We start from the raw sequence: 140067 nt of genomic DNA, 5'->3' as shown, positions 1-140067 counted from the left end.
TAGTCATACTCAACATTGCTCTCATCAGCACTTCTTCTGCACGTTCTTTCATCAGGATGGCCAATCACGGACAGTTCGTCAGTTCCAGTTCACCGATTGGCCAGAGCAGGGAGTTCCTAAATCTGGAGAGGGCTTCATCGACTTCATTGGCCAGGTGCACAAAACCAAGGAGCAGTTTGGACAGGACGGCCCAATCAGTGTCCACTGCAGGTAAGAGTCATTGCCATAGCTGAAGGTTTGACTAACAATGCTTTCCCCTGATATACTTCACACACCTCATTCTGATTACTGATGTACATTAGTCTAGCCGCTATATGTGTGTGTGTGTGTGTGTGTGTGTGCAGTGCGGGTGTGGGGCGGACCGGAGTCTTCATCACTCTGAGTATCGTTCTGGAGAGGATGCGTTATGAAGGAGCTGTGGACATCTTCCAGACTGTCAAGATGCTGAGGACACAACGCCCTGCCATGGTACAGACGGAGGTAGGCTTCACAGTCTCACTGTTGAAAACCATGGATATCAGACAAGTACATGTGATTTCTCTGTGTCTGGAAGCCACGGTAATGGTAGGCTGTTGCTCTGTTCTGTCTATTTCCCTGGTTCAGGATGAGTACCAGTTCTCCTACCAGGCTGCCTTGGAGTACCTGGGGAGTTTTGACCACTATGCAACCTAAGAGAGGAGAGGAACTGTCATCCCTCCATCCTTTTGTTCAGATAGAGGTCCACACAGAGACGAGGAACAACGAAAGAGAGGCGCAGACTGGAAAACGACAAAACAATGAACCTTATATCCCACTGGAGGGGCGACGCTACTAACAAGGAGTAATTATACAAGAACAACAACAGCAACATACAAAAGAACAACAACATACAAAACAACAACAACAACATACAAAATAACAACAACATACAAAATAACAACAACAAACAAAACAACAATAAAATACAGAATAACAACAACAACAACATACAAAACAACAATAACATACAAAACAACAACAACAACTAGAAAACGTCAAATAAAACCTGTACTCTCAGGAAAGACCTGCAAAGGGTGTGTTGGGAGTCAGAGACAGACTATTACATGTGTAATCCTGCATATTCTTCTTACCTCAGTGTTCAAAATGTGGAGGACTTATAAAACCTGTGTGTTGTGGTCAGCTATTTCAAAAACGAAACCAGTGATGTATAAAAGGACAACAAAAAGCCTGGATATCTGCTGCACCTTAAATGGGTTTTCTATCTTATCTTTCTATCTGTGGGTTTAGTGTACGAGGGGTGAACACTTCCACGTGTCTGTGGGTTTAGTGTACGAGGGGTGAACATTTCCACATGTCTGTCGCTCTGCATTCGTGGTGTCTGTTGCTGCCACAGCTAGTCCTGGTCCACAGCACGGTTTTAGATCTATAGAACTAGAAGGACGGTTTGAGCTGCATGTCTGTGATTGGACACCAGACTCTCCTACCCACAGTGCCAAGAGAAACCACGCTGTTCCGGGGCAGATGGGAAATTAACTTTGACCTCTAATGAGAAGGAGGAATGGTACCCGTCTACATCCACCATACATGATGATCCATGAGCTCCAGGTTGAGGTTGCCTGTAGGCACAGATCTAGGATCAGTTTACCATCCTGAAATCGTAATCTAAACCATATGGGTGGAAAAACAAAAGTGACCTAAGATCATTGTCTGGGGGCAACTTCACCCTACTCCAAGCGTGGATCAATATTATTACCAGTCAATGTTCAGTCATCCATGCTTTGCTTGTTATGTGCTGACATCTTACTATATAGAGTAATGACATTAAAGGTTAAACACAGTTTAGGCAATTCCATTTCTATCCCAGCCTTTCTATCCCAGCCAGTCATTTCGGGAGATGCACTGAAATTACGTGTATGAATTGAAAATTGGCTATATTTTTCTTGGAGGACCATTTCAATGAATGAACAGAATTTGAGTTAATTTCCTTAATTGACTGGAGTGTTTTTTGGGGGGAACATTTTCCACATTCTGCAGAACATTTTGTAATGATCCTATTCATTGTGGTTCAGTGTCTTTGCCTTATGTTTCACCATGTTCGTTTTCAGATGCTTACGTTACATCCAATGTATCTGAGCTAAGCAGTGAGCGTCATAATGTAGCTTACACCTACTTGAATTCTGCCACTCTGCATTGGAATGGTCCTGATGGCTCAGTGTGTTGGAGTATGGTTCTGACAACACAAAGAGCGTGGGGTCAAATCCTGCTTGGGCTACATACACAGTAATGAGTATGTGTGTTAACGTTGAGTTGGATGAACTTTGTTTGCTTGATAAACCCAAGTCCTCATGGGTTGAGAGTAGAACTATTCTCTTGTCCACAGTAAGACAGGACTCTTCACATCTTCTCTCCGCTCTGTCTCTGCTTGTAGTTCTACTGTACAGAAAAACTAAAGGACACAACCTTTAGTCCAGCATCCCCCACAATCCCTTTAGATATCATCCTCTCCTCTTATTGATTTGACATTCTATAATCTGCTGCCCCAGATACGTTGTGATTGAACAACACAGTATGAACTTAGACTGTATATACTGTGTAACGTATAGAGAGTTCTTTATAATGCAGTACATACAGTAGGCCTAACTGACGTAGAGTTAAGCAATAAGGCCCGAGGGGTTGTGGTATATGGCCAATATACCATAGCTAAGGGCTGTTCTTAGGCAAGACGCAATGTGGAGTGCCTGGATACAACCCATAGCTGTGGTATATTGACCATGTACCACAAACCCCTGAGGTGCCTTATTGCTATTATAAACTGGTTACCAACTTAATTAGAGCAGTAAAAATACATGTTTTGTCATACCCGTGGTATACGGTCTGATATACCACGGCTGTCAACCAATCAGCATTCAGGGCTCGAACTAACCAGTTTATAAAAGTTCTTCATAACACAGTATATAGGCCTGACTGACGTATAGAGTTGAAACAAGTGGGGCATAATTATTATCATCAAAAAAGAGCCTTATTGTTGACTTTTTGATATGATTTTTGAAATATGTGTCGTTCTATTTTGTTACTGTTATGGCTCTTTGTTTTTACTAATTTTTGATTTGTTTAATTGCTGTTTATTTGGGGAAAATAACTCAATATAACCAATGAGATGTTGTTTACTTGGCAAGCAAATTTTTCTGTATGATATCGTCATAGTTTTTTAATGGTCATTTTTAAGTGCTTTCTTATTTGCTTTAGTATATCGTATACAGAACCTGCGTAGAATGCTATTTGATACTGCTGTCCTCATAGACAGATACTTAGACTCAGACCTAGTTTCAGTTTACAGCCCCTATCATAGCACCAGTGGTACGATCCAATTGCCAATAGGGGTTTAGGGTGTCAGGGCATAGAGAGTTTAAATGTCGAGCAAAGTACAGTAGTCGGTGAAAGTCTATGTTGCACTGTATTCAGTGAACCGTGGCGTTTCAGTTCGCTACTACAGATAGATGGAGAGTATAATGGCATTTTGACACAAAGGGAAAGGCCACACAAAAAGACTGACGGACAGACCCTCATTACTTTAATTAACAGAGAAATTATCTTGATATGAAAATCTGGTGTGACTTAAAATGAACCTTAAAACGATGACTACATAATATATACACTGAACAAAAATATAAACGCAACTTATAAAGTGTTGGTCCCATGTTTCATGAGCTGAAAAAAAAAGATACCAGAAATGTTCCATACTCAAAAAAAACTTTCTCTAAAATGTGTTTACATCCCTGTTAGTGAGCATTTCTCCTTTGTCTAGATAATCCATCCACCTGACAGGTGTGGCATATCAAGAAGCTGATTAAACAGCATGATCATTACACAGGTGCACCTTGTGCTGGAGAGAATAAAAAGCCACTCTTAAGTGTGGAGTTTTGCCACACAACACAATGCCACAGATGTCTCAAGTTTTGAGGGTGCGTGCAATTGGCATGTGACTGCAGGAATGTCCACCAGAGCTGTTGCCAGAGAATTGAATGTTAATTTATCTCCCATAAGCTGCCTCCAATGTTGTTTTAGAGAATTTGGCAGTACATCCAACCGGCATCACCACCGCAGACCATGTGTATGGCGTTGTGTGGGCGAGCGGTTTGTTGTGAACAGAGTGCCCCATGGTGGCCGTGGAGTTATTGTATGGGCAGGCAGTAAAATGTTGCATTATTTTTGTTCAGTATAAATATACCTGACATAAAAGACGCACAGAGTAAACATGTGTCATCATCACGTCATCACCTTTAACCTGGTACCTGTTATTTCCTTTAATCCCTGGATGTAGATAATATTGAATGTTGACTTTGTATTAAAAGCAGGATGATTGAATATACCACATAATGAGTCATTTAGTTCCTCTGTCCTTGTATGTGAGTGTCTGACAGCTGGCTGAGAATCATGCACTGTAAAACAATAGGACTGAAAACAAGGGAGAGACGAGCAAGGAGAAAGCCTTCATCATGAGATTCATCTCAAGGAGTTGGAAGGTGTGAAGTGTATGCTTCATATTTTTCCACTAGATGGAGTCCGAACTACCTTTCTTGCTGGAACATAGCTCCTTACTCCATCCATAAATGCATTCACAGTCACACAGATGCTATACTGACACATTCTGGTTGTATGAGGACAGCCCAAATGGTTTCTTTGAATCAAATACCATTTTATTGGTCGCATACACATATTTAGAGTGCATAAATGCAGGTGTAGGGAAATGCTTGTGTTCCTAGCTCCAACAGTGCAGTAATATCTAAAAAATAAACAACAAGACACACATCTAAAAAGTAAAAGAATGAAATAAAGAAATATAGAATATTAGTAGGAGCAATGTCGGAGTCTAGGATATGTGTATATATATACAGTACCAGTCAAAAGTTTGTACACACCTACTCATTCAAGGGTTTTTCTTTATTTTTACTATTTTCTACACTGTAGAATAATAGTGAAGACATCACAACTATGAAATAACATATATGGAATTTTGTAGTAAGCAAAAAAGTGTTAAACAAATCAAAACAGCCACCCTTTGCCTTAATAACAGCTTTGCACACTCTTGGCATTCTCTCAACCAGCTTCAAATGGAATGCTTTTCCAACAGTCTTGAAGGAGTTCCCACATATGTTGAGCACTTGTTGGCTGCTTTTCCTTCACTCTGCGGTCCAACTCATCCCAAACCATCTCAATTGGGTTAAGGTCGGGTGATTGTGGAGGCCAGGTCATCTGATGCAGCACTCCATCACTCTCCTTGGTCAAATAGCCCTTACAAAGACTGGAGGTGTGTTGGGTCATTGTCCTGTTGAAAAACAAATGATAGTCCCACTAAGCTCAAACCAGATGGGATGGAGTATCGCTGCAGAATGCTGTGGTAGCCATGCTGGTTAAGTGTGCCTTGAATTCTAATTAAATCACTGACAGTGTCACCAGCAAAGCACCCCTACACCATCACACCTCCTACTCCTCCTCCTCCTCCAGGGAACCACACATGCAGAGATCTTCCGTTCACCTACTCTGCATTTCACAAAGACACGGAGGTTGGAACCAAAAATCTCAAATTTATACTCATCAGACCAAAGGACAGATTTCCACCAGTCTAATTTCCATTGCTCGTGTTTCTTGGCCCAAACAAGTCTCTTCTTATTATTGGTGTCCTTTAGTAGTGGTTTCTTCGCAGCAATTCGACCATGGCCTGATTCACGCAGTCTCCTCTGAACAGTTGATGTTGAAATGTGTCTGTTACTTGAACTCTGTGAAGCATTTATTTGGGCTGCAATTTCTGAGACTGGTAACTCTATTGAACTTATCCTCTGCAGCAGAGGTAACTCTGGGTCTTCCTTTCCTGTGGCGGTCCTCATGAGAGACAGTTTCATCATAGTGCTTGATGGTTTTTGCAACTGCACTTGAAGAAACTTCAAAAGTTCTAGAATTTTCCGGATTGACTGACCTTCATGTCTTATAGTAATGATGGACTGTCGTTTCTCTTTGCTTATTGGAGTTATTCTTGCCATAATATGGACTTGGTCTTTTACCAAATAGGGCTATCTTCTGTATACCACACCTACATTGTCTTGTTACAACAACTGATTGGCACAAATGCATTTAAGAAGGAAAGAAATTCCACAAATTAACTTTTAACAAGGCACACCTGTTAATTTAAATGCATTCCAGGTGACTACCTCATGAAGCTGGTTGAGAGAATGCTAAGAGTGTGCAAAGCTATCAAGGCAAAGGGTGGCTACTTTGAAGAACCTGAAATATAAAATATCTTTTGATTTGTTTAACACTTCTTTGGTTCCTACCTAATACCATATATGTGTCATTTCATAGTTTTGATGTCTTCACTATTATTCTACAATGTAGAAAATTGTAAAAATAAAGAAAAACAATGGAATGACTTGTTCCACGTTTTGATACAGTGCAACCTTATTCCATTTTTTTTAAATCCTGGCAAGGGGGGGTCAATGTAAATAGTCCGTGTGGCCATTGGATTAATTGTTTTATAACATAGGGGTAGAAGCTGTTAAGGAGCCTTTTGGACCTAGACTTGGCACTCCGGTACCTCTTGCCGAGCGGTAGCAGAGAGAACAGTCTATGGCTTGGGTAACTGGAGTCTTTGACAATTAAAAACAAACTATAGTTTTGGCAAGTCGGTTAGGACATCTACTTTGTGCATGACAGTAATTTTTCCAACAATTGTTTACAGACAGATTATTTCACTTATAATTCACTGTATAACAATTCCAATGGGTCAGAAGTTTACATAAACTAAGTTGACTGTGCCTTTAAACAGCTTGGAAAATTCCAGAAGATGATGTCATGGCTTTAAAATCTTCTGATAGGCTAATTGACATCATTTGAGTTAATTGGAGGTGTACCTGTAGATGTATTTCAAGGCCTACCTTCAAACTCAGTGCCTCTTTGCTTGACATCATGGGAAAATCAAAAGAAATCAGCCAAAAGTCTGGTTCATCCTTGGGAGCAATTTCCAAACGCCTGAAGGTACCACGTTCATCTGTACAAACAATAGTACGCAAGTATAAACACCATGGGACCACGTAGCCATCTTACCGCTCAGGAAGGAGACGCGTTCTGTCTCCTAGAGATGAACGTACTTTGGTGCGAAAAGTGCAAATCAATCCCAGAACAACAGCAAAGGACGTTGTGAAGATGCTGGAGGAAACCGGTGCAAAAGTATCTATATCCACAGTAAAACGAGTCCTATATCGACATAACCTGAAAGGCCGCTCAGCAAGGAAGAAGCCACTGCTCCAAACCCGCCATAAAAAAGCCAGACTACGGTTTGCAACTGCACATGGGGACAAAGATTGTACCTTTTGGAGAAATGTCCTCTGGTCTGATGAAACACAAATAGAACTGTTTGACCATAATGACCATTGTTATGTTTGGAGGAAAAAGGGGGAGGCTTGCAAGCCAAAGAACACCATCCCAACCGTGAAGCACGGGGGTGGCAGCATCATGTTGTGGGGGTGCTTTGCTGCAGGAGGGACTGGTGCACTTCACAAAATAGATGGCATCATGAGGCAGGACAAGTATGTGGATATATTGAAGCAACATCATAAGACATCAGTCAGGAAGTTAAAGGTTGGTCACAAATGGGTCTTCCAAATGGACAATGACCCCAAGCATCTTTCCAAAGTTGTGGCAAAATGGCTTAAGGACAACAAAGTCAAGGTATTGGAGTGGCCATCACAAAGCCCTGACCTCAATCCCATAGAAAATTTGTGGGCAGAACTGAAAAAGTGTGTGCGAGCAACGAGGCCTACAAACCTGACTCAGTTACACCAGCTCTGTCAGGAGGAATGGGCCAAAATTCACCCAACCTATTGTGGGAAGCTTGTGCAAGGCTACCCGAAACGTTTGACCCAAGTTAAACAATTTAAAGGCAATGCTACCAAAAACTAATTGAGTGTATGTAAACTTCTGACCCACTGGGAATGTGATGAAGGAAATAAAAGCTGAAATAAATAATTCTCTCTACTATTATTCTGACATTTCACGTTCTTAAAATAAAGCGGTGATCCTAACTGACCTAAGACAGGGAATTTATACTAGGATTAATGTCAGGAATTGTGAAAAGCTGAGTTTAAATGTATTTGGCTAAGGTGTATGTAAACTTCCGACTTCAACTGTAAAAGCTGGAAGTGGTCGCTTAAATATTGTTGTCCATTAGTTTACTCCAATTAGGGGAAGGGTGGTAGGGTTAGGGGAAAATAATGTATGTAAGCTTCCGACTTCAACTGTAGGTCCCGGATGGCAGGAAGCTTGGTTCCAGTGAAGAAATGGGCAATACACACTACCCTCTGTAGCACCTTACGGTCGAATTCCGAGCAGTTGCCATACCAAGCTGTGATGCAACTGGTCAGGATGCTCTCTGTAGAACTTTTTGAGGATCTGGGGCCCCATGCCAAATCTTTTCAGTCTCCTGAGGGGGAAAATGTGTTGTCGTGCCCTCTTCACGACTCTCTTGGTTTGATGTGGACACCAAGGAACTTGAAACTCTCGACCCGCTCCACTGCAGCCCAGTCAATGTTTATGGGGCCTGTTCAGCCCTCCTTTCCTGTAATCCACAATCAGCTCCTTTGTCTTGCTCATATTCAGGGAGAGGTTGTTGTCCTGGCACCACACTGCCAGGTCTCTGACCTCCTCCCTATAGGCTTTCTCATCGTTGTCGGTAATCAGGCCTACCACTGTTGTGTCGTCAGCTAACTTAATGGTGTTGTTGGAGTCGTACTTGGCCACACAGTCGTGTGTGAACAGGGAGCACAGGTGTGGACTAAGCACGCACCCCTGAGGGGCCCGGTGTTGACGATCAGCGTGGCAAATGTGTTGTTGCCTAACCTTAACACCTGGGGGCGAGCCATCAGGTAGTCCAGGATCCAATTGCATAGGAAGGTGTTTCGTCCCAGGGTCCTTATCTTAGTGATAAGCTTTGTGGGCACTATGGCATTGAATGCTGAGCTGTAGTCAATGAACAGCATTCTCACATAGATGTTCCTTTTGTACAGGTGGGCAAGGACTTTCATCAAATTATGATATTTTCACATCAGACTATTCTCTATTTAATCTTGTCTTTACTAATATGGAAAAGTAGTTTCGATATAGAATGGCCCATTATCAAATGGGAAGGAACAGGGGCAGGAGAATAAAAATGGCATCCATATGCACTAGGAGGCAGCTTTCCCATTGGTTCGTTTTTCAGGCTCCTCCGGTTATTTCACTCCACACATCAACTACTGTTTGAGGAGCATGCAGCCTCTAGCTGCGCAACATGTGATATTCCACCCAAACTCTGTATGCCATGGGCTCTCCAACCCTGTTCCTACATTTACCAAGTGCTTCATTTGGGAAGCCAAGTGAAATCTGTTCATCGATAGTAACATGTTTTCACAACGACAGCCCCTCTCTCTGCCTGCTGGAGAAAGGAATGAAGGACAGAGAGGAGGAGATGAAAACGCACGGTGGTGAAATTTTCTGTATCTAAAGGTAATGTGACAGCCTATTAATTATGAAAATATAAATATATATTACTAGGCTATTCAAAATCAAATTCAAATTCACTGTATTTGTAGGCTTAGCCACCATGCACAATCAATGAGCCAACAGCATCGCCTAGGCCTATACGTTCTCTTCCAGACTCATTAATAGAATGTTTGGAGAGTAGCATAAGGTAACCAGTCCATCCAGTATGCATAATAAAACAGCCCACACTCAAAGGCCATTACTAGAATGTGTTTAATTTCGGAGTATAGGCTACACCAGTGGTTCCCAAACGTTTTATAGTCCCGTACCCCTTCAAACATTCAACCTCCAGCTACGTACCCCTTCAAACGTTCAACCTCCAGCTACGTACCCCTTCAGACATTCAACCTCCAGCTGCATACCCCTTCAAACATTCAACCTCCAGCTATGTACCCCTTCAAACATTCAACCTCCAGCTGCGTACCCCTTCAGACATTCAACCTCCAGCTGTACCCCTTCAAACATTCAACCTCCAGCTACGTACCCCTTCAAACATTCAACCTCCAGCTACGTACCCCTTCAGACATTCAACCTCCAGCTACGTACCCCTTCAGACATTCAACCTCCAGCTACGTACCTCTTCAGACATTCAACCTCCAGCTACGTACCCCTTCAGACATTCAACCTCCAGCTACGTACCCCTTCAGACATTCAACCTCCAGCTACGTACCCCTTCAGACATTCAACCTCCAGCTGCGTACCCCTTCAAACATTCAACCTCCAGCTGCGTACCCCTTCAGACATTCAACCTCCAGCTACGTACACCTTCAGACATTCAACCTCCAGCTACGTACCCCTTCAGACATTCAACCTCCAGCTACGTACCCCTTCAAACATTCAACCTCCAGCTACGTACCCCTTCAAACATTCAACCTCCAGCTGCATACCCCTTCAAACATTCAACCTCCAGCTGCGTACCCCTTCAGACATTCAACCTCCAGCTGTACCCCTTCAAACATTCAACCTCCAGCTACGTACCCCTTCAAACATTCAACCTCCAGCTACGTACCCCTTCAGACATTCAACCTCCAGCTACGTACCCCTTCAAACATTCAACCTCCAGCTACGTACCCCTTCAAACATTCAACCTCCAGCTACGTACCCCTTCAAACATTCAACCTCCAGCTGCGTACCCCTTCAGACATTCAACCTCCAGCTGTACCCTTTCAAACATTCAACCTCCAGCTACGTACCCCTTCAGACATTCAACCTCCAGCTACGTACCCCTTCAAACATTCAACCTCCAGCTGCGTACCCCTTCAAACATTCAACCTCCAGCTGTACCCCTTCAAACATTCAACCTCCAGCTGCGTAACCCTTCAAACATTCAACCTCCAGCTGTACCCCTTCAAACATTCAACCTCCAGCTGTACCCCTTCAAACATTCAACCCCCAGCTATACCCCCTCTAGCACCAGGATCAGCTCACTCTCAAACATTGTTTTTTGCTATCATTGTTAAGTCTGCCACACACATACGATACATTTATTAAACATAAGAATGAGTGTGAGTTTTTGTCACAACCCGGCTCATGGGAAGTGACAAAGAGCTCTTATAGGACCAGAGCACAAATAATAATCTAATAATAATCAATAATTTTGCTCTTTATTTAGCCATCTTACATATAAAACCTTATTTGTTCATCAAAAATTGTGAATAACTCACCACAGGTTAATGAGAACGGTGTTCTTGAAAGGATGCACATAACTCTGCAATGTTGGGTTGTATTGGAGAGAGTCTCACTCTTAAATAATTGTCCACACACAGTCTGTGCCTGTATTTAGTTGTCATGCTAGTGAGGGCCGAGAATCCACTCTCACATACGTACGTTGTTGCAAAGGGCATCAGTGTATTAACCCCACGATTTGCCAAGACAGGATACTCTGAGCGCAGCCAAATCCAGAAATCTGGCAGCGGCTTCTGATTAAATTCAATTTTCACAGAACAGCTTGTTGTAATTTTGATGAGGCTCTCTTGTTCAGATATCGGTAAGTGGACTGGAGGCAGGGCCTGAAAGGGATAACGAATCCAGTTGTTTGTGTCGTCCATTTCGGGGAAGTACCTGCGTAATTGCGCACCCAGCTCACTCAGGTGCTTCGCTGTATCACATTTGACATGTCTGTAAGCTTGAGTTCATTTGCACACAAAAAATCCTACAATGATGGAAAGACCTGTGTATTGTCCTTGTTAATGCAGACAGAGAAGAGCTCCAACTTCTTAATCCCAGCCTTAACTTCTCTAGGGTATGTGGGACGGTAGTGTCCCCCCTCGTCAACAGCCAGTGAAACTGCAGGGCGCCAAATTAAAAACAACAGAAATCCCATAATTTAAATTCCTCAAACATACACGTATTTTACACCATTTTAAAGATACAGTTGTAAATCCAAAAAGGTTTTACGACGAAAGCACACCAAACGATTATGTTAGGTATGAGCCAAGTCACAGAAAAAAGACAGCCATTTTTCCAGCCAAAGAGAGCAGTAACAAAAAGCAGAAATAGAGATAAAATGAATCACTAACCTTTGATGATCTTCATCAGATGACACTCATAGGACTTCATGTTACACAATACATGTATGTTTTGTTCGGTAAAGTTCATATTTATATAAAACAATCTGAGTTTAGACGGGACGCTACTGTCTCACTTGGCAAAAAGCCTGAGAAAATGCAGAGCGCCAAATTAAAATTAATTACTATGAAAATTACTATAAAATCAAACTTTCATTAAATCACACATGAAAGATACCAAATTAAAGCTACACTGGTTGTGAATCCAGCCAACATGTCAGAATTCAAATAGGCTTTTCGGCGAAAGCATACGATGCTATTATCTGAGGATAGCACCATTGTAAACAAAGAGAGATACGCATATTTCAAACCTGCAGGCACGACACAAAACGCACAAATAAAAATATAATTCATGCCTTACCTTTGACGAGCTTCTGTTGTTGGCACTCCAATATGTCCCATAAACATCACAAATGGTCCTTTTGTTCGATTAATGCTCGCCTCCCTACCACTGAGGAAGTACAGTTCCCGCTCAGCCCAGTCAAAACTGTTCGCTGCTCTGGCCCCCCAATGGTGGAACAAACTCCCTCACGACGCCAGGACAGCGGAGTCAATCACCACCTTCCGGAGACACCTGAAACCCCACCTCTTTAAGGAATACCTAGGATAGGATAAAGTAATCCTTCTGACCCCCCCCCCCCCCCCCTTAAAAGATTTAGATGCACTGTTGTAAAGTGGCTGTTCCACTGGATGTCATAAGGTGAATGCACCAATTTGTAAGTCGCTCTGGATAAGAGCGTCTGCTAAATGACTTAAATGTAAATGTAATGTAAATGTCGATATATATCCAAAATGTCCATTTATTTGGCGCCCGTTTTATCCAGAAAAACACAGGTTCCAACTTGCTCAAACGTGACGACAAAATATCTCAAAGGTTACCTGTAAACTTTGCCAAAAAATTTCAAACTACTTTTGTAATACAACTTTAGGTATTTTTTAACGTTAGTAATCGATAAAATTGAAGACGGGATGATCTGTGTTCAATACAGGATTAAAACCAACTGTAGCATCCTTTCTGGTCTCGCGCCTCTAACAAACAGGACACGTCGAGTGACTCGTACTTCTTCATTACACAAAGGAATAACCTCAACCAATTTCTCAGGACTGTTGACATCCAGTGGAAGCCGTAGGAACTGCAAGCAGGTCGCTTAGAAATCTGGTTTCCCAATGAAAACCCATTGAAAAGAGAGTGGCCTCAAAAAAAAAAAAAATCTGAATAGTTTGTCCTCGGGCTTTCGCCTGCTAAATAAGTTCTGTTATACTCACAGACATGATTCAAACAGTTTTAGAAACTTCAGAGTGTTTTCTATCCAAATCTACTAACAATATGCATATCTTATCCTCTGGGGATGAGTAGCTGGCAGTTGAATTTGGGTATGCTTTTCATCCAAACGTGAAAATGCTGCCCCCTACCCTAGAGAAGTTAATGTTGTCCTGCACATTGGATATAGTTGTGGAGAGTCCCTGTAATCCTAGATTCAGATCATTCAGGCGGAAAAAAAACATCACCCAGATAGGCCAGTCGTTTGAGAAACTCATCATCAAGCAAGCGGTTAGACAAGTGAAAATTATGGTCAGTAAAGGAAACTTTAAGCTCATCTCTCAATTTTAAAAAAACATGTCAAATACTTTGCACCTCTGTATGTTGTAAAAACGTTACATTGTCGCCGCCCATATCATTGCATAATGCAGAAAATACACAAAAGTTCAGGGGCCTTGCTTTAACAAAGTTAACCAAAACGTCTTTCAAGCTGTCAGGCATTCCCTTGGCAGCAAGAGCCTCTCGGTGGATGCAGCAGGGTACCCAAGTGGCTTCAGGAGCAACTGCTTGCACGCATGTTACCACTCCACCATGTCTCCCTGTCATGGCTTTTGAGTCATCAGTTCAAATACTAACACATCTTGACCACCAACGTCCATTTGATGTCACAAAGCAGTCCAGTACTTTAAAAATATCCTCTCGTGTTGTCCTTTTTCCAGTGGTTTGCAGAAGAGGATGTCCTTCTTAATTGACCACCTATAAACGTAACGGACATATACCAGGAGCTGTGCCAGGCCCGCTACGTCTGTTGACTCATCCAGCTGTAACGCATATAATTCACTGGCTTGTATGCGAAGCAGTAATTGTTTCAAAACATCTCCTGCCATGTCACTGATGCGTCGTGAAACAGTGTTGTTTGATGAAGGCATTGTCTGTATAGTTTTTGGGGCCTTTTCCCCCAACATTGTCCCAGCCATATCCGTGGCAGCAGGAAAAATTAAGTTCTCCACAATAGTATGGGGCTTGCCAGTCCTAGCCACTCGGTAACTCACCATATAAGACGCTTCTAGCTCCTTCTTATTAATGGTATCTGTTGCTTTTATACTTGTTTTACTACTCGAAAGTCATCTTAATTCTCACTCAAAAAACTCCTGTGGGTTATTTTTCAAATTGGCATGTTTTGTTTCTAAATGTCTGCGCAAGAGTGAAGGTTTCATCCACGAGAGAGTAACGGTTAATGTGATTGGATGTTCATTATTTGACTAGGTTACCTGTATTTGACATTGTGTTTTTATTTCGCTGAACACTAGATGGTTTAATTTTATTTTTGGCAGTGAAACGAGGCTACTCAGGTGAGAAAAAAACCTCACCCAAATGTATAGCCCCGTTGGAAAATATAAATGGACTGTTTGAAAATGTGAAGAATTATTTTAATTTAAAAAAATATATATATAAGATTTTTATTTGGCGCAACCCCGGCGGCATTGTGTGTACCTCAGTTTGGGAATACCTGGGCAAGACCAATTATGTACCAAGACATCTTAAATCTGTTATTTTTATGTTTTTCTGCCATGCATATATATGCAGTAGGCTATGTATTGTATAAGGGCAAAATCATTATTTTAATTCAGGTTTTTTTCGGGGTTTGGGCTCATAGGCCTATGCATATGCATCAACTCTAATATGCATATGGATGTTTGTTTCGAATGAATCATTAACTTAGAAAGCGCTGTCCATTTCGTTGTGTTGGGCTTTGAAACAGCAGCCACAACGATCATGTTTTACACTCAGTTTCAACCTGTTGTTGAACTTCTTTCTTCACATTGATCAATCACAGTGAGGTGCGTTTTAAAAACACATACTGTTTTGATGATAAGTGTTTGATGTGATTTGTCAGAGTAGTACAGGGACAATAGAGCCCTGAGTACCAGGCCTTTAGCGACCTGAAGGTCTTTAGCAAGTTGGGTACTACCAACGCATGTACAGATATATGGATATGAGGAGATTACCATGACTCAACGGTCAATTGGAATTTTACTGCAGTCATGACTCATGGATGTAATATTTTCCATGTGGATCTATATTAAAGGGGACTTATAACAGGCTTTTGAAATGCATTATTGGTGCACATTTTCTGTCAACTTATCAAAGGGATGCAAAAGGCACTCATTCAGCGGAATGACCCAGAAGCCTTGTGTAGATTTGTGAGAGGGCGGTAGTGAATGCTTTGTTTATACAGTATGGGGAGGAATTGCCTATATGCGAATTGCTAATATATATATATATACTGTATATACAGTTGAAGTCGGAAGTGTACATACACCTTAGCCAAATACATTTAAACTCAGTTTTTCACAATTCCTGACATTTAATCCAAGTAAAAATTCCCTGTTTTAGGTCAGATTAGGATCACCACTTTATTTTAAGAATGTGAAATGTCAGAATAATAGTAGAGATAATGATTTATTTCAGCTTTTATTTCTTTCATCACATTCCCAGTGGGTCAGAAGTTAACATACACTCAATTAGTATTTGGTAGCATTGCCTTTAAATTGTTTAACTTGGGTCAAACATTTTGGGTAGCCTTCCACAAGCTTCCCACAATAAATTGGGTGAATTTTGGCCCATTCCGCCTGACAGAGCTGGTGTAACTGAGTCAGGTTTGTAGGGCTCCTTGCTCGCCAACGATTACATATATATATATATATATATATATATATATATATAAATGGACTGTATGAAATGCATTAACTGTCCCTTTACCTTCAAGGTACCTAGGATTTTGTCCTGTGTCAGTCTATATTAGCGGAACATAAATGTCCTGTAAAGGAATTAGTGTACACACACTCTCACACGTGAATTGTGGAGGAAGACACTAGTTAGGAGAACACTGTGTGATTCTCACGGTGTCTGTCCCAGGTTTGCCCTGCTCTGCTGGGAGGAAGAGTTCACCATGTACAGGGTAACCCACACTGGAGCTCCAACAGAGGAGGAAGAGTTCACCATGTACAGGGTAACCCACACTGGAGCTCCAACAGAGGAGGAAGAGTTCACCATGTACAGGGTAACCCACACTGGAGCTCCAACAGAGGAGGAAGAGTTCACCATGTACAGGGTAACCCACACTGGAGCTCCAACAGAGGAGGAAGAGTTCACCATGTACAGGGTAACCCACACTGGAGCTCCAACAGAGGAGGATGAGTTCACCATGTACAGGGTAACCCACACTGGAGCTCCAACAGAGGAGGATGAGTTCACCATGTACAGGGTAACCCACACTGGAGCTCCAACAGAGGAGGATGAGTTCACCATGTACAGGGTAACCCACACTGGAGCTCCAACAGAGGAGGAAGAGTTCACCATGTACAGGGTAACCCACACTGGAGCTCCAACAGAGGAGGATGAGTTCACCATGTACAGGGTAACCCACACTGGAGCTCCAACAGAGGAGGAAGAGTTCACCATGTACAGGGTAACCCACACTGGAGCTCCAACAGAGGAGGAAGAGTTCACCATGTACAGGGTAACCCACACTGGAGCTCCAACAGAGGAGGAAGAGTTCACCATGTACAGGGTAACCCACACTGGAGCTCCAACAGAGGAGGATGAGTTCACCATGTACAGGGTAACCCACACTGGAGCTCCAACAGAGGAGGATGAGTTCACCATGTACAGGGTAACCCACACTGGAGCTCCAACAGAGGAGGAAGAGTTCACCATGTACAGGGTAACCCACACTGGAGCTCCAACAGAGGAGGAAGAGTTCACCATGTACAGGGTAACCCACACTGGAGCTCCAACAGAGGAGGAAGAGTTCACCATGTACAGGGTAACCCACACTGGAGCTCCAACAGAGGAGGAAGAGTTCACCATGTACAGGGTAACCCACACTGGAGCTCCAACAGAGGAGGAAGAGTTCACCATGTACAGGGTAACCCACACTGGAGCTCCAACAGAGGAGGAAGAGTTCACCATGTACAGGGTAACCCACACTGGAGCTCCAACAGAGGAGGAAGAGTTCACCATGTACAGGGTAACCCACACTGGAGCTCCAACAGAGGAGGAAGAGTTCACCATGTACAGGGTAACCCACACTGGAGCTCCAACAGAGGAGGAAGAGTTCACCATGTACAGGGTAACCCACACTGGAGCTCCAACAGAGGAGGAAGAGTTCACCATGTACAGGGTAACCCACACTGGAGCTCCAACAGAGGAGGAAGAGTTCACCATGTACAGGGTAACCCACACTGGAGCTCCAACAGAGGAGGAAGAGTTCACCATGTACAGGGTAACCCACACTGGAGCTCCAACAGAGGAGGAAGAGTTCACCATGTACAGGGTAACCCACACTGGAGCTCCAACAGAGGAGGAAGAGTTCACCATGTACAGGGTAACCCACACTGGAGCTCCAACAGAGGAGGAAGAGTTCACCATGTACAGGGTAACCCACACTGGAGCTCCAACAGAGGAGGAAGAGTTCACCATGTACAGGGTAACCCACACTGGAGCTCCAACAGAGGAGGAAGAGTTCACCATGTACAGGGTAACCCACACTGGAGCTCCAACAGAGGAGGAAGAGTTCACCATGTACAGGGTAACCCACACTGGAGCTCCAACAGAGGAGGATCAGTCATTGTCATGGCCAGACAGATACAGTTTGGACTGAATTTCCTCAAAGTCAATCATGCCATGATGATAAAGGTTTTTTAGGAACAACTTTTTTACACATATTTCAAACATCAAACAATAATGCTGTACTACACCCACCATATCTCAGAATCTGCGTGGTCATTTAGCTGTACTGGTCAGGCTGAGACAATGTTATCGTTGACAGTGCTGCGATGCGTATCTTCTGCAGGAAGCTTTTGCGAACAGGTCTGAACAGGTCTGAGAGAACCAGACTGTGACTGTCACCTGAGCATTCGTGATCATGATACAGCAAAAACAAGCCGGGTGAACTCTGTCGACACTTTCAGAGTGTGTGCGTGCGTAGGTGCGTGACGTGTGTATGCGTGTGTACAGTACATGTGTGAAGTGTGTTTGCAAATGTGTTTTGATTCATGCATTACATGTGCGCTAATTTGTGGATGGGAGTAGGATTGCACACAACACCTGCAGTAACAGTTACCATGAGCAGTAGAGGTGTGTGACAGGTGGCACCGACAGGAGGCTCCGGAGTCCGAAGCTGATTGGGTAAAATGAAATGGTATTCCCGCCCCCCAGAAGATGATAGGTGAAACCAGCAATACGCTTGAAGAGAATAGGCTGGCTGGTAACAGGAGAAAGCTGTCTCTCCCTCTAGCTATCTATCAGCTGCCTCTCTGTGGGCTAAAGCCAGGTAGGAGAGTAGAAAGACAGGCTGGGTGTATACTGCAGCACAGTGGAGCACAGAGTTCCTACGTGTGAGAGTCGATTTACATAGTCAGTGCAAATACAGTGTGGAGTAGAGAGGAGCTCAGTGGGAGTGGGAGAGACGTTTAACCACTCCAGACCATGAACATGGAGCGCCGGAGGTTCTCCCTCGACAGCTCAGTGTGAGTATCAACCAATCAAACTTTTTAAAATAAGTATTTTATTATTATGCATTGCTATACATATGGTGTTTCTGTACAGTTCTAGACAGGTTCAGTTAAACTCCAGCTGTAGAGACCATCACTGTTGTTTCTGTTTAGGAAGTCTGAATGTCCCTTAACCGAATCTTGGATTTTCTATTGAGAATTGTACATTCCTCAAACTTACAGTAGTGCATACCACCTAGATGACAACACACACACAGGCCATTCCAGCTGTATTTATTGCCATTTCACTAATGGTTTAGTCTGAACGGAGGACTCACCAGAGTTGAGGAAGAGAAGGAAGGAAGGGAACTTGTTTGTTTTCATTCCCCAAAATGCATTGCAGCCATAGCCCTCAGGACCCTCGTCCAGCCCCAGAAGTAACAGGTTAGTCTAATCGGGAGCAGGTGAATCTGCTTTCTTTAGCAGATATCTAGATACTCAAAGCTTTGGTGCATAAAGATTGATTTGACGACTTTTCAATTATGTGATGTTTCTGTGCATTTTATTTGGGTTTTCACATTAAAGTTAGACTTTTTGAACTGTAAATGTAACAGCTTTCGTTACAGTTAGGCCTACATTGTCCGTAAGGAGAGGAACAATAATGAAAATGTTATCCTGGAATAGAATAAACAAAGATATATATGTTGCACAGGAGGCTGGAACAGACTTCACGGAATGGCATCAAATATCTGGAAACCATGTGTTTGATGTATTTGTTACCATTCCACCGATTCCGCTCCGGTCATAAGAATGGTCCCGTGTGGCTCAGTTGGTAGAGCATGGCGCTTGCAACGCCAGGGTTGTGGGTTCATTCCCCACGGGGGGACCAGGATGAATATGTATGAACTTTCCAATTTGTAAGTCGCTCTGGATAAGAGCGTCTGCTAAATGACTTAAATGTAAATGTAATGAGCCAGTTCTCCCCAATTAAGGTGCCACAACTTCCTGTGATATGTAGGATCTTAATTTGAGCACCCTGTTGCATGAGAACTTTCCTGAAAAGGATTAAATGTAAAACTTGTAGTGTATTTGAGGTTTAAAAAGGCTTCTAAAGTCTTTAATCTAAACTTTGAAATGTCCTACTTGATTTTCCCTTACGAAAAATGTATCAACCGCTACAAAAATGTCCATTGTCCACATAATAATTCACTTTTCCTGTTGCTACAGGATTATTTTCCTGATGTAGGAAACTGGCTCAAATTAAGATCCTACATCTGGACATGCATATTTAATGTCCATGGTTTGCTTTCTTCCATCCTCAGGCGCTTAAACATAATGCACACAGTGTACAAAACTCTGCTCTTCCCATGACATAGACTGACCACCTATGATCCCTTATTTATTTTATTGTATTTTTATTTAACCTTTATTTAACTAGGCAGGTCAGTTTATTTACAATGACGGCCTACCCCGGCCAAACCCGGACAATGCTGGGCCAGTTGTGTGCCGCCCTATGGGACTCCCAATTACAGCCGGATGTGATGCAGCCTTATTGATGTCACTTGTTAAATCCAACTCAATATTAGGAAGGTGTTCTTAATGTTTTGTACACTCAGTCTATGACACCTACTTTGCATGTGAAATGTTCTGATCATTTGAATTACAAATGATAGCAAATCTTCCTTTGACCTGGATGCCACTTCTTTTTAACGCTTAAAGACATCCTCAAGCGATTTTTTTTTACTTTTCCAGTTAAAAAGTGATATCCCAAGTATAAATACAGTAAAAATACAGTAAGGTACACACACTATAGGGTATAAAAACAACATGTTTTGAACAAAATAGTGTTTTTTACACACAACTGCAAACTGCAAGGAGAAGGGCATTCAAGGAGTTGGTCTGATGGAAAGTTGTGACGTCATCAGCCTCCCCCTTGCCTGAGGAACTATAGAGAACAAAAGAGGAAAGGCCCACCCCCCACTTTGCCATGTCATGACTGACCTGGACCACATATTGAGATGTTCTTTTTGTTAAATAATTGAGGTGTTAAATGAGGTGAAAAAGATATTTGAGTGCCACTAAGGTGTAGTTGACTATCATAATGAGTACTAGCTAGAACTGCTCTGGCAACCATTCTTCCTTATGGTTGTCTGATGGTATCAAGTTAGCCGGAGAATGTAAATAACAAGATATCTCACATCTCTAATAACTTATATAACATGGTTGTGTAGGTTGCTTCCTGGAAAGTCAGAATTGACTTGAAATGATTAGAATCAAAATGATAACAATCAGGTGCATAGCTATGGGTATAGTTTGGATTCTTGGTGCACATTTTTTTAATGTTTTCATTAATGTAACAGCAGTTTTCACCAGCAGACAAAAAAAACTATGCCCATGGGTAGGTGAATCAGTTGAGTTTGAATCCACAAATTCAACCCACAACTTTATTGTCCCACTATGGGAAATTCTGCAAACTACAATAAGGTTTATTACAAAATAAATATGACATATAGGTAAATATGTAAATATGACCTCTAAACAGAGTGTGTTTACAGACACGGGGCAACACCGTGACGGTTTAGTGCCCTGTTCCTCCAGGTCCCTGGAGAATGGTGGCGGAGGAGGTAGTCTGGGCCTTAGGAGAGGCAGCCGCAGTAAGAAGAGCAAAGAGAAGTGGAAGAGTCTAGAGGAGGCCCAGCTGGAGATCCAGGAGCTGGGACACAGCCTGAACAGGAGCAACTCTCTCAGGTCAAAGATTACTTCTGAAAACAAGTTTAATGACTAGAATAGGCCACGGACTGGGGGAAAGTACCAAAGCCTATGTAAGTCCATTGATCCGATCTCAATCACTCCCTATCCATAGGTCAGAGACCATAGAGGAGGAGAGCTTCCACCGGCCTGATGGCGCCGTTGCCAAAAATGTAAGCCCACCTGAAATATACAGGACAAGGACCTGAAGGAGGGCTTCAGACAAGATGGTGCTGACAGACACAGTTGCCCTGTTTCTAGCTCCTAGCCAACAACAAGCATTTCGCTGCACCTGCGATAACATCTGCAAATCTCGATACGCGACCAATAAACTTTTATTTGATTTGAGGTCCTAGCACTCTTTCTCCACTATGTGTTTGGGGTTTGGTTCTGGCTTGGAAATGTCTCCTGATTGAATGCTTGATTGATTAATGAATTGGTTGATTGATTCATGAATTGGTTGATTGATTCATGAATTGGTTGATTGATTCATGAATTGGTTGATTGATTCATGAATTGGTTGATTGATTCATGAATTGATTGATTCATGAATTGGTTGATTGATTCATGAATTAGTTGATTGATTCATTAATTGGTTGATTGATTAACAGAGAGTTAGATCCTTTTCTCTCTCTCTTGTAGAGTTTTGTGAAATACAACAAAACCTTCCACAAACTATTCCGAGACATTCCTACAGAGGAGAAACTAACTCATGGTGAGTAGATCTCAGTACATGGTGAGTCTGGAACTTATTTATGGATTCATCATCATCGTGGTCCTGAAACTGTCTGGGCTGCATGTGGATTTATGTCTCGATTACAGAGCTATGATGGAGTCATCAAAATCATTACTTAATGCATTGGGACATTCATAATATTTCATTCCACATTATGTGCTTTGTGCTGCTTGATAACAACTAAACTTAAGCACTCACTCTGCACAATATTTAAATGTGCCCTCAGCTGAATATATCACAGTGTATTCTGGGGATAAAGGGAAGTGTCAAGGAGAAACTCACGTGTCTCTCATTTGACTGTGTCCTCTGTCCTGGTTGTGTGTTTCAGTGTTCACCTGTGCCCTGCAGAAGGAGGTGTTGTATCATGGGAAGCTATTTGTGTCTGTCAACTACGTATGTTTTTACTCCTCCGTACTCCTCAAGGACACCAAGGTAAGAGATTCATATGTAGTAGTGTAGAGTATAATAGAGCAGAGTAGAGAAAGCCAGAGTAGAGTAGAGTAGAGCAGAGTAGAGTAGAGAAGAATAAAGAAGAGTAGAGTAGTCAGAGTAGAGTAGAGCTGAGCAGATTAGAATAGAGAAGAGCAGAGTAGAGAAGAGCAGAGTAGAGTAGAGTAGAGTAGAGAAGAGCAGAGCATAGCAGAGAAGAGTAAAGTAGAGTAGAGTAAAGAAGGGTAGAGTAGAGTAGTCAGAGTAGAGCAGAGTAGAGCAGAGTAGAGTAGAGCAGAGCAGAATAGATTAGAGAAGAGCAGAGTAGAGTAGAGAAGAGCAGATTAGAGAAGAGCAGAGAAGAGTAAAGTAGAGTAGAGCAGATTAGAGAAGAGCAGATTAGAGAAGAGTAGAGTAGTCAGAGTAGAGCTGAGCAGATTAGAGAAGAGCAGAGCAGAATAGATTAGAGCCGAGTAGAGAAGAGCAGAGTAGTAGAGAAGGGCATATTAGAGAAGGGCATATTAGAGAAGAGCAGAGCATAGCAGAGTAGAGTAGAGAAGGGTAGAGTAAAGAAGGGTAGAGTAAAGAAGGGTAGAGTAAAGAAGGGTAGAGTAAAGAAGGGTAGAGTAAAGAAGGGTAGAGTAAAGAAGGGTAGAGTAGAGCAGATTAGAGAAGAGTAGAGAAGAGCAGAGCAGAGTAGAGAAGGGCATAGTAGAGAAGGGCATAGTAGAGTAAAGAAGGGTAGAGTAAAGAAGGGTAGAGTAAAGAAGGGTAGAGTAAAGAAGGGTAGAGTAAAGAAGGGTAGAGTAAAGAAGGGTAGAGTAAAGAAGGGTAGAGTAAAGAAGGGTAGAGTAGAGCAGATTAGAGAAGAGTAGAGAAGAGCAGAGTAGAGAAGGGCATAGTAGAGAAGGGCATAGTAGAGTAAAGAAGAGTAGAGTAAAGAAGGGTAGAGTAAAGAAGGGTAGAGTAAAGAAGGGTAGAGTAAAGAAGGGTAGAGTAAAGAAGGGTAGAGTAAAGAAGGGTAGAGTAGAGCAGATTAGAGAAGAGTAGAGAAGAGCAGAGCAGAGTAGAGAAGGGCATAGTAGAGAAGGGCATAGTAGAGTAAAGAAGAGTAGAGTAAAGAAGAGTAGAGTAAAGAAGAGTAGAGTAGAGTAGAGTAGGGCATATTAGAGAAGAGCAGAGTAGAGTAAAGAAGAGTAGAGTAAAGAAGAGTAGAGTAAAGAAGAGTAGAGTAAAGAAGAGTAGAGTAAAGAAGAGTAGAGTAAAGAAGAGTAGAGTAAAGAAGAGTAGAGTAAAGAAGAGTAGAGTAGAGTAGAGTAGATTAGAGAAGAGCAGAGTAGATTAGAGAAGAGCAGAGTAGATTAGAGAAGAGCAGAGTAGATAAAAGTAAAGAGAAGAGTAGAGTAGATTAGAGAAGAGCAGAGTAGATAAAAGTAAAGAGAAGAGTAGAGTAGAGAGGAGCAGAGCAGCGTAGAGAAGGGCAGAGCATAGTAGAGCAGAGTAGAACAGAGTAGAGTAGAGTAGAGTAGAGTAGAGTAGAGTAGAGTAGAGTAGAGTAGAGTAGAGTAGAGTAGAGTAGAGTAGAGTAGAGTAGAGTAGAGCAGAATAGAGTAGAGAAGAACACAGTAGAGCAGATTAGAGCAGAGCAGAGCAGAGTAGAGTAGAGTAGAGTAGAGTAGAGTAGAATAGGGACCCTATTCAATCCGTATCACAGAAGCTCAGCTTTACAGTGTGATGTAAATTTAAAGGCAACGTTCCCACGTTAGCGCAGGCTGCATTCACAGTAAACGCTGCATATGTCGGCTCTATCGGAAATGACTTTATATTTCTATCGGGGAATCTGTGGTGTGTGTGTTCAGCCATCCAGACTGAATAGAGCCGTAGAGTAGACAACGCCAAGTTGGCCAACAAACAGTAGGTAGAAGTAAATGGTCTGTTGTGGTCTGTACCATGTGTTGTTGATGTAGTATCTGTGTCTTGTTGTAGGTTGAGGTCCATGTGTCCAGCGTAAAGGAAGTGAAGAAGCAGAACTCAGCCCTGTCTATGCTCTCCATCCGTACTACTGATGGAAACAAGGTCAGAAACAAACCCACAACGGCCCTGTTGGTCTTGTTTGAGTGAATGTGTCTGTGGCTGTGTCTGCCTCTGTGTCTGCAGCTATGGGTGTGTCAGTGGTTGTGGTTGGGTCTGTGGCTGTGGTTGTGGGTGTGTTTGTGGTTGTGTCTGTGTGGTGGTGTGTCTGTACCTGTGTGGTAGTATATTGTGTTTGTGTGGTGGTGTGTCTGTGTGGTGGTGTGTTGTGTTGTGTTTGTGTGGTGGTGTGTTGTGTTTGTGAGGTGGTGTGTCTGTGTGGTGGTGTGATGTGTTGTGTTGGTGTGTCTGTGATTGTGTGGTGGTGTGTTGTGTTGGTGTGTTGTGTTGGTGTGTCTGTGTCTGTGTGGTGGTGTGTCTATGTCTGTGTGGTGGTGTGTTGTGTCTGTGTGGTGGTGTGTTGTGTCTGTGTGGTGGTGTGTTGTGTCTGTGTGGCGGTGTGTCTGTGTGGTGGCGTGTTGTGTCTGTGTGGTGGCGTGTTGTGTCTGTGTGGTGGTGTGTTGTGTCTGTGTGGTGGTGTGGTGTGTCTGTGTGGTGGTGTGTTGTGTCTGTGTTGTGCCTGTGTGGTGGTGTGTTGTGTCTGTGTGGTGGTGTGTCTGTGCCTGTGTGGTGGTGTGTTGTGCCTGTGTGGTGGAGTGTTGTGTCTGTGTGGTGGTGTGTTGTGCCTGTGTGGTGGAGTGTTGTGTCTGTGTGGTGGTGTGTCTGTGTTGTGTCTGTGTGGTGGTGTGTTGTGTCTGTGTGGTGGAGTGTCTGTGTGGTGGTGTGTTTGTGTGGTGGTGTGTTGTGTCTGTGTGGTGGTGTGTTGTGTCTGTGTGGTGGAGTGTTGTGTCTGTGTGGTGGTGTGTCTGTGTTGTGTCTGTGTGGTGGTGTGTTGTGTCTGTGTGGTGGAGTGTCTGTGTGGTGGTGTGTTTGTGTGGTGGTGTGTTGTGTCTGTGTGGTGGTGTGTTGTGTCTGTGTGGTGGAGTGTTGTGTCTGTGTGGTGGTGTGTTGTGTCTGTGTGGTGGTGGTGTGTCTGTGTGATGGTGTGTTGTGTCTGTGTGGTGGAGTGTTGTGTCTGTGTGGTGGTGTGTTGTGTCTGTGTGGTGTCTGTGTGGTGTTGTGGTGTGTCTGTGTGATGGTGTGTTGTGTCTGTGTGGTGTCTGTGTGGTGTTGTGGTGTGTCTGTGTGATGGTGTGTTGTGTCTGTGTGGTGGTGTGTTGTGTCTGTGTCGTGGCGTGTTGTGTCTGTATGGTGGTGTGTTGTGTCTGTGTGGTGGTGTGTTGTGTCTGTGTGATGGTGTGTTGTGTCTGTGTGGTGTTGTGTTGTGTGGTGGTGTGTTGTGTGGTGGTGTGTTGTGTCTGTGTGGTGGTGTGTTGTGTCTGTGTGGTGGTGTGTTGTGTCTGTGTGGTGGCGTGGTGTGTCTGTGTGGTGGCGTGTTGTGTCTGTGTGGTGGCGTGTTGTGTCTGTGTGGTGGTGTGTTGTGTCTGTGTGATGTTGTGTTGTGTGGTGTGTCTGTGTGATGGTGTGTTGTGTCTGTGTGATGGTGTGTTGTGTCTGTGTGGTGATGTGTATGTGTGGTGGTGTTTTGTGTATGTGTGGTGGTGTGTTGTGTCTGTGTGGTGGTGTGTTGTGTCTGTGTGATGGTGTGTTGTGTTGTGTGGTGTGTCTGTGTGATGGTGTGTTGTGTCTGTGTGATGGTGTGTTGTGTCTGTGTGGTGATGTGTATGTGTGGTGGTGTGTTGTGTCTGTGTGGTGGTGTGTTGTGTCTGTGTGGTGATGTGTATGTGTGGTGGTGTGTTGTGTCTGTGTGGTGGTGTGTTGTGTCTGTGTGGTGGTGTGTTGTGTCTGTGTGGTGGTGTGTCTGTGTGGTGGTTTGTCTATCTGGTAGTGTGTTTGTGTGGTGGTTTGTCTATGTGGTGGTGTGTTGTGTAGTCCCTCATTCTGTTTTGCCTCTGTTTCAGTATTCGTTTGTGTCTTTGCGGAACCGGAGAGTGTGTTACGAAATCCTGCAGTTTGTGTGTTCACAAGCACAGGTATACCCAAATGATCTCTGATCTCTCTCTCTGTCTCCCTTTCTCTCTTAAAAAGACCATGCTATTGTTTGAGGAGAGTGCACAAAAAAAAAAACTTTAGTCACTGCAACTGGTTTGATACATTCACCTCTGAAGGTAAATAATGTACTTACATTCAGTATTCTTGCTCTGATTTGTCATCCTGAGGGTCCCAGAGATAAAATGTAGCACAGTTTTGTTTGATAAAATCAAATGTATTCAAATGTAGGAACTGGGTTCTATAGTTTGAACCTCGGATGTGTCTTGTTTTGTTCCATTATCTATACAATAGGCTATCATTGATTTTGGCCCAATATTCCTGACATATTACCTCTTTCAAGGAGCTTTCTGTTTTGATAGGATTATTTTTGCCTGAAAACCTGTAGGCCTTCCTATAAAAAAACAACTCTGCATCCCTGCCCAACCTGGCAAGAGTGGCCGAAGGGTGTTGAGCATCCCCATCCACTGTTGGCCTGCTCTCCAAGCACCATCGCATGAGCCTGAAACCACACTCTGGCCAAACTCGTGTTTCTAAAAGTGGATTCAAATGCCTAGTAAGGCATTTTAGTTTCACTTTTATTTAATTGTAATTCTTTCCTATATGCGCAATTTATAGACTATAATAATTTAATAAACAAATTGTTGTTTAAATGCTAAGCGCTTAATGTTCATGTCGCAATCGCAAATGCTTCACAATGTATTTCTTTGTAGGCTATAGCCTTGAAATCATTGAAATAATAGGCTAATAACAATAATATATCCTCAACAATTCATTTTCGTTCCTTAGGCTACATGTCTGGATTCTGACCTAATTAGGGTGTTTCTGTGCTGTTTAATACTACATATAGCCTATTTTTAATTATGAGCGCTTCTTACATTCCCCTTTTCATGTTTATTCAAATACTTTATATTCGAATCATATGTTTTAGTTTCAATACTTCAAAACCAAGTGTTAGGTTCAGTTAGTCACAAAAAGAGATGGGTGTTAGTTAAATTGTGATTTTAATGAATAGAGCGAATATCGAGGAGGCAGTTTTTTTCCTGTGAGCGAGGAGCATTTTTTAGCGGAGGGGATGGAAATTACGTGGGTGCGCCATGAGCGGGATTTCCGACCGCTCAACTGCGTTTACAGACTCTGGTTTCCACAACAGCTGGGGGAGCAGGTGGAGAGTGGCAACAGAAGTCCCCACTTCTCAGGAGAGAACAGCGTTGATGGCGTGGATCGGGACATAGACACAGTAAGAATTTCACTGATGGCCTCGATGTCATCCTATCCTTTTCCTCCCACCATGTAGCTTCCTGTACTGCCCTGTTTTCTCCAATCAGTGCCATCAAAGAAAGTGCACTTTGTAATTCTTCATAACTCACTGTGAAAATTCCAGAGTACACATTCACTTTTTTTGTGTTATTAATCAAGACACCATTTATTCTGACCAGGAGATTTTTGTTTTAGGACATGTTTTAACCCTTCCCTGCCGACAGATCTCCAGCAATTCCAGCCGGGAGGACAGTGTGGAGCGGAGCCTTCCTATAGAGGCCGTCTACTCTGACCTGCCCAGCAGCGGTAAGAGAGAACATCTTAAAAAGACTGTTAAGACAGACGAGAAAAATAAATGAGGGGTGAGAGGCATAACAGACGACATACAACAGATATGAATATGATGTAATATTAATCATAACGAAAACTGGGAAGGACAGCACCACTCCTAGAAGCAGCATCAGCAAACCTCAGGATAATCAGTTCACATTCACAGAGGAAGACTCACGTAGTTAAACACACACTGAAGCAGACAGATACAGACACGCACACACACACTCATTCACAAGCACATGCACATATACTCAGACATACCACACATTTAAATATTGTTTGAATGGCCTGTTGTCTTCTTTTCCTCTTTAACAGCTGACTCGTGGGTTTGGATCGTCACTGAAAGGGTTAAAACCCTCCTCATCAGAGATATGCGCAACCTCAATGTCCTCCTATCCATCTGTCTGTTTCTGTGAGTACTCCTCTCCTCTCCATCTATCTGTTCCTGATCTCCATCTCTCTCTCCTCTCCCCTCCCCATCGCCTGTAACTAGATCTATAGGTGCTGAAGCCCTTGCATCACCTTTCATATTTTCTCACAAACATACTGCCACATGTGGGGTGTGTTAATCTGGGGTGTGTTAATCTTCAAACATACTGCCATGTGTGAGAATGGGGTGTGTTAATCTTCAAACATACTGCCACATGTGAGAATGGGGTGTGTTAATCTTCAAACATACTGCCACGTGTGAGAATGGGGTGTGTTAATCTTCAAACATACTTCCACGTGTGAGAATGGGGTGTGTTAATCTTCAAACATACTGCCACGTGTGAGAATGGGGTGTGTTAATCTTCAAACATACTGCCACATGTGAGAATGGGGTGTGTTAATCTTCAAACATACTGCCACGTGTGAGAATGGGGTGTGTTAATCTTCAAACATACTGCCACGTGTGAGAATGGGTGTGTTAATCTACAAACATCTTAAGTCTATTGTCAGCTTCTAAAATCTTACACAAGTTTTCGTCTTGAATCTAAAACGGCAGGAAGAGTCACATATCATATTCTATGAAAATATATACTAATCTATCGCGCTCACAATCAACAAATGACTATTATTATGGTGGGAGATTATAATACCGTTTTAAGTACCCCTATAGAGCCTTAAAAATCCAGACCTAGTGAGATATACATGGAAGTGGCTTAATCAAGCTAGTCGTCTTGATTATTTTCTTGCTTCCTTCACTCTGGTAGGGGGAAGAATGTGATGGGGGCAGAATGTGGTCAGATCATCAAATAATTGGCATCCACATTCCGATTACAGAATTTCCACGTGGGCGAGGATTTTATAAAAAAATTTTTTTATTTATTTAACTAGGCAAGTCAGTTAAGAACAAATTCTTATTTACAATGACGGCCTACACCGGCCAAACCCGGACGACGCTGGGCCAATTGTGCGCCACCCTATGGGACTCCCAATCACGGCCGGTTGTATGTCGACTTCACCATCAGATCATTTTATTGGTAAACTACAGGGTAATGTAAAAGTAGTTTTTTTTTGCAATCCAATATGTAATATGGTACACTGATTTGGGTTGTAATCCAGGGAAGTTAGAAAGAGATGCAGTGCCTTAGACAGCTGTGCCACTCGGGAGAATCAAATATTGGAATGTTATCAAAGCCTACTGAATTACAAGCTGTTTTTAACCAAAACAAAGGATTTTATAACTGACTTTTTCCTGCGTAACATAGTTACAGCGGATCCCCTTATTCTATGGGACCCTTTTAAATGTGCCTTCAGAGGTCATGCAATTCAATATTCATCCTTAAAACGAAAGCAATTTCAGTCAAAAGAGTTCATATTAACAAAGGAAATATCGGAAATAACAGTACAGATAGATAGCAATAAAAAAGTACCATATACAATAGCTACAGAATATGTTAGAGGAAAAACAAAAAGAAATGGAGGAACTTATCGGGAACATTCAAAAATAAAGCAAATTGGATGGAAATGGTGAAAAATGCACCAAATTATTTTTTTATCTTCAACATAGAAATGCTAACAAAAATAATTTACAGAAACTTGTTAAAAATTATGAAGTCATCCATGATTCACCAAAAGAATGAATCCATGATTCCCTCATTTCCACTCTGAAGTTAACTGTAAGGAATATTTAGTGTAAAATGAACAGCTGTACAGAAAGACTTGGCAATTAAAGCCATTCGGCCAGGGAAAACTCCAGGGCTGGATGGCATAACAGTTTAGGTATATTAAACCTTTTATAATCCTCTCAAAGATCCATTATTTGCATATTGTAACCAGTCCTATAAAAATGGTCAACTATCAGGTACTCAGCAAGAAGGTCTGATTTCACTATCACTGAAACAGGAACCTGGTGGTAAGTATAAAGATCAAATCAACTTAAAAAACTGTAGGCCCCTTACATGTCAGTGCTGTGATGCAAAAATCCAAGCAAAATGCATAGAGCATAGAATTAAAAAGCTGTAGTCGGATATTATTCGTCCTGATCAGACAGAGTTTTTACATGGACGATACATTGGAGATAATAAAAGGACATGTACTTGAAACAATAGAACATTATGAAAAATCTAGGAAACCAGGTCTGGTATTCATAGCAGATTTTGAAAAGGCTTTTGATAAAGTACAACTACAATTTATATATAAATGCCTGGATTATTTTAATTCTTATGCAATGGGTTAAAGTTATGTATAGTAACCCTAGGTGTAAAATAGTAAATAATGGCTACGTCTCAGAAAGTATTAAACTGTCAAGAGGAGTAAAACAAGGTTGTCCACTGTCTGCACATCTATTTATTATGGCCATGGAAATTAAAATCAGATCCAACAATAATATAGAGGGGCTAGAAATCCAAGGTGTCATTCTACGCCTCTTAAATCCGCAATGTGGATCCCTGCACAGCCTCATAGAAGATCTATATAGTTTTTCTAACCTCCCTGGATTACAACCCAAATCAGTGTACCATATTACATATTGGATTGCAAAAAAAAAAAAAACTTTTACATTACCCTGTAGTTTACCAATAAAATGATCTGATGGTGAAGTGGACATATTCATATCCCTAAGGAAATAAAGGAACTTACTACAACACATTTTAATAGGAAGTTATCAAAAATAGATAAGATCTTGCCTACATGGAAAGGTAAATACTTGTCTATTTTTTTTTTAAATCACCCTGATTAATTCTTTAGTTGTATCCCAGTTTACCTATTTACGTATGGCCCTGCCTATGCCGAACAATTTATTTTTTAAATGATTTGAGCAAAAAATCTTTCACTTTATCTGGAACGGCAAACAAGACAAAATTAAACATGCTTATTTAGTTCCAACCATGCTTAACAGTTCCAACCTAGACAGATATGTAAGTGTTTTTAATGGGAAAAAAGAAACATGCTATTTATATTATTATATTTCATTTCATTACCCATATTTACATATAGTCACATGTTTTCACAAGCTTGGGCACCAGGCTGAAAACGTTTAAGAACCCCTGTTCTAGTGGAAAGCCTTCCCAGAAGAGTGGAGGCTGTTATAGCAGCAAAGGGGGGACCAACTCCAAGTTAATGTCCATGATCTTGGAATGAAATGTTCGATGACCAGGTGTCCACATACTTTTGGTCATGCAGTGTATTTTAAGTTCAGGAATGGCTGAAAAATCACAACATTTATCCAAAAAGTAACCCTACAAATAGCACTGCGATTTGGAAAGCCATAGTCAATCAATCAACAATATAATACTTTTAGTAAAAATATTTATCTTTAACTTACAATCTGTAGATACTCTGCAATTATACAGGTTCAAAATCTCAGCACAGTTAAAAAATATATGGCACATGGTCATCATAAGAGGGAAGTTTACAGAGATAGGTGGGATGGACAGAAAGTAGCTGAGGGGTGGGGTTAGGGAGATAGGTGGGATGGACTGAGCGTAGCTGGGGGGTGGAGTTAGAGAGATAGGTGGGATGGACTGAGCGTAGCTGAGGGGTGGGGTTAGAGAGATAGGTGGGATGGATTGAGAGTAGCTGAGAGGTGGGGTTAGGGAGATAGGTTTGATGGACTGAGCGTAGCTGAGGGGTGGGGTTAGAGAGATAGGTGGGATGGACTGAGAGTAGCTGAGGGGTGGGGTTAGAGAGATAGGTGGGATGGACTGAGAGTAGCTGAGGGGTGGGGTTATGGAGATAGGTGGGATGGACTGAGCGTAGCTGAGGGGTGGGGTTAGAGAGATAGGTGGGATGGACTGAGTTGCTGAGGAGTGGGTTTAGAGAGATAGGTGGGATGGACTGAGCGTAGGTGAGGGGTGGGGTTAGAGAGATAGGTGGGATGGATTGAGAGTAGCTGAGGAGTGGGGTTAGAGAGATAGGTGGGATGGATTGAGAGGTGGGGTTAGGGAGATAGGTGGGATGGACTGAGCGTAGCTGAGGGGTGGGGTTAGAGAGATAGGTGGGATGGACTGAGAGTAGCTGAGGGGTGGGGTTAGGGAGATAGGTGGGATGGACTGAGCGTAGCTGAGGGGTGAGGTTAGAGAGATAGGTGGGATGGATTGAGAGTAGCTGAGGAGTGGGGTTAGAGAGATAGGTGGGATGGATTGAGAGTAGCTGAGAGGTGGGGTTAGGGAGATAGGTTTGATGGACTGAGCGTAGCTGAGGGGTGGGGTTAGAGAGATAGGTGGGATGGACTGAGCGTAGCTGAGGGGTGGGGTTAGGGAGATAGGTGGGATGGACTGAGCGTAGCTGAGGGGTGAGGTTAGAGAGATAGGTGGGATGGATTGAGAGTAGCTGAGGAGTGGGGTTAGAGAGATAGGTGGGATGGATTGAGAGTAGCTGAGAGGTGGGGTTAGGGAGATAGGTTTGATGGACTGAGAGTAGCTGAGGGGTGGGGTTATGGAGATAGGTGGGATGGACTGAGCGTAGCTGAGGGGTGGGGTTAAGGAGATAGGTGGGATGGACTGAGCGTAGCTGAGAGGTGGGGTTAGAGAGATAGGTGGGATGGACTGAGAGTTGCTGAGGGGTGGGGTTAGGGAGATAGGTGGGATGGATTGAGAGTAGCTGAGGGGGGGGGTTAGAGAGATAGGTGGGATGGATTGAGAGTAGCTGAGGGGTGGATTTAAAAGCGTATGTTCTATAATAATATAGTGTATAATGTGCTATCTATCCAGATGTAATGTATATCAAATGACTTTACTCTTGCTATGTAACTTCTGCAGTAGAAAAAAAAACTATGTCATGTATGTAAAATGGACATGTAACAACAAAAGAAAAGCTGTAAAAACTAAGTTTATTTTTGTCTTCCGAAGAGGTGGGGGATGGTGGATGGGCCAAGAAAATCTAAATAAAGAGTCACATATCATTCAGGATCACAGACAAGCCTTTTTCCAGACTTCCCAACAGTCTGTCTGGTATGTTGTCTTTCTGGATTGGCTCAGAGCTGTTGAGGAATGGACCCTGCTACCTGATTGGCTGTTTATAGCTGGGTGAATTGCTGAAGAGATGAGTAGATGGATGGATGTGAGATAAGTTGGTTCTCTGAGCACAGGGTGTTCTCCAGATAGTCAAGGCTGTAATACACTGAACTTTTACCCATAAAGCCAGGTGTTGGTTCCTCTCAAGGGTTCTTCACTCTTACGTAGATAGATGTTCCTTGCTACGGTCTCCTGTGCTTGCTCTTTCATTAGTTACCCGTGGACTGTGGAGGATAGATGAAATTGTTTGTTTGTGCTTTGCCAATACCTTCTAATTGCCCCCCAGGGGATTCATCAAGTCATATTGAATTGCACACATTACACTGACAGATAAATGCTACAGATTCACATAGATTTTACACCACACACAGAACCATAGCACTGTGGAGAAATTGCCTTTCAGTTGAAACATTATTCAACAATAAATTATAAAGAATAGGAAAAGAAACACTTCCCTAGTTATAGTATTATTATGTTTTCATAACCTTTTCTCCTCCCTTGACATTAGTGTTATCAGTACACACACCGAGGCTCATAACTAACACGTCATAAATAGTTATAGCACTTTGTGACATCTGTTGATGTAAAAAAAGGTTTATAAATACATTTGATTGAAATAACCTATATTTGTGACAATTATGTCTGCATATTTACCCAGACTTCTGTTTGAACAACTAACTTGAAGCCTGACAGATATGGATTGCCCAGGGAGGTTTCCTGTAAAAGATTAGGGAAGGGAAAGGTGATACCTAGTTAGTTGCACATTCAACCGAAACGTTTCTTCCCGCATTTAACCCAACCCCTCTGAATCAGAGAGGTGCGGGGGGTTGCCTTAATCGACATCCAAAACATTGGCTCCCAGGGAGCAGTTGTTGGGGGTTAACTGCCTTGCTCAAAGGCAGAACGGCACATTTTTAAAACCTTGCAAGCCCAGGATTCAAACCAGTGACCTTTGGGTTACTGTCCCAACGCTCTTAACAGCTAGGCTACCTGCCGCTGTCTGTCCTTGATTGACATACAGTACTTATGTCTGGTTCCTCATGATTGATCTGCACTGTGCCATCAACGAGAGTGCACTCAGGTATGGATCTCCCAGGGAGGTTTAACAGTTCATTGTAATACTGAGTGCTGAGTGCCGCAGGTGAAAGTAAAACACAAGCTGATTACAAGCTATCAGGAAGTACTGTATCTTACACATCAAACTGTTTTCACATTAAAATCACCACCTCTTTTGTGTGCGTGTGTGTCTGTGTAGGGCGGTGTTGCTACTACTGTCTTCGGGGTACATCGGTTTGCGGATCGTAGCTCTGGAGGAGCAGCTGAGTTCTCTAGGGACCCTGCCGGAGTTCTCCATACACCTCAGAGAGTGAGTACACACACACACACACACACACACACACACACACACTATGGGGTAGTTTTCCACAGATGACTCTATGCTCTGATGTGAATTTCAAGGAACTACAAACTTTGACAATTTAAAAACCATTCAAGGTAGATCAAACCGGTTGTGTAGACAGAGAGAGAGTGTTCTCAGACATCAGAGGTATCGTGTACTGTATCAGCAGCAGAGATCACAGGACGTTAGGTCACAGGAGGTTAGGAGAAAAACATGCCCAGAGGAATGACACCTGTTTTCCAAGAAATCACTCCACTATTACATAATCAACAGGAACACCCATTGTAGGTATTTGAGTCTTCACTTTCATGTAATTAAAGGTGTGTGCGAGTGTACTTGTGCATGAGTATGCATGATAATATCTGAGAGAGTGATTTGGTTCCTCCTCTCACTGCTCCCTCCTCATTCCAGGGAACAGGAAACAGCCTGAAGAGACCTACAGCCAGGGAGGATTGGCCATTTGGATATTCTGGCAAATACCAGACGGGCTGGCCAATTTTTTTGTTGGGTGGGCTGGTCGAAAATTGACACTTTTTTTTTTTTTATTATACTTTTTTTTTTTTACATAGAAAAAGTGACATGGCCGGCGGGCCATAAGCTTGTTAAGATAAAAATAGTAAAAAAAAAAAAAATTCTGTTATACTAATATGCCCTGAGTATACAAAACATTAACATGAAGGTTTTCTGCTAGGCTGAGGTCACACAAACTCACATTGAAAGTCAAACACAGCATCAGCAAAGATGACCTGCTTCAACTCTGTCATCAGTTAGACAGCCAAGATCACGGATCATAAAAAAATGAAAAGGGTGCCTGTAAACGTAGAAAGAGCATATTCTACATTGTCACCTCACTGAAAAACATCCTAATTTTGGGACAGCTAAAGCAATGATTTTGCTAAACAGTAAAGTGCATTATCCTCATGATTCTTGTAATGAAAGTGTCTTCCCTCCCTGGGGCTTGCTGCTGTGGTGAGCGAGCCACTTTCCTCTCCTTCCATGCACTCGAGAGAAACATTTATTCTGATCATATAACATTTCAAAATGAAATTGCGGGGAAAAAACACAGCTTTGGAAGCTTCGTCCAATTGTCCCTGTCGAAGAGAGGAGGGTTTCAGCTTTCTGTAGGTATAATCTTTATTTCTCAACAGCAACTATTTTATAATCAAGACATTTTATATGGCTTTGAGATATGGAGCGGAATGTGCTCAAAACGTGCACGGGCATAGGCCTATAGGTTTCATGGGTAGTAGCCTACAACTGTAAAGTTTTTTAGGACATTACATTTACGGTTGGATGAATACATGGCTACTAGCAGTGGGCATCACAGGCGGCTGGTGGCACCTTAATTGTGGAAGACGGCTCATAGTAATGGCTACAACGGAGTTAATGGAATGGGATCAAACACATCAAAAACATTGTTTCCAAGTGCTTGATACCATTCCAGCCATCTTTATGAGCCATCCTCCCCTCACTAGCCTCCTGTGGTGGGTAATATATTTTAGTTTGTATTCTAATTAATGTGTTTTGAGTTTACACTTCCTCATGTGTTGAACCACAAATTAATTACCCTATGATTTTAGTTAGTGCACATAAAAGATGTAATTCATCTCTTTGGAACAAAAAAAAACTAATATGGAAATTCTGGAGTACTATTTTGACAGTAAAATAGCAACTATAGTCTAATTGTGAACCCAAAATTCATGACAATTACTGGATTAGGTTGCACATCAAAATATCTTGAAACATGCATTCATGCTTAGACATGTTACTTGAGCTAGTGGCGTGCGCAGTGGTGGGCCGATGTGAATAAAATGACAGGGGCGAATTCTTGTCCCAGTCCGCCCTGCCTATAGTAGGAACACTAAATACCAAAGCCACAGTACAACAAACTACAGTATATAAAGGGTCTCAATTAAAATGTAATCTCATGAGCTGGTCAATTGTTAATATATATTTAATGTGGGTCCCCTGACCATTTGAGGAGACAGATCACTAAAACCTCAGTCCTGTCAGAAATGTGGAAAACCTTGACTTCACACAAAGCAGCTTTTATTTTTTTCAGTCAGTCCACTCCTAAAATCAATTTGGCTTACGGCACTATTCGTTGGTCTCAGTTTAACTGGTAATGAATGTTGTTCTTTGTAAAGGAATAATGTAAGTCAGAAGTTATTTTAATCTGAAATTTGCTGGCAAATTAAATTATTTAATGATAGTGTAAATTAATTTCAGATAACTTTTACTACTTAATTAATAGAATGACTCCATGGCATCTTTGTCAGTGGCACTAACAGGCCAGCAGGGGGCACTCTCCCCTCAAAACAGAAATACTGTACACCATGATTAGTACTATATCAATCAGTGTAGTATACTTTCAATGTATACAGGTGTATTTAAAATAAGCTACTTCTAAGCCATTCAAAAAAATATTCAACAGTTCTTGAATGTCTGTAAATAAAAATGTATTGATAGTTCATACACAAGACACTGTAATTACATTGGCAAGAAAAAATATGTGAACCTTTGAAGTTACCTGGATTTCTGCATACATTTTACATAACATTTGACAACAATAGACACACAGTGTGCCTAAACTAATAACACAAATTGTATTTTTCTTGTCTATATTGAATACATCATTTAAACATTCACATTGTAGGTTGGAAAAAGTATGTGAACCCCGAGGCTAATGACTTCTCCAAAAGCTAATTGGAGTCAGGAGTCAGCTGCCTTGGAGTCCAATCAATGAGACGAGATTGGAGATGTTGGTTAAAGCTATTGCCCTATAAAAATCTCACAAAATTTGATTTTGATATTCACCAGAAGCATTGCCTTATGTGAACCATGCCTCGAACAAAAGAGATCTCAGAAGACCAAAGATTTGTTGACTTGCATAAAGCTGGAAAGGGTTACAAAAGTATCTCTAAAGCCTTTAAAGTCTACGGTAAGACAAACTCTATATATGGAGAAAGTTCATCACTGTTGCTACTCTCCCTAGGAGTGGCCGTCCTGCAAAGATGCCTGCAAGAGCACAGCACAGAATGCTCAATGAGGTTAAGAAGAATCCTAGAGTGTCAGTTAAAGACTTACAGAAACCTCTGGAAGATGCTAACATCTCTGTTGATGAGTCTACAATACGTAAAACACTAAACAAGAATGGTGTTCAAGGGAGGACACCATGGAAGAAGCCCCAGCTTCTTGCTGCATGTCTGAAGTTCCCAAAAGTGCACCTGGATGTTCCACAGTGCTACTGGAAAAAATATTCTGTGGACAGATGAAACTAAAGTTGAGTTGTTTGGAAGGAACACACAACACTATGTGTGGAGAAAAAAAAGGCACAGCACACCAACATCAAAATCTCATCCCAACTGTAAAGTATGGTGGAGGGAGCATCATGGTTTGGGGCTGCTTTGCTGCCTCAGGGCCTGGACAGCTTGCTATCAGACGGAAAAATTAATTCCCAAGTTTATCAAGACATTTCGCAGAAGAATGTAAGGCTATCTGTCCGCCAATTGAAGCTCAACAGAAGTTAGGTGATGCAACAGGACAACAACCTATTAGACAGATGTAAATCAACAACAATGGCTTGAACAGAAGAAAATACGCCTTCTGGAGTCGCCCAGTCAGCACTGACCTCAACCCGATTGAGATGCTGTGGCATGACCTCAGAGCGGGTCACACCAGACATCCCAAGAATATTGCTGAACTGAAACAGTTTTGTAAAGATGGTCCACAATTCCTCCTGACCGTTGTGCAGGTCTGATCCACAACTACAGAAAACATTTGGTTGAGGTTATTGCTGCCAAAGGAGGGTCAATCTGTTATTAAATTCAAGGGTTCACATACTTTTTCCAACCTGCACTGTGAATGCTTATGATCAATAAAGAGATGAAAAATGATAATTGTTTGTTATTAGTTTAAGCAGACTGTGTTTGTCTATAGTTGTGACTTGAAGATCAGAAATCCAGGTAACTCTAAAGGGTTCACATACTTTTTCTTTCCATTGTACTAAATGGATTCACAAATTATGTCAATTTGTTTTTACAATAGAATCAACAACACAAGTTTATATTTTTGTACATAATTGTTTATTGTTTTTTCCCCATTGTCAATAAAAAGGTCAAGATTCAGTCCCCTGAATTAATGACATTACATCATATTGTCAGTAATTTTTTCATATTACAAATCATAATAAACAGAATAGGTAACTACAATAACCATATATAAACCACACCCTCATGTTCTAACCCCACCCAGTATTTTCCCCGTCCAAACTCTAGCACAAAAGTCAAAACAATACATTAGTTTAGTTTCAGTAATAAAAAAACAACTAAATCTATACCCCTGTTTAAAAAGCGCTATATTGTACGATACCTTGAGTTTACATTTTCCCTCTGGCATCACACGCACAAAGTTATATACCCCACCCCAACACTTGCCCAGTAAAACACAAATAATGGACATGCATAAAGTTGTCAGAATATCGATACCTCACTTCCTTATCATAGGGTCAAGTGAGACTATTCTCTATTCAGTCTCAATGAACCACTGTGTTAATTATTCCCCATTATGTTTAGAGACCTTCTTAGCAAGAACCCATACAGTAGTGTACAGAAATGACAACTGACAGTCAGGTCTAGTCTCATTGTATCTTAGGAGAGCCTAGAACCCTGGAGAGCTTAGAACCCTAACCAGCCTAAAACCCTGAAGAGTCTGGCACGGGAGCCTGAGGGACTTCCACCACCTTAGGTATGGTGATACACACCATACTGTGAAAATGGAATAAGATACCTGTTCAAAATGATCCTATAAAAACAGCCACCTACAAAGTGCCACTTTCACCCAGGATGACTGCAGTGTTATGTATTGTTTAATCATCAACATACAGTGTCCCCTCAATAGAGAGTTACTTTTACTGACAGTAACTTCAGTATTCTATGACTAGGTCATTCCTAGAGTCCTTGCTTCTGGTCTTTCTGGGGGCAGGGTCAGGTAGTCAACAATGCAAAGGAGACACAAACGTAAATATTATATTTTCAACTACACTTTGGATGCTTTGTACAATAGTGCTGAACTTAAGACCTGCTTATCATGCTTGCGCGCTTTGTGTGTGGACTGATGTGGTGGAACCTGCACCACACTAACAGTGAAAGGCTCGTTTATGGCTTGGATCAAACTGCCACCATAGAAAAGCTCCTATACACCAGACATTGTATCATCAGTTCAAGAAACTGACATCCATGTTGGCTCCATGCTATTGACTTAGAACCACCATGGAACCCAATTAAAGTTCAACATGTCTAACAGTTTGACGAACTCTCCGCTATACACTATACACGTTTTTATTACTTTGAGAGAAAAATGCATGAGTAAAGATTGAGGATAAATGTGAATTAATGACTGTATTCCCTTCAGATCTCAGAAAGTCAGTTAAAGTGTTATATTTATAAGACGCTATAACGCCATTTATTTCTCATGAGGAATAGTCCTCAGGAATAGTCTTCTTATGTGAGTGACAGTTGAATAGCAGCAAAGTGAACAACCATTTCATACACTACATGACCAAAGGTATGTGGACACCTGCTCGGCCAACATCTCATTCCAAAATCATGGGCATTAATATGGAGTTGGTTCCCCCTTTACTACTATAACAGCCTCCACTCTTCTGGGAAGGCTTTCCACTAGATGTTGGAACATTGCTGCGGGGACTTGCTTCCATTCAGTTACAAGAGCATTAGTGCGGCTGGGCGCTGATGTTGGGCGATTAGACCTGGCTCGCAGTTGGCGTTCCAATTCATCCCAAAGGTGTTCGATGGGGTTGAGGTCAGGGCTCTGTGCAGGCCAGAGAACGCATTTCCACTACTCCACAGTCCAATGGCAGCGAGCTTTACACCACTCCCGCCGACGCTTGGCATTGCGCATGGTGATCTTACGCTTGTATGCGGCTACTTGGCCATGGAAACGCATTTCATGAAGCTCCCCACGAACACTTATTGTGCTGATGTTGCTTCCAGAGGCAGTTTGGAACTCGGTAGTGAGTGTTGCATCTGAGGACAGACACTTTACACACTTCAGCACTCCGCGGTCCAGTTCCGTGAGCTTGTATGGCCTACCACTTCGCGGCTGAGCCGTTGTTGCTCCTAGAAGATTCCACTTCACAATAACAGCAATTACAGTTGACCGGGGCAGCTCTAGCTGGGCAGAAAGTTGATGAACTGGCTTGTTGTAAAGATGGCATCCTATGACGGTGCCACGTTGAAAGTCACTGAGCTCTTCAGAAATGCCATTCTACTGCCAATGTTTCCCTATGGAGATTGCATGGCTGTGTGCTTGATATTATACAACTGTCAGCAACGGGTGTGGCTGAAATAGACGAATCCACTTATGAGGGGGTGTCCACATACTTTTGTATATATAGTGTATATGTGCAATCTAATGTAACAGAAAATGCCAGTTGAGATGGCCTCACGGACACCGTCCACTGCAATTGACCATCAGTCCTGCTCTCTCTATCGTCACAACAGTCAACGGACTTGTCTTCTCAAGAGCCACAGAGAAGACTGTATATAAATGAAAATACATTATTTTCTCAAGCGTTTTTTCCACTATAGTTCATTCACATTAGGAATCTATCAAGAGACAGAGGTCTCCTTACAGAAGAAAACAAACTAGCTATGTTTTTGTTGTTGCCTGATTCAAGATCTGTTTGTGATCATAAACAGATCTGGGATCAGACTATCCATGTTCATCTCAGGCTTCAGAGACATCAATGTCTCCACAACCCTTTCACTTCAGACACATTAGATAATATGGACAGGCAACAGTCAAACAACTAGTCAGAGTAATACTGCAGTACATCCTGCATTCCCCACTCTCACTCAGTTATCACAACCTTTAACCCAGAACAAGTTCAAATGGCTGCCTTCTACAGGAGAGCAGACTTTCTCTTAGACTCTCAAAGGCCAGTTCTATTCTTCCCCTAGTCCTTATTTAGGACAGGATAGTTGAAAGAAATCCAGAGAGAGAGAGAGATGTTCATTATTAGAGAGACAGGGAGAAAGACAGAAAAGTAGACAGACAGATGTCCACTGCAGACACAGGGAGGAGTGATATCAGCTCAGGTCCATACAGAGATCATCTTCAACTCTGGGAGTTGTACATAGATACATGTACACAGAGAAGACAGTTTGTAGTGCACAAATGCTCTGCCTCAGGAAGTCTCTAGGAACACGTATCCAGGTGTTTGACAGGTGTCCATATCAAGATCCTTCATTTCCATGAGTCAATGCACACAACCTCAACCACAGACGCACAGCCAGACGTACAGCCAGACGCACAGCCAGACGCACAGCCAGACACACAGCCAGACGCACAGCCAGACGCACAGCCAGACACACAGCCAGACACACAGCCAGACAGATTTACAGCATAGTGGATGCTCCTTTTCTACAGACTTGATGTTGTTGTACAGCTCCTTACACACACACATCCTCACCTCCTCACTCAGGCGTGTGCTGCAGCCAGGTCTTGGTTGATGAAGCGTCGTAGTCTCTCCAGGTACTGGCTGTACAGCTCTATGTCGTTGTGTCCCGCCCCCTCCACCCAGAGTGGCTCCACGGCCTTGGGACAGCGCTCAAACAGAGCCAGGCCGTGGGAGAAGTCTATCACCTCGTCCTCCGTCCCGTGGATGATCAGCACCGGGGATGGGATCTTAGACACCTTCTCTATGCTGCAATACACATGTCACAAACAGTTTGTAAGTAGTCTATACTCACATTTATAAGTCACGTAAGGAGTCTATAAGCAGCTTTGAGTTACGCTTCATAACCTGTCGATGAAGTCGTAGTTTTTTATGTCATATGTGTTCGATTGTTCTCTAACGTGCTTATAGCTGAGGAGTCACAATATCTATTCATAGCCAAAGATGTAGGCCTGTGTGACAATTTCTGTTGTTGTGGATCTAAATGAAGCATTCTAATGTGTTTTGTGTGTGTGTGTGTGTGTGTGTGTGTGTGTGTGTGTGTGTGTGTGTGTGTGTGTGTGTGTGTGTGTGAGAGAGAGACACACTTGGGAAAGGCGTCGAAGCAGTACGTCTTCTTGGTGTCGGGGAAAGCCACCCTCATGCCAGAGGTGAGAGGGGAGTGGAGCACCACAGCAGCACACTCAAACCTGGACGCCAGGTCCACTGTTGGTACTGTGCCAATACTCTGCCCATACAGGATGATGTTCTCTGGGCTGATACCATACCTGGGACACAAACACAGATAACTGAGTAAACAAAAACACAGCCGAGATGACCAGAATAGGCCTTCTTGTTGTGCACTCCTGAAGGGTAACGGTGTGTACAGTTTTCCACCCAGCACTACCCTATCCTTGTATGGACCAGAAGTACTCACCAGAACTACTCAAACCAAGGAAAATTGGGGACATTTTGCCGGTCCCCACAAAGAAAACTGCTATTTTAGGTTTAGGGTTACAATTAGTGTTAAGGGTTACGGTTAGGAGTTAGGTATAGTTTTGGGGTTGAGGTTAGGCATAGGGTTAAGGTTATGTTTAGGTTAAGGGTCACATTTAGGGTTAGGGAAAATAGGATTTTGGATGGGAATCAATTCTTTGGTCCCCACAAGAATAGCAATACAAAAGTGTGTGTGTGTGTGTGTGCATGTGTAACAGCTGTTTACCGCGAGCGCAGGGCGTGCCAGGCAGCGTCAATGTCAGCGTAGAGGTTCTTCTCTGAGGGTTTGCCAGTGCTGACACCGTAGCCAGAGTAGTCGTAGGAGAAGATGTTGCAGTTGATACGCGTGCCTAGGCCAATGTAGAAGCTACTCATCTGACCCAAATCTACTGCATTACCATGGGAGAATAGCACTGTGAACCTGGGAGAGGGAGAGGTAGAACAGTTAGAGGAAAATAAAGAAGAGAAGGGAGGAAACAGTGATGTATACAACCATAGAATATAAAAGAACACTAAAATAGAACTCTATAATTCATGCATCTCTATAAATAGAAAAACTTGCACAATCTCCCTTGTTGTGCAAAAGAGCAAGAGAAAGGTTGCGACCCATCATCTCTATACTAATCTAGTTCTTCTCTCTCCTCTCACCTGGCGTTGGGGGCACATCGGATGTACATGCAGCCCACCCGGTTCCCCCGGCTGGACCTGGTCAGGAACACGTCTGTCATGTCCAGCTCTCTCTGAGTGTACTGGAACTCTGCCCTCTCTGTCAGATGGAGCTTCCACCTGCCCTCTCCGCCACCTCCTCCCCCTCCACCACCTCTGTCTCCCGCACCGCCACCCAGCCGGGAGCGCAGGCCCGGAGCCCCCAGAGAGGGGGGAGCACCCCCTGGCGTGGTCCCGGCTGCTGCTGCAGCTGTAGCCTCCGGGTCAGGCAGCATGGAGTAGGTGGGCTCTGGAGGGAGGAAGGCCAGCTTGGCTGTGATGCGGCTGGGGCAAGGAGGGCAGCAGAACAGGCAACAGAGCTCTCTAATGGACAGGCCGTTCATCTTCTACTGAAGACAGGCAGAAGGAGGGGGAGGTGAGAGAGAAAGTGAGTGTACTAAACACCTTATCTAACAGTACACATGACACACTGACGGAAGGAGCATCTGTGATGGTGTAGAGAAAATAATCTACCTGTATTAAGGTTCCTCTGGGACTTGGAATGAGATGGCACACAAAGGTGCCAACACCACCTGGTTAAGTCACTCAGCAGTCCTGGGCAAAAAGAGCATTAGTTATGAACACAGTACAGACCTACCCGCCTAGCTAGCCTTCTCCCACACTATTCTGTAAAGTGGGTCAGTCACAGCAGGGTTTGAACCAGTGACCCTGTGGATACATGCCATAACAAAGGTCCTGACCTCTTGGCACAGGCGTAGTATGCTAGCTTTGCAGGAATAGAAAGACGTAAAGTTAGCTACCAGCTAGTCAACGATGCAGGATAATATCAGAATTCACACACTAACGTTAGCTAGCTACAGTACCTAGCTACAACGTCCTAACGTTGCACATAACGTTAATGACTATTTATTCACGTTAGCTAGCAACCTAGTTTAACAGCCACCTCTGGTTACAACTAGCAGGAAAAGCATGGTGATAGGTAAAGCTTCGACATCATACTGCATATTATGGTGAATCACTCTGTAAACTCAATAATACGGATATTCCAAGTTAACGTTGGCTAGCTTGATGCACCAACGTTAGCGTAGCTACCGGACATAATGTGTCCAAAAATATAGCTTGGGAAAAGAGGAAATGTTTAGCTCGCTAAACCAGTGCAATAACGTTAGCTAGCTAGCTATCGGTAAATAGCTTGCTAGGTGGTGCAGCAAGTGCTAGTTGGCTAAGCTACGTGTCAAAACATCAATCAGGTATAGTAACGTTAACCTAGTGAACGTTCGCTAACTTACCAATTCACGATGGGTTTGCAGACAATATAAAATATTCCTGTCTATGAAAAAAAAGTTGCACAATTCTGCGAAAATCCTTCTTGGACCCTGACATGGATAGTGTACTCCGTATAATTGTATATGTATCTGTCATTTGTAGATTGGCTAGCTAAATATCGTGACAACCATTTATTTCACAACCCCGTCCGACTAGACCCGGAAGTGATGGAAAGAGAGGGCGTAGCCCTTTGGCAGTGAATTGATAGGCCGAGTTACAATGTTACATTTCACAAACTTGCTGGTTTCACAGATTGTATTGTGTGTGTGTGTGTGTGTGTGTGTGTGTGTGTGTGTGTGTGTGAGAGAGAGAGGGAGGGAGGGAGGGAGCGATAGGCCAGATAAGGTTTGGTTTTGGTCAGTGTGATTCCTCTTGGACCCTAATTAGACCCTTACAAAAAAATATTTACGTTTTGAAAGTAAAAGTGCAGTAACTGCAGTACACAGTGTTATTTTGGAGACAGTATGTGCAACATACTGCAGTTATACTGCACTCTAACTGCACGTATACTGTACTCTGACTGCAATCTTTTTTTTGTAAGGGGAGAGGTCAGGTCAAAAAGTATAAAAGTGCCCCTTATACCAGTGTGGGGATGAGAACATTTGTACCCGAAGTTTGTGGAGTCTGTGTGGTGTCGTTGTTTTGCTGTGTCTGCTGGATAACTATTTTTAGAACCTCGCGTTTTTAATAAATGTTTGCGGTGTGGTCAATTGTACTGAGGTATGTGTTTACTTTCTTTATCAGCGTTTATTTATTCAAATTTGACAGGCTATGTATTGCTTTAAAAGTTATGCCACTGCACTAATGTCAATTTGTTTGCAGTTTATTCTTTGTGTGGAGAGATGCTGATAGGGCAGTGGAGACGTGGTAATGGAGTAGGGGCCTGAGGGCACACACATAGTGTGTTGTGAAATCTCTTATGAATGTATTGTAATGTTTTTAAAATTGTATAACTGCCTTAATTTAACTGCTGCCTTGGCAGCAGCTGATGGAGATCCATAATAACTACAAAAACAAATAGGGATCCAAGCTGTATATTGAACCCCAGCTATGGAAATGCAGTGCTGGAAAAAGTACTCAATTGTCATACTTAAGTACAAGTAAAGAAACCTTCATAGAAAATGACTCAAGTAAAAGTGAAAGTCACCCAGTAAAATACTACTTGAGTAAAAGTCTAAAAGTATTTGGTTTTAAATGTACTTAAGTATCAAAAGTAAATGAAATTGCTAAAATGTACTTAAGTATCAAACTTAAAAGTATAAATCATTTCAAATTCCTTATATTAAACAAACCAGATGGCACCATTTTATTTGTGTTTTTATTGACGGATAGTCAGGCGGCTAGCCAAGCACACTCCAACACACAGACATAATTTACAAGTGAGGCATTTGTGGATAATGAGTCTGCCAGATCAGAGGCAGTAGGGATGACCAGGGATGTTCTCTTGATAAGTGTGTGAATTGGACCATTTTCCGGTGAAAATGTAGCGAGTACTTTTAGGTGTCAGGAAAATGTAAAAAGTACATAATTTTCTTTAGGAATTTAGTGAAGTAAAAGCAAAAGTTAGCAAAAATATAAATAGTAAAGTAAAGTACAGATACCCCCAAAAAACGACTTAACTAGTACTTTAAGGTAGTTTTTCTTAAGTACTTTACACCACTGGGATATTGTTTAGATAATTGAACCCGTCCTCCGTTGAGGGGATTGTCTTTCAGTTAGCCTATGTATTTGCATTTAAAAAATATTTACCATTTATCTTAAAATATGTGTACCTGTTTTCTCTTTATTTCATACTGTAGTTTTATTTGTTACTGTTTTTGGTCTGTTTTTTGGTCAATTGTGAACTCAGTCAACCTGTAGTCAGTCTGTGAAAGCACGGAAGCTCTATGAGCCATCCAAGTAATTTGTGTTTATGTGTTTTACTGTCGCTTTTGTAAAACAATTAAAACCTTAATTCCTTAATAATATTTTCCTCTATCTGCCTCTGACTGTGTTCATGATCCTAGAGCGTGTGATATGAATAGTTGTTACAGATGGATAGGACTATTTATGTAATTAGGAAAAACATAATTTACAACCATGATTTTGTCTCTCCTATCTCACAGAATATAATGAATAGGCTAAATCAAATTTGATTTAGTGAATATATCATTACTGTCCAAAATGATAGAGATACCCTGTTCCTATTTGTTGAGATGCTTTCCTGAAGACACCTGCCACTCAGGCGCTCCCATGTCCTCCCACATCATCTTGTTTCCTTAGTTTTGACAGCTTCCACTGATAGCAATGGGAGTGGATGACAGCATAATTCCCTGTGGGAAATTATCACACTCTCATCTTACCTCTCACTCTATACCCTCCTCCAGCAGTGATTCCTTTATTATGCACAGTTTTTTAGGCTATTTTAATATTTGACATTTTCACACCCAGATTTGTCCTTGATTGGTTATAAAATAATTGTGTTAGATAGAATTACATTAAGGGTCCAATAAAATGTTTTCTCCAAAATAGACATTTGCAGTTTGTTCCACATTTCTAATGATATGCTACAGTGTTCAAAGACAAAACCTAATGTTTAAATTTTTGGGGGAGAATTGTTTTGTTTGTTATACACTGAGTGTACAAAACATTAAGAACACCTGCTCTTTCCATGACATAGACTGACCAGGTATATTAAGGTGAAATCTATGATCCCTTGTTGATCCCTTGTTGATGTCACTTGTTATTGCAACGCAATATTAGGAAGGTGTTCTTAATGTTTTGTACACTCAGTGTATTTTTCATGATGAAATACCTGCCAGATTTGAATATGCAAGAAAAAAATGTTTGTGCGTGTATGCGTACGTGAAAGAGAGACAGAGAGAGAGAGAGAAAGAGAGAGAGAGAGAGATCAATGACGTCCCCATTCATGCATTGTGGGGTGCTTTGTCATTTTGAAACGTTCCCTGAATATTTCTGTCCCTGTGTTGGTGGTGCTAAATATGTGTATGCGACCAATAACATTCGATTTGGTTTGATGTATTATTGGATATTGGAGACATTCTGCGTTGGTATCCTTTCTCAACATAGTGTTGGAATATATCCATTATAGCCTGAGCCTGTGATATCTGAGAGCTTGACCAGTGTCTTTCTTCGGCTGTCAAGGGAGCACTGCATGCAAACCTGGAAAGACTGCACAGCTGGGGTCCACAGACAGAGAGAATTAATTAAGACAGAATGAAAAGACTCGTGAGTATTTTGCCTGCACATATAGCCTAAGCTTTCTGGTCATTTGAAGGTGACGCTTACCCCTCTACACCGATTATAGCCCACTCTTGGGTTTCATTGTGTGATTTGCAGGGGTGCCCGAAAAATATCCTTATCTTCAAACAAGGCACTGAAATGTAGCCTATAAATAAAGCACTGCACCTGCAGGTACCATATTTCGCTTTTACCCGGGTAAGGTTTATTGGAAAGGTTTGAACTGGTCTGGACGCGTTCACTGGAAGATAACGGGGATGCCACGGTTACGCGCAGAAGCCGCTCGAGGAAGAGACAGGTGCGGCAGAGGGGATTGGTAGCTTAATAGCCGATTCTCATCCAGGCATTGTGATTACCAAGAACCAGAGAGAGCTTGGTGCCCTGCTCCACCCTTTGTGTTGATTTCAGACGTAGAGGAAAACCTGTCTGCATACGAGAGGACGACTGGCAACAGACCAGACATCGCCTGCATACCTGTCCATCTCGCACAGTGAATGGTGAGTGAGTTTAGCCGTAGAGAGAGATGGTGGAGGATGGATGAACAGGTATTGCATTCGCTTTAGCAGCGTTTTTACCGCGGCTGCGCCTTCGGTTGCTGGTGCTCTGAATGTACACATGCTATTTAATCAGCTGCCATTGAATGCTTTGTTTAGGTTTTTGCCAATGACAAAGGGTGTTGTGTCGTATTCTTTTGAGGTACGTGTCTCCTTTGGTTGCTATACTGTGTGGGCTCTGTGTTCTTTGTGTTATTCAATGCATCATTGTTTTCATAATTGGACATGGACTAATATATTTTAGTTTAATTAATCATGTGTTGCATCACTTGCATGATGTAGTCCATTACTTTCATGTGGGTATGATCATTAAAGTTTTCCCAGTTATTCGGATCATAAGAATGACAATGGTGAATATGATGAGTTTAATCATGTTGACAATTAGTCAACATGCTGATCCTATATGGAACAAGAGCTCTTATTCATCCTATGCAATAATGCATTTTATATTTTCCTACATGTTGGGTCATTCTTGTACATTGTGACTCTCAACCCCAATTGACCAGGGTAAGTAAGTGGCATTAAAGAGTGACGTTGATTGAGTAATTATGTTTTTCTAAAGGTTTCCAGTGATATAGAGCAAAGGTCAGACATATGGTCATTTGCCTGCCATCACTGCATTGATTGGCTCATTATTCTTTCAGTAGCTCCATGGGCTATGCCTGAGTGTAGAACAATGTAAAGCACTTTGAGACCTACTGTAGGAAGAGCTAGCCTAGGAGTTGGCTATGCAGCACAAACAGATCTGGGACCAGTCAAGACCCAGTTGGGTTGAAAAGGGTAGTGGTTGATATTTGCATGGCAGGCTTGTGTTTTTAATTGTATTGGTAGTTAAATAACTTATTGTACGTCCCGACTGTTCTTTCTTGTTCCGCTGTTGGCGGAACAAGAGTTACAGTATAAACTGGGTGGTTCAAGCCCTGAATGCTGATTGGCTGACAGCCAATACCACAGGTATGACAAGACATTTCTTTTTACTGCTCTAATTAGGTTGGTAACCCGTTTATAATAGCAATAAGGCACCTCAGGGTTTTGTGATATATGGCCAATATACCACGGCAAAGGGCTATATCGAGGCACTCCGCGTTGCGTCGTCCATAAGAACAGCCCTTAGCTGTGGTATATTGGTCATATACCACACCCCCTCGTGCCTTATTGCTTAATTATATCATGGGGTGAGACCATTCTCATAAAGAGCTGAACGTGTGAAGGAGGAGGTGTAGTCGCTAGATGACCATGCTTGCTTGAATGGACCAAATTGGATGAGCTTTGTGGTCTTAATGAGGTGTACGGTTAAGGTTAATGGCTATAATCACAAGATAGAGTTGTACTTGTGTCCTTTCTAGCATGACCAGATAGTGATGACCAGAGGGAGGCTTGAGAGAAGAGGTGTCAACATCAGGTAGCTTTATTGGGCTAAATCCCACAGACTGAGACTCTGAATATACTGTAGACTAAAGCCCAGGCTGCCAACATCCCACCCACTCTCAATGTTTGTGTCCATCAGACTTACAGCCCACTGCAGATCCCTTAAGCACCCAACATGGTCCTCAGTGGCAAGGAAAACTGCTCACTTACTGCTGGCATTCCTGGGGCCGGCAGAGTGATTTACCCGTTATTATTTATTTATTGTTTACAACTCCCCCCTTTTCTATCAGGGCCATCGAGTTCCAATAGAGGACTTTAACAGCCTTTGGTCGCAGTTGTTTATGTTTGTGTCGAAAGAGACAGGCAGGAGAGAGAAGAGAGAGAGAGGAGAGAGGGACATGGAGTGAAGTGCAGAGAAAGATAAGTAAAGATGGGGAGCGAGAGGATAAGTGAGAAAGGGTAGAGCAAGGAGGAGAGAGTGAGACAGAAAGTAGAAAGAGAGAGAGAGAGACTTGGAGTCTGAGGGAGTGTGAATGGTTTCCCTGTTTTGCCTGCTATGGCCACAGACAGCCTCACAGCAGCCCTGTGAGCAGGTGCTCACCCCATCACAGCCACCACAGGGAACAACAGGTGCAGCCAGTGTTTCCCTTAGGCTCTCTTTAGACGGCACACAACCCGCAGGCCAGAGCTATCTGAGATCCTTGGGACGTCCATACCCTAAGCCCCTTACCCTTACCCCTACCATAACCCTAACCTTTACCTAACCCTAACCCTTACCTTAACCATTTGAAATGTCAACTTCAATGGGGTAGGGCATCCCAAGGATCTCGCATAGCATTCACCCAAGCCGACATCACGGGGCTGTTGACTGACATACCAAAACATTCAAACCAAAACCAATTGAAACCATTTTCACTTACACTGTATATCACTTATAGCCAAGCAATTATAGCCTCTGCTATAGAATCAGTAACACATTATTTACAGCACAGGGATACAATAAATTATTAATCAATGATTAATCAATGATTAATTAAACAGTATAATTACTCAATCCTAATGTAAGGAGAAAAAAAAGTAATTTAATTTAGAAATTAAGTTTATACGAAACTGATTTGAAAAGCAATTAAACCAATAAAAAGGTTTCAGCTGAAGCAATCTTGTAGAGCCAGAGGGTACAGCACGACCCATAGGGATTCTTAATGACTTGTATTGATCACAACTACGGGCTCTGTGGCTCTCAACATGGTAGCTACATTGTCGCTGCATACCAAGAATGCAAGTTTGGGTTCATGTACTAAATAGGTCTTTCTACCAGACATGTGCAAGTCTGTTCGTTGATGTCCAGGAAGGCAATTGCAAACATTTTGTTCTTGTTTAGTTCTGTTACACCCGGTAAACACTGATTGATTGATTTCAAAACTGCAGAGTGTGAGAAATGCTGTTTCACTTTAAGCTGTAAAATGTGTAAACACCCATTTGCATTGTGTTAGTGTTCCTAAATGCCTGTTTGGTAGGGAAATGGAGGCTGAGTAAAAAGTGCTTGTTTATTATTTAAACTGAGGCGTTTAGGCATCAATAATAAAATAGCACTTTTTATTGTACAGTACTTCCATTTCCTACTAGAGTGGCTGATGTCTCACACATTCAGTTTGCTCTATTTCATTCATGAGTAACAGAGGTTGGTCAGTGAACCACTCGTGCATGATGGGTAGCCTTTCCTGAGACCTGAAGACTGTTATCTTCTGTAGCTTCCTGCAGTATTCTGTGGCAGTGCAGGGGTTAATCAGAATTTCAGAGCCAGGTTTGAAATATCCAGATGTGACAGGAAGTTGATATATTGGCTACTAAGAGAGGCCCCATAACTGATATGATATATGTCAGTGTTCTTCTGTAAGATGGACCAGGATGGAGAGTGTCCTGAGTTATAGCCGCCCAGACAGTCCAGTCTGTTAGAACTCAGAGGGTGGGGTTCTTTAGCTTCCTCAACGCTACATCAACACTTTTAAAAGCAGTCCTGTAAAGCCTCTGTATACCTCAGGGTCTATCGGACCAGAGGGCTCTGGCTGTGCAGGCTTCTCCTCTGTGACCTATACCAGCGGGGGTCCTGGGAGCAAGGACCCCAGGCAGCCGTTTTCCAGCATGAAGAGGGCAGAGGTGCTGGGCTCGTGGAGGCAGGCCATTGTGTTGCCCGTCAGAATGTAGATCTTGTTGTAAGGAGAGAAGGTACCAAAAACAAACTACTCTTTGGCCCAGTTCCAGTCGCCCTCTTGTACCACCTTGGTGTCCAGAGATCTGAAAGGACGGGATCTTATTCTTGCATGGGCCACACTCACATATCGAGAATATTAGCAGTCGTCTTATGTTGCTCTGGATAAAATGGTCTGCTTTATGATGTGTTATTACATTGGTAATATAAGAGAGTATTTATGTTCATTTTCATGCTCTCCTTTCATCAATAATGTCTCTCCAAAGCTTTACCCACGATCAAGAGAACCTGACGCCCAGTATGGGGTCTCACATACCCGATGAGGGATGCTAACACGTGTATTCACTTCTGCAACATATGGCTCTCATATATCCCTCAACCCTGGATCTCCTAGCGTAGCGACGCCTTTGCTACACTCTCATTAAAAAGAACCAGGGAGCGAATAGCACATATGGTTCAGGGCAGGTGTGTGGTGCACATTTGTGTGTGTGCTTATGTGTATGTGTGTGTCTGTGTGTGCGTGCATGTGTGTGTGTGTGTGTACAGAGCAGGTGTTATGTGGATATTTCATGCTGAACCGTTTCATGTTTCCCACACGTTGCCATATTGCTAGAGCCTTTGGGAGATTATTATTCTTCCAGGATGTGATTCTGATCCTAAACAATCTATGGCACTTTTTCCCAAATGGCTGGTCTGAAATGGGTGACAGATAGGTCCTATTTGGGTTGTGGCTTAATGGGCTGTGGCGAGAAATATTGTTTTTTGTTCTTGAGGCTCATAAGGAAATTCAAAAGACTTCAGGTAGGTCATCATGGCACCAGAATAGTTTGGGAACGGCTGATCTAGGACCTGCACTTCTCAAAGCAAAGTCAGTGTGAACTGTATAAAGAGAGGAATACAACTTTTAATAAAACACGTGGTCCTTATCAAAACTAACCTTAATTATAAACTGGGTGGTTGGAGTCCTGAATGCTGATTGGCTGACAGCCATGGTATATCAGACCATATACCACGATTATGACAGAAAGTTTATTTTTACTGCTCTAATTACGTTGGTAAGCAGTTTCTAATAGCAATAAGGCACCTCGAGGTTTGTGACATATGGACAATATACCACAGCTAAGGGCTGTATCCAGGCACTCCGCATTGCGTTGTGCATAAGAACAGCCATTAGCCGTGTTATATTGGCCATATACCCCACCCCCGCGGGGCTTATTGGTTAATTATACCACAGGGTTCTTATCAAAACTTCCAGACGTAGGACGGAGAGTTACTCCTTTGTGGAAAGCACTTTTAAAATGCTTCACATAGCCTTTAGGTCACTTCCACAGACCTATTTGCTTTACTATCTTTATGAGTTGACTATAACACCTTTATACCACAATAATGCAAATATATACAGACAGTGCTTCTGAATATGGATACGATAACTTTATCTTTGTCTTCTCTGCCCTCTGGAAAGATGACAGCTATTCCCATGGCTGTGTCTTATCTCTTGTGCTCATTTTGCATGACAGTATCTGTCCACTTCATGTGCCTCACTCTGACTCAAACCTTTTCAAAATCCTAGTTTGTCTTTGCACTTGACTTCTTGCTGCTCATGGAGAGTAGCTGGGAGTTTCTTGCAGTCTGAACGTTTGCCACTTTACCCATCCAAGAGAGAGTTCACAGAGCCTGTAAGCCAAAGGCATTTAAAAGTATGTATGTATGTAGCCTAAATAAAGAGCCGGAGAAGGATTTTATTGGGAGACAGAGGCACAGCAGTGTCTTTTGTCTTGACTGCTGGAGAAGGGTTTTAGTCTGATTGTGTGTTTGCTGAAGATAATTTCACTCCACCTCCTCATCCCCTCCTCACCCGTCCCTTGTTCTCTTCTCCCTCCACTTTCAGACATCAAGGTTGTCTCTTAATGATGTATTTTCATCAGGAGGAGAGTCCCAACTGAGAGAGGAACAGCAGAGCAGCAGCACAATGACTACCTGAGAGAAGGGAGGGGAACGCATTCCGGGGAGAGGTTATCTCGGTGTGTGATGGTGTGTGTGTGTGTGTACATTTTTCGAGTGTGTGTACACGTGTAACTTGGTGCACATGCAGTACCTGTACAGACCGAATATGGTCACTTTGCTATCATAAAGGCTATATTTATCCTCATTACAAGCCATCAAAACAGAGGGTATAGCTTGTTCTCTACTACTGTATAGGTGCTCAGGAGAAACTTTGTCTGAAGCTATCTGTATAGAACTGGAGCTCTTTGTGCTAACATTTGCAGTGAAGGAATTAGAATATACAGTATTTAGTAAGGTTAGGGTGGGACATTTTATACTTTATTACATGGACGGTTTCACACACATTCAGTGCCTTCGGAAAGTATTCAGACCCCTTGACTTGTTCCACATTCTGTTACGTTACAGCCTTATTCTAAAATGGTTTAAATAAATAAAAATCCTCATTAATCTACACCCAATACCTCATAATGACAAAGCGAAAACAGGTTTTTAGAAATGTTAGCAAATTTATGAAAAAACTAAAACAGAAATACCTTATTTACTTACATAAGTATTCAGACCCTTTGCTATTAGACTCGAAATTGAGCTCAGGTGCATCTTGTTTCCATTGATCATCCTTGAGATATTTCTACAACTTGATTGGAGTTCACCTGTCATAAATTCTATTGATTGGACATGATTTGAAAAGGCATACATCTGTCTACATAAGCTTCCACAGTTGACAGTGCATGTCAGAGCAAAAACCAAGCCATGAGGTCGAAGGAATTGTCCGTAGAGCTCCGAGACAGGATTGTGTCGAGGCTCAGATCTGGGGAAGGGTACCAAAAGATTTCTTCAGCATTGAAGGTCCCCAAGAACACAGTGGCCTCCATCACTCTTAAATGTAAGAAGTTTGGAACCACCAAGACTCTTCCTAGAGCTGGCCGCACTGCCAAACTGAGCAATCGCGGGAGAAGGGCCTTGGTCAGGGAGGTAACCAAGAACCCAGTGGTCACTCTGACAGAGCTCCAGAGTTCCTCTGTGTAGATGGGAGAACCTTCCAGAAGGACAACCATCTCTGCAGCATTCCACCAATCAGGCCTTTATGGTAGAGTGGCCAGACGGAAGCCTCTCCTCAGTAAAAGGCACATGAGAGCTTGCCTGGAGTTTACCAAAAGGCACCTAAAAACTCCGGAGAGACCTGAAAATAGCTGTGCAGCAACGCTCCAAATGCAACCTGACAGAGCTTGAGAGGATCTGCGGAGAAGAATGGGAGAAACTCCCCAAATACAGGTGTGCCAAGCTTGTAGCTTCATACCCAAGAAGACTCAAGGCTGTAATCACTGTCAAAGGTGCTTCAACACAGTACTGAGTACAGGGTCTAAATACTTATGTAAATGTAATATTTCTGCTTTTTATTTTTTATAAATTTGCAAACATTTCTAAAAACCTGTTTGTGCTTTGTCATTATGGGGTATTGTGTGTAGGTTGATGAGGGAAAAAACGATTTAATACATTTTAGAATAAGGCTGTAATGTAACAAAATGTAGAAAAGTCAAGGGGTCTGAATACTTTCTGAATGCATTGTTGATGGAATGAAATATCATTTAGTGATCTGGCTATTTGAAAAGGTTTAATCTAAGCCAACATCAGCTTGTACAAGATGTTTTCGGCAATGCATGTGCAGATCGGAGATAGATGTCTTTGAAAACACTGAAAAATTATCTTTCTAATTGAAATCCCTGTCTTATCTTAGCTGATAACAATGTCGGTGGGCTTGACATCTCAGTGTTGTACTGCGTACTCTGTGGGCTTGACATCTCAGTGTTGTACTGCGTACTCTGTGGGCTTGACATCTCAGTGTTGTACTGCGTACTCTATGGGCTTGACATCTCAGCGTTGTACTGCGTACTCTGTGGGCTTGACATCTCAGTGTTGTACTGCGTACTCTATGGGCTTGACATCTCAGTGTTGTACTGCGTACTCTATGGGCTTGACATCTCAGTGTTGTACTGCGTACTCTGTGGGCTTGACATCTCAGTGTTGTACTGCGTACTCTATGGGCTTGACATCTCAGTGTTGTACTGCGTACTCTGTGGGCTTGACATCTCAGTGTTGTGCTGCGTACTCTGTGGGCTTGACATCTCAGTGTTGTACTGCGTACTCTATGGGATTGACATCTCAGTGTTGTACTGCGTACTCTGTGGGCTTGACATCTCAGTGTTGTGCTGCGTACTCTGTGGGCTTGACATCTCAGTGTTGTACTGCGTACTCTGTGGGCTTGACATCTCAGTGTTGTACTGCGTACTCTGTGGGCTTGACATCTCAGTGTTGTACTGCGTACTCTGTGGGCTTGACATCTCAGTGTTGTACTGCGTACTCTGTGGGCTTGACATCTCAGCGTTGTACTGCGTACTCTATGGGCTTGACATCTCAGTGTTGTACTGCGTACTCTGTGGGCTTGACATCTCAGTGTTGTACTGCGTACTCTGTGGGCTTGACATCTCAGTGTTGTACTGCGTACTCTATGGGCTTGACATCTCAGTGTTGTACTGCGTACTCTGTGGGCTTGACATCTCAGTGTTGTACTGCGTACTCTGTGGGCTTGACATCTCAGTGTTGTACTGCGTACTCTGTGGGCTTGACATCTCAGTGTTGTACTGCGTACTCTGTGGGCTTGACATCTCAGTGTTGTACTGCGTACTCTGTGGGCTTGACATCTCAGTGTTGTACTGCGTACTCTATGGGCTTGACATCTCAGTGTTGTACTGCGTACTCTATGGGCTTGACATCTCAGTGTTGTACTGCGTACTCTATGGGCTTGACATCTCAGTGTTGTACTGCGTACTCTGTGGGCTTGACATCTCAGTGTTGTACTGCGTACTCTGTGGGCTTGACATCTCAGTGTTGTACTGCGTACTCTATGGGCTTGACATCTCAGTGTTGTACTGCGTACTCTGTGGGCTTGACATCTCAGCGTTGTACTGCGTACTCTATGGGCTTGACATCTCAGTGTTGTACTGCGTACTCTGTGGGCTTGACATCTCAGTGTTGTACTGCGTACTCTGTGGGCTTGACATCTCAGTGTTGTACTGCGTACTCTGTGGGCTTGACATCTCAGTGTTGTACTGCGTACTCTATGGGCTTGACATCTCAGTGTTGTACTGCGTACTCTGTGGGCTTGACATCTCAGTGTTGTACTGCGTACTCGGTGGGCTTGACATCTCAGTGTTGTACTGCGTACTCTGTGGGCTTGACATCTCAGTGTTGTACTGCGTACTCTGTGGGCTTGACATCTCAGTGTTGTACTGCGTACTCTGTGGGCTTGACATCTCAGTGTTGTACTGCGTACTCTATGGGCTTGACATCTCAGTGTTGTACTGCGTACTCTGTGGGCTTGACATCTCAGTGTTGTACTGCGTACTCTATGGGCTTGACATCTCAGTGTTGTACTGCGTACTCTGTGGGATTGACATCTCAGTGTTGTACTGCGTACTCTATGGGCTTGACATCTCAGTGTTGTACTGCGTACTCTGTGGGCTTGACATCTCAGTGTTGTGCTGCATACTCTGTGGGCTTGACATCTCAGTGTTGTACTGCGTACTCTGTGGGCTTGACATCTCAGTGTTGTACTGCGTACTCTGTGGGCTTGACATCTCAGTGTTGTGCTGCATACTCTGTGGGCTTGACATCTCAGTGTTGTACTGCGTACTCTGTGGGCTTGACATCTCAGTGTTGTACTGCGTACTCTATGGGCTTGCTGCAGTTGAGTTCTGTGCTGTAACATTTGCCCTTGCTGCGACTCAGGACTGTGTGTGTGTGTGTGTGTGTGTGTGTGTGTGTGTGTGTGTGTGTGTGTGTGTGTGTGTGTGTGTGTGTGTGTGTGTGTGTGTGTGTGTGTGTGTGTCTTATCTGACTGTAGCATAGTACTGCACCATAAATACATACAGTACGTCTGCTGCAGACCCAGCTCCAAGTTATAAAATGTGTGTGTGATGCAGTCGAGCGTGTGTTTATGTGTGCATGGATGCATGTGTTCGTTGTGCGTGTATCTGTTTGTGTGTGTGTGTGCATGTGTGTGTCTGCCTATGTGTGTGTGTGTTCGGGCTCGGCTCTCTGTTGCTTGAGGAGATATTTCAATCGGGGCTCAAAGGCGAGCCAAGGGTACTGCTAAACACTCCCCATTAGCTAGACCAGATGAACATGTACAGCCAGAGAGGGGGGATGGAGAGGGAGAAGCAGAGGGAGATGGTGAGGGATTGTAGGGAGGAAGGGGGGGGAGAGATCAGTCCAAGTTGATGATGAATATGCAAATAAGGCAATTATAACCTAAGGTGTTATGTTAATTAAGGATAGAGATCTCGCCCATGTGACCTCTTCTAGCTCTTATCTGCCCCTTATCAAATGTATCAGCTGTCTAACCACTCCTATATGGCTCCTCACTGCTCAGCTCTCCTTAATAACTGACCTATGATCAGCTGTCTAACCACTCCTATATGGCTCCTCACTGCTCAGCTCTCCTTAATAACTGACTTATGATCAGCTGTCTAACCACTCCTATATGGCTCCTCACTGCTCAGCTCTCCTTAATAACTGACCTATGATCAGCTGTCTAACCACTCCTATATGGCTCCTCACTGCTCAGCTCTCCTTAATAACTGACCTATGATCAGCTGTCTAACCACTCCTATATGGCTCCTCACTGCTCAGCTCTCCTTAATAACTGTTTGGGATCAATAACAAGCTGTCCCTAACATACAGTAGCTCTTAGTGAAACAATATTTGTATTTACTTGTTTTGAATAGTTTCGTTCTTTATACAGATACGTTAACCGTTTTCAAATTAGTTGCATATACAGTTAAAGTCAGAAGTTTACATACACTTAGGTTGGAGTCATTAAAACCTTTTTTTCAACAACTCCACAAATTTCTTGTTAACAAATTATAGTTTTGGCAAGTCGGTTAGAACATCTACTTTGTGCATGACACAAGTAATTTTCCCAAAAATCATTTACAGAAAGATTATTTCACTTATAACTCACTATATCACAATTTCAGTGGGTCATAAGTTTACATACACTAAGATAACAGTGCCTTTAAACAGCTTGGAAAATTCCAGAAATGATGTCATGGCTTTAGATTAGAAGCTTCTGATAGGCTAATTGACATCATTTGAGTTAATTGGAGGTGTACCTGTGGATGTATTTCAAGGCCTACCTTCAAACTCAGTGCCTCTTTGCTTGACATCATGGGAAAATCAAAAGAAATCAGCCAAGACCTCAGAAAAAAAATGGTAGACCTCCACAAGTCTGGTTCACTCTTGGGAGCAATTTCTAAACGCCTGAAGGTACCTTGTTCATCTGTACAAACAATAGTACGCAAGTATAAACACCATGGGACCACGCAGCCGTCATACCGCTCAGGAAGGAGACTCGTTCTGTCTCCTAGAGATGAACGTACTTTGGTGCGGAAAGTGCAAATCAATCCCAGAACAACATCAAAGGACCTTGTGAAGATGCTGGAGGAAACAGGTACAAAAGTATCTATATCCACAGTAAAACGAGTCCTATATCGACATAACCTGAAAGGCCGCTCAGCAAGGAAGAAGCCACTGCTCCAAAACCGCCATAAAAAAAGCCAGACTACGGTTTGCAACTGCACATGGAGACAAAGATCGTACTTTTTGGACAAATGTCCTCTGGTCTGATGAAACAAAAATAGAACTGTTTGGCCATAATGACCACCATGTTTGGAGGAGAAATGGGGAAGCTTGCAAGCCGAAGAACACCATCCCAACCTTGACGCACCGGGGTGGCAGCATCATGTTGTGGGGGTGCATTGCTGCAAGAGGGACTGGTGTACTTCACAAAATAGATGACATCATGAGGTAGGACATTATGTTGGAATGGGCCCAAAATTCACCCAACTTATTGTGGGAAGCTTGTGGAAGGCTACCCGAAATGTTTGACCCAAGTTAAACAATTTAAAGGCAATGCTACCAAATACTAATTGAGTGTTTGTAAACTTCTGACCCACTGGGAATGTGATTAAAGAAATATAAGCTGAAATAAATCATTCTCTCTACTATTATTCTTACATTTCACATTCTTAAAATGAAGTGGTGATCCTAACTGACCTAAGACAGGGCATTTTTACTAGGATATAAATGTGAGGGAATTGTGAAAAACTGAGTTTAAATGTATTTGACTAAGGTGTATGTAAACGTCTTACTTCAACTGTAAACTGTAACTGCAGATATGTTAACAGTTTTCATATGAGTTCCACATATACTGTAACTGCAGATATGTTCACCCAATGCTGGACCTCTGGAGAGAGGGAGCGAGGGACTTCAGGTGCTCTCTAGCTGGTTACTCTCCAGGCCAGATCCAGCCTCTTTATAATTATCTACTGGCATAGACCAAGGGGAAAACTCTCTCTTTCTATCCCTCTCCCTCCATCCATCCCTCTTTCTCTCCCTGATAACACTCAGCACTCTGCCACTGAATCTAATGTAACCTGGGCATTAGCATCAAAATTACCATGCAGATTGAAAAGTGCATTAAAATATTTAGAAGAGAAAATGCCATATTCCCTTAGCTGTGATTAGGTCCCAGTCTGGGGAGACTGTTAGACACTTAAGGGAATGCTGTATTATCCAATAACACACCCTCCTTGATTAGATAAAGACCTGAACTCATTGATTTCTATTCTGATCTCTCTGTGTGTGTGTGTGTGTGTGTGTGTGTGTGTGTGTGTGTGTGTGTGTGTGTGTGTGTGTGTGTGTGTGTGTGTGTGTGTGTGTGTGTGTGTGTGTGTGTGTGTGTGTGTGTGTGTGTGTGTGTCACTGTGTGTGTGTGTGTGTGTGTGTGTGTGTGTCACTGTGTGTGTCACTGTGTGTTTGTCTGTGTATATTCATAACTAATTTGCCTGCCTTTCTGCCATCTACCTCCAATACCCATGCCGACACACCCAACCATTATCAGTGGCAGTCCAATAATGAAATGAGTGAATGTAATGTACTGTAGACCCAGTTATCCCAGTTTATCCCCCTCGTCTCAGGCCCTTTAGTCAGCGATTTTAACCTGAAAGAGAGAGAGAGAGAGAGAGTCAATCCATCTCTCTCAGTCAACCTGATATAATGATGCTGACGTTGTATAGAGTAGTAATTGGAACATGTTGTGTTCACTAAAAGCCTGGGATTTCAAAGCAGTTGCTCACTACAATCGAGATAATGCTACGGAACACCGAGATAAGACCACAGCACAATGGAACACCTCATTCAGAATGCCAGGTTAGGAGTGGAATCAGAGCCATGATTCTCTGTCATCTGTGGAAGAGGACTGGAAAACTCTAAACGGCAGCTGACTCAGACAGCAATGTATTAATATCCACTTCCTACAGTGGTAGAAGGGTGAAAATCAAACTAATTAGTGCACTCATCTGTGGCTGTGTTTTTAAAGATATGTTTTCAACTACCTCATACCCATGCACGTTGACTAAGTACCAGTACTCATTGTATATAGCCTCATTATTTTTATTTACAGTGCATTCGGAATGTAATCAGACCCCTTGACTTTATCCACATTTTCTTACGTTACAGCCTTATTCTAAAATTGATTAAATTTTAAAAAATCATCATCAATCTACACACAATGCTCCATAATGACAAAGTGAAAACATATTTTTAGAATTTTTTACAAATGTATTAAACTTCAAAAACAGAAATACCTGATGTAAATATTTATTCAGACCCTTTGCCATGAGATTCGAAATTGAGCTCAGGTGCATCCTGTTTCCAATGATGATTTCATAAGATGTTTCTACACCTTGTTTGGAGTCCACCTGTGGTAAATTCTATTGATTGGACATGATTTGGAAAGGCACACCCCTACCTATATAAGGTCCCACAGTTGACAGTGCATGTCAGAGCAAAAACCAAGCCATGAGGTCGAAGGAATTGTCCGTAGAGCTCCAAGACAGGATTGTGTCGAGACACAGATCTGGGGAAGGGTACCAAAACATTTCTGGAGCATTAAAGGTCCCCAAGAACACACTGGCCTCCATCTGTCTTAAATGGAAGAGGTTTGGAACCACCAAGACTCCTCCTAGAGCTGGCTGCCTGGCCAAACTGACCAATCAGGGGAGAAGGGCCTTGGTCAGGGAGGTGACCAAGAACCCAGTGGTCACTCTGACAGACCTCCAGAGTTACTCTGTAGAGATGAGATAACCTTCCAGAAGGACAACCATCTTTGCAGCACTCCACCAATCAGGCCTTTATTGTAGAGTGGCCAGACAGAAACCACTCCTCAGTAAAAGGTACATGACAGCCCGCTTGAGTTTGCCAAACAAGATTCTCTGGTCTGATGAAACCAAGAATGAACTTTTTGGCCTGAATGCCAAGCGTCACGTCTGGAGCAAACCTGGCGTCATTCCTACTGTGTAGCATGGTGGTGGCAGCATTGTGCTGTGTGGATGTTTTGCAGCGGCAGGGACTGGGAGACTAGTCAGGATTGAGGGAAAGATGAACAGAGCAAAGTACAGAGAGATCCTTGATGAAAACCTGCTCCAGAGCGCTCACGACCTCAGACTGGGGGTGAAGGTTCACCTTCCAACAGGAAAACGACCCTCAGCACACAGCCAAGACAATGCAGGAGTGGCTTCGGGACAAGTCTCTGAATGTCCTTGAGTGGCCCAGCCAGACCCCGGACTTGAACCCGATCTAACATCTCTGGAGAGACCTGAAAATAGCTGTGCAGCAACGCTCCTCATCCAACTTGACAGAGCTTGAGAGGATCTGCAGAGAAGAATGAGAGAAACTCCCCAAATACAGGTGTGCCAAGCATGTAGCGTCATAACCAAGACGACTCAAGGCCGTAATCGCTGCCAACATTGCAACAAAGTATTGAGTAAATGGTCTGAATATTTATGTAAATGTTTTATTTAAATTTTTATAAAATAGCAACATTTCGAGAAACCGTGTTTTGCTTTGTCATTATGGGGTATTGTGTGTAGATTGATGAGGCGGAAAAAACAAATAATCAATTGTAGAATAAAGCTGTAACATAACAATGTGGAAAAGGATAATGGGTCTCAATACTTTCCTAATGCACCTTATTGTGTTACTATTTTCTGTTTGCTATTTTCTTTTTTTATATTATTTTTAGCTTGTAGGTAAGCATTTCACGGTACAACTGTTGTGTTCAGCGCAACATTTTATTTTATTTATAGTGGATTTAAAATGGCACCACTTATCACACTGTAACCATGTGATTCCTTAACTTCCTGTCATTTGCTCACCCTCATTCAGCATTAGTGATTTTTCTCTTTTGTGAGAGTGACTTTAATCGAATTGTTGCAGTAATTCTAGTTATTTGTAGTTTAAATTTGAGTATGTGTGCTTACAAAAAAAGCCTATTCCTGCTCTTTCCCTGTGAAACAAGAAACCCTCAAACTCCGATTGAACCTCTCCTCTCCTCTCCTGTCCTCTCTTCTCATCTCGCCCCCATCCCCCTCTCTGTAGAGAGACAGAGAAAGCCCTCTTAGTGAGTGAGTGAGTGAGTGAGTGAGTGAGTGAGTGAGTGAGTGAGTGAGTGAGTGAGTGAGTGAGTGAGTGAGTGAGAGAGAGAGAGAGAGAGAGAGAGAGAGAGAGAGAGAGAGAGAGAGAGAGAGAGAGAGAGAGAGAGAGAGAGAGAGAGAGAGAGAGAGAGAGAGAGAGAGCCCTCCCTACTTTCCTTTGCATCTGCTGCTGCAATAGAATGCCATGGCCTGACATTGCTATCGGTTGCTATGGTAACACAGGGCACAGGGAAGAGTGGCTGCAGTACGGAGGGAGGAAGAGAGAGAGGAAGGGAGGGAGAGGGAGAAAGAGCGCGAGAGAGAGAGAGAGAGAGCCCGAGAGAGAGAGCGAGGGAGAGAGAGAGAGCGAGAGGGGGAGAGAGGGAGGGAGAGAGAGAAAGAGTGAAAAAACAGAGTGATGCAGGAAAACAGTGACCGTAACACAAGGACACATTTTACACTAATACACCACAACATAAAATAATACTGGAATAATACAGATCCAAAAGAAACACGTTTTGAAAAGAAAACAGCAACAACTCACACATTTCAACACAGTTCTATAACAGCATAGTGGTTAACTGTCATTCATATTCCATTCACCCAGCTCAATGTAACATCGATAGGTTTAGGCTACTAAATGATACTTGAATTTACCCTATACCCATCATGAGGTTGCTACAACCTAGCCTATGAATGAAACGTAGGTGCACACAGGTCGAAAGAAAATGTTGAGGTGACAGACAGTGACACATGGACAGACAATGACACATTCAATACCGCCTGGCACACTCTTGCCTGCATTTATCTGATCTAGGGTGCAATCATTAGTCCAACAGTTGCAATCAAGAGTTTCTATACGACAAATTCTTGTATATTTATCCCCGTTTCGTTCCGTTTGCTTCCTTTTTAAGAAACGTTTTTCAACAGAATCGGCAGAATGAATACACCCCTGATCACACGTAAACATAGTTCACTTTCATAGCAGCCACGTTGTATTCATTTCTAAGCCAAACCGTAGCATAACTGCTACACACAGCCTACATCATTGTCACCATATTAGCTAAAGTAATGTCATAGTCAACATAGCTAATACAACTAACGTGTTAGTAAACCCACTACAATCATGCAGTACAAAGTACAGTCAGAAAGCAGTTTAGCAGTTACACTGGCGGGCCAGTGGCAATAAATTAGTAAAACCAAAAGCTTACCTTGAATTGGAAAAGTTCCAGTGTTGTGTTGGATAGTTATAGCCACCTAGCTAACATAAAACCCCTCTGTTTGAGCCGGGTGTTTGAGAAGGCTAAGCTAGCTAGCTGCATTTGCTAGCTAAGTAAGTGAAAAAAAAATCTCTCTCGCTCTCTCTTGATTCTCCTTCATTTTTGAATAAATTAATTTGTTAAAATCTGTTCGAGGAGTGAATTTCATAACACAGATGTTACCACAAAGACCAGGGAGGTTTTCCAATGCCTCGCAAAGAAGGGCACCTATTGGTAGAAGGATCTAAATAAAAAAGCAGACATTAAATATCCCTTTGAGCATGGTGAAGTTATTACACTTTGGATGGTGTATCAATACTCCCAGTCACTACAAATATACAGGCTTACTTTCTAACTAATTAAAACAATTCTAGATAGCTGTGGAGTGAGTTTACAACCTGTTCTCATCTCTGTTGCACAATACCCAGGTTAACATGCTATAGGATGCAGGGTTGGGGAGTAACGGATTACATGTAATACGTTACATGAAGGGATTACAAAAAAACGGTAACTGTAATCAAATATGTTACCAGCAAAAAATATTGTAATCAGATTACAGATACTTTTGAAAAACTAGATGATTACTACGAGGATTACTTTTAAATTCGGAAAGGATGTTCTCTGTTTTCTCAATGACATTCAAATCAGCATTGAAAAAATGCACAAGTTTAAGTTTGTTCCACCTGAGCGAGACTGATCACAAGTCAGAGACCACTATGATGACACACCAAATGGGTTTGATGGATCAGAGGGAAGAGCAGGAATAGGCTTTTGTAGGCTACAGTCCAAGCTATGTCTTCCAATGGTGCGACTGCTGTCGGCATCCAAAGAGTATCCAACTTTAATAAATGCTTGGAGGTAGGGATGACAGAAGTGGTGCAGCCTATGACGATACGGATATCACTTATTATTGATATCTACAGTTGAAGTCGGATGTTTACATACACCTTAGCCAAATACATTTAAACTCAGTTTTTCACAATTCCTGACATTTAATCCTAGTAAAAATTCACTGTCTTAGGTCAGTTAGGATCACCACTTTATTTTAAAGAATGTAAGAATAATAGTAAAGAGAATGATTTATTTCAGCTTATATTTCTTTCATCACATTCCCAGTGGGTCAGAAGTTTACATAGACTCAATTATTATTTGGTAGCATTGCCTTTAAATTGTTTAACTTGGGTGAAACGTTTCGGCTACCATTCCACAAGCTTCCCACAATAAGTTGGGTGAATTTTGGACCATTCCTCTTGACAGAGCTGGTGTAACTGAGTCAGGTTTGTAGGCCTCCTTGCTCGCACCTGCTTTTTCAGTTCTGCCCACAAATGTTCTATAGGATTGAGGTCAGGGCTTGTGATGGCCACTCCAATACCTTGACTTTTTTGTCCATTCTATAGCGCTCCGGACTATGAGCACGCACTGGCAACACCGTGCGCTTCACCGCATAACACGGTACCTGACCAGTACCACGCTGCTTCCGGTAAGCGCGGGGAGTTGGCTCAGGTCTATCGCCTGACTCCGCCAATCTCCCCGTGTGCCACCCCCCAATAATTTTTGGGGGCTGCCTCTCGTGCCTGCTGCGCTGCCTTGCCTCATATCGCCGCCTCTCAGCTATAGCTGCCTCCAGCTCTTTTTTCGGGCGGCGATATTCCCCAGCCTGTCTCCAGAGTCCCTTACCGTCCAATATCTCCTCCCAGGTCCAGGAGTCCTGAACCCTCTGCTCCTCGTTACCACGCTGCTTGTTCCGTTGGTGGTGGGTAGTTCTGTACCGTACGTTGTCTGAAGATGAGGAATCATCGGACCAAAGCGCAGCGTTGTAAGTGTTCATGTTAATTTATTAAAACAGATCACTAAACAAAATAACAAAGAGAATGAACGAAACGAAACAGTCCTGTCTGGTACAGACACAAAGACAGAAAACAACTACCCACAAAACACAGGTGGGAAAAGGCTACCTAAGTATGGTTCTCAATCAGAGACAACAATAGACAGCTGCCTCTGATTGAGAACCACACCCGGCCAAACACACAGAAATAGAAAACATAGAACACAAAACATAGAATGCCCACCCCAACTCACGCCCTGACCAAACCAAAATAGAGACATAAAAAAGGAACACTAAGGTCAGGGCGTGACAACGGGGGTGGCAGCATCATGTTGTGGGGGTGCTTTGCTGCAGGAGGGGCTGGTGCACTTCACAAAATAGATGGCATCATGAGGGAGGAAAATTATGTGGATATATTGAAGCAACATCTCAAGACATTAATCAGGAAGTTAAAGTTTGGTCGCAACTGGGTCTTTCAAATGGACAATGATCCCAAGCATACTTCCAAAGTTGTGGCAACAAAGTCAAGGTATTGGAGTGGCCATCACAAAGCCCTGACCTCAATCCCATAGAAAATGTGTGGGCAGAACTGAAAAAGCGTGTGCGAGCCAGGAGGCCTACAAACCAGACTCAGTTACCCCAAGTTCTGTCAGGAGGAATGGGCCAAAATTCACCCAATTTATTGTGGGAAGCTTGTGGAAGTCTTCCCGAAACATTTGACCCAAGTTACACAATTTAAAGGCAATGCTACCAAATACTAATTGTAGTAATGTAGGCAATTTATGCAAAGGATTTTTACCTCTCACCAGTCTCGCCATTACCAAAATTACATTATGGCAATCAATTATTATATTAGCAAACAATTATTGTGAATCATCATATATTGTCCCTAATATCTTTTACTCCCTCGCAACAGTTGTGGAATATACACACCCACACACTCATACACACTCAACCCCTTTCCCCACAACAATGGCAAAAACAGCTCAAATAAGCAATGAGAAACGACAGCCCATCTTTATTTCAATTTGGCTAATATATACTTCCATATTTTCAAGTCTTATTCTTGAAGATCAAGGGGTATAACATTTATTGGAAAGACTGGGATTCTGATAGACTTTGGTTTATAATGTCGTTCAATTGGTAATATTTTTTTGTCTTTTTGTCTTCTTCTAATGCCTCTTAAGGGGAAAGTCATCTAAATGTAATGGAATGTAATCAGATTACGTTACTGAGTTTGGGTAATCCAAAAGTTATGTTACTGATTACAGGTAACAGGTAACTAGTAACTGTAATGGATTACATTTTTAAAGTAACCTACCCAACCCTGATAGGATGTGAAATATGTGGTGATTCTCGGTAAAACTGCCTTATACACAAATATAAACCAGTGTTGGGACCTTCTAGCGGTCAGAGAAGGCATGCCTACATTTTGATATAAAATGCAATGGTGGGTGTGAAATGGCTGAGCCTTACACAGTAAACATACAGATCATAGGCCCTCGTGGTTTTGTAAATATCAGACACCTTCTCAGACTAATAGAGAAAGCTTTGGACAGTACTCTCAAGAGACACAGTTGGGCACGTTCTAAGAAAAAATACAGACTCAATTTCAAGAGGAGCTGCCCATTGGACCATTGAAGGTAGACAAAAGAGGGGGAGGCCCAAGACACCGTGGCAGTCTGAGCTCCAACATCATGGTGCACGATGGAGAAGATGCTGAGCTCCAACAGAAACGGAGAGCCTTCTGTTGCTGCCGCCCTCTTCACGCCACAGGCCAATACTTCCTAAACAACCAACCCTGTTTGTGTTGAATGGAGTTCTACCTTCTTCCTTTAAATGGAGGCATTAGCTTGTTTTGTAGCATTTTTTTTCATAAAGATAAGTAATGCAGCTATTGATACTAGTAGGCTTAGTCCCGCCGAACCCATCTACTCATTGGTTTTTACAAGCATATACCCACACTGGTATATTGAAAGATGAACGAGGTCCACACTCCAGTGTGGAATATACCTTAAACTTGTATACCTTAAACTTGTATACCTAATATACCTTAAACTTGGTTGCCAACCGCCATATAAAATCCTCAGAAGAAGAACAATGAACATGGAGAGACCAATCAAAGAAAGGCTCTTGATCTAGGAGGGATCTCTGCTATTACCAAGAGAAGCTTGATTTTGCAAGAAGTTAACCCTGATCTCCACATTCCCTGTGCTGAACGGGCCACCCATATGAAAAGGCATGCATGCATGACTGAGCTGCTTTAGATAAAATTATGTGTGTATGACATTTCACTGTCACTCTCATTACATCCTGGAATGCCACAGCTGGTTACCGTAGAAACCATGTCAGTGTCACTGTCACGTCATTACACCCTTCAGAAGGGAGGGATGGAACAAATACTTGAACATACACATCTATTTATCTCTTTCTTTTTTCTTACCCCCTTCCCTACACAATTTTAAAGCAGGTCCAGATATCAAAGGGATCAGCACAATAGCACTGTCCCTATTTCACAAAACCAATCACCTGTTGTGATATAACTCCTGCCCTAGGACCACTGATAGCCAAAAGTGGTCTATAAACTCTCCTAGACCTATCGTCGATAGCCAGTAGCGTTATGCGATATATATACTGCCGTTGGCCCAGATCTGTAGAGGGATCTCAGAGATCAATAACCTGACTAATGATGGGGCTTAATTAGTGAGTTGTTGCAGAATGTGTGTGTGTGTGTCGTGTGTGTCTGTGTATGTTTGTGTGTGTGTGTGTGTGTGTCTGTGTGTGTGTGTGCGTCTGTGTGTGTGTGTGCGTCTGTGTGCGTGTGCGTCTGTGTGTGTGTCTCTGTGTGCGTGTGTCTGTTTGTTTGTGTGTGTGTGTGCTTCTGTGTGTGTGTGTGTGTGTGTGTGTCTTTATGTGTTTGTTTGTGTTTGCGTCTGTGTTTGTGTTGGTTTGTGTGTGTGTTTGTGCCTGTGTGTGTTTGTGTGTGTGTGCGTGTTTGTGTGTGTGTGTCTTTGTGTGTTTGTTTGTGTTTGCGTCTGTGTGTGTGTTTGTGTGTTTGTGCCTGTGTGTGTTTGTGTGTGTGTGCGTCTGTGTGTGTTTGTGTATGTGTGTTTGTGCCTGTGTGTGTGTGTGTGCGTCTGTGTGTGTTTGTGTCTGTGTTTGTGTGTGTATTTGTCTGTCTGTGTGTGTGTGTGTGTGTATGTCTGTGTGTTTGTGTGTGTGTGTGTGTGTGTGTGTCTGTGTTTGTGTCTGTGTGTGTTTGTGTGTGTGTGTGCATCTGTGTGTGTGTTTGTGTGTGTGTTTGTGTGTGTGTGTGTGTGTGTGTTTGTGTGTGTGCGTCTGTGTGTGTGTTTGTGTGTGTTTTTGTCTGTGTTTGTGCGTGTGGTTGTGTCTGTGTGTGTTTGTGTGGTTGTGCCTGTGTGTGTGTTGTGTGTGTTTTTGTCTGTGTGTGTGTTTTTGTCTGTGTGTGTTTGTGTGTTTGTGCCTGTGTGTGTTTGTGTGCGTCTGTGTGTGTGTGTGTGTGTTTGTGTGTGTGTGTTTTTGTCTGTGTGTGTTTGTGCCTGTGTGTGTTTGTGTGCGTCTGTGTGTGTGTGTTTGTGTTTGTGTGTGTGTGTTTGTGTGTGTGTGTTTGTCTGTGTTTGTGTTTGTGTGTTTTTGTCTGTGTGTGTTTGTGCCTGTGTGTATTTGTGTGTGTGTGTGTGTGTGTGTGTGTGTGTGTGTGTGTGTGTGTGTGTGTGTGTGTGTGTGTGTGTGTGTGTGTGTGTGTGTGTGTGTGTGTGTGTGTGTGTGTCTGTGTGTGTGTGTCTGTGTGTGTGTGTGTGTCTGTGTGTGTGTGTGTGTGTCTGTGTGTGTGTGTGTGTCTGTGTATGTGTGTGTGTCTGTGTATGTGTGTGTGTCTGTGTGTGTGTGTGTGTGTGTGTGTGTGTGTGTGTATGTGCGTGTGATTCATCACCAGTAGACTTCAATGAGCTACACTGAACAGAAATATAAACGCAACATGTAACGTGTTGGTCCCATGTTTCATGAGCTGAAATAAAAGATCCCGGAAATGTTTCATATGCACAAAAAGCTACTCCCATCTGACAGGTGTGGCATATCAAGAAGCTGATTAAACAGCATGATCACTACATAGGTGCACCTTGTGCTGGGGACAATAAAAGGTTTTGTCACACAACACAATGGCACAGATGTCTCAAGTTTTGAGAGAGCATGCAATTCGCAAGCTGACCACAGGAATGTCCATCAGAGCTGTTGCCAGAGAATTTAATTAAGTGGCCTCCGATGTCATTTTGGAGAATTTGGCAGTACATGCAACCGGCTTCACAACAGCAGACCACGTGTAACCACGCCAGCCCAGGACTTCCACATCCGACTTCTTTACCTGCGGGATCGTCTGAGACCAGCCACCCGGGCAGCTGATGAAACTGTTGGTTTGCTCAACCGAAGAATTTCTGCTAAAACTGTCAGAAACCATCTCAGGGTAGCTCATCTGCGTGCTCGTAGTCCTCACCAGGGTCTTGACCTGACTGCAGCTCGGCATCATAACTGACTTCAGGGGGAAATGCTCACCTTCGATGGCCACTGGCACGCTGGAGAAGTGTGCTCTTCACGGATGAATCCCGGTTTCAACAGTACCATTTCAACTGTACCGGGCAGATGGCGTCATTTGGTGGTTTGCTGATGTCAATGTTGTGAACAGAGTGCCCCGTGGTGGCAGTGGGGTTATGGTATGGGCAGGCATAAGCTACGAACACAATTGCATTTTATCGATGGCAATCTGAAAGTCACGACTTCCGCTGAAGTCGGGTCCTCTCCTTGTTCGGGCGGCTCTCGGCGGTCGGCGTCGCCGGTCTTCTAGCCATCGCCGATCCACTTTTCATTTTCCATTTGTTTTGTTTTGTTTTTCCACACACCTGGTTTCAATTCCCTCATTTACTTGTTGTGTATTTAACCCTCTGTTCCCCCCATGTCTTTGTGTGGGATTGTTTATTGTAGTACTTGTGCACGTTCTCCGGGAGCGCACAACGGGTTGTTTTGTGCCCATTTATTCTTGTTGTTCTGATGCCGTTGGTTTTGCTTAAAAAATCTCAGGTTATTACCAAGTTCTGCTCTCCTGCGCCTGAATTCTCTGCCGCACATTACGCACCCCGCTACACTAAATGTACAGAGATACCGTGACGAGATCCTTAGGCCCATTGTCGTACCATTCATCCATCGCCATCACTTCATTTTTTAGCATGATAATGCACGGCCCCATGTCACAAGGATCTGTACACAATTCCTGGGAGTTGAAAATGTCCCAGTTCTTCAATGGCCTGCATACTCACCAGACATGTCACCCCATTGAGCATGTTTGGGATGCTCCAGATCTAAGTGTACGATAGCGTGTTCCAGTTCCCGCCAATAACCAGCACAGCCATTGAAGAGGAGTGGGACAACATTCCACAGGTCACAATCAACAGCCTGATCAACTCTATGCGAAGGCGATGTGTCGCACTGGTGGTCACAGCAAATGGTGGTCACAGCAGATACTGACTGATTTTCTGATCCACACTCCAACCTTTTTTTTAAGGTACTGTATTTGTGACCAACAGATGTATATCCGTATTCCCAGTAATGTGAAATCCGTAAATTAGGGCCTAATGAATTTATTTAAATTGACAGATTTTCTTAAATGAACTGTAAAATCTTTGAAATTGTTGCATGTTGCGTTTATATTTTTGTTCAGTGTACTTCCAAAGGCTTATGAACCATCACATAACCTCTATTCCATCGTCCATTCTGAGGGTACCTTCTCCTAGGGGGATCAACACCAATACACCCCACAATTTCCTGTAATCTCCCCTTCCCCTACATCATTCCCCTGTAATCTGGTGTCACTCTGATTGCTTTCGCTCTTTCGCTTGTCTTTCTGAGTTTACAATGTGTATGTGTGCATGCATCCAATAACTGCTTATTAACTTAGCAACGAATCAATGTACCTTTCAATGTTCCATACTGTCTCTCCAATTACTGTTTTTGAGGGAGGGTGGGGAAGGGAGGTAGGGAGGAGAGAGGAGGAGGGGGGGACATGATAGGGGGAGGGAGGAGAGAGGAGAGGGGAACATGATAGGGGGAGGGAGGAGGGGGTACATGATAGGGGGATGGAGGACATGATAGTGGGATGGAGAACATGATAGTGGGAGGGAAGGAGGAAGGAGGGGGGGGGACATGTTAGGGGGATGGAGGACAGGAAGGGGGGGAGGAGGAAAGGGGGGCATGATATGGAGGAGGGGGACATGATAGGGTGAGGGAGGAGGGGGGACACGACAGGGAGGAGGAAGGAAGGGCGACACGATTGTGAGGAGGGAGGAGGGGGGATATGACAGGGAGGAGGGAGGAGGGGGGATATGACAGGGAGGGAGGGAGGAAGGGGGATATGATAGGGAGGAGCGGGGAACATGATAGGGAGGAGGGTAGAGACATGATAGGGGGAAGGGGGATTACTGAGGTGAATCAATATGATTTGAACAACATAAATATTGAGCTCTTATAGACGGGTTGGTTGTTTAGCAACTATGAGGCCAAAATGACGGGGTTGGCTTAGACTGTAAACTATACTTAGTCTCTAAATGTTTATTGAAAACATAAATACATTTGCACAATGAGCCCTTGTCTTTCAAATACATACTGTAGTTACAGTTGTTGGTTAGCTAACTAGCGAATATTTACCATATTAGCATAGACATGACATCAGTCAAAGCAACTCAACTCAAAACAAGACATTTACATTTACATTTTAGTCATTTAACAGACGCTGTTATCCAGAGTGACTTACAGTTAGTGCATTCATCTCTCTGGGATGTGTGGGACGCTAGCGTCGACAACAGCCAGTGAAATTGCAGGGCGCCAAATTCAAAACAACAGAAATCCCATAATTAAAATTCCTCAAACATACAAGTATTTTACACCATTTTAAAGATAAACGTCTTGTAAATCCAGCCACAGTGTCCGATTTCAAAGAGGCTTTACGGCGAAAGCACACCAAACGATTATGTTAGGTCAGCACCTAGTCACAGAAAACCATAAAGCCATTTTCCAGCCAAGGAGAGCCCTCACAAAAGTCAGAAATAGCGATTAAATTAATCACTAACCTTTGATGATCTTCATCAGATGGCACTCACAGGACTTCATGTTACACAATAAATGTGTGTTTTGTTCGATAAAGTTATTCTTTATGTCCAAAACCTCATTTGAAATTGGTGTGTTATGGTCAGAAATGCATTGTCTCAAACAAACATCCGGTGAAAGTGCAGAGAGCCACATCAAATTACAGAAATACTCATAATAAACATTGATAAAAGATACAAGTGTTACGCATGGAAATATAGATAAACTTCTCCTTAATGCAACCGCTGTGTCAGATTTCAAAAAGGCTTTACGGCGAAAGCACACCTTGCGATTATGTTAGGTCAGCACCTAGCCACAGAAAAACATACAGCCATTTTCCAAAGGAGAGGTGTCACAAAAGTCAGAAATAGCATTATAAATATTAACTTACCTTTGATGATCTTCATCAGAATGCACTCCCAGGAATCCCAGTTCCACAATAAATGTTTGTTTTGTTTGATAAAGGCCATCATTTATGTCCAAATACCTCCTTTTTGTTTACGCGTTTAGTTCACAAATCCAAACTCACGAGGTGTGGGCAAGTCCAGGCGAAAGTTCAGACGAAAGTCATATTACAGTTCGTAGAAACATGTCAAACGATGTATAGAATCAATCTTTAGGATGTTTTTATCATAAATCTTCAATAATGTTTCAACCGGACAATTCCTTTGTCTTTAGAAATGCAATGGAACGCAGCTAACTCTCACGGGTGCACGCGAGTCTGAGCTCATGGCACTCAGCCAGACATCTGGTTGAAACAGCTCTCATTCTCTCCCCCTTCACTGTAGAAGCCTCAAACAAGGTTCTAAAGACTGTTAACATCTAGTGGAAGCCTTAGGAAGTGCAATATGACCCCATAGACACTGTATATTCGATAGGCAATGACTTGAAAAACTACAAACCTCAGATTTCCCACTTCCTGGTTGTTTTTTCTCAGGTTTTTGCCTGCCATATGAGTTCTGTTATACTCACAGACATCATTCAAACAGTTTTAGAAACTGCAGAGTGTTTTCTATCCAGATTATATGCATATTCTAGCTTTTGGGCCTGAGTAGCAGGCAGTTTACTCTGGGCACCTTATTATCCAAGCTACTCAATACTGCCCCCCAGTCCCAAAGAAGTTCATTAAGATAGCTAGGTGAGACAACACATATCACAATTGTATCAAGTACATTTTCACTCAACAAAGTATTTATCAGCAAAGTCAGTGCTGGTAGGAAAAGAGAAGTGATAGTAATTTAAGAAACTCTACAAAGAGGCAGTGTTTCAGATGTTTTCGAAAGATGGGCAGGGACCAGGCTCTTGAAAATGATGCTAGCTTCGACTTGAAGTCTGTGGCATGTGCGTGGGAGCGAGGTGACATGGGAGAACTTAGAGCGCTTGAAAACCAGGCAGGCTGCTGCATTCTGGATAAGTTGCAGGTGTTTGATGGCACAAGCAGGGAGCCCAGCCAACAGAGAGTTGTGCAGACGAGAGATGACAAGTCCCTAGATTAGGACCTACACCGCTTCCTGTGTGAGGAAATAATGGCGCCAGAGGGGACGGCTGCCGTTTTACAGACTCCTAACCAACTGTGCTATTTTGTTTGTTTTTTTCACATTGCTTGTAGTTTGTAACTTATTTTGTACATAAAGTTGCTACTTCTGTCTCTTATGACTGAAAAGTGCTTTTGGACATCAGAACAGCGATTACTCACCTCGAGCTGGACGAAGAGTTTTTCTTTAATGAGTCCGATGCGAAGGATACACTGCTATCCGGAGAACAGGCCCAAATCCCTGTCATTCGCATGAAGAAAAGGCAGAGATACCAAGGGAGAAGGTTGGGGTGCTTTGTGAGGATACAGAGGTTAGTGAGTAAATTGCCATTACGATCGGATCTACTGGCCAACGTGCAATCACTGGAAACCAAACTGGATGATCTACGGTCGAGACTATTCTATCAACGGGACATTAAAAACTGTAATATGTTTCACAGATTCGTGGCAGAACGACGACGCGGATAACATAGAGCTGGCTGTGTTTTCTGTGCATCGGCAGGACAGAGCAGCTACGTCTGGTAAGACGAGGGGTGGGGGTGTGCGTCTATTTGTCAATAACTACTGGTGCACGATATCTAATATTAAAGAAGTGTTGAGGTATTGCTCGCCTGAGGTAAAGTACCTTTGTCATGGCCATCGTTGCATGAAGAAGTGGACCAAAGCGCAGGATGGTAAGTGTTCATGATTTATTAATAAAACTGAACACTGAATAACAAAAACAACAAAGAGAACGAACAAAACCGAAACAGTTCTGTCTGGTGCAGAAACACAAAACAGAAAACAACTACCCACAAAACACAGGTGGGAAAAGGCTACCTAAGTATGGTTCTCAATCAGAGACAACGATAGACAGCTGCCTCTGAGAACCACACCCGGCCAAACACACAGAAATAGAAAACATAGAACACAAAACATAGAATGCCCACCCCAACTCACGCCCTAGTGGCCGGGGACTTTAATGCAGGCAAACTTAAATCCGTTTTACCTCATTTCTACCAGCATCTCACATGGGCAACCAGAGGAAAAAAACTATTGACCACCTTTACTCCACACACAGAGCTGCATACAAAGCTTTCCCTCACCCTCCATTTGGCAAATCTGACCATAATTCTATCCTCCTGGTTCCTGTTTACAAGCAAAAACTAAAGCAGGATGTACTAGTGACTCGCTCAATATGGAAGTGGTCAGATGACGCAGATGCTACGCTACAGGACTGTTTTGCTAGCACAGATTGGAATTTGTTCCGTGATCCATCCAATGGCATTGAGGAGTATATCACCTCATTCACCGGCTTCATAAATAAGTGCATTGACGACGTCGTCCCCACAGTGACAGTACGTACATATCCGGGACACTAATCCGGACGCTTTTAAGAAATCCCACTATGCTCTTAGACGAACCATCGAACAGCCAAAGCGTCAGTACAGGACTAAGATTGAATCCTACTACACTAGCTCTGACGCTCGTTGGATGTGGCAAGGCTTGAAAACTATTATGGACTACAAAGGGAAACCCAGCCGGGAGCTGCCCAGTGACGCGAGCCTACCAGACGAGCTAAATGCCTTTTCTGCTCGCTTCGAAGCAAGCAACACTGAAGCATGCATGAGAGCACCAGCTGTTCTGGACGACTGTTTGATCACGCTCTTCGTAGCCGATGTGAGCAAGACCTTTAAACAGGTCAACATTCACAAGGCCGCGGGGCCAGACAGATTACCAGGACGTGTACTCAGAGCATTCGTGGACAAACTGGCAAGTGTCTTCACTGACATTTTCAACCTCTCCCTGACCGAATCTGTAATACCCACATGCTTCAAGCATGCACAAGAATGCGATGGTAACCTGCCTAAATGACTACTGCACCGTAGCACTCACATTGGTAGCCATGAAGTGCTTTGAAAGGCAGTTAAATTTGCATACCGCCCCAAAAGATCCACAGATGACGCAATCACAGTCACAATCCATAGTGCCCTTTCCCACCTGGACAAAAGGAACACCTATGTGAGAATGCTGCTCATTGACTACAGCCTTCAACACCATAGTGTCCACAAAGCTCATTACTAAGCTAATGACCCTGGGACTAAACACATCCTTCTGCAATTGGATCCTGGACTTCCTGATGGGCCGCCCTCAAGTGGTAAGGGTAGGTAACAACTCATCTGCCACACTGATCCTCAACACCGGGGCCCCTCAGGGGTGCATGCTTAGTCCCCTCCTATACTCCTTGTTCACCCATGACTGCGTGGCCAAGCACGACACCAACACCATCATTAAGTTTGCTGACGACACAACAGTGGTAGGCCTGATCACGGACAACGATGAGACAGCCTATAGGGAGGTCAGAGACCTGGCAGTGTGGTTTCAGGACAACAACCTCTACCTCAATGTGAGCAAGACAAAGGAGATGATCGTGGACTACAGGAGATGGGTGGCCGAACAGGCCCCAATTAACATTGTCGGGGCTGTAGTGGAGCGGTTTGAGAGTTTCAAGTTCCGTGGTGTCCACATCGCCAATCAACTATCATGGTCCAAACACACCAGAACAGTTGTGAAGAGCGCACGACAACACCGTTTCCCCCTCAGGAGACTGAAAAGATTTGGCATGGATTCCCAGATCCTCAAAAAGTTCAACAGCTGCACCATCGAGAGCATTCTGACCCGGTTGCATCACTGCCTTATATAGCAACTGCTCGGCATCCAACCGTAAGGCGCTACAGAGGGTAGTGCGTACGGCCCAATACATCACCGGGGCAAAGCTTCCTGCCATCCAGGACCTACAGTTGAAGTCGAAAGTTTACGTACACTTAGGTTGGAGTCATTAAAAATAGTTTTCAACCACTCCACAAATTTCTTGTAAACAAACTATAATTTTGGCAAGTCGGTTAGGACATCTACTTTGTGCATGACAAGTAATTTTTCCAACAATTGTTTACAGACAGATTATTTCACTTATAATTCACTGTATCACAATTCCAGTGGGTCAGAAGTTTACATACACTAAGTTGACTGTGCCTTTAAACAGCTTGAAGAATTCCATCATTTGAGTCAATTAGAGGTGTACCTGTGGATGTATTTCAAGGCCTACCTTGAGATGAACGTACTTTGTTGCAAAAAAGTGCAAATCAATCCCAGAACAACAGCAAAGGACCTTGTGAAAATGCTGGAGGAAACGAGTACGAAAGTATCTATATCCACAGTAAAACTAGTCCTATACCGACATAACCTGAAAGTCCGCTCAGCAAGGAAGATGCCACTGCACCAAAACCGCAATAAAAAAGCCAGACTACGGTTTGCAACTGAACATGGGGACAAAGATCGCACTTTTTGGAGAAATGTCCTCTGGTCTGATGAACCAAAAATAGAACTGTTTGGCCATAATGACCATCGTTATGTTTGGAGGAGAAAGGGGGAGGCTTGCAAGCCAAAGAACACCATCCCAACCGAGAAGCACGGGGGTGGCAGCATAATGTTGTGGGGGTGCTTTGCTGCAGGAGGGGCTGGTGCACTTCACAAAATAGATGGCATCATGAGGTAGGAAAATGATGTGGATATATTGAAGCAACATCTTAAGACATCAGTCAGGAAGTTAAAGCTTGGTCGCAAATGGGTCTTCCAAATGGACAATGACCCCAAGCATACTTCCAAAGTTGTGGCAAAATGGCTTAAGGACAACAAAGTCAAGATATTGGAGTGGCCATCACAAAGCCCTGACCTCAATCCTATAGAAAATTTGTGGGCAGAACTGAAAAAGCGTGTGCAAGCAAGAAGGCCTAAAAACCTGACTCAGTTACACCAGCTCTGTCAGGAAGAATGGTCCAAAATTCACCCAACTTATTGTGGGAAGCTTGTGGAAGGCTACCTGAAACGTTTTACCCAAGTTAAACAATTTAAAGGCAATGCTACCAAGTACTAACTGAGTGTACGTAAACTTCTGACCCACTGGGAATGTGATGAAAGACATAAAAGCTGAAATAAATCATTCTCTCTACTATTATTCTGACATTTCAAAATCTTAAAATGAAGTGGTGATCCTAACTGACCTAAGACAGGGAATTTTTACTAGGATTAAATGTCAGGAATTGTGAAAAACTGAGTTTAAATGTTTTTGGCTAAGGTGTATGTAAACTTCCGACTTTAACTGTAAAAGCTGGAAGTGGTCGCTTAAATATTGTTGTCCATTAGTTTACTCCAATTAGGGGAAGGGTGGTAGGGTTAGGGGAAAATAATAAATGATATATATAATTACAAAAAAATATGTATGCGGGATTGGTTAATGATGCAGACAGTTACATTGATAGAAGCCACAATCTATCTGCAATATTAAAGCTGATCTACCCCCTAAAAATAAAAAAAATAAAAATAAATACTAGACAACCAAATTATGAAAATGCAGATGGGTATGGTGGGCTTTTGGTGCTCAAGCTTAACCTCTCTTGGGTACGTGAGACGTTAGCGTCCCACCTCTTCAACAGCCAGTGAAACTGCTGGGTGCCAAATTCAAATACAGAAATACTCATTATAAAAATTCAGAAAACAAAACATATTTTACATAGGTTTAAAGATTAACTTCTTGTGAATCCAACCACACGGTGTCAGATTTAAAAAATGCTTTACAGGCGAAAGCATACCTTACGATTATTTGAGAACATAGCCCAGCAGACAAATCATTACAAACTGTAACTAGCCAAGTAGAAGAGTTACACAAGTCAGAAATAGAGATAAAATGAATCCCTTACCTTTGATGATCTTCATATGGTTGCACTCAGCAGACATTCATTTACTCAATAAATGTTCCTTTTGTTCGATAAAGTCCCTTTATATCCAAAAACCTCACTTTTGTTTGCGCGTTTTCTTCAGTAATCTACAGGCTCAAACGCATTCAAAACAGGCAGACAAAAAATCCAAATTGTATCCGTAAAGTTCATAGAAACATGTCAAACGATGTTTGTATTCCATCCTTAGGTTGTTTTTAGCCTAAATAATCGATAATATTTCAACTGGACAATAACGTCGTCAATATAAAAGGTAAAAAAGAAAGGCACTCTCTCGGTCGCACGCATGAAAAAGCTCTGTGACACTTTAGGGTCCACTCATTCAGACTGCTCTTACTTCCTCATTTTTCAGAATACAAGCCTGAAACAATTTATAAAGACTGTGACATCTAGTGGAAGGCATAGGAACTGCAATTTGAGTCCTAAGTCAATGGATACTGTAATGGCATTGAATAGAAAACTACAAAATCACAACAAAAAAACTACTTCCAGAATGGATTTTTCTCAGGTTTTCGCCTGCCAAATCAGTTCTGTTATACTCACAGACACTATTTTTAACAGTTTTGGAAACTTTAGAGCGTTTTCTATCAAAATCTACCAGTTATATGCATATCATATCTTCTGGGCCCGAGACGCAGGCAGTTTAATTTGGGCATGCTTTTCATCCAAAATTCCAAATGTTGCCCCCTACCCTAGAGAAGTTAAAGCGTTTTGGGTTTGGCTCCTCTTTCATTCACATGATTCAAACTCTCTACAATGAGCCTTTTTCTCAAGTTCTCACTGGTAACGATACTTCTCCGCAGTTGAGGATGCAAAGAGGACAAGGTTGTCCCTTATCCCCAATTCTATTTGCCTTGTCTCTTGAGCCTCTTAGTCTAAGACTAAGTCCAGGGGTCTGTCGTATTAGTATTAAAGGTACTGCCCATCATATTTCCTTGTATAGAGATGATGTTCTAATTTTCTTATCAGATACTTCTAACTCTATACCTCATGCTCCTAAATTATTTGAGGCTTTTGGATTCTCTTTGGGATATAAGGTAAATTGGTCCAAGTCCATATTAATACCCCTAAATCCTGCAGCTGAGGAGTCTTCTCTCCTCACAACACTCACTCTCCAATCAAATCCAATGGGTTTCACCTAACTGGGGATCAAAATCCACCCAATTTTCCACCTAATGTAAAAGACAATTGCTCATCTGCTATTGGGAAAATTAAAGAGGACTTGGCCCATTTGTCTCCCTTACACATTACACTCCAGGGTAGAATTTTCAGTGACTGAGATGAACATTCTTCTTTGCTTACATTTTTTATATGCTTCCCGTTTCCCCCCCTTTTTCAATATTTCAAAGAAATGTATACATTGTGCATGAAAGACAAATGACCCAGAACACCCTGCAGTGCCCTGACCCATTTGGTGGACTGGCTCTAAATCATTTTTAATCATATAACTTTTTTTTCAATTTGAGATTTCTGAAAATCTGTCTATATCCCACTAATCAGGCTGCATGGCATCCCATTGTTGAGGCTTTAATAAAACACATTAGTCTATCAGATTTCTTATTCTCTGGCTGTAAACAAAAATCTATACTGTGCATTCGGAAAGTATTCAGACCCCTTGACTTTTTCCACATTTTGTTACATTACAGCCTTATTCTAAAATGTATTAAATATTTTTATATACACACAATACCCCATAATGACAAAGCGAAAACAGGTTTTTTGAAATTGTTGCTAATTTCTTAAAAATAAAAATCATAAATATCTTATTTACATAAGTATTCAGACCCTCTTGCACTCTTGGTTCAGTCGGGACCTATGTACATATGTTTTGGGAATATCCGGTGGTCTCTGATCTCTGGACATTATTACACCTTTATTTCAACAAGGAACACAGACTGAGACCAAGGTCTCTTTTACAGCTGGGCCCTGCGTATACATGTTTACACATACAGGTTAGGTATAATGATTAAAAAACTACACAAGACAAACAAAACCATCACAGATAACACAAAAAAATACTGCAGCAGATTGTTACATTTACACATAGGTTACTCCCCTAACAACACAAGACCTTGCATTACCCGAAACAGTTACAAGCAATACAAAAATAAAAATCCTCCAATAAATATTTAAAATGGGAAAGGGGGACAAGAGTCTCAAGTTTAAGTTTAGTCTGCAGGCTAGTCCATAGGCAAGGAGCGTAACAGGAAAAGGCAGCCATACCCAACTCTGTGGAAATCGCATGGGCCTCAAGTGTAATCCATGCTTGAGACCTGGTTTTAGGAATTATAATTCTAACGTTGATGAGTGATGATAAATAAGAAGGTAGTTTATTCATACAGTACCAGTCAAAAGTTTGGATACACCTACTCATTCAAGGGTCATGAAGCTGGTTGGGAGAATGCCAAGAGTGTGCAAAGCTGTCATCAAGGCAAAGGGTGGCTACTTTGAAGAATCTCAAATATAAAATATATATACAGTGGGGAGAACAAGTATTTGATACACTGCCAATTTTGCAGGTTGTCCTACTTACAAAGCATGTAGAGGTCTGTCATTTTTATCATAGGTACACTTCAACTGTGAGAGACGGAATCTAAAACAAAAATCCAGAAAATCACATTGTATGATTTTTAAGTAATTTATTTGCATTTTATTGCATGACATAAGTATTTGATACATCAGAAAAGCAGAACTTAACTTAATTAGAACTTAACTTAATTATTTGGTACAGAAACCTTTGTTTGCAATTACAGAGATCATATGTTTCCTGTAGTTCTCGACCAGGTTTGCACACACTGCAGCAGGGATTTTGGCCCACTCCTCCATACAGACCTTCTCCAGATCCTTCTGGTTTCGGGGCTGTCGCTGGGCAATACAGACTTTCAGCTCCCTCCAAAGATTTTCTATTGGGTTCAGGTCTGGAGACTGGCTAGGCCACCCCAGGACCTTGGGAAGCATCTCAAGGTCCTGTTTCTCCTATCTGCTGCCAAAAAGGCAAAAAAAAAAATTTGAATTCTTCCTGTAAAATTAACTTTTTGAACATTATTATTCTAGAGAAATCTACAGCTAAGCTGCATGGCGCAACTATAAAACCTCTAGTGAGCTGGTCAAATGCCACCTCCACCATCAAAGACCTTTGTTAGGTACCCCTCACGTAATATTATTTCTTAATTGTTCGTATCTTGAACTGCTGTATCAGTCCCCCCTTCTTGCTCATGTTTTGTTTGCTGTGCAAATCATGTGACTGCTATCTCTTGTTTGATCGACATTGATAGAAACACCCAATATATACACTGAACAAAAATATATTTGCAACATGCAACAATTTCATAGTTGCAGTTCATGTAAGGAAATCAGTCAATTGAAATAAATAAATTAGGCCATAATCTATGGGTTTCACATGACTGGGAATACAGATATGCATCTGTTGGTCACAGATACCTTAAACAAGTAGGGGTGTGGATCAGAAAACCAGTCAGTATACAGTGTGACCACCATTTTCCTCATGCAGCGCAATACATCTCATTCGCATAGAGTTGATCAGGCTGTTGATTGTGGCCTGTGGAAAGTTGCTGTATATTGTCTGGAACTGGAACACGCTGTCGTACACGTTGATCCAGAGCATCCCAAACATGCTCACTGGGTGATATGTCTGGTGAGTATACAGGCCATGGAAGAACTGGAACATTTTCAGCTTCCAGGAATTGTGTACAGATCCATGCGACATGGGGCCGTGCATTATCATGCTGAAACATGAGGTGATGACGGCGTATGAATTCACCACAATGGGCCTCAGGATCTCGTCACGGTATCTCTGTGCAATCAAATTGCCATCGATAAAATGCAATTGTGTTCGTTGTCCGTAGCCCATACCATAACGCACACTACCACCATGGGGCACTCTGTTCACAATGTTGAAATCAGCAAACCGCTCACACGACGCAGTTGAATCCAGGATTAATCCGTGAAGAGCACACTTTTTCAGCGTGCCAGTGGCCATTGAAGGGGAGCATTTGCACAGATCAAGGAGTCAGATCAAACTTTAGATATCTGTGCATTGTGTTGTGTGACAAAACTGCACATTTTAGAGTGTACTTTTATTGTCCCTAGCACAAGGTTCCCCTGTGTAATGCGTATGCTGTTTAATCAGATTCTTGATATGCCACACAGGTAGATGGATAATCTTGGCAAAGGAGAAATGCTCCTTGTAAACTAATTTGTTCACAACATTTGATAGGCATAAGCTTTTTGTGCATATGGAACATTTCTGATATCTTTTCTTTCAGCTCATGAAACATGGGATCAACACTTTACATGTTGCGTTCATATGTTTGTTCAGTATATATACACACACACACACACACACACACACACACACACACACACACACACACACACACACACACACACACACACACTGCATTCGGAAAGTATTCAGACACCTTGACTTTTTGTTACATTACAGCCTTATTCTAAAATGGATACAAATATTTTCCGCCCTCAATCTACACACAATACCTCAATGACAAAGCAAAAACAGGTTTTTAGAAATGTTTGCAAATTTATAAAAAATAAAAAGCAGAAATACACTGCTCAAAAAAATAAAGGGAACACTTAAACAACACAATGTAACTCCAAGTCAATCACACTTCTGTGAAATCAAACTGTCCACTTAGGAAGCAACACTGATTGACAATAAATTTCACATGCTGTTGTGCAAATGGAATAGACAAAAGATGGAAATTATAGGCAATTAGCAAGACACCCCCAATAAAGGAGTGGTTCTGCAGGTGGTGACCACAGACCACTTCTCAGTTCCTATGCTTCCTGGCTGATGTTTTGGTCACTTTTGAATGCTGGCGGTGCTTTCACTCTAGTGGTAGCATGAGACGGAGTCTACAACCCACACAAGTGGCTCAGGTAGTGCAGCTCATCCAGGATGGCACATCAATGCGAGCTGTGGCAAGAAGGTTTGCTGTGTCTGTCAGCGTAGTGTCCAGAGCATGGAGGCGCTACCAGGAGACAGGCCAGTACATCAGGAGACGTGGAGGAGGCCGTAGGAGGGCAACAACCCAGCAGCAGGACCGCTACCTCCGCCTTTGTGCAAGGAGGAGCACTGCCAGAGCCCTGCAAAATGACCTCCAGCAGGCCACAAATGTGCATTCTTCAAAGTAGCCACCCTTTCCCTTGATGACAGCTTTGCACACTCTATTGTCTGTAGGCTAGTGAGAAAGAAAACTCAATTCAATCTATTTTAAATTCAGGCTGTAACACAACAAAATGTAGAAAAAGTCAAGGGGTGTGAATACTTTCTGAAGGCACTGTATATCCCTCAATTATTATCCCCAGACATAGAGAAGTTGTTATTTTCATAGCACTGAATCCTTGTCCAGTCATGGTACAGGCGTGAAACAGCCTGGTGAGAACTGTGGTAGAGTACGTGGAGCTGTAGCTCTGTGCAGGGCTGGGGTCAACTTCATTACAATAGGCTCTATGCATTATACCGCCTCCAACGTTCTAATTTACTTCCGACCGGGTTGATGACTTCCGGAGCGAGTTCTGCTATTGTTTTTATCATTAGCTTACGAGCTATCTTCGATGCATTTCTGACTGAAATAGTTCGCAATGACTACGTTTAAATTACAGCCCCGCGAAGGAGGTGCATTGTTCAGTGCCTCTGTGTTCAGTTTCTTCCAAATGTAATGGTATTGTGAGCTTCCATCGTTTCCCAGTTGATGTAGAGCTGAGAAAAAGGTGGTTGGTGGCAGTACGTCGTGACAACTTTGCTGTCACCAAACACACAGAGGTGTGTGGTACACATTTCGTCAAAAGTGACTTTGTTGAGGGAAAAATTGGGGGCGACAATACCTAAAAAGAGGTGTTGTTCCTACTGTCTTCGCGTGGAACTGGCACATTCAAAAGAGACCTGGTGTTTGGGAAAGAAGACTGAAACCTCCTGCTCCGACTGAGGGGGGTGAAGAACAAGGTGCGCTGCCTATGGACTGTGCCGTCTCTGATCCGGTCCAGAGCATGGGCCAAGCCAGTGTAAATGTACATGTGTTTATTTGCTAGCAGCAAAATAATAATTTGTTTATCTACGACATGTATCAATCATTTGTGTTGTAGTGAATATCAGTTTGTGTGGAGCTTGTATTGGCTTTAATTAGGCACTGAGTAACAGGGGTGAGGGAAATAAATCAAGTAAACACAGAATAGCCAGAATGCAAGATTGAATACAATGTAGAGATGTGTAATTGATTAACTGAACTGTTGAACATTTACTGAAATATATATTTTTTCAACAAATCTATTCTACTGTAGATTTCTTCACAAGAACATCAATACTTATTTTTCATAAAACCACTAAATTTGGCACCCATGCAGGGGATCCGTTCAGGTGCGAGAGACACTTCTGCAAGTAGTGGTAAAAATACAAGTGGTCAACCTTCTCTCTTATAGTTTTTGAAACCTGTAGATCTTTATATATCCTTTCAACTAGGATGTCCTCCTGTGCACAGATGACAAAGTCACACCAGCTACAACCTGTGAGAAGGATTTGACCTTGCACCTGCCAGTAGTAGGCATGAGATCTCTTCAACTTCAGCTCTCCATTCTGTATCTTCAGGTAAAGGCAGTCAACATAACTTGGTACATTTGGGCACTTGAGCTCTAAGAGTCCAAAGTGTGGTCTTACACTGGGATCAAATATGATGCCATCTGGAGAGGATCCTAACCACGGAGCATCTGGGTGCACTATGAAGCCACACGGAAAGAACTCAGTACTACTGTACAGCCACTGGCTCCATGGCTAGCCCCCTCTTCATCTCCATGGTCTGCATACCAGATCCCTTGACCATCCGCTCAGCTAGGTGGTCAGCTGAGGTCTCTCCCCGGACATGGCAAACCTCTTGGAAACGAGAGGATGTTATTCTCATTTTCCTGAGCTGATGCCATTCCGGGCTGCTGTTCTGCTCCCTTGTAGCAACCTGGACTTTGTGTGACATCTCGTAGGTTGTCTCTAATGCCTTGAGGTGGAACTGCTCCTGATGGCTAAGGACGTAAGCACACTAGGAAGCCTGAAGCCTGTAGCCATCTAATGGAAGTATTGGTGGAGAAGGGGCATCGGCAATCTTCACAATTTCACTGGTCTTTGTTCTGTGGAAGCTGATAGGACAGAACACTGCCGGCTTGCACTGGCCCAAAGGCGGACTCAACCAGGGCCACGTCAGCTGACATTTACATTGTTGTCACAAGAGGGGCAGTAAGTGAAGAAAAGTTGGCATTCCTTCTGAGACGCGGAGAAGGTCCATGTCAGGCATGTATCCACTGAGTGCTTTGTAGAGAGCACTTCTGCAAAACATTTTAAAACCTTAACATCAGGTTGGAGAGATTACTATGACAAAGACTCATGTAACTTTTCCAGAAACAGCACAAGCCCGAAAGTTCAAATACAATTAATTAAAATATACAGATTTATAGATTATATATTTACCCCCAGTCTTTGTCCCAAAAATGTGTCATTATCATCTGGATACAATCACAAGAAAATGTTTTCTAAAATGTTTCCATTCTAGGAACCTCCAACTTTCCTTATTCCATCAGCACACGAGTTAGTAGGTTTACTGAACTCTATCCCATCAACCGGACCTGGTTTCACACCCTAATTAACAAGAATTTACTGTTACATAGGCTGAATACTTTTCAGGTGCATTTTTTTATGGATATTGATGGACTCACAAGTGTTCTTGGCTTGTGCCAACGCTGTTCTGTGTCTGTGCAGCTGTGAACTGGTGGTGCAGCAGGAATGTTTAGTTGAGAGTAGTGCGCTGTCTGGTAAAGAAGGGCCACCAGATGATTGCACAGAGCACTTCCTGCAACACAGGAGCAGTGGCTTTGGACCACTATCACTGGTACGGAGTGCTTTAACACCATCTGTGAAGATAAGTGAAGTGACTGAAGTGAGAAACAAGAATGATGCGGCCCATAAATAACAATAAACATAGTAGTGTCTAGTCTTATTAACTATGGGCTCATTTAACTATACAGGAATAGATTGTGTCTCAGTAACACAATTACCAAACACTGCATCAACAGATCTTTACCAAATAACCTGTTAACTGGGCAATTCTAAATTGGGATTGGGACCCATCATTAAAATCTATCTACTGATAAGATTAAACGTTGACACTGTCTCCAACACATTTTGACCATGATGACAGTGTCTCACAGGAGATGTTTAACAAGGTCCCTAGTAGCGATCTATAACCTTTCCCTACTCTCATGCTGTGCTATGCGGCTTTTCACTCTTCCTCATGGACCTGTGACAGGCAGCCCTCACGGTGATCTCCCCTGTCAATGTATCTTTGTTAGATACTGTGTAGAAGACATGAATAACAATTATTTTTACTAGCAAATATAGCTAGCAAGCATAACTTAACCAAGCTAACGAAAATACACACATTCTCAGGTAGATTCTGTCAACGTTCCATCATTTTACGAAGTAACTAGTTAGCTACAGTTAATAGTTAAATTATCTAGCTAATGATTGTAGCTAGCTAACGTTATATCTGTCACTGACTTGGTACTCACCTTCATAGTTGTCTATGTAGCTTCCTATATACATCTTGAACCCCTTTTCATTCTTGCTAGCTGGAGTCTCGGAGGCTGAGTTAACAATTCGATGTACATCATTAATATTAATTTGAGGCAAGTCCTGAAGACACCACTGTGACATAGTGGTAGTAACGTTATATCGTCGATAACAACTAGACTGACCGGAAATTTCCACACCGATAGGAAGTGTGTTTAGAACGTTCGATCATGGAATGTGCATAAGGGCTATTAGAGAAAAATCATTCATGAAATTAAATGTCTCTACTATTTTCCCTCGATAAAGTTTTTCATAAAGAATTTCAATAAAATTCTTGAATTGACTGAGTTGAAATGGATCTGAGCCCAACCCTGCGCCTGATACCTTAGCTAAGAGAGTGTCAGCCAATCTCTCTCATTATTTATGTGTGGCAGTAAGTCAGCTCTTGTTTTATAAAGAGCAATCTGTTGATTGATGCATTGCTGGGTGGATGCCCACATTTCACTGTTTCACCCCTGCAGTGTGCGTGTGCGTGCGTGTGTGTGCGTGCGCATATGTGTATGTGAGAGAGACGGTGAAAGAGAAGTTTGTCCGGATAAGAGCCTCAACTGAATGACTAGTATTGTTGTGCATTACCAAGCATTGGGCTCTATAGAATACATTACAAAGCATTGGGCTCTATAGAGTACATTACCAAACATTGGGCTCTATACAATACATTACCAAGCATTGGGCTCTATAGAATACATTACCAAACATTGGGCTATATAGAGTACATTACCAAACATTGGGCTCTATAGAATACATTACCAAGCATTGGGCTCTATAGAATACATTACCAAACATTGGGCTCTATAGAGTACATTACCAAACATTGGGCTCTATAGAGTACATTACCAAACATTGGGCTCTATAGAGTACATTACCAAGCATTGGGCTCTATTGAATACATTACAAAGCATTGGGCTCTATAGAGTACATTACCAAGCATTGGGCTCTATAGAATACATTACCAAGCATTGGGCTCTATAGAGTACATTACCAAGCATTGGGCTCTATAGAGTACATTACCAAGCATTGGGCTCTATAGAATACATTACCAAGCATTGGGCTCTATAGAGTACATTACCAAGCATTGGGCTCTATAGAATACATTACCAAGCATTGGGCTCTATAGAGTGCATTACCAAGCATTGGGCTCTATAGAGTACATTACCAAGCATTGGGCTCTATAGAGTACATTACCAAGCATTGGGCTCTATAGAGTACATTACCAAGCATTGGGCTCTATAGAATACATTACAAAGCATTGGGCTCTATAGAGTACATTACCAAGCATTGGGCTCTATAGAATACATTACCAAGCATTGGGCTCTATAGAATACATTACAAAGCATTGGGCTCTATAGAGTACATTACCAAGCATTGGGCTCTATAGAATACATTACCAAGCATTGGGCTCTATAGAGTACATTACCAAGCATTGGGCTCTATAGAGTACATTACCAAGCATTGGGCTCTATAGAATACATTACCAAGCATTGGGCTCTATATAGTACATGGAGATATTGTCCAGCTTATCTGTGACTTCCCTCAGCTTGTCTGATGTTCTCCAGCTGCCTTCAGTCTTTCACCTTTTTGGAGGGTTTGCTATAGGGCCCAGCTTCTCTGTTATATAGGATGTTATGGTGTATGGCCCTGTAGGGATCCCTCTATAGCAGTAGCCTCTTCTCTCTATATAGGACTCTGGGGTGGTATATGGCTTAGGTCACCGTGTTAAGGTGTATGGCCCTGTACGGTTCCCTCTATAGCAGTAGCCTCTTCTATCTATATAGGACTCTGGGGTGGTATATGGCTTAGGTCACCGTGTTAAGGTGTATGGCCCTGTAGGGATCCCTCTATAGCAGTAGCCTCTTCTCTCTATATAGGACTCTGGGGTGGTATATGGCTTAGGTCACCGTGTTAAGGTGTATGGCCCTGTAGGGATCCCTCTATAGCAGTAGCCTCTTCTCTCTATATAGGACTCTGGGGTGGTATATGGCTTAGGTCACCGTGTTAAGGTGTATGGCCCTGTAGGGATCCCTCTATAGCAGTAGCCTCTTCTCTCTATATAGGACTCTGGGGTGGTATATGGCTTAGGTCACCGTGTTAAGGTGTATGGCCCTGTAGGGATCCCTCTATAGCAGTAGCCTCTTCTCTCTATATAGGACTCTGGGGTGGTATATGGCTTAGGTCACCGTGTTAAGGTGTATGGCCCTGTAGGGATCCCTCTATAGCAGTAGCCTCTTCTCTCTATATAGGACTCTGGGGTGGTATATGGCTTAGGTCACCGTGTTAAGGTGTATGGCCCTGTAGGGATCCCTCTATAGCAGTAGCCTCTTCTCTCTATATAGGACTCTGGGGTGGTATATGGCTTAGGTCACCGTGTTAAGGTGTATGGCCCTGTAGGGATCCCTCTATAGCAGTAGCCTCTTCTCTCTATATAGGACTCTGGGGTGGTATATGGCTTAGGTCACCGTGTTCAGCTGGAAATGCTCAACAATGTGTAGCCATTCTAAACAATAGGGCACATTGCATTTCATTTGGCACAATGGTCACTGCGCTAAAGCCAGATTGGTGGCATCATTTAGTCTCCTGCTCCTCTGATGCAGCCTTCTCCCCAGTCTACGCTGCTCTGTGGACCATACTTTAGTGCCAGGTCATTTGTGCCTGCCTGCGTACATGTGTGTGTGCCCGTGTATGCAACCTATTGCAATCAATATCTCTCTACACCACCTATATAATGTACGGTGTGATTTGCAACTATAGGACTGGTCACTGATTATTCTCTCTTCTCTCTCTCCTCTCTTTCTTTCCCTTTCTAGTGCCCGTGCTGTGCTGCCATGACAACCATGGCCCCTCCCCTCACGTTTCTCCTCCTTCTCCTCCGATTGGCTCACAGTTCTTTCCCAGAGGAGCCCGGTCCGCTCAGCTACGCTCCCTTAGAGGGTATGTGTCCTTCTCATTGTGTGTGTGTGTGTGTGTGTGTGTGTGTGTGTGTGTGTGTGTGTGTGTGTGTGTGTGTGTGTGTGTGTGTGTGTGTGTGTGTGTGTGTGTGTGTGTGTGTGTGTGTGTGTGTGTGTGTGTGTGTGTGTGCGCGCATGTATACTGAGTATACAAAACATTAAGGACACCTGCTCTTTCTATGACAGACTGACCAGGTGAATCCAGAAGGATTTTTAATCCTTGAGACAATTGAGACATAGATTGTGTATGTGTAACATTCAGAGGGTGAATGGGCAAGACAAAAAATGTAAGGGCCTTTGAACGGGGTACGGTGGTAGGTGCCAGACGCACCGGTTTGTGTCAAGAACTGCAACGCTTCTGGATTTTTCACGCTCAACAGTTTCCCGTGTGTATCAAGAATGGTCCTCCCCCCAAAGGACATCCAGCCAGCTTGACACAACTGTGGGAAGCATTGGAGTCAACATGGTCCAGCTTCCCAGTGGAATGCTTTCGACACGTTGTACAGTCCATGCCTTGACGAATTGAGGCTGTTCTGAGGGCAAAAGGAGGGGTGCAACCATAGCTGCGGGAAGTAGGGGTGCTGCAGGACCCTCTGAAAAAAATCGGAATTAAAAAATATTTACATTTTTTTCTCACAAAAGTGGTGTACTGGGCCTTTACTAGTATTAGCAGACCAATGTAGATGTCTGTAGTACGGGCCAAAACTATTTCTCAGCATCTCCGCTTTAGCAAGAAAGGTACTTGTATAATTAAGAACAGTATCTTGCAGGATTCAATAGTTGGAATTGTAAGAGTTGTTGCTATGTCCCTTTCTCTGTGATTCTGTCATTTTTTTATTTTTTTTATTTTTTTATTTCACCTTTATTTAACCAGGTAGGCTAGTTGAGAACAAGTTCTCATTTGCAACTGCGACCTGGCCAAGATAAAGCATAGCAGTGTGAACAGACAACACAGAGTTACACATGGAGTAAACAATAAACAAGTCAATAACATGGTAGAAAAAAAGAGAATCTATATACAATGTGTGCAAAAGGCATGAGGTAGGCAATAAATCGAATAATTACAATTTAGCAGATTAACACTGGAGTGATAAATCATCAGATGATCATGTGCAAGAAGAGATATTGGTGCTGGTGTGCAAAAGAGCAGAAAAGTAAATAAATAAAAGCAGTATGGGGGGTGAGGTAGGTAAATTGGGTGGGTAGTTTACAGATGGACTATGTACAGCTGCAGCGATCGGTTAGCTGCTCGGATAGCAGATTTTTAAAGTTGTTGAGGGAGATAAAAGTCTCCAACTTCAGAGATTTTTGCAATTCGTTCCAGTCGCAGGCAGCAGAGAACTGGAAGGAAAGGCGTCCAAATGAGGTTTTAGCTTTAGGGATGATCAGTGAGATACACCTGCTGGAGCGCGTGCTGCGGGTGGGTGTAGCCATCGTGACCAGTGAACTGAGATAAGGCGGCACTTTACCTAGCATAGCCTTGTAGATGACCTGGAGCCAGTGGGTCTGACGACGAACATGTAGCGAGGGCCAGCCGACTAGGGCATACAGGTCGCAGTGGTGGGTCGTATAAGGTGCTTTAGTAACAAAACGAATGGCACTGTGATAAACTGCATCCAGTTTGCTGAGTAGAGTGTTGGAAGCTATTTTGTAGATGACATCGCCGAAGTCGAGGATCGGTAGGATAGTCAGTTTTACTAGGGTAAGTTTGGCGGCGTGAGTGAAGGAGGCTTTGTTGCGGAATAGAAAGCCGATTCTTGCTTTGATTTTGGATTGGAGATGTTTGATATGAGTCTGGAAGGAGAGTTTGCAGTCTAGCCAGACACCTAGGTACTTATAGATGTCCACATATTCTAGGTCGGGACCGTCCAGGGTGGTGATGCTAGTCGGGCGTGCGGGTGCAGGCAGCGAACGGTTGAAAAGCATGCATTTGGTTTTACTAGCGTTTAAGAGCAGTTGGAGGCCACGGAAGGAGTGTTGTATGGCATTGAAGCTCGTTTGGAGGTTAGATAGTACAGTGTCCAAGGAAGGGCCGGAAGTATATAGAATGGTGTCGTCTGCGTAGAGGTGGATCAGGGAATCGCCCGCAGCAAGAGCAACATCATTGATGTATACAGAGAAAAGAGTCGGCCCGAGAATTGAACCCTGTGGTACCCCCATAGAGACTGCCAGAGGACCGGACAACATGCCCTCCGATTTGACACACTGAACTCTGTCTGCAAAGTAGTTGGTGAACCAGGCAAGGCAGTCATTAGAAAAACCGAGGCTACTGAGTCTGCCGATAAGAATATGGTGATTGACAGAGTCGAAAGCCTTGGCCAGGTCGATGAAGACGGCTGCACAGTAATGTCTTTTATCGATGGCGGTTATGATATCGTTTAGTACCTTGAGCGTGGCTGAGGTGCACCCATGACCGGCTCGGAAACCGGATTGCACAGCGGAGAAGGTACGGTGGGATTCGAGATGGTCAGTGATCTGTTTGTTGACTTGGCTTTCGAAGACCTTAGATAGGCAGGGCAGGATGGATATAGGTCTGTAACAGTTTGGGTCCAGGGTGTCTCCCCCTTTGAAGAGGGGGATGACCGCGGCAGCTTTCCAATCCTTGGGGATCTCAGATGATACGAAGGAGAGGTTGAACAGGCTGGTGATAGGGGGTGCGACAATGGCGGCGGACAGTTTCAGAAATAGGGGGTCCAGATTGTCAAGCCCAGCTGATTTGTATGGGTCCAGGTTTTCCAGCTCTTTCAGAACATCTGCTATCTGGATTTGGGTAAAGGAGAAGCTGGGGAGGCTTGGGCGAGTAGCAGCGGGGGGGGCGGGGCTGTTGGCCAAGGTTGGAGTCGCCAGGAAGAAGGCATGGCCAGCCATTGAGAAATGCTTGTTGAAGTCTTCGATTATCACGGATTTATCGGTGGTGACCGTGTTACCTAGCCTCAGTGCAGTGGGCAGCTGGGAGGAGGTGCTCTTGTTCTCCATGGACTTTACAGTATCCCAGAACTTTTTGGAGTTAGAGCTACAGGATGCGAATTTCTGCTTGAAAAAGCTGGCCTTTGCTTTCCTGACTGACTGCGTGTATTGGTTCCTGACTTCCCTGAACAGTTGCATATCGCGGGGGCTCTTCGATGCTATTGCAGTTCGCCACAGGATGTTTTTGTGCTGGTCGAGGGCAGTCAGGTCTGGAGTGAACCAAGGGCTATATCTGTTCTTGGTTCTGCATTTTTTGAACGGAGCATGCTTGTCTAATATGGTGAGGAAGTAACATTTAAAGAATGACCAGGCATCCTCAACTGACGGGATGAGGTCAATATCCTTCCAGGGTACCCGGGCCAGGTTGATTAGAAAGGCCTGCTCGCAGAAGTGTTTTAGGGAGCGTTTGACAGTGATGAGGGGTGGTCGTTTGACCGCAGACCCGTGGCGGATACAGGCAATGAGGCAGTGATCGCTGAGATCTTGATTGAAGACAGCAGAGGTGTATTTGGAGGGCAGGTTGGTCAGGATAATGTCTATTAGGGTGCCCATGTTTACGGATTTAGGGTTGTACCTGGTGGGTTCCTTGATGATTTGTGTGAGATTGAGGGCATCAAGCTTGGATTGTAGGACTGCCGGGGTGTTAAGCATATCCCAGTTTAGGTCACCTAACAGAACAAACTCTGAAGCTAGATGGGGAGCGATCAATTCACAGATGGTGTCCAGGGCACAGCTGGGAGCTGAGGGGGGTCGGTAGCAGGCGGCAACAGTGAGAGACTTATTTCTGGAGAGATTAATTTTTAAAATTAGAAGTTCGAACTGTTTGGGCATAGACCTGGAAAGTATGACAGAACTTTGCAGGCTATCTCTGCAGTAGATTGCAACTCCTCCCCCTTTGGCAGTTCTATCTTGACGGAAAGTGTTATAGTTGGGTATGGAAATCTCAGAATTTTTGGTGGCCTTCCTAAGCCAGGATTCGGACACGGCAAGGACATCAGGATTGGCAGAGTGTGCTAAAGCGGTGAGTAAGGCAAACTTAGGGAGGAGGCTTCTGATGTTGACATGCATGAGGCCAAGGCTTTTTCGATCGCAGAAGTCAACAAATGAGGGTGACTGGGGACATGCAGGGCCTGGGTTTACCTCCACATCACCCGAGGAACAGAGGAGTAGTAGGATGAGGGTGCGGCTAAAGGCTATCAAAACTGGTCGCCTAGAGCGTTGGGGACAAAGAATAAAAGGAGCAGATTTATGGGCGTGGTAGAATAGATTCTGGGCATAATGTGCAGACAGGGGTATGGAGGGGCGCGGGTACAGCGGAGGCAAGCCCAGGCACTGGGTGATGACAGAGAGAAAAAGAGAGCGATCGAAGGAGGGAGGAGGTAGATAGTCAGAGAGGTGGAGATGGAAATAGAGAGTGGTGGAGATAGAGAGAGAGGGAGTGATGAAAGAGAGAGAGATTGAATAGAAGCAGAGGAGAGAGAGAGGGCAGAGCGTTTGGAGATATGTAGATGGATGGATGTGTATTATGTCGCTCCCTGCAGTCAAGGACAATGAGAAAGGGGTCCCACTCAATCTCCTGAAGAGGAGTCCGTATGGGGATGTCACTGTGTCCTCTCCACCTTCCCTGCAGTGTGTCCTGCCTGTCCTTCCATACTGTATGTGTCTGATCTATCCCCTCTTCCCCCTAATGGAATCCAGAAAATAACAAAACCCTGTTCTCAAACATTTACATCAAAAGGTGCAAATTTATGCGCAAAGACACAAAACATCCACATCAAATTAAATATTTTTCTTGATCAAATAATATGGAAAACAACCACTTTTTGTGCAGTATTAATTTAGCGTCCTTACAATCCACTTAATGTAAATGTACATTACTGTATTGTACATAGGCTGGTCATCTAGGTTTGTACCTGTAGACTTTTCATCACCATGAAGAAATGACCAATACAGTAATTGAGTACATTGAGGCATCAAGTGGTTTGTGATGATATGAAATGTTGATATGGCTCAGTTGGTAGAGCATGGTGATTGCAATGCCAGGGGTGTGGGTTTGATTCCCACGAGGAACAAGTATGAATATGTATGCACTCACTACCTTAAGATGCTCTGGATAAGTGTCTACTAAAAAGGAATGAATAGACCATTTCAGTTTTCACATAAAAATAAGTTCCATTTGCAAAGTATTTCAAGAAACTGGAAAACATATGAAGCAAGTATTTGTTAATTCCACAAGTATTATCAGATTAACTGTTTTGTACAGATAATTATCAAACTCAAATGACAAATGCTGGTAAACACTCAAATACATTTAGTTTTTTTTTAAATCACAAAAGTGCTCTGGCCCTTTACTAGTCCTGAATTAGCGGACCGATATAGACGTCTTCAGCACGGTCATTATTTTTTGCTCATCCCCCCATCAAAAACAACGCAGCACCACCACCACCAAACTACATCCTGCAGCTATGGATGCAACTCAATATTAGGAACGTGTTCTTCATTTTTCGGTATACTCAGTGTGTGTATGTGTTTCTTTGGCCTGCATGCGTTTGTGTATGTATGGTATCCGTGCTGAATGACCCTTGGTGGATCTCAGTATTCCATCAGGACAGAAAGGTCAGGGGTCACAGCCTTGGTCTGGAGCTGTTTTCACACGAAACAACCGTGTCACAGAGATAGATTGCAGAAGCACTGGGAAATGTGTTTCTCCTTGAGTGTGTGAACAAAAGATGTAATGCTCTCCCCTCCTCCTCTCCTTTGATTTAATATTATGGAGCTGCGATCTGAGGTCATTGCTTTGTTTCTGTTTTACTGCATATCTGATTGAGCATCAACCTAGTTCAAGGGGAGGGGGGTGTGAGAGGTGGAGAGGGAGAGAGTGAGACATGGGAGGACAGAGAGAAAAAGAGAGCGATCGAAGGAGGGAGGAGGTAGATAGTCAGAGAGGTGGAGATGGAAATAGAGAGTGGTGGAGATAGAGAGAGAGGGAGTGATGAAAGAGAGAGAGATTGAATAGAAGCAGAGGAGAGAGAGAGGGCAGAGCGTTTGGAGATATGTAGATGGATGGATGTGTATTATGTCGCTCCCTGCAGTCAAGGACAATGAGAAAGGGGTCCCACTCAATCTCCTGAAGAGGAGTCCGTATGGGGATGTCACTGTGTCCTCTCCACCTTCCCTGCAGTGTGTCCTGCCTGTCCTTCCATACTGTATGTGTCTGATCTATCCCCTCTTCCCCTCATGCAGTGTGTCTTGCCTGTCCTTCCATACTGTATGTGTCTGATCTATCCTCTCCACCCCTCCTGCAGTATGTCCTGCCTGTCCTTCCATACTGTATGTGTCTGATCTATCCCCTCTTCCCCTCCTGCAGTGTGTCCTGCCTGTCCTTCCATACAGTATGTGTCTGATCTATCCCCTCTTCCCCTCATGCAGTGTGTCCTGCCTGTCCTTACATACTGTATGTGTCTGATCTATCCCCTCTTCCCCTCATGCAGTGTGTCCTGCCTGTCCTTCCATACTGTATGTGTCTGATCTATCCCCTCCTCCCCTCCTGCAGTATGTCCTGCCTGTCCTTCCATACAGTATGTGTCTGATCTATCCCCTCTTCCCCTCCTGCAGTATGTCTTGCCTGTCCTTCCATACTGTATGTGTCTGATCTATCCCCTCTTCCCCTCCTGCAGTATGTCTTGCCTGTCCTTCCATACTGTATGTGTCTGATCTATCCCCTCTTACCCTCCTGCAGTATGTCTTGCCTGTCCTTCCATACTGTATGTGTCTGATCTATCCCCTCTTCCCCTCCTGTATCACTATCATTGTCTGTCTCCATCTTTCTGCCATCGCTCTGTTTCTACCTCTTCCGCCTTTCTTACTTTTTCACTCTTCCCCTCCTTGCTTTTTTTTCCTCCATCGCTCTTGTCTTTCTCTCTCCGTCCCCTGTAATGTAATGATAGAGTATAAACAACCCTGTCTTTCGCTCTCTCATCCTTCTTCGCAGTGGTGAGGAGGTATCCTGTGTTTGTGGGTAGAGCTCATCATTCCTCTCAGAGACAGGAGCTGCACATTCAGACAGTGCTCCAGGTCAACCGCACTCTCTACATAGGAGCCAGGTAATAATCAGAAACTGCCTGTATCCTACCGCACACACTGTACACAGTACCCCACCGCACACACTATACACAGTATCCTACCATACAGACTGTACACAATACCCTACCGCACACACTGTACACAGTACCCTACCACACACACTGTACACAGTATCCTACCACACACACTGTACACAGTACCCTACCACACACACTATACACAGTACCCTACCACACACACTGTACACAGTATATAGTTGTTTCATGATCAGATACTCTGTAAAAGACTGAAAACGTCTTTGTTTTTCTCCTGTTGTCTGTGTTTGTAAAACAGAGATGATCTATACAGAGTGGAGCTGGACAATATGTCAGGGGATGAAATGTTCTACAGCAAGGTGAGACAGACAGACAGACAGACAGACAGACAGACAGACAGACAGACAGACAGACAGACAGACAGACAGACAGACAGACAGACAGACAGACAGACAGACAGACAGACAGACAGACAGACTGATGTAACAAACACCTCTGATTAAATCAGATCCCAGTATGATTGTAACCCTGTGGTCATGTCATTTTGTGGTCCTCTGCTAGAAGCGGACGTGGGAATCCAATAAGAATGACATTCGAGTCTGCAGGATGAAGGGCAAACATGAGGTTAGTTCCCATCTCTAGCCCAGAGGGCAGCGTATGTCAGTGGTTACTCACAGGAAAAACAACTTTAGACTACAGTGTGTTGTTGGGGGTGCTGTGGGGTTATCCATTCTAGTAATCCCAATGACATGTTGTCCTGCAGTGAGAATGTGATACCTGCAACTGATCTGAGTGATGAGTAATATGGGGTGATACGATCAGTGAATAATGGAGGCCTAAGAGATAAAGGAGAGAGGGAGGATAGAGAGAGAAAGATTTTACTTTTATCTGTCTTATTGGCAGAGAGGGGAGAAAGAAAGAGAGTGAGGGGAAAGAGAAGAGAGAGAGAGTGAGGGGAAGAGAAGAAGTGGGGGAGGAGGAGAGAGAAAATCGGGGAAGGAGAAAAGACAGCGAGAGAGAGATAATGAGATGGTGGTGTCACACAGCCCTGGGGTAGACCATGGAAATCAGGATGGAAGGGAGGGAGATAGGGAGAGAGAGGGAGAGAGCGATCAGTGGAGTAAGCAATTGAGATATATAAATAGAGGTAGAAGACCAAACAGTCACAGATAAAAGGAGAGATAGAGACAGATTGGAGGTAAAGAGGAAGAGCGTGGGAGAGAGAAAGAGTTGTGTGACATTAAGGTTGACAGATGAAAGGGAAAGAAAGAAAAAGAGAAAGTAACAACATCAAAGGTTTTTGACATCAAAAGTGGAGAGAGAGACAGACAGAGAGTTTTGAGTTTTTATAAAAACCTTTATTTTATACTTAATAATGAACACAAATAATGGCACACTGTGCCTTTTCAGAAATTAAGCAACAAATGTGTCATTCCTAAATAAAAATGTATTAAATAAAAAAATATATATATATATACGTTCAACTCATTTCATCGACAAAAATGGTTTGCCCTCCTCCACAAAACAAACCGCTCCTTCATAAGCCCACTTCTCCTCAAACAATGGGAGATCTTTTACAGCCGAGAAGAACTCAAAATCCACTTTTATGCTCACTTTGACTAATCAGTTAAAAACACATCTTACAACCTGCTCATAACCCGTGTCTATCTTATGTTTCCTACTCAGAACAATAGCCATCTTAGCTTGTCCCTGTCACGTGTGTTCCCTCTCCGGCCTCTAGGTCACCAGGCTGCTCGTTATGGCGCACACCTGTCACCATCGTTACCTGGACTCCATCACTTCCCTAATTACCTTCCCTATATATGTCACTCCCTTTGGTTCCTTCCCCATGCGTCATAGCTTCTGTTTCATGTCTGTGTGTTGTTCGTGTTTTCTTGTTTTGTATTATGTTCTGTTTATTTATTAAAACACTCACTCCCTGAACATGCTTCCCGACTCTTAGCTCACTCGTTACAGTCCCCCTGTTACGTTCGTTTAGAGATGGATTGGACCAAGGTGCAGTGTGGTAGGCGAACATCTTACTTTTAAAATGAACACCGAAAAAACAACAAAATACAAAACAAACGTAAAGTTCTGCAGGCTACACAGCAACTATACAAAATCAAGATCCCACACACTAAGGTGGAAAAAAGGCTGCCTAAGTATGATCCCCAATCAGAGACAACAATAGACAGCTGCCTCTGATTGGGAACCATACCAGGCCAACATAGAAATACAACATAGATTGCCCACCCTAGTCACACCCTGACCTAACCAAATAGAGAATAAAAAGGCTCTCTAACGTCAGGGCGTGACAGTACCCCCTCCCTCAAAGGTGCGGACTCCGGCCGCAAAACCTGACTCTATGGGGGAGGGTCCTAGTGGGCATCTAGCCTCGGTGGCGGCTCCGGTTGGGGACGTAGACCCCGCTCCACTTGCGGATCCCTCCGCTTCCGTGGAACCGGACCGTGGATCGCCGCCGGAGGCTCCGAACCGTGGATCGTCGCCGGAGGAACCGAACCGTGGATCGGCGCCGGAGGCTCCGGACCGTGGATCGGCGCCGGAGGCTCCGGACCGTGGATCGTCGCCAGAGGCTTCGGACCGTGGATCGTCGCCGGAGGCTCCGGACCGTGGATCGTCGCCGGGGACTCCGGACCATAGATCGTCGCCGGGGACTCCGGACCGTAGATCGTCGCAGAGGGCTCCGGACTAGGAACCCCCGCTGGAGGCTCCGGACTGGGAACCGTCGCTGGAGGCTCCTGACTGCAGACCGTCGCTGGAGACTCTGTACTGCAGACCATCACTGGAGACTCCGGATCTTGGATTGTCTCTGGAGGCTCCGGGCCATGGATCATCACTGGAAGCTCCGGGGCATGGATCATCACTGGAGTCTCCGGGCCATGGATCATCACTGGAGGCTCCGGGCCATGGATCATCACTGGAGGCTCCGGGCCATGGATCATCACTGGAGGCTTCGGGCCATGGATCATCACTGGAGGCTCCGGGCCATGGATCATCACTGGAGTCTCCGGGCCATGGATCATCACTGGAGGCTCCGGGCCATGGATCATCACTGGAGGCTCCGGGCCATGGATCATCACTGGAGGCTCCGGGCCATGGAACATCACTGGAGGCTCCGGCCCATGGATCATCACTGGAGGCTCCGGGCCATGGATCATCACTGGAGGCTCCGGGCCATGGATCATCACTGGAGGCTCCGGGCCATGGATCATCACTGGAGGCTCCGGGCCATGGATCATCACTGGAGGCTTCGGGCCATGGATCATCACTGGAGGCTTCGGGCCATGGATCATCACTGGAGGCTTCATGCGTGGAGCAGGCACAGGACGTACCAGGCTGGAGACACTCACTGGAGGCCGGGTGCATGGAACTGGCACAGGATATACTGGACCGTGGTGGCGCACTGGAGGTCTGGAGCATAGAGCTGGCACAACGCATCTTGGACAAAGGACCACCTTCGCATGGCAAGTGCGGGGAGCTGGCACAGGACGCACTGGGCTGTGGAGGCGCACTGGAGACACGGTGTGTAGAACCGGCACACATTGTACCGGAACGGTGACACACACCTCAGGGCGAGTGCGTGGAGGAGACACAGGACGTACCGGACTGGGGTGGCGCACTGGAGGCCAGATGCGTGAAACTGGTGCATATGACACCGGACTGGTGTCACGCTCCTCAGCACGCCTGCTCTGCAGCACTCTCAACGCCAAAACCTCTCTCCGGGAATCTTTCGTCGAGTTCCTCACTCGACTCCCTGACTGGCTCTGGTTCACCCCTTGGCTCCGCCGACCACTCCGTGTGCTGCCTCTCGGGCTTCCATCGTGGTTGCAAACCCCGGAGTCGTCGTTGATCCTCCTTCGCTGCCTCCGCCTGCATCCATGGCAGGGTTTTGTCCCCTGCCATAACCTCCTCCCATGTCCATGATGTCCTCCACTCCCTTTTCTCCCGGGCCCAGGATCCCTGCTCCTCCTGGCCACGCTGCTTGGTCCTTTGGTGGTGGGATCTTCTGTTACGTTCATTTAGAGATGGATTGGACCAAGGTGCAGCGAGGTAGGCGAACATCTTACTTTTATTAAAATGAACACTGAAAAAACAACAAAATACAAAACGAACGTAAAGTTCTGCAGGCTACACAGCAACTATACGAAATCAAGATCCCACACACTAAGGTGGAAAAAAGGCTGCCTAAGTATTATCCCCAATCAGAGACAACGATAGACAGCTGCCTCTGATTGGGAGCCATACCAGGCCAACATAGAAATACAACATAGATTTCCCACCCTAGTCACACCCTGACCTAACCAAATAGAGAATAAAAAGGCTCTCTAAGGTCAAGGCGTGACACCCCCAAAAATGTTTTAACAGTTGACATTTTATTTTCTGTTGCTTACTATAGTGAAACCCCAAAATAACAACAGTGTTATTGAAAATCTCCCCTACAGCTGTAAACAAAGACTCCAGTATTTCAAAGAGGCTTTATCCTCTCACACTCCATAAAACAGTGAAAAAGTGTTTCTCTTATGTTACTAAAAGGACATCCATCTCCAATATCTGAGTTAATAACAGATACAAAAGCATTAACTGCAATGATGCCATGCAAAACCCTCTATTGCATGTCACTAGTGGCCTTTTGTAACGGTGGCTTGTACAGTGCTCTCCATGCTGGCTTTACCTTGTCACCAATACCCAGTTTTACCCTCCAAGGAGTGTCTTTTCTATTCTTCAATTTATCTTTATTTAAATCCTTGACACACCCCCTATATAAGTCTTTCCCGTTCACCTCATCCAAACCCACCTCTTCCAACCCTCTCAAATCCAGCAATAACGCCTTTCTTTCTGACTCTGGGATATTGGATGTAATCCCTAGTCTTGGAAATGGGATTGATTCATCTTGTGCCTTCTTCTTATGATTAAGCATACACCACTCTTCTACTGACAGAGCCTTCCTGCAGCTTTACAGCAGTTGTCCGACAATTCTTTCCGACCTCAACCCCAAATATTCAGCCACCCGTCAGCCCTCCATTAAGGTGGGCCCAGCCATGGTCATTAACTGTTTTAGGCTGAGGATTTTGCCCTTCACCAGAATCTTGGAGAAATGTGGAACAGCTGCAGTTGTACAATCTAGTCTTGCCCCATACACCAGAGGTTCCTCCAGCAGCCAATGCTGGAGTGCGTCTGGACTCCGTTATTATGCTCCAAACTCTAAGAAGGCATCTGTAAAACAAAGGTACTCCCCCCCCTTGAAATCTGGCTACTATCAACCTAAAATAAATCCTTCTTTAAACCTAATCCCCCGACCTGCTGTAATACAGGACCTGCCACCCCTCTCCAAACCACATTTTCCGGTCCATAAAGCAACCTTTGAATAAACTAAAACCGGAAAGCAGCAGCCCTCCTAGCAAGATGTACAAAACCTTGTCCCCCCCTCCTCTTTTGACAAATACAAAACACTTTGTGGAACCCATGATATTTATCCCAAAATAAATCTACAATAATTGCCTGTATCTTAGCCAGAAGGCCAGACGGTGGCTCTAAACATGACAACCGATGTCACGGTGCAGAGGCAATCACATTGTTAACAATAATAGTTGTTTCCTTTGTCCCCTCATCCCCTATGTAAACTCCAAGATACTTAAAACCTCCCTTACACCATTCCAGCCCCCCCTGGCAAAGCAATGATCCCTCCAGACCATTTTCGAATCTGTAAAGCTTTTTTTTCCCAATTTACCTTTGCAGAGGATATTCCCCTAAACCGATCAACCGATTTTCATTCCAGACTCACATTAAGCATCTCCAATCCAAAATTAAATCTAGAATCGGCTTCCTATTTCGCAACAAAGCATCCTTCACTCATGCTGCCAAACATACCCTCGTAAAAACCGACCATCCTACCGATCCTCGACTTCGGCGATGTCATTTATAAAATAGCCTCCAACACTCTACTCAACAAATTGGATGCAGTCTATCACAGTGCCATCCGTTTTGTCACCAATATATATTACCCACCACTGTGACCTGTACGCTCTCGTTGGCTGGCCATCGCTTCATACGTGTCGACAAACCCACTGGCTCCAGGTCATCTACAAGTCTCTGCTAGGTAAAGCCCAGCCTTATCTCAGCTCACTGGTCACCATAGCAGCACCCACCCGTAGCACGCGCTCCAGCAGGTATATCTCACTGGTCACCCCCAAAGCCAATTCCTAATTTTCCTTCCAGTTCTCTACTGCCAATGACTGGAACGAACAGCAAAAACCACTGAAGCTGGAGACTCTTATCTCCCTCACTAGCTTTAAGCACCAGCTGTCAGAGCAGCTCACAGATCACTGCACCTGTACATAGCCCATCTGTAAACAGCCCATCCAACTACCTCATCCCCATACTGTATTTATTTATTTATCTTGCTCCTTTGCACCCCAGTATCTCTACTTGCACATTCATCTTCTGCACATCTACCATTCCAGTGTTTAATTGCTATATTGTAATTACTTCGCCACCATGGCCTATTTATTGCCTTGTAGATAGACTTTTATTTTTTTTCTACTGTATTATTGACTGTATGTTTGTTTATTCCATGTGTAACTCTGTGTTGTTGTATGTGTCGAAGTGCTGTGCTTTATCTTGGCCAGGTCGCAGTTGCAAATGAGAACTTGTTCTCAACTAGCCTACCTGGTTAAATAAAGGTGAAAAAACAACAACAAAAAACATGAGACTCAAACTATCCACCTCGGCCTGATTTTTCACTAAAATAGCTACATCATCAGCATAGGCTGAGAGACGAATAGGAGGAATATCCTCTGAAAGGTACACCCTGTCACGGCCGTTGTAAGGAGGAGACCAAGGTGCAGCGTGGTATGCGTACGTTCTTCTTAATTTAAGAACGAACACTGAACAAACTAACAAAATAACAAAACGAACCGTGAAGCTAATATGAGTAGTGCAGACGGGCAACTAAACATAGAACAAGAACCCACAAACACCAAAGGGAAAATGGCTACCTAAATATGATCCCCAATCAGAGACAATGATAAACAGCTGCCTCTGATTGGGAACCATATCAGGCCACCATAGACATACAAATCACCAAGACCTACAAAAACCCTAGACATACAAAAAAACCTAGACAATACAAAAACTAACGTACCCACCCTAGTCACACCCTGTCCTAACCAAAATATAAAGAAAACAGAGATATCTCAGGTCAGGGCGTGACACACCCCTTCAATGCAATGTCTAATGCTATTTAGTAGCGGCTCTATAATGGTGGCATTTAACATTCCTGATAAAGAACACCCCTGCCTAAAATCTCTACATACTTTAAAAGGAGCACTCAAGCCACCGTTAAATTTCAGCACACTTTCAATGTCACCATATATCACCCTGATCATGGCAATAAAACCAGAGCTGAAACCAAATGCCTCAAAAGTGTGCCATAACTATTGATGTTCAACTCGGTCAAATGCCTTTTCCTGATCAATTAAAATTAGACCAGCATCCAACCCAATAGCCCTAGAGACGTCCCAAAAATCCAGAATCAAGGAATGTTGTCCCCTATCTGGCTGCCGAGAACACAGTAGGACTGCTCGGCCTCCGACCGCAAGGCACTACAGAGGGTAGTGCGAACAGCCCAGTACATCACTGGGGCCAAGCTTCCTGCCAACCAGGACCTCTATACCAGGCGGTGTCAGAGGAAGGCCCTAAAAATTGTCAAAGACTCCAGCCACCCTAGTCATAAACTGTTCTCTCTGCTACCTTACGGCAAGTGGTACCGGAGCGCCAAGTCTAGGTCCAAAAGGCTTCTAAACAGCTTCTACCCCCAAGCCATAAGACTCCTGAACATCTAGTCAAATGGCTACCCAGACTATTTGCATTGCCCTCCCCCCTCCATACCACTGCCACTCTCTGTAATCATCTATGCATAGTAACTTTAATAACTCTACCTACATGTACATACTACCTCAACTAACCGGTACCCCCTCTGTATATATTGTTATTTTACTGCTGCTTTTTAATTACTTGTTACTTTCATCTCTTATTCTTATCCGTATTTTTTTTTTAACTGCACTGCACTGTTGGTTAGGGGCTTGTAAGTAAGCATCTCACTGTAAGGTCTACACCTGTTATATTCGGCGCATGTGACTAATACAGTTTGATTTGGTTTGATAAACAATGATCAGAACATCCCACTGGGGTTATTACACTTGATTTACAGACCTGAGATTGATGCTCAAAACAATAAAACCTGTCTAACCTGACCAGAGAGATGGTGTTCTCTCTCACATTAGACCATGTGTTCTGTCTCGTACCTCCATGTTGGCTCCAAACATCACACAGTGTTACAATAAAACCTATCTAACCTGTCCAGAGAGATGGTGTTCTCTCTCACATTAGACCATGTGTTCTGTCTCGTACCTCCATGTTGGCTCTGCCAAATATCACACAGTGTTACAATAAAACCTGTCTAACCTGTCCAGAGAGATGGTGTTCTCTCTCACATTAGACCATGTGTTCTGTCTCGTACCTCCATGTTGGCTCCAAACATCACACAGTGTTACAATAAAACCTGTCTAACCTGTCCAGAGAGATGGTGTTCTCTCTCACATTAGACCATGTGTTCTGTCTCGTACCTCCATGTTGGCTCCAAACATCACACAGTGTTACAATAAAACCTATCTAACCTGTCCAGAGAGATGGTGTTCTCTCTCACATTAGACCATGTGTTCTGTCTCGTACCTCCATGTTGGCTCCAAACATCACACAGTGTTACAATAAAACCTATCTAACCTGTCCAGAGAGATGGTGTTCTCTCTCACATTAGACCATGTGTTCTGTCTCGTACCTCCATGTTGGCTCTGCCAAATATCACACAGTGTTACAATAAAACCTATCTAACCTGTCCAGAGAGATGGTGTTCTCTCTCACATTAGACCATGTGTTCTGTCTCGTACCTCCATGTTGGCTCCAAACATCACACAGTGTTACAATAAAACCTATCTAACCTGTCCAGAGAGATGGTGTTCTCTCTCACATTAGACCATGTGTTCTGTCTCGTACCTCCATGTTGGCTCCAAACATCACACAGTGTTACAATAAAACCTATCTAACCTGTCCAGAGAGATGGTGTTCTCTCTCACATTAGACCATGTGTTCTGTCTCGTACCTCCATGTTGGCTCCAAACATCACACAGTGTTACAATAAAACCTATCTAACCTGTCCAGAGAGATGGTGTTCTCTCTCACATTAGACCATGTGTTCTGTCTCGTACCTCCATGTTGGCTCCAAACATCACACAGTGTTACAATAAAACCTATCTAACCTGTCCAGAGAGATGGTGTTCTCTCTCACATTAGACCATGTGTTCTGTCTCGTACCTCCATGTTGGCTCTGCCAAATATCACACAGTTCATGCATTACAATAAGGCATTTTTAAAAAGTCCTTGAGGTTTTGTGGTTTCTATCTAAATCACTGACTGCAGTTAAAATTCCCAGCAAGAAATAAATTATCCTCAGTGTTACATTTCTCAATGGTATTTGATAATGTCTCTAAAAAACATACCCTCTCAACTGCCACCACTGGGGCATATAAATGTATTCAACACATAGTGATGTTTTCATACCTCACTCTAACTTTTAATAACCTCCCCTCAACTACCTCTTCAACCTCATATGACAAAGGCAAAAACCCTTTTGAGAACAGGATAGCCACAACCCCATTTTATTTTTTAGCTTTTATGACTACACACCACTGCTCCCCCTCTACACACTCCTTTTGCCACATAACTTCATTTTCAATATTACTATGCGTTTCTTGTAGAAAACTTCCCTTACCCTTCATTAAGTCATACTGTCGCCCCATTTACGTTTAAAGAAGAAATCTTAAAACTGCTCATGGCTGAGAAAAAAAAATACAGAGGAAGAGACAGAAAACATCTCTTTACAGAGTTAAGGCTGCGACTGAACTCTTTCGTTTCCTTTAGAATTTAAATCACTTGTCACTCTCGTGACAACTTTCTTGAGTGTAGCGATTTCAGGGCTTGTCAAACCCCCGTTATTTTTTTACATCAGAACGTTTGCTGATTCAATAAACAAATCACTTTCAGGAAGAAAAGAATATGTTACACTATAACCTGCATATATTTCTTCCCTTTTGTCAATTTCAGAAATGATTTTATCAACCCATACCTCCCTTCCACCCCATTTATCTCGCTATTTTGTTGTGATGCGTAAAATGACTCACTCGCTATCCTCGTCAGAGGAAAACCCACCATCTCTACTATCTGTTTATCCTCAACTGATTTATCAATGTCTACCTTCATCACCCCTTAAATTCTTCCTCTTAATCCTGGGTACTTTGAAAACATCTGCTCATTTTCCATTGTTTCAAACTCCTCTTGAACTCCACTTTCATTTTCCAGCACCGACTCACTGACCCCAGTCGCAGTCACACCGGCTTTTTACCCTCCCTCTTTACTCTGATCCACCACAATTTCCCGCATTAGCTGCACCAACGCTAGAGCTGCTACCGGGCTCTGCGCGATCGTTCTCGGGACAATAACGTACCAAATGCCCCTCTTCCGCAGCCAAAGCATTTCATTTATTTAGTAGAAGCTATAACACAATCAAATCTGTGAATATTAAAACTGAAAGCTAAATCTGTCATTCTGCCCTTGTGCAAGGCAGTTAACCCACTGTTCCCCGGGCGCCGTTGATGTCGATTATGGCAAGCCCCCCCACCTCTCTGATTCAGAGGGGTTGGGTTAAATGCAGAGGACGCAATTCAGTTGTACAGTTGTGCATTCCCAATAGAGTGAGAAAGAAAAATCAGTCGCTTCCTTGACTCATATAACCATAATATGGCATTTGAAATGTCTATATTCTTTTGGATCTTCTGAGTGTAATGTTTACTGTTAACTTTTATTGTTTATTTCACTTTTGTTTATTATCTACTTCACTTGCTTTGGCAATGTTAACATATGTTTCCCATGCCAATAAAGCCCTTAAATTGAATTGAGAGAGAGAGAGAGAGAGAGAGAGAGAGAGAGAGAGAGAGACTAGAACATGGAGAGATTATTCTAGCTCCCATGATGATCCCCATGGGAACTGCTAAAGAGGGAATGTTGTGGTGAGTCATGCTAGAAGACGTGTAGAGTTATACAGTACCTCCCTTTTAAAACACAGAGATACAGCTGAACAGTGTGCTGTGTGTAATTTCCTTAAGGCTTTCCTGAGTGGTTATTGATTACTATTGTCATATGGATATGACATTAAACGTATTTCTCTGCCTAACCCTTTGAGGAGTGGGTTTGAAAGATAAACATACTTGTATGCACACACACACACTTACAGTACTTCTCTGACTCTCCCTTCATTTCTCATCCTTTCTTATCTCTTTCTTCAGGAGGAGTGTCGTAACTTCATCAAAGTGTTGTTGAGTCAACATGAAGGACTGTTTGTGTGTGGAACCAACGCCTTCAACCCTTTGTGTGCCAACTACACTGTGAGTATTTGTCTATTCAATTCAATTCAATTAAGCTTTATTGGCATGTGTGTACGTGTTCATATGGACAATTGTGTGTGTTACAGAGAGACTCTTTGGAGATGGTGGGAGAGACGGTCAGTGGGATGGCTCGGTGCCCGTATGACCCCAGACACGCCAACGTGGCTCTGTTCGCAGGTACAGTAGTTTCTCTCTTTCTTTCTTTCTTTCTTTCTTTCTAACTTTCATTCTTTTTCAGTATATTAGGAAGTAATGACAGGTATTTTTACTAGGACTGTAATGTTCAGGGGAAATCTTTCAGATGGAAAATCAATCTAGACTGGAGCTGTGAGGAGGAACTTGACTGTGCTTGTACTCATGATAAATACATGTTCTGTGTGTTCTCTCTTTCTCTCTCTGTCTCACTCTCTGTGTGTCTGTATGTCTCTCTCTCTCTCTTGCTCTCTGTCTCTCTCTCTTGCTCTCTCTGTCTCTTCCTCTCTTGCTCTCTCTGTCTCTCTCTCTCTTTCTCTCTGTCTCACTTTCTCTCTCTGTCTCTCTTTCTCTCTCTCTCGCTTTCTCTGTCTCTCTTTCTCTCTCTGTCTCTCTTTCTCTCTCTGTCTCTCTTTCTCTCTCTCTCTCTCGCTTTCCCTGTATCTCTTTCTCTCTCTCAGAGGGCAGTCTCTTCACTGGTACTGTAACAGACTTCCTGGCGATTGATGCTGTGATCTATCGTAGCCTAGGCGACAGCCCCGCTCTTCGCACCGTCAAACACGACTCCAAATGGTTCAGAGGTACACTGAGATGACGTGCTTGCATGTGAGTGAATGGGCTGAACACTTCTCCACAGGTGAAGAACTCACAATGTTTCCTTAGATCACATAAACACTGCGAGCTAACCCAAACACTCTACCTTTCCTATCTAAATCCTTATATTCTAGGATTGGATACATTAAAGCGGTATGGACTAGCTATACTTCAGCTGCGGGCCAATTGTTTCTTGAGTGGATGGTTGGGGGGCCGGAACATAATAAAATAAAAAATTTAGATTGCAAATTCACCGCAAGAAGGCCAAACAGATATAATTTCTGACAAAAACATAACAATTTCAAACCTTGCTTACATTTGTATACGATCACATACAGTGCCTTCAGAAAGTATTCACACCTCTTGACTTATTCCACATTATGTTGTGTTACTGTCTGAATTTAAAAAAATATTCTCACTCATCTACACACAATACACAATAAAGTGAAAACATGTTTTAGAAATGTTAGCAAAATAATAGAAAATTAATTACATATATATCTCATTTACATACAGTTGAAGTCGAAAGTTTAAATACACCTTAGCCAAATACATTTAAACTCGGTTTTTCACAATTCCTGACATTTAATCCAAGTAAAAATTCCCTGTCTTAGGTCAGTTAGGATCACCACTTTATTTTAAGAATGTGAAATGTCAGAATAATAGTAGAGAGAATGATTTATTTCAGCCTTTATTTCTTTCATCACATTCCCAGTGGGTCAGAAGTTTACATACACTCAATTAGTATTTGGTAGCATTGCCTTTAAATTGTTTAACTTGGGTAAAACGTTTCGGGTAGTCTTCCACAAGCTTCCCACAATAAGTTGGGTGAATTTTGGCCCATTCCTCCTGACAGAGCTGGTGTAACTGAGGCAGGTTTGTAGACCTCCTTGCTCACACAAGCTTTTTCAGTTCTGCCCACACATTTTCTGTAGGATTTGAGGTCAGGGCTTTGTGATGGCCACTCCAATACCTTGACTTTGTTGTCCTTAAGCCATTTTGCCACAACTTTGGAAGTATGCTTGGGATCATTGTCCATTTGGAAGACCCATTTGCGACCAAGCTTTAACTTCCTGACTGATGTCTTGAGATGTTGCTTCAATATATCCACATAATTGTCCTACCTCATGATGTCATCTATTTTGTGAAGTGCACCAGTCCCTCCTGCAGCAATGCACCCCCACAACATGATGCTGCCACAGTGTGCTTCGCGATTGGGATGGCGTTTTTTGGCTTGCAAGCCTCCCCCTTTTTCCTCCAAACATAACGATGGTCATTATGGCCAAACAGTTCTATTTTTGTTTCATCAGACCAGAGGACATTTCTCCAAAAGTACGATCTTTGTCCCCATGTGCAGTTGCAAAACCGTAGTCTGGCTTTTTATGGCGGTTTTGGACCAGTGGCTTCTTCCTTGCTGAGCGGCCTTTCAGGTTATGTCGATATAGGACTCGTTTTACTGTAGATATAGATACTTTTGTACCTGTTTCCTCCAGCATCTTCACAAGGTCCTTTGCTGTTGTTCTGGGATTGATTTGCACTTTTCGCACCAAAGTACGTTCATCTCTAGGAGACAGAACGCGTCTCCTTCCTGAGCGGTATGATGGCTGCGTGGTTCCATGGAGTTTATACTTGCGTACTATTGTTTGTACAGATGAACGTGGTACCTTCAGGCGTTTGGAAATTGCTCCCAAGGATGAACCAGACTTGTGGAGGTCTACAATTTTTTTTCTGAGGTCTTGGCTGATTTCTTTTGATTTTCCCATGATGTTAAGCAAAGAGGCACTGAGTTTGAAGGTTGGCCTTGAAATACATCCACAGGTACACCTCCTATTGACTCAAATTATGTCAATTAGCCTATCAGAAGCTTCTAAAGCCATGACATAATTTTCTGGAATTTTCCAAGCTGTTTGAAGGCACAGTCAACTTAGTGTATGTAAACTTCTGACCCACTGGAATTGTGATGCAGTGAATTATAAATTAAATAATCTGTCTGTAAACAGTTGTTGGAAGAATTACTTGTGTCATGCACAAAGTAGATGTCCTAACCAACTTGCCAAAACTATAGTTTGTTAACAAGAAATTTGTGTAGTGGTTGTAAAACGAGTTTTAATGACTCCAACCTAAGTGTATGTAAACTTCCGACTTCAACTGTAAGTATTCACATCCCTGAGTCAATACTTTGTAGAAGCACCTTTAGCAGAGATTACAGCTGTATCTTTTTCTGGGTAAATCTCTAAGGGCTTTTTACACCTGGAATGTGCCCAACATTTGCCAATTATTCATTTCAAATTCTTATCGTTCTTTAAAATTGGTTGTTGATCATTGCTAGACAACCATTTTCAGGTCTTGCCATAGATTTTCAAGCAGATTTAAGTCAAAACTACCACTCAGGAATATTCAGTGTCTTCTTGGTAAGGAACTCCAGTGTATATTTGGCCTAGTGTTTTAGGTTATTGTCCTGCTGAAAAGTGAATTCATCTCCCAGTGTCTGGAGGAAAGCAGACTGAACCAGGGTTTCTCTAGGATTTCCCCCAAACATAACCCTTTGTATTCAGGACAAAAAGCTAACTGCTTTGCCACATCTTTTGAAGTATTACTTTAGTGCCTTGATGCTTGTTTTTGAATTATTTTTTTCTGTTCAAGCTTCCTTCTTTTCACTCTGTAATTTAGGTTAGTAGTGTGGAGTAACTACAATGTTGTTGATCCATCCTCATTTTTCTCCTATCACAGCCATTAAACTCTGTAACCGCTTTAAAGTCACCATTGGCCTCTTGCTGAATTCCCTGAGCGGTTTCCTTCCTCTCCGGCAACTGAGTTAGGAAGGACGCCTGTATCTTTATGTAATTTATAACTTCACCATGCTCAAAGGAATATTCAATGTCTGCTTTATTATTTTTACCCATCTATCAGTAGCTTCTCTTCATTGCGAGGCATTGGAAAACCTCTGTGGTCTTTGCGGTTTTATCTGTGGTTGAAATGCACTGCTCAACGGAGGAGTACAGAGATGAGGCATTCATTCAAAAATCATGTTAAACACTATTATTACACACAGAGTGAGTCCATGCAATTTATTATGTGACTTGTTAAGCACATTTTTATTCCTGAACTTATTTAAGGTTAACATAACAAAGGGGTGCAATACTTATTCCCTCAAGACATTTCAGATTTTCATTTAATTTCATAATTCATTTTAGAAAATGTATGAAAATATGATTCCACTTTGACATTATGGGGTATTGTGTGTAGGCCAGTGACAAAAAAAACAAATCTAAATTTAATCAAGAAAATGTGGAAAAAGTCAAGGGGTATGAATACTTTCTTAAGGCACTGTACTATATGTCTCTCTCTATTATGCGTGGGAATACATGGGAACAGATTTCCTGGTGTTTTTACAGTATTTTATGTCCAACAATGATTATTATTATTTTAATATTTTTTTTTATATAAAACCACCCGGGGGCCAAATTCGGGCTGCGGCCTGCCAGTTGGTGAACCCTGCTGTAGGTGCCAGGTTAGATGTACTGTTTTCTGTCAAATCAGAGAGGACGAGACCAACGGATCTAGGACATAAAATCTCCTTCAGAGTAAAACATAGTGTGGAACCCTGGAGGTCAGAGACACAGACAGAGATGAATAAATAACTGCTCTGTCCTTGGCACTGATGATAAATTAAACAGGACATGGATGCTTAATGGCTGACCCCAGAGAGCGGCGACCATATTGATGTGCTGCTTGTTGGTACAGAGGTGTAAATATGGAGCTGTGTTGGTGCGCTCCCTGAGGGATTAATCTCTAGTATGTGTGGAAGGGGTGTGTGTGTGTCTGTGTGTAACGGTCTGTATGTGCGTGCGTGTATGTGTGTGTAACGGCATATCCCTGTTCTGTCTCTCAGAGCCCTTCTTTGTGAGTGCAGTTGAGTGGGGGCCTCACGTCTACTTCTTCTTCAGAGAAATGGCCATGGAGTTCCATCACCTGGAGAAGGTACACTCACACACACACACACACACACACACACACACACACACACACACACACACACACACACACACACACACACACACACACACACACACACACACACACACACACACACACACACACACACACACACACACACACACACACACACACACACACACACACACACACACACACACACACACACACACAGAATTCCACCTCCTTGAGGGGATAAGGTGGAGAGAATCCATGGGATTTGCACATTATACAGTGCATTGCCTCTTATTGTGTGTGTGTGTGTGTGTGTGTGTGTGTGCAGGTGATGGTATCTCGTGTGGCACGGGTGTGTAAAGGGGACATGGGTGGCTCTCAGAGGGTGTTGGAGAAACAGTGGACATCGTTCCTGAAGGCCAGACTGAACTGTTCTGTCCCAGGAGACTCCCACTTCTACTTCAACCTGCTCCACACCACCAGCCCCATACTCAACATGAACGGCAGAGACGTCATACTGGGACTGTTCTCTACACCGCCCAACAGGTACACACACACGTGTACACACGCACCCAGTCATGCATGAATGCACCCCCCCCCCCCCCATTTTCTGATACGTATTTAATCATCTTTAACCCTGTCCCTCCTCTCTGTCTCTCTGTCTATCTGTCTCTCTGTCTCTCTCTCTGTCTCTCTCTCTCTCTCTCTCTCTCTCTCTCTCTCTCTCTCTCTCTCTCTCTCTCTCTCTCTCTCTCTCTCTCTCTCTCTCTCTCAGTATCCCGGGGTCTGCAGTGTGTGTGTTTGACATGCAGCAGTTGGCCAGGGTGTTTGAGGGAAGATTCAAGGAGCAGAAATCTCCAGAATCCATCTGGACACCCGTGCCTGACGAGCTTGTGCCCAAACCCAGGTATGCAGTACATTGGACTTGTACTAATATTGATTGTGTAACTGACTGGTTCTTCCTGATTCTGATCCTTTTTTGGACTGTCTCCTCTCCCTGTAGGCCGGGTGGCTGTGCGGTGCAGGAGTCTCCGTTCAGCTCATCTAAATCTCTGCCAGATGAAGTGCTGAACTTTGTAAAGACTCATCCCTTGATGGACGAGACCATACCCTTGGTTGGGCACAGACCTTGGGTCGTCAAGACTATGGGCAGGTATGGCTAAGGATACACATAGCTACCACTGATTGTTCACTGTTTGTCCTACGTTCTGAAATTGAGCTCCCTCCCTCCCTCCCTCCCTCCCTCCCTCCCTCCCTCCCTCCCTCCCTCCCTCCCTCCCTCCCTCCCTCCCTCCCTCTTTATCTCTCTCTCTTTCTCTCTCTCTCTTTCTCTCTCTCTCTCTCTCTCTCTCCCTCTCTATTTCTCTCTCTATTTCTCTCTCTCCGTCCGTCTCGCTCTCCAGGTACCAGTTGACCGCAATGGTGGTGGACACAGAGGCTGGTCCCCATAGGAACCATACAGTGTTGTTCCTGGGCTCCACGCGAGGGACCGTCCTGAAATTCCTCATCCTCCCCAGCGGAGAAAACTCTCCCACACACAGCAGTGTGTTTCTGGAGGAGGTGGAGGGATTCAACCCTGAGAAGTGAGTACAGGAAGGGAGTTTGGCCACGATCCCTTGTGTTCGCTGCAGTCCGGTGTTTTGTCAGTTCATTATTGAGGAGATTAACTGTTCTACTCACAATGCTTGTTGCTGCATTGTTTTCAAAGTCTCTCTGATGTGATCACCCTGATGTGAATCCCTACATTTCTCTGTTGTAACAATAGAAATCAATGAAAATACTCTAAGGATCTCTTTTTCTCTGTATCTGTCTCTCTCTCCTTCATCCCTCTCACCCTTTCTCCTTCCATCCCTCCCTCCCTTTATCTCTCCCCCTCCACCCCTCCCTCTATCCCTCTCTCTCTCTCTCTCCATCTCTCCCTTTATCTCTCTATCCCTCCCTCCCTCTTTCCTCTCTCCTTCCATCCCTCTCCTTCCATCCTTCCATCCTTCTCTCCTTTCATCCATCCATCCATCCTTCCCTCCCTCCTTCTGTCCCCTCTCTCTCTCTCTCTCTCTCTCTCTCTCTCTCTCTCTCTCTCTCTCTCTCTCTCTCTCTCTCTCTCTCTCTCTCTCTCTCTCTCTCTCTCTCTCTCTCCCGCTCTCCCCCTCCCTCTTTCCTCTCTCCTTCCACCCTTCTCCCCCTCTCTCCTTCCTTCCATCCCTCTCTCATTTCATCCATCCATCCCTCCCTCCATCTATCCCTGCACATCTCCCTCTCTCCCTCCCTCTCTCTGTCTCTAGATGTGGAGAGGACTCTGTCCAGGCCAGACAGTTGTTGTTTCTGTCTCTGGATCGTCCAAGTCACACTCTGCTGCTGGCCTTCCCTTCCTGTCTGGTCAGACTGCCCACAGCACGCTGCCACCTACACTCACGCTGCATGAAGTGAGTAAAACACACACACACACACACGGACCATCTCAACCATCTCCATCAGGCTGATCAGATCTCCATGTGTGTGTGTATAGGAGCTGTCTGACCTCCAGAGATCCCTACTGTGGCTGGACCAGAGGCAGCACCTGCTCCTTCCTCAGACCAGGCACACGGTGGGACAGCTCCCCGTAGCTTTATCCAATTGAATGTGTGTTCAACTGTAGATGTCAGTCTGATAATCTGTTATGTTTGTTCTATTACAGGCTTCCTTTTCAACAAGACAGTGAGTACGGCAACTTCTCCCATCTTGGAGACTGTGATGGTAGGTACCGTGCCTTTACCCTGTAGCTCTGTTCTTTCTTTCACTCAATCCATGCTCCACCTAATAGCATAATCATGCTCCACCTAATAGCATAATCATGCTCCGCCTAGTGGCATTATCATGCTCCACCTAATGACAAATCGTGCTCCACCTAGTGGCATAATCATGCTCCACCTAATGACAAATTGTGCTCCACCTAGTGGCATAATCATGCTCCACCTAGTGGTATAATCATGCTTCACCTAGTGGCATAATCATGCTCCACCTAATGACAAATCGTGCTCCACCTAGTGGCATAATCATGCTCCACCTAGTGGTATAATCATGCTCCACCTAGTGGTATAATCATGCTCCACCTAGTGGTATAATCATGCTCCACCTAGTGGTATAATCATGCTTCACCTAGTGGCATAATCATGCTCCACCTAATGACAAATCGTGCTCCACCTAGTGGCATAATCATGCTCCACCTAGTGGTATAATCATGCTTCACCTAGTGGCATAATCATGCTCCACCTAATGACAAATCGTGCTCCACCTAGTGGCATAATCATGCTCCACCTAGTGGCATAATCATGCTCCACCTAGTGGCATAATCATGCTCCACCTAATGACATATCGTGCTCCACCTAGTGGCATAATCATGCTCCACCTAGTGGTATAATCATGCTCCACCTAGTGGTATAATCATGCTCCACCTAGTGGCATAGTCATGCTCCACCTAGTGGTATAATCATGCTCCACCTAATGACAAATCGTGCTCCACCTAGTGGTATAATCATGCTCCACCTAGTGGTATAATCATGCTCCACCTAGTGGCATAATCATGCTCCACCTAGTGTATAATCATGCTTCACCTAGTGACATAATCATGCTTCACCTAGTGTATAATCATGCTCCTCCTAGTGGCATAATCATGCTCCACCTAGTGTATAATCATGCTCCACCTAATGACATATCGTGCTCCACCTAGTGGCATAATCATGCTTCACCTAGTGTATAATCATGCTCCTCCTAGTGGCATAATCATACTCCACCTAGTGTATAATCATGCTCCACCTAATGACATATCGTGCTCCACCTAGTGGCATAATCATGCTCCACTTAGAGGCATGATCATGCTCCACCTAGTGGTATAATCATGCTCCACCTTGTGACATAATCATGCTCCACCTAGTGGTATAATCATGCTCCACCTAGTGGTATAATCATGCTCCACCTAGTGGTATAATCATGCTCCACCTAGTGGTATAATCATGCTCCACCTAGTGGTATAATCATGCTCCACCTAGTGGTATAATCATGCTCCACCTAGTGGTATAATCATGCTTCACCTAGTGGCATAATCATGCTCCACCTAATGACAAATCGTGCTCCACCTAGTGGCATAATCATGCTCCACCTAGTGGTATAATCATGCTTCACCTAGTGGCATAATCATGCTCCACCTAATGACAAATCGTGCTCCACCTAGTGGCATAATCATGCTCCACCTAGTGGCATAATCATGCTCCACCTAGTGGTATAATCATGCTCCACCTAATGACAAATCGTGCTCCACCTAGTGGTATAATCATGCTCCACCTAGTGGTATAATCATGCTCCACCTAGTGGTATAATCATGCTCCACCTAGTGGTATAATCATGCTCCACCTAGTGGTATAATCATGCTCCACCTAGTGGCATAAACATGCTCCATCTAGTGGTATAATCATGCTCCACCTAGTGGCATAATCATGCTCCACCTAGTGGCATAAACATGCTCCATCTAGTAGTATAATCATGCTCCACCTAGTGGTATAATCATGCTCCACCTAGTGGTATAATCATGCTCCACCTAGTGGCATAATCATGCTCCACCTAGTGGTATAATCATGCTCCACCTAGTGACATAATCATGCTCCACCTAGTGGTATAATCATGCTCCACCTAGTGGCATAATCATGCTCCACCTAGTGACATAATCATGCTCCACCTAGTGACATAATCATGCTCCACCTAGTGGCATAATCATGCTCCACCTAGTGGTATAATCATGCTCCACCTAGGGGTATAATCATGCTCCACCTAGTGACATAATCATGCTCCACCTAGTGGTATAATCATGCTCCACCTAGTGGCATAATCATGCTCCACCTAGTGACATAATCATGCTCCACCTAGTGGTATAATCATGCTCCACCTAGTGGTATAAGCATGCTCCACCTAGTGATATAATCATGCTCCACCTAGTGGCATAATCATGCTCCACCTAGTGGCATAATCATGCATTACAAGAGTTTGCGACACAGATGTTAAAGGGTCATTTCAAAACTTAATTTTCATCATCTCCAGCACTACCCTAACATCAACATGTTTGATAATGGCTGTTTCTATGTTTTGTATTAAAAAGATAAAGGAAGATAAGTGTTTCCAATGACATCATCAACCAATGAGTAGACAACTAGTAGGCAATTAATATATATATTATATTTTTTTTAACCCTTATTTAACTAGGCTAGTCAGTTATGAACAAATTCTTATTTTCAATGACGGCCTAGGAACAGTGGGTTAACTGCCTTGTTCAGGGGCAGAACAACAGATTTTTATCTTGTCAGCTCGGGGATTTGATCAATCTTGCAACCTTTCGGTTACAAGTCCAACACTCAAACCACTAGGTTACCTGCCGCCCAAATGCCTATTCATAATTCGTTAAAATCACATGATGCACACCGATGATGTCATTGGAAACACTTATCTTCCTCTATCTGTTTTACTACAAAACCTAAATGAACACAATTATCACATATGTTAATGTTGAGGTGGTGCTGAAGATGATGAATATGAAGTTGAAAACATTAGACATTTCCCTTTAATGCACATTGAACAAATTCAAATGCTAATGTAAGGGAATGTCTTTGGCAACATATTCACTTAAAATGTTTGTTTTTGCAAGGTACAGTTTTTCTTTGTCATGGCATCAATTAAAAACCCAATCACATCCCCAATGCACATACAGTTGAAGTCGGAAGTTTACATACACCTTAGCCAAATACGTTTAAACTCAGTTTTTCACAATTCCTGACAATTAATGCTAGTAAAGATTCCCTGTCTTTTGTCAGTTAGGATCACCACTTTATTTTAAGAATGTGAAATGTCAGAATAATAGTAGAGAAAATGATTTATTTCAGCTTTTATTTCTTTCATCACATTCCCAGTGGGTCAGAAGTTTACATACACTCAATTAGTATTTGGTAGCATTGCCTTTAAATTATTTAACTTGGGTCAAACATGGGTCAAAGCTTCCCACAATAAGTTGGGTGAATTTTGGCCCATTCCTCCTGACAGAGCTGGTGTAACTGAGTCAGGTTTGTAGGCCTCCTTGCTCACACACGCTTTTTCAGTTCTGCACACATATTTTCTATGGGATTGAGGTCAGGGCTTTGTGATGGCCACTCCAATACCATGACTTTGTTGTCCTTAAGCCATTTTGCCACAACTTTGGAAGTTTGCTTTGGGTCATTGTCCATTTGGAAGACCCATTTGCGACCAAGCTTTAACTTCCTGACTGATGTCTTGAAATGTTGCTTCAATATATCCCCATCATTTTCCTACCTCATGATGCCATCTATTTTGTGAAGTGCACCAGTCCCTCCTGCAGCAATGCACCCCCACAACATGATGCTGCCACCCCCGTGCTTCACGGTTGGGATGGTGTTCTTCGGCTTGCAAGCATCCCCCCCTTTTCCTCCAAACATAGCGATGGTCATTATGGCCAAACAGTTCTATTTTTGTTTCATCAGACCAGAGGACATTTCTCCAAAAGTACGATCTTTGTCCCCATGTGCAGTTGCAAACTGTAGTCTGGCTTTTTTATGGCGGTATTTGAGCAGTGGCATCTTCCTTGCTGATCGGCCTTTCAGGTTATGTCGATATAGGACTCGTTTTACTGTGGATATTGATACTTTTGTACCCATTTCCTCCAGAATCTTCACAGTTCTTTGCTGTTGTTCTGAGATTAATTTGCACTTTTCCCACCAAAGTACATCTCTAGGAGACAGAACACGTCTCCTTCCTGAGCGGTATGACGGCTGCGTGGTCCCATGGAGTTTATACTTGTGTACTATTGTTTGTACAGATGAACGTGGTACATTCAGGCGTTTGGAAATTGCTCCCAAGGATGAACCAGACTTGTGGAGGTCTACAATTTTTTTCTGAGGTCTTGGCTGTATTCTTTTGATTTTCCCATGATGTTAAGCAGAGCCACTGAGTTTGAAGGTAGGCCTTGAAATACATCCACAGGTACACCTCCAATTGACTCAAATTTTGTCAATTAGCCTATCAGAAGCTTCTAAAGCCATGACATAATTTTCTGGAATTTTCCAAGCTGTTTATAGGCACAGTCAACTTAGTGTATGTAAACTTCTGACCCACTGGAATTGTGATACAGTAAATTATAAGTGAAATAATCTGTCTGTAAACAATTGTTGGAAAAATTACTTGTGTCATGCACAAAGTAGATGTCCTAACCGACTTGCCAAAACTATAGTTTGTTAACAAGAAATGTGTGTAGTGGTTGAAAAACAAGTTTTAATGACTCCAACCTATCACAATAATTCGACATACCGTTCATTTATATTGGTTGTTTGTGTTTATGTGTGTATTGTATTTGCATTTACAGTGGTGACAGAAAATTGCAATGTTTTTCAGTCCGCCAGTAATGGGATTAGCTAGTGTGAAATGTCAGGGCTTTGAATTCCCTCTCCTAAGATTAGTGTCTGTCAGAAGCCTCCCAGCATGACAATAAATGCATTTTGATTGGTTGACAAAGGAGCGAACGTCTTGATCAGCGAATTAAAGCCCACAGGACTGAGACTTATTCTGAGACAGTGTTCTGCTGTCATCGACAAGTACTTGCCAGAAAAATATGTACAAAAGAAAAATGAGGACAAAACTCTGTGCGCAGTGCTCAAAACTGAGATTCTGGCAGGGCATAAGAGAACGTCTTTAACTTTGATACGTTTATGGGCTCCTAACAAACACACCTCAAATCTGTCTCTGTCTCAATTAGGATGTCTCTGCTTTTCATCAGCAAACTGTTCCAGGACCTGCAATCTGTTCCAACTCCAATTATACACTGCAATCTAATCTGTTTGATCACAGATCTATAATCTAGGGGGTGTTCTGATTCCAGAACATTACAACCTCATCTATTTTATAGAACCTGCAATCTCCAGAACTTGCTGCTCCAGTTTCAACTGTTCTGCCTGCGGCTGCGGCTATGGAACCCTGACCTGTTCACCGGACGTGCTACCTGTCCCAGACCTGCTGTTTTCAACTCTCTAGAGACAGCAGGAGCGGTAGAGATACTCTTAATGATCGGCTATGAAAAGCCAACTGACATTTACTCCTGAGGTGCTGACTTGCTGCACCCTCGACAACTACTGTGATTATTATTATTTGACCATGCTGGTCATTTATGAACATTTGAACATCTTGGCCATGTTCTGTTATAATCTCCACCCGGCACAGCCAGAAGAGGACTGGCCACCCCTCATAGCCTGGTTCCTCTCTAGGTTTCTTCCTAGGTTTTGGCATTTCTAGGGAGTTTTTCCTAGCCACCGTGCTTCTACACCTGCATTGCTTGCTGTTTGGGGTTTTAGGCTGGGTTTCTCTACAGCACTTTGAGATATCAGCTGATGTAAGAAGGGCTATATAAATACATTTGATTTGATTTTGACTTGATTTGTTCCAAAGTCCATAATATCCCATCTATAATATCTATCATAAATCTATAACCTCTAACCTGCAATTAATACATTCCTTTGCCAGAACATTGCAATCTCATTTGTTATTTATCACTCTTTAGAACCTGATCTGTTCTAGTTGCAGAGCTTTAGCTTTCTAACCCGGATATAGGCCCGTTTACTGCAGAGCCGGGCTGTTTAGTGGAGAGTGGTGAAAGCATAGAGCCAGACCCAGAACTAGGTCCAGGGCATACATGTGCTGTGTCTGTGCAGATGGGAGTGATTAGAGCGGTGGAAATCATTAACTGAAATATATGACGTGTTTTAGGGAGAAACTCACTGGCTTGCCCAGAGTCCTCCTAATTACAGAATGGGAACACTGAGAAGAGTTGGTCTGTTTTATTGTCTTCCCCTCTTTACTGATGACTAGTGCAGCTTCCAGCCCAGCCAGCAGAACCCCAAGGCTGTGCTGGAGAAAACACTGGTTAAGGAAAAAGAAAAGGAGATGCCCATCTGTTGCCGTTATGAAATGTTATGGTAGATTACGGTAATAGAGAATAAGATTCAACTCTTGGGTAATACAATATAGCAATATAATCCTTGACATCAGGCAAATAATGTTTAGGTACTGAAGGATAAAACATCTAGAAATGTGACAATAACAAAAGTGGAGAGATTTCTAAAGGAGAATGAATACACAGAGGTAGAGGAGAATAAAGGAATGAGATAACTGGTTTACACTCTCTGGCCATTAGCCTTATCTCTCGGGGACAGACGCACGGAATGGAAATGGTAGTAGCATCTGTCAACTGTGGGATACAACGACTAACAAGGAACTTTGTTCCGGTATGCTGATTCTTTGTCACTGATCATTTGGACAAATCCCAATTTCACAGGTGCTCACATCGTTTTGAATTTCCAAAGGGGAGGTGACATTTGGCCCATAGCTTGGCCGAAACTGGCTGACAGTTTTCATTGAGTGGGCTGGAGACTTATCTAGTCTCGTTAGACTTAACACGTCTCCACTAAGAACTTAATCGAGCATCTGATGCAGTTACACAAGCTTTTAGTTCTAGGTGTCCGAGATTAGCCTTGTGATTCCTTTCTCTTGTCGTCTCTCTCCCCTACAGGTGTCGTACAGCAGAGTCTGCTGATCGAGCCAGAGAGCCTGGTCTCCCTCAACCTGCTGGTGGCATCTGCAGTCTCAGCCTTCACCATCGGTGCGGCGCTCTCGGGCCTGGCTGTCTGCTGGATTATGGCCCACAAGCCTGGCAACCGTCGCCACGGCAACAACACCCCCCAGTCCACTATCCAGCGCCAGGAGAGGGGGATGTTGACGTCAGGAGGAGGGATGGGGGGATCGGTCCTCAGTGTGACCCGTCAGGGAGGAGGCGATAGACCCTGCTCTCAGGGCGGGGAGACCCTGTTTGTGATGCCCAACGGCTGGGGGAAGTCAGGGGAGCTGGACCCAGGGTTCCTGCCTACTCCGGAGCACACGCCCCAGCAGAAAAGACGCGGGCTCAGGCTGTCCGATTCTGGATCAGGGGGGTGGGATAACAGCCAGACCTACCTGGGAGGGAGTACCATGGGGCTTGCGTCTCCCTGCCCTCTCCCTTGCCCCCCACACCCCTCCACCGCCGTCTACCTGACCACCAGACTATTTCAGGGGGGAGGAGGAGGGAGGCACGGGGGTGAGGAGCGAGGAAGAGGAGGGGAGACGCCTCGCCAGCACTACGTGTGCCTGAGCAAGCCCCGGGGGGAGAAAGGCAGAAGTGGGACACCAAAGTCGGCGCTTCGTAAGTCGGCAGGGGAGTACGTGTACCCCATGACCCCCCAGGATTCTCCGGATAGGAGGAGGGTGGTGTCAGCCCCCAGCGCCCCTATGGAGTTTGGGGAGCCCCTGCCACTCCGCTGGCCTCCCCAGGAAGGCTACATCCTCAGCAGCCAGGGCATGGTCCCTGTACCTCCATCCTCTATGCCCACCCCCAAAGGCCAGCAGTACGTGGCCCAGCACCACACCCCCGGGCCGGGCAGGTCTCAGCTGAGAGGGGCCTTGGGGAGAGGAGAGCTGGGGGAGCTGGTGGATCTCAGCCAGCTGCTGAGTAAGAAGAGTTCCAATGAGAGGACTCACAACGGGCAGTGATCAAGCAGGGAAACCATGTCTCTTTCTACACCTTTCTCTTTCTGTCTGTTCTACCTTTTCTCTCACTCTCTCTTTCTCTCTGACCTCTTTCTCTGTCATTGTCATTTAGTCCTCCCGATATCTCTGTATCTCGCTGGCAGACTCCCGAGGCTGTTCTCACTGGCGGACTCCTGAGGCTGTTCTCGCTGGCAGACTCCCGAGGCTGTTCTCACTGGTGGACTCCTGAGGCTGTTCTCGCTGGCAGACTCCTGAGGCTGTTCTCACTGGCGGACTCCTGAGGCTGTTCTCGCTGGCAGACTCCTGAGGCTGTTCTCGCTGGCAGACTCCTGAGGCTGTTCTCACTGGCAGACTCCTGAGGCTGTTCTCACTGGCAGACTCCTGAGGCTGTTCTCTCTGGCAGACTCCTGAGGCTGTTCTCGCTGGCAGACTCCTGAGGCTGTTCTCGCTGGCAGACTCCCGAGGCTGTTCTCGCTGGCAGACTCCCGAGGCTGTTCTCTCTGGCAGACTCCCGAGGCTGTTCTCTCTGGCAGACTCCCAAGGCTGTTCTCACTGGCAGACTCCTGAGGCTGTTTTCGCTGGCAGACTGCTGAGGCTGTTCTCGCTGGCAGACTCCTGAGGCTGTTTTCACTGGCGGACTCCTGAGGCTGTTCTCTCTGTGACTGGTTGATGCTGCTATCACTCATACCCTGCTTGGCTGTGATTGGTCAGTGAAAGTGAGGTTGTTGTTGTGTCTGCATTGCAGAGCTGCCTCTCCCCTCTGGCTGCTTAGAGAGGGGAGAGAGAGGAGGAGAGAGAGATAGAGGGATTGAAAGAGGTGAGAAAGAGGGATGGAGATGGAAAGAGAAAAGGGAAGGAAGAGTTTGCTAGACAGCAGAATTCTTTCAAAAGAACACATTAAGAGAGAACCATAAATAGGAAGGAACATGCAAAGAGACCCAGAGACAGACACTTCCCTGTACAGCAAACAGGGCAACAAGGACTGACCGAACAACATGGCCCCAGAGCCCACTGTCAAGTGTCAGAAGACGAGACCCAGTGCACATCACTCCTACACAATGTACTTTGTCCACCTTCCAGTGCAGACTGATTGGCACCCTGACAATAAGACAATGGAGGACACTGAAACATGAATTGTAAACACATTACTTTGAAGCATCTTGCTGCAGGTGAATGAAGCAGACACGCCCCTGGGCTCACACGTCAGTTCAACGTCTACTTTTGATTTACACTTGATTTACAACTCAACCAAAACTCTGATTTGGTTCGTAATAACGTGAATTTAATGTGAAATCAACAACGAAAAATGTCACCAGGTCATTGGATTTGGGTGAATAGTTGGGTGAAAAAAAGACCAAATGCCCTTACGTTGATTCAATGTCATCACATAGATTTCTGGGGTTGAAATGACGTGGAACCAACGTTGATTCAATCAGTTTTTGCAGAGTGGGACTGTTCTCTCTCAGTGACACTGAGGTCATTCTGACTCTGACTCTGAAGGCCACGAGATTATCTGATGAAGAGTGTCGAAAGGAAGCGGCAATGAAGATTTAATAGCCTGCCCTCCAGCTGCCTCCCCAACACACACACACACACACACACACACACACACAGACACACACACACACACACACACACACACACACACACACACACACACACACACACACACACACACACACACACACACACACACACACACACACACACACACACACACACTTACTTACTTACTTACAGGTCAGTTTTAATAAACCCACCCTGCAGGGGACCAGTCCTTGGTATCGTGATCATTGATTCCCAGTGTATGTGAGTCGAGAGGGGCGTACAGTACCGCTCTTAACCTGTCTCACTGGGCTGTACAGTACTGCTCCTAACCTGTCTCACTGGGCTGTACAGTACTGCTCCTAACCTGTCTCACTGGGTTGTACTGTACTGAAATCACCCAATGCTCTACCCTTCTCTCAACACATTGCGTCAGCTCTGAAATGACTGGCCATTAAAAAGTACATGGAGTGGAAGGGATGGAGTGATGAAGTGAAGGAATGGACGGATGGAGGGATGAAATGGTGCTATGTCATTAGAGAGAATGCCTGGCTGGCAGAAATAGTGCTGACATTCCAGTCCAGCTCTCCTCCAGCTCAGTGAGGGTGAGTTATAGTCCCATGGTGGCAGTGAGAAAAGTTAGGAGCGGTACTGTACGACCCAGTGAGACAGGTTAGGAGCAGTACTGTACGACCCAGTGAGACAGGTTAGGAGCAGTACTGTACGACCCAGTGAGACAGGTTAGGAGCAGTACTGTACGGCCAAGTGAGACAGGTTAGGAGCGGTACTGTACGCCCCAGTGAGACAGGTTAGGAGCAGTACTGTACGCCCCAGTGAGACAGGTTAGGAGCGGTACTGTACGGCCCAGTGAGACAGGTTAGGAGCAGTACTGTACGGCCCAGTGAGACAGGTTAGGAGCAGTACTGTACGCCCCAGTGAGACAGGTTAAGAGCAGTACTGTACGCCCCTCTCGACTCACATACACTGGGAATCAATGACCACGATACCAAGGACTGGTCCCCTGCAGGGTGGGTTTTTTAAAACTGACCTGTAAGTAAGTGTGTGTGTGTGTGTGTGTGTGTGTGTGTGTGTGTGTGTGTGTGTGTGTGTGTGTGTGTGTGTGTGTGTGTGTGTGTGTGTGTGTGTGTGTGTGTGTGTGTGTGTGTGTGTGTGTGTGTGTGTGTGTGTGTGTGTGTGTGTGTGTGTGCAGATGCACTGGCTATGCGTGTGATTGATAGTCACTATGGTTGTGATTTAAACGACTGTCCTGACTTACTCATCCATGTTAATCGACATTTTCCCAGAGCTCAAATGGGACCATACATTCTACCCGTCAAAGTGTCTAATGAGAGACTTTCCATTACTTTAAGTGATCATGGAGAGAGGGATAGATAGAAAGACAGAGAGAGAAGAAGAAAGGCAGGAGGACCGAGAGAGAAACAGAAAGGCAGAGTGAGAAAGAGAGAGACAACACTGAGACAAGAAAGAAGATGTGATCTGTCGTTCCCAAGTCATCAGAGCCACAGCTCCAGTCACATCCAGAAGGAAAATGAGTTCAGCTCTGTTGTGAACCTGAGCAGTAATGACTTGTATATAAAGACCCAACCCCAGTCAGATGTTTGTGTTACCGTTGAAGGAGCACAATGATGACATCACACATGGGGTGTTGTTTCAAGACCGAGCCACAGTTACAAGACACTCATAATCACACCATGCCGATGACTTTTCACCCTTTGTTGTAATACAATATTATGTGCCAACATTCTAAACTGTACTTTTGGGTGACATACGGACCACAGAAGCAAAAAGTGCCATAAAAACCGTGTCAGTACATTTGATTCTTTATACATTTGATACTGTGATGTTGTATAATTTGTTCAAATGTGTACAGTTCCTGTGTACAATGAGGAACTTCACAATGTTGCCTTCAGATAGCATACTGAACATTGATTTTCTTTCATAACTATTTTGCGTTTGCTGCTCTTATCCATTTGATAAAGTTGGTGACACTGACAGTCTGTTTATAAACCACTTAGTAGTACATAATTTAGGTCAGTTTTTCCTGAAATACTCTAGCAAAGTATTGATTGTTTTCCTCCACACCAACAAACCCTCATACTGAGGAACCTTAAAGTCAAAGGCTACTTCCTGTTCATAATATTGTGCAGTAATACATCATGGAAAAGCACAATAACTTTTATTTTTCTTATTTGAACAGTAGTTGTACTGTAACGTTATCTATGTATATTTGTGTAAATAATCGATTTGAAGGTATCTTATCCATGTGGTTTTAAGGTTGTTGTTTTTTCATCCTTGACACAGGCCTTTGACGTGTTGGTTTTGGTAGACTATGATATGAATGAGATATAACAGAGCAGGCTGGTGGGAGGAGCTATAGGAGGGCGGGCTCATTATAATGGCTGGAATGGAATGAATGGAACGGTGTCTGACTTATGTTTTCTATATGTTTGATGCCGTTCTATGTGATCCATTTCAGCCATTACAATGAGCCCGTTCTCCTATAGCTCCTCCCACCAGCCACCACTGAGATGCAAGTACAGAAATTACAGTATTTACCTTTGGCTGAAAGCTGAGGGTAGCTGTTTCCTTTCTAAAAAGAGTAGAATCGCAGGCTTGTCCTGCTGAGCTGAATGAAAAAAGTCTCCAGATTATTTGATTTATGATTTACGGCTATACACACACACACATACACACACACACACACACACACACACACGCACACAATAAACACTTAATGTGAGAGGATACAGCAGTCAGTTAATATGGACAACCCTGTCAATATATTCTTTATTATTCTAATAAACAATGAATATGTATTCATCTTTGTTGTATCTTTATGGATTGTTCATTTTACTGTTATGTTATACAGTAGGATTCTTTCAAGCAACCATTTCTATCACCACTAGATGGCGGTGGAAACTAGTCTTTGCAGGTGAGGAAAGAGCAATCGGTGAGATTGGCCTTGTTCTAGACTCTAGAATCTAGAGCATCAAAATGACTGCAGGCGACTGCCGACTGACTGATCTACAAATCACCTTGCATCATAAATAACGACTGATAATTATTTGGAGATCAGTCAGTTAGTCACAATTTACCCATGATACATTGTGTTTATGATCCTCTCGAACTCGGCCAATAACTCCATGGGTGCGTCTCAGCGTTCTACCGTGGCGTCCTCTCATCTCTTTACCTTCAGATGCACCGATATGAAAGAAGTGGACAGCTCACAGTTGGAATCTAACACATTCTCATGTATCCTGGGTTTTCAGGTCAAGGCAGATTCATTGAAAGACCAGTAGAGGAGGCCACATTATCCTATTGAGACATACACGCTATGTGATTCCACTGTTGCCAAGGAGGTCACATTATCCTATTGAGATACATACACCCTATGTGATTGGGTGGTGAATCATTGCTTGTCAGATGTGATATCATTAACAGCTGGGACATTGCCTTTGTGTTAGAGTGCTGCTTGAATCAGTCTAGACACCTTTATGTTTTACATGAGTACAGTAATATGTCTTTACGCCAGCGGTGATCAACTCTGATCCTCGAGGGGGCCATAATGTGTGCAGGCTTTTGCTCTAGCCCTGCACTAACCATTCTAAGTCAAATCAATGAATTACAGTACATGTGTTGTCTCTAGACTGCAATTAGTTTATTCAGATGTGTTTGAGCCCCACACATAGAACCCTCAAGATGCTGAGCTGCCCATCCCTGCTCTATGGCTTGGCTTGATATCAAGTTTATACTGCAGCTTTGATGACATAACAGACAGAATTTTGCACCTACTGAGCAGACTGAAACAAGCCTCTCCAGACCTCGCTGTGGTAGAACATCTTGCTCATCTAAAAGGTCAACTTAAGCTCATGTCCATGTAAATATTCTATTTATATCATTCATGGTACATTCATTATGTGTTCACATTGACAACCACAAACGAACAGACACATCTATCTCTCTCTCACACACACAAACACACCCACGCACGCAAGTACTCTCGCTTGCATACACACACTCCATTTAATACATTATTTTAATGAAAGAAATGTTGACAAAAACATGATGACATTATTGTGGCGGTGTAGAACATGAAGGGAGGGGTATGATGACTCATTGTCGGTCGTGTGTGTTCACTGCTGATCTGCTGTTTTCAAAGTAAAACTGTTTCAACAGAAAGTAATAACTAATGGAATCCAGGAAGCAGTTTGTGGTAGCGATCCATTCACAAACCAGCCAAAAATCACGCACTAATTTGAAAGATTCCCATTTATTTTTTTGGGAAAGGAATCTCAGCAGAAACCCAAGATGGATGGGTGTGTAGCAGACCACAAAGACGATCAGGTTGGCTGTTACTATGCCAATGATATTCCTCTTCTCCACAGTTGTGTCCTCCTCCTCCTCCTTATCCTTCATTAGAACCCTTATGGTCTGTGTGGAACAGAACACTAAAATCAAAACTGGCAGAAGATACCCCAGCACCTCTAGAACCACAAGGAACTCAACTGACAAGGTGCTTTCCTGAGATACTTCATAACACGTAATCAGTTTGCGAGGATCGTTGTCTTTTCTGAACACGGCACATATCGTTACTACGGTGACCCATATGGTCCCACACACCACCGCAGCCACCTTCTTTGACCGCCATGTTCTGGTGTGGAACGGGTACTTGACCGCCAGGTAGCGGTGGATGCTGATGGCGGTGACGGTGAGGATGCTGGCGTACATGTTGATGTAATGTGTGGAGATGAGGAAGGTGCAGAAGTGTGTTCTGTCTAGACGGTGGAAGGCGTTGTAGATGCGGAAGGGGAGGAAGAACACGAGGGAGCAGTTGGCTGCTGCGAGGTTCAGCATGTAGATGTGTGTGTCGGTCCACATGGCTCGTTTGGCGAGGAAGACGCGTAGAGCCGCCATGTTGAGTAGCAAGCCCACCAGGAACACAGGAAGGTAGCCCACGGCTTGGAGGATCTCCACTTCACAGGTATTGTTGTTGTTACACATAGCTGCCTGAGGAGAGGACATGACTCAGACAAGCTATTACAAATATAACATTGTGTCACATGGGTTTTTACAAGATTTAAGCAGAATGAAGTCCTTGATCATGGGTCTTGATCTACATAGTCTGAAATAGTTGTCCCTTCTCACGTGTCCTTCACTTGGTCTAATGTGAAATAGTTGGAGTATAACTTTTGCCACATTGCTTTCACCTCTTGTAATTTTTTTTAAAGATTAGTGCGGAAGACAAGGATAAAATTCATTTGAGACTACTAGGCTAGTGGATAGTGAGTTTTTGAGATACCCTTACCCCAGATAGAACAAAACACAAACATGTTTTTTCCCATCTCTAATGACTCCCAATTATCAAATGGATGGTTGTGAAAAAATATTGTACTGCAAAGATGTTACATTTATAGATATTGTGACCCCCTCCCCTCTTCCAAAGCGTGCAGAATAATGCCTTGTGACCCCCGCCCCTTTTCCAAAGCATGCAGAATAATGCCTTGTGACCCCCGCCCCTCTTCCAAAGCGTGCAGAATAATGCCTTGTGACCCCCGCCCCTCTTCCAAAGCGTGCAGAATAATGCCTTGTGACCCCCTCCCCTCTTCCAAAGCATGCAGAATAATGCCTTGTGACCCCCGCCCCTCTTCCAAAGCGTGCAGAATAATGCCTTGTGACCCCCACCACTCTTCCAAAGCATGCAGAATAATGCCTTGTGACCCCCGCCACTCTTCCAAAGCATGCAGAATAATGCCTTGTGACCCCCGCCCCTTTTCCAGAGCGTGCAGAATAATGCCTTGTGACCCCCGCCCCTCTTCCAAAGCATGCAGAATAATGCCTTGTGACCCCCGCCCCTCTTCCAAAGCATGCAGAATAATGCCTTGTGACCCCTGCCCCTCTTCCAAAGCATGCAGAATAATGCCTTGTGACCCCCGCCCCTCTTCCAAAGCGTGCAGAATAATGCCTTGTGACCCCCGCCCCTCTTCCAAAGCATGCAGAATAATGACTTGTGACCCCCGCCACTCTTCCAAAGCGTGCAGAATAATGCCTTGTGACCCCCGCCACTCTTCCAAAGCATGCAGAATAATGCCTTGTGACCCCCGCCCCTCTTCCAAAGCATGCAGAATAATGCCTTGTGACCCCTGCCCCTCTTCCAAAGAGTGCAGAATAATGCCTTGTGACCCCCGCCACTCTTCCAAAGCGTGCAGAATAATGCCTTGTGACCCCCGCCCCTCTTCCAAAGCGTGCAGAATAATGCCTTGTGACCCCCGCCCCTCTTCCAAAGCGTGCAGAATAATGCCTTGTGACCCCCGCCCCTCTTCCAAAGCGTGCAGAATAATGCCTTGTGACCCCCGCCCCTTTTCCAAAGCATGCAGAATAATGCCTTGTGACCCCCGCCCCTCTTCCAAAGCGTGCAGAATAATGCCTTGTGACCCCCGCCCCTCTTCCAAAGCGTGCAGAATAATGCCTTGTGACCCCCGCCACTCTTCCAAAGCATGCAGAATAATGCCTTGTGACCCCCGCCCCTCTTCCAAAGCGTGCAGAATAATGCCTTGTGACCCCCACCACTCTTCCAAAGCATGCAGAATAATGCCTTGTGACCCCCGCCACTCTTCCAAAGCATGCAGAATAATGCCTTGTGACCCCCGCCCCTTTTCCAGAGCGTGCAGAATAATGCCTTGTGACCCCCGCCCCTCTTCCAAAGCATGCAGAATAATGCCTTGTGACCCCCGCCCCTCTTCCAAAGCATGCAGAATAATGCCTTGTGACCCCTGCCCCTCTTCCAAAGCATGCAGAATAATGCCTTGTGACCCCCGCCCCTCTTCCAAAGCGTGCAGAATAATGCCTTGTGACCCCCGCCCCTCTTCCAAAGCATGCAGAATAATGACTTGTGACCCCCGCCACTCTTCCAAAGCGTGCAGAATAATGCCTTGTGACCCCCGCCACTCTTCCAAAGCATGCAGAATAATGCCTTGTGACCCCCGCCCCTCTTCCAAAGCATGCAGAATAATGCCTTGTGACCCCTGCCCCTCTTCCAAAGAGTGCAGAATAATGCCTTGTGACCCCCGCCACTCTTCCAAAGCGTGCAGAATAATGCCTTGTGACCCCCGCCCCTCTTCCAAAGCGTGCAGAATAATGCCTTGTGACCCCCGCCCCTCTTCCAAAGCATGCAGAATAATGCCTTGTGACCCCTGCCCCTCTTCCAAAGAGTGCAGAATAATGCCTTGTGACCCCCGCCACTCTTCCAAAGCGTGCAGAATAATGCCTTGTGACCCCCGCCCCTCTTCCAAAGCGTGCAGAATAATGCCTTGTGACCCCCGCCCCTCTTCCAAAGCGTGCAGAATAATGCCTTGTGACCCCCGCCCCTCTTCCAAAGCGTGCAGAATAATGCCTTGTGACCCCCGCCCCTTTTCCAAAGCATGCAGAATAATGCCTTGTGACCCCCGCCCCTCTTCCAAAGCGTGCAGAATAATGCCTTGTGACCCCCGCCCCTCTTCCAAAGCGTGCAGAATAATGCCTTGTGACCCCCGCCACTCTTCCAAAGCATGCAGAATAATGCCTTGTGACCCCCGCCCCTCTTCCAAAGCGTGCAGAATAATGCCTTGTGACCCCCACCACTCTTCCAAAGCATGCAGAATAATGCCTTGTGACCCCCGCCACTCTTCCAAAGCATGCAGAATAATGCCTTGTGACCCCCGCCCCTTTTCCAGAGCGTGCAGAATAATGCCTTGTGACCCCCGCCCCTCTTCCAAAGCATGCAGAATAATGCCTTGTGACCCCCGCCCCTCTTCCAAAGCATGCAGAATAATGCCTTGTGACCCCTGCCCCTCTTCCAAAGCATGCAGAATAATGCCTTGTGACCCCCGCCCCTCTTCCAAAGCGTGCAGAATAATGCCTTGTGACCCCCGCCCCTCTTCCAAAGCATGCAGAATAATGACTTGTGACCCCCGCCACTCTTCCAAAGCGTGCAGAATAATGCCTTGTGACCCCCGCCACTCTTCCAAAGCATGCAGAATAATGCCTTGTGACCCCCGCCCCTCTTCCAAAGCATGCAGAATAATGCCTTGTGACCCCTGCCCCTCTTCCAAAGAGTGCAGAATAATGCCTTGTGACCCCCGCCACTCTTCCAAAGCGTGCAGAATAATGCCTTGTGACCCCCGCCCCTCTTCCAAAGCGTGCAGAATAATGCCTTGTGACCCCCGCCCCTCTTCCAAAGCGTGCAGAATAATGCCTTGTGACCCCCGCCCCTCTTCCAAAGCGTGCAGAATAATGCCTTGTGACCCCCGCCCCTCTTCCAAAGCGTGCAGAATAATGCCTTGTGACCCCCGCCCCTCTTCCAAAGCGTGCAGAATAATGCCTTGTGACCCCCGCCCCTCTTCCAAAGCATGCAGAATAATGCCTTGTGACCCCTGCCCCTCTTCCAAAGCGTGCAGAATAATGCCTTGTGACCCCCGCCCCTCTTCCAAAGCGTGCAGAATAATGCCTTGTGACCCCCACCACTCTTCCAAAGCATGCAGAATAATGCCTGTAGATACATTAGGTGGAAATATCAACAATTCATATTTATGATGAATCTAAGCTTTACTTTTTGGTAGCTGATTAATAGACAACTTTACAAGTCAAGTGGGCTATCATTAAGTGGTGTATGTACCTGCATGACAAAAATACATAGAGTTATACCGTTTTTTTTATGTTGTGGCCATAGCTGCGGCAAGTAGGGGTGCTGAGGTTGCTGCAGAACCACCTGATAAATCTGAATAAAAAATATATTAATAAAAAATATGAATATCTTTTTTTATCTATTTTTTCCATTAAAGTAGTGCTGTATTAGTGGACCGATATAGATGTCTGTAGCACGGGCAAAAAAGTGGTTGTATAATGAAGAACAGTATCTTGCAGGATTCAATAGCTGGAATTGTAAGAGTTGTTGCTATGTCCCTTTCTTTGTGATTCTGTCATTCTAATGGAATCCAGAAAGAACAAAACCCTGTTATCAAACATTAAATTAAATTAAATATTTTTCTTGATCAAAAAACATGAAAAACAATCACTTTTTGTACCCCATAAATTTACCATCCTTAAATTTATGGGGTACATCCATTTATGAATTACCTCTCCAATGTAATCCAGGTAGAATCCGGAATTCCCCAGGGCAGTTGTCTAGGCCCATTACTTTTTTCAATGTTTACTAATGACCTGCCACTGGCTTTGAGTGAAGCCAGAGTGTCTATGTATGCGGATGACTCAACACTATATATGTCAGCTACTACAGCGACTGAAATGACTGCAACACTTAACAAAGAGTTGCAGTTAGTTTCAGAGTGGGTGGCAAGGAATAAGTATATCTAAAACTAAAAGCATTGTATTTGGGACACATCATTCTCTAAACCCTAAACCTCAACTAAGTTTTGTAATAAATAATGTGGAAATTTAGCAAGTTGAGGTGACTAAACTGCTTGGAATGACTCTAGATTGTAAACTGTCATGGTCAAAACATATTGATAGCTAAGTAGCTGAGATGGGGAGAAATATGTCCATAATAAAGCACTACCTTCTTCTTAACAACACTATCAACAAGGCAGGTCCTACAGGCCCTAGTTTTGTCACACCTGGACTACTGTTCAGTCGTGTGGTCAGGTGCCACAAAAAAAGGACTTAGGGAAATTGCAATTGGCCAAGAACAGGGCCGCACAGCTGGCCCTTGGATGTACACAGATAGCTAATATTAATAATATGCATGTCAAATCTCTCCTGGCTCAAAGTGGAAGAGAGATTGACTTCATCACTACTTGTATTTATGAGAGGTATTGACATGTTGAATGCACCGATGCATATCCCACAAGACTTCTAGTCACAGTCTCCAGGTCCAGAACAGACTATGGGAGGCGCACAGTACTACATAAAGCCATGACTACATGGAACTCTATTCCACATCAAGTAACTGATGCAAACAGTACAATTAGATTGAAGAAACAAATAAAATACACCTTATGGAACAGCGAGTACTGTGAAGCAACACAAACATAAAAAACTCCAACTACAGGTCAATTAAGTGTTGGAAATATCTAAGGGCCGGTCTGTTTGAGACAGCCCTTTCACAGACTCTCCTTGACAACCATTCCACTACTGGCATATCCCCAGCATCATTCAGGCTGAGATAACATTCCAGTTAGTCAATGGGTCTCATTGGCATGCAAGCTTAATGTCCTGAGGGCCTGCTCCCAACTGCTGTAGAAATGGAAACTGATCACCAACACAACCCCAATACAGTGCCAGTCATACAGAAAGGAAACTGCCCTTGTAGCTGCAGCTTGCCCAGAATGACCAGCTAGTTGTGCAACATGGTCAGGCCCCAGAACTACAACCACTACCCCAGAATGACCAGCTAGTTGTGCAACATGGTCAGGCCCCAGAACTACAACCACTACCCCAGAATGACCAGCTAGCTGTTCAAACTGATCAGGCCCCAGAACTACAACCACTACCCCAGAATGACCAGCTAGCTGTTCAAACTGATCAGGCCCCAGAACTACAACCACTACCCCAGAATGACCAGCTAGCTGTTCAAACTGATCAGGCCCCAGAACTACAACCACTACCCCAGAATGACCAGCTAGCTGTTCAACCTGATCAGGCCCCAGAACTACAACCACTACCCCAGAATGACCAGCTAGCTGTTCAAACTGATCAGGCCCCAGAACTACAACCACTACCCCAGAATGACCAGCTAGCTGTTCAAACTGATCAGGCCCCAGAACTACAACCACTACCCCAGAATGATCAGCTAGCTGTTCAAACTGATCAGGCCCCAGAACTACAACCACTACCCCAGAATGACCAGCTAGCTGTTCAACCTGATCAGGCCCCAGAACTACAACCACTACCCCAGAATTACCAGTTAGCTGTGCAACCAGGTTAGGCCCCAGAACTACAATCACTACTGGCTACTTTTTCTCCTCACCCTGATAGGAACCACTCATGTCCTGGTCACCTCAAAGACTTGGAATCAACCTCACACACTTAGTTCCAATGGGGAAAAGAGGGGAGATGTTAGAGCTGTACACATACACTACTAGAGTGGCTGAACAGGTTTATTTCCTGTAACTTGGTTACGCTAATATGTGCTTGTGTAGTGGACAACATGAACACACATTGAAAAGATAGTTGGCTTCAGCTATTCAAACACAACAGAGGCATGGCAGTGCCACTCATAATCCTAGTTATACCAAAAGCTATTTTATTTATTTAACCCTTATTTTACCAGGTAAGTTGACTGAGGACACATTCTCATTTACAGCAACGACCTGGAGAATAGCTACAGGGGAGAGGATACAAAATAAATCAGGGAATTTTATATGCAGGCGAAGGCCTAGCTAAATGAAGGTTAAATAAAATAAATAAAAGGTGTCTGAGTGTAATTATGTTGGCCATAATGGATTCAAAATACAACTGATTTACACAAAAACAGTCTTTATGGACATTTAAAAAATTACTCTCATCTACAAAATTCATATTTGCACGTGATTTGACCTCTATCAAATGGTATTATGGCAGCCATATTGGATTTTGGACGCCATCTTGGATTTGAGGCATAATCCAGGATGGCCTCAAAAATAATCTATGCTGACTCCCTGACTAAATTGGAAGAGTAGGGGCAATGGTGTAAAGTACTTAAATACAAATACTTTAAAGTACTACTTAAGTCATTTTTGGAGTATCTCTACTTTACTATTTATATTTTT

General features: G+C 43.7%; 5 protein-coding genes across 10 annotated transcripts in view; 3 read left to right on the top strand and 2 right to left on the bottom strand.

Annotated features, from left to right (window-relative positions):
* LOC139550336 (receptor-type tyrosine-protein phosphatase S-like) overlaps window positions 1–4353 on the top strand; it is a 125323-nt gene extending 120970 nt beyond the window's left edge. For all 5 annotated transcript variants that reach the window (XM_071361173.1, XM_071361176.1, XM_071361175.1 and 2 more), the window contains 3 exons: window positions 56–210; window positions 345–480; window positions 604–4353. In XM_071361173.1, coding sequence (XP_071217274.1) covers window positions 56–210; window positions 345–480; window positions 604–672 — 360 coding nt within the window. In that variant the 3' untranslated portion in view covers window positions 673–4353. The remainder of the gene's footprint in view (window positions 1–55; window positions 211–344; window positions 481–603) is intronic.
* Window positions 4354–18644: 14291 nt separating this feature from the next.
* On the top strand, window positions 18645–39491 carry LOC139550362 (GRAM domain-containing protein 2B-like). The gene is made up of 12 exons (XM_071361224.1): window positions 18645–18911; window positions 21474–21623; window positions 21739–21796; window positions 22266–22338; window positions 22688–22791; window positions 24775–24864; window positions 26820–26891; window positions 28061–28147; window positions 28392–28473; window positions 28816–28912; window positions 35194–35304; window positions 35749–39491. Exons 1-12 carry the CDS (start codon window positions 18871–18873, stop codon window positions 35765–35767), a joined length of 984 nt encoding a protein of 327 aa, XP_071217325.1. The 5' UTR covers window positions 18645–18870; the 3' UTR covers window positions 35768–39491.
* LOC139550361 (alpha/beta hydrolase domain-containing protein 17A-like) lies at window positions 39400–46023 on the bottom strand. 2 transcript variants are annotated; one of them, XM_071361223.1, is made up of 6 exons: window positions 45745–46023; window positions 44969–45049; window positions 44438–44841; window positions 44016–44210; window positions 43402–43581; window positions 39400–43063 (listed from the first exon to the last, which is right to left on the bottom strand). In XM_071361223.1, exons 3-6 carry the CDS (start codon window positions 44836–44838, stop codon window positions 42838–42840), a joined length of 1002 nt encoding a protein of 333 aa, XP_071217324.1. In that variant the 5' UTR covers window positions 44839–44841; window positions 44969–45049; window positions 45745–46023; the 3' UTR covers window positions 39400–42837. The 2 variants fall into 2 exon arrangements, with proteins under 2 accessions (XP_071217324.1, XP_071217323.1); XM_071361222.1 differs by having other exon boundaries at window positions 44438–44844; window positions 45745–46022.
* Window positions 46024–48709: 2686 nt separating this feature from the next.
* On the top strand, window positions 48710–128465 carry LOC139550335 (semaphorin-6B-like). Its single transcript, XM_071361171.1, has 17 exons — window positions 48710–49518; window positions 92683–92806; window positions 99782–99893; window positions 100207–100267; window positions 100470–100532; window positions 111326–111424; window positions 111511–111601; window positions 112078–112197; window positions 116103–116191; window positions 116490–116707; window positions 116937–117068; window positions 117165–117314; window positions 117565–117744; window positions 118444–118584; window positions 118668–118745; window positions 118836–118894; window positions 125751–128465. Exons 1-17 carry the CDS (start codon window positions 49516–49518, stop codon window positions 126761–126763), a joined length of 2733 nt encoding a protein of 910 aa, XP_071217272.1. The 5' UTR covers window positions 48710–49515; the 3' UTR covers window positions 126764–128465.
* Window positions 128466–130822: 2357 nt separating this feature from the next.
* Window positions 130823–140067, bottom strand: part of LOC139550334 (G-protein coupled receptor 35-like) — a 12532-nt gene continuing 3287 nt past the window's right edge. The window contains exon 3 of the mRNA XM_071361170.1: window positions 130823–133333. Coding sequence (XP_071217271.1) covers window positions 132440–133327 — 888 coding nt within the window. The 5' untranslated portion in view covers window positions 133328–133333 and the 3' untranslated portion in view covers window positions 130823–132439. The remainder of the gene's footprint in view (window positions 133334–140067) is intronic.

This window comes from Salvelinus alpinus, chromosome 23 (assembly GCF_045679555.1).
Source record: "Salvelinus alpinus chromosome 23, SLU_Salpinus.1, whole genome shotgun sequence".
NCBI classification, from domain to species: Eukaryota; Metazoa; Chordata; class Actinopteri; order Salmoniformes; family Salmonidae; genus Salvelinus; species Salvelinus alpinus.
This window is presented reverse-complemented; position numbering and strand designations above follow the sequence as displayed.

Bases quoted from the DNA above. Each gene is read 5' to 3' on its own strand.
- LOC139550362 (XM_071361224.1), top strand. From the start codon at position 18,871: ATGAACATGGAGCGCCGGAGGTTCTCCCTCGACAGCTCAGT. The intron at 18,912-21,473 runs GTGAGTATCAAC...CTGTTCCTCCAG, and splicing joins TTCTCCCTCGACAGCTCAGT to GTCCCTGGAGAATGGTGGCG. The intron at 22,792-24,774 runs GTAAGAGATTCA...GTCTTGTTGTAG, and splicing joins TACTCCTCAAGGACACCAAG to GTTGAGGTCCATGTGTCCAG.
- LOC139550361 (XM_071361223.1), bottom strand. From the start codon at position 44,838: ATGAACGGCCTGTCCATTAGAGAGCTCTGTTGCCTGTTCTGCTGCCCT. The intron at 43,582-44,015 runs GTAAACAGCTGT...TTTGTGTCCCAG, and splicing joins TGGCACGCCCTGCGCTCGCG to GTATGGTATCAGCCCAGAGA. The intron at 43,064-43,401 runs GTGTGTCTCTCT...TGTGTATTGCAG, and splicing joins TGCTTCGACGCCTTTCCCAA to CATAGAGAAGGTGTCTAAGA.
- LOC139550335 (XM_071361171.1), top strand. The intron at 100,533-111,325 runs GTTAGTTCCCAT...CTCTTTCTTCAG, and splicing joins GGATGAAGGGCAAACATGAG to GAGGAGTGTCGTAACTTCAT. The intron at 118,585-118,667 runs GTGAGTAAAACA...GTGTGTGTATAG, and splicing joins CTACACTCACGCTGCATGAA to GAGCTGTCTGACCTCCAGAG.